Source organism: Saccoglossus kowalevskii, chromosome 17, assembly GCF_978046115.1.
Source record: "Saccoglossus kowalevskii chromosome 17, keSacKowa6.1, whole genome shotgun sequence".
NCBI lineage: Eukaryota > Metazoa > Hemichordata > Enteropneusta > Harrimaniidae > Saccoglossus > Saccoglossus kowalevskii.
Genome location: NC_140657.1, coordinates 11,625,920 through 11,770,098, shown reverse-complemented (window position 1 = coordinate 11,770,098; position 144,179 = coordinate 11,625,920). Strand labels below are relative to the sequence as shown.

Sequence of the window (144,179 nt, the reverse complement as noted above, 5' to 3'; positions counted from 1 at the left end):
ACAGGATAATGTAAGATCGGTTGATATTGTGCCCTCAATTGCCTCTGATCATTCTGCACTTTTTTATATTTATGTAACGACTCTATGGATAAACACGGTACATCGTACTGGAAGTTTAATAAAAGCTTGTGTCTCGATCAGGACTTTGTTAACCAAATGAATCAGAATATTAACACTTGGGGACAGGATACCCTAGATGGAGATGCCATTGGGACATGGGAGTTCATGAAATATAAGATTAGGAGATTTACAGTTTCCTATACAAAGAGTAAAGCCCAAAATAAACGAAAGAGATTACTTGAATTGGAGAAATCAATTAAAGATTTGGAATCAAATTTAGATGATGAGAATGATATGGCACTTTATACTGATTTGAAACTACAGTTGGAAAACATCTTGGAAGAAGAAACTCGTGGGTTAATAATCAGGTCCAGGTGTAACTATTATGAGATGGGGGAAAAAAGTAATAGGTATTTTTTAGGTTTAGAAAGAACAAATAAAACACGGTCAACAGTGAGGCGTCTGAATGTTGATGGTAGTGAAATTAGTGACCAATATAAGATAAATAAATGTATTAAAGAATTCTACTCTAAACTTTATGCTGTTAAGCCAACTGATCTCTATAGCAGTAATGCTGAGCCGTTTTTGAAAAGTGATAACATTCCCCGTTTAGATACAGAGGAAAAAAAGAAGTGTGAGGGAGAATTAACAATGTCAGAATGTTATTCAGCACTCCAATCATTGTCTAACAATAAAACACCAGGGAACGATGGTCTCTCTGCTGATTTTTATAAGACATTTTGGCCAGTAATAGGAAGGTATTTGCTTAATAGTAATAATTATTCATATCATAAAGGTCTATTGGGGGTGTCACAAAGACAGGGTGTCATCACATTAATTGCCAAAAAAGGTAAAAATAAAACACATATTTCAAATTATCGGCCAATATCTTTAGTAAATGTAGATGTTAAAATTGCATCTAAAGCTATTGCAAAGCGTATGCTTAATGTCTTGCCTTCCATAATTCATCCAGACCAATGTGCATTTGTAAAAGGCCGCTACATCGGGGATGCTATACGAACAGTTCTTGATCTTATGTGGTACTCTAAACAGAATGATATGTCAGGTGTTCTAGTGTCTCTAGATTTTCACAAGGCATTTGATTCGGTCGACCATAGATTTATTATTGAAGTTTTAAAGAGTTTTAACTTTGGTGAATCATTCATAAATTGGGTGAAAATGTTTTAAAAAGATGTTACTGCTTGTGTCATGAACCATGGTATCTCAACTGGTTATTTTGAAGTGGGTAGAGGAGTTCGACAAGGAGACCCCCTATCTCCTTATCTATTCATTGTAGCTAATGAATTGTTAGCAATTGCAATTAGGAACAATAAGTCTGTTGAAGGTTTTATTATTTTTCAGAAATGTATTAAACTGGCAATGTATGCAGATGACATTACATGTTTTATCAAACCAACATCAATTAAAGTTTTGTTTCAAATAACTAATAATTTTAAATGTTGTTCAGGTTTGAGGTTAAACCAAGATAAAACAGAATTATTGTTGCTGGGTTATGGGCACAAGCCAAAGAAAAAACCTGAATTTGTTTTAAACTGGTCTGATGGTATAAAAATACTGGGCATTTATGTAACCTATGATGAAAACAAGTTCTTTGAAGAAAATTTCAAAAATAAATTAACAAAACTGAAACAAATATGTAATCTGTGGTCTCAAAGATCGCTCTCAATTATTGGTTTCAATAAATTTTGAAAACATTCGGCCTTTCACAGTTTTTTTTTTATAGCAACAATGATTCATACACCAAAACTAGTTATCAAAGCGATAAAACAGATTATATTTAAGTTTATTTGGAACGAGAGAGACAAAGTTAAAAGGAATATATTGATCTCCAGTATTGAAAATGGGGGTCTTAATATAATTGAAGTTGACTCTTTCATAAAGGCACAACAAATAAAATGGGTTAAAAAATTTATCTCTGGTGGTCTTGCTGGATGGCAAACTATTATGAATAGGGTTTTAAAGGGTTTTGGGAGTAATATTATTTTTTTGTGTAACATTGAGATTAAAGAGTTGATAAACAAGGTCCCACTTTTCTATTATGATATCTTACAAGATTGGTCAAAAATTACCCATATAATTCCTGAAACGGTACAGCAAATTGATAGCCAGATACTTTGGAATAATAATTTTTTTAAGATTGCTAACCACTTAGCGTATTTTCGGGGATTGGCAAAAAAAATATTAATAGAATTGGGGATTTAATTGACACCAATGGAAACTTTTACAATTGGGGTTTTTGGAATACTAAAGATATTTCTCAAGTAGAATTTTTCCAAATTCAGGGCATAATAGATGCTATTCCAAGGGAATGGAACAGTATAATTCATAGAAACAGACATACAAAGGTTGATTATGGTGAAAGGAATAATTGCAAGTCCTCCTATATAGATATTAATTCAACTACAAGTAAACACATTTATAAATTGTTATGCAGAGATATTGTTGAGACAACCATTGTCAGCCGATTTCAAGAACTGTATGGTGTATCCTCGGAAATGAGTAATGTGATATTTTCACTTCCTTTTCAGACAACTATAGCTTCAGCCATGAGAGCTTTTCAGTTTCAAATTTTACATAGATACCTACCTGTTAATGCAAAATTATTTGAATGGAGCCTTGTAAATTCTCTTTTGTGTTCACTCTGCCAATTGTATAATGAAACAATTGGACATGTTTTAGTTGACTGTCACCATGTTCAACAATTATGGAATGCATTGCAGGCAGGGTGTAGTATTATTCAACAAATAGAGTGTAATAAAGTAAATATAATTTTAGGTATTTTAAATGATGACAATCCAATTTTGAACCATTTTATTTTACTGTTCAAAAAGTATATTTATAGCTGTAGAGGAAATGCTACAATCCCTTCTGCAATTGCGTTTAAATCACTAGTCCGTGAAAATAGAAAAATAGAGTTGGAAATAGCCCTATATAAAGGAAAGAAACAATATCACTATTGTAAATGGGAGCTCTTAAATAATTAGATGGCTTAATACAAGTAAATTAATCTTGTTTTTGCTTTTGTCTCACCACCGTATACCAGACAGCGTTTGTCATGTACTTCTTTTTTTCCGGGGGGGGGGTGTCATCTGCTCTGTATCTTTTTCTTTATTTCGGAATAAAATTTTTTTTATTAACACAAAAAAAACACTAGGTCTAAACATTGACCATCCGATTCCCTCTTTCACAGCGGTTTTTGGCCTCCAAATTGCGATAACTGTAAACTTTAATCTCTTCCGCCTTTCAAACGTACCAAAAGCACATGTCAAAACGGGATGAGATGCTGAATTGTTTGAATTATGGGCACCGAGTTACGAAAACATCGAGTTACAAAAATGACCACGACCATATTTGAAAAAAACCGCCCACTTTTGAGAAGCCACGCCCAAACTGTAACTCGATGTTCAATGAACAGTTAACAGAATTTCGAGTTTCGGGCAATATACATTTTTCTGTTGTTAGTAACTCGAACTTTAATTGAAAGTTAACTTCGAGTACTAATGTTTGTGTCTGTCACTGGTCAGCCTCTGTGATTGCAGTAAGGAAGACGTGTATTGGTTTCGTGTCACGGTTATTTAGATTGCTGAATAGTAGTGTTATAAGAATTCGAACAGAACATAATGAACAGAAACAAGCTGGAGCTAATCTGCACTGGCTCGGAAGGTTGTAAATGATTAGCTAGTTTGAATTTGCATAACAATACTGACAATGAACGTGCATTCAACGCCACAAGTTTTTTGTTTTTTTAGCCAATCAGAATTCATCTTCCCAGCCAGTGCAGATCAGCCGACAAGCTGACTACATTTGTAATGTATTAAATCAGTTTTTATTTAGTTTTGCGAGGAAATTGAGTCATTTTGAGGTAAGAAATTCGAAAATGCATTATTATAATGAACTGACACAGATTTCTGATATATATGGGAACCAAATTGTAATGAAACTAGGTACATTAAATTATAATTGTTAAACCAATTATATTTGTACATGCTGTATTTGCTCAATCTATTAGAAGTACATGACTGTGCTTACTGTAAATATAAATGACAAGGACAAGTCTATGGGCAAAGAAAGATATTTCAATGATTTTGCATGCAATAAACACAATTGTTACTTTATGTGAATTGTAGATGTGCTTCTAATATAGTAAATACAGTATTCCTTATTTGTAATTCATGCTTTCAATACCTTCAGCACACAGAAGCTCTTTCTCAGCTTTCCTTGATTTCGATATTGAATACAGCCATTTTTTTTTCACCTACATTTTTGAATTTTGCAACAAAAGTATTCGACTATCGAACATTTTCTCATTATCAACATTCCAGACAATACAATTTGCAGAAAATAAATTCACCGGTTGTCCATTGCCTCATCAGCTAAGAAATTAAATATGTTGTAAATAACAAAACAAAAACAAGAACTAATGCTAACCCAGGCTTATCAAAACATTTCGAACACCACATATATTAGGGCGCACTTCATTTGACCGGAGTACATTGAATATGAATTTTCAAATCATGCTTCATCCAGTTTACTACAAAAATAAATTTTGGTAATCTCAGATGACCTTATTACACATTATAAAAAGCTAAATCCTGATGCATGTTGTCACGTTCAGTTGTCTGAGATTATTCACAACCTAAATAAATTGTTATATTCGTCCCATCCTTTTCAAATAGGGGAAAATACACTATATTCATTTAAGTGAAACCTTTCCACCAAATATTTTAAAATTGTCAACCAAATGTTATGGCTTTCCATCCAAGATTCGCGACTCTTCATTGAGACGTAAAGATGGTTTTCCAGGGCTTAACCTGTTTTTTCGACCTTTAACCCGAATTTTCACTCACGTATTCTTTATACCCCACTTTTGGTTTTTTTGATTTTCGACTCATATTTCATGACTATGCAGATTTTTATAAATTCTGAGCGAACATTTATCGCTTACCAAAAAATCGTTCGACTTCCGGCTAAAAACGTGTATGACTAACTAACATTTTCGATTTTGTAATATTTTTTTTCGACATTCCACCTAAAGGTTTCAAATTTACAACTAATCTTTTTGACTTTCCACTTTTCAATGACATTTCAACCTACCAACTTCCCATTCATTATTTTACCACTGTGTCTATTGGCGAGGAATCGGCATAGTTCTTCTCCAAAGAGCGGTTCTAGACACATAAATCAAGCTATATTGTATACCCAATTTATATTTATTAGCAAAATGTTATATTATATTTGTCGCACAATAGACCTTGAAAAACAGAGACATGCAACTTCTACAGAGACAACATAAAATCAAGTTTTGATCCAGTGTTGATAAGTTCTGCTTTGCCAATATTCACATTTGTCACTGTATAACGGGCGGACTATCGGGTCTAAATATGATGCCAAATTTTGACAGGTCATTGTTTACGTTTAGGTAGTTTTGTTTCCTTGTAGATAAAACAGACCCTCTTTGTTTCCTTTCATGTTTTCATAGTAGAATACAAACTGTTAACTTCGCAATTTTTAGTTTCACTCGTATCAACAGTTTTACTCAACTGTAATTTTTCTGATTATATTCTAAACCACAAAGTTAGCTCATTTTGCTCATGGAACATGAGATGGTGAAACAGTGGTGTTGACATAACTTTATTGTCGGTTCCTCTAAGGCGGTAATTGGGTAAAGATTATAACTAAGATTACATGAAAGGATTACCCGCAGTTGCATGTCACTGTTCTCTAAGGTCTATGGTCGAGGAACATTTTATGTGTGTTTATAAGTAACGCGGATATCAGCAATTCACAGTAAACATGTTCGGTACAAAACGGAAGTTGTTACAGTAAAACATGCCCAAAACTGCATACTCCTGCTGACTGTAAATGGATCAGTGTAGATCGAGCGTAGATTAGCTAAGCAACCAGGAAACCCGAAACTCCCCATACATCTGCATGACGTCAAACTCAAAATTTCTCGATCCAGTGATTTGGCAGATAAATGTTCGACTTAAAGCACCGCTAAATATTAAACATTATCTCTTAGTGTAGATACTCAATAATTTACAGATTGCTCCAAGCAAACGTTTGATTGAGCATTTCTTCCAATTCTCTGTTGTATGCACGATAGAAGTCATATAAAGTATTGCGTAGACCATCACTCAGTATAATTTCCGGGCTTTTGTGATTACTATTATATCGGCATTTATTTACAGGTTTAACCAAACAGTACACGTGCAATTTTTCATGGTAACCGAAATGTTCTTGCGTGAAATATGGTTGAAGACCAAGGAATTGTTCTACTTTCCTCATCTGTGTCAGTGGATAAGTGGACAATTCAATTCCGTCGAGAACAAGGATTTGATTCAATGGAAAGTATTCGAGCCATCTTTTGAGATGCATAGCGTATTTACCAGCATGGACTAGTTCCGAATCAGCATTTACCTCGCCGTTTTTCGTGAATACAGTTTTCTCAAAGGTGTCTTCAGTGTGTGGTTCCCTGAGGGCCAACTGTGTCGAGAGTGAGCGTTTAACCCAACGTACGTGGTTGTAGTCGGACATCGCTCGTTTAACAGGATCGCGCACGACCAGAATAATTTTGACATTTGGTGAGATATCTTCTTTAATACGCCTTGGAGCTTCCTCTGTGATGAAATACCGTGGAGTTTTCTCAAACACCTCCTGGGACTCTTTTGAATACTGAAATCGAGAACGGTAATAATCTATGCCTTTGTCATAGTTCCAGTCGAAGTAATGAATTTCCATGTGATTCAGAGATGAAGCAATCTGTGGATGTGAACTGAGGAAAATCTGTAATGCCGTTGTTCCTGCTTTCTTTGCACCGATATTAATAACGGTCGGTAAGCGTTTTGTATATCCGACAAGTTTAAGTGCCTTGATGTATGTAGAATTTTGTTCATCTGCTTTCATTTTAACAAAATCACCAATATTAATGTGCTCTACGTTTTGAATTGCCGTCATCGCAAGTCTATGGGCTTCTATAGGTACACCATTAGTCATTTGGGAATCCATTCCTAATCCTTTTACATTTTGGTAGAAAGATATATTTTGTCGAGAAATTAGTGCAGGTGATGCCGAATCATTTCTAAATGAATCAACTTGAAGTTGAGATAAACCATAATGAGCCAAGTCATTCAGGTTGTTTTCTATTACCCTATCAGGTGTAAACACTCTACTCCCATATTGTACACTGTCTCGTATGACCTGGCTGTTCTTTCGTTGCATCAAACAATACATAACTACACAGAGAAAGACCGATATAGTTACAACACAGAAAAAAAGCTTCTTCACCGCGATCATATCTGGTTTGTCGGTTTAGTCTATAATGCGATGATCACTGAAATACGATGTCAATAGTTATTATAGTTGCCAGGTAGAGAGTTCAAACTAGAAATAAAAATAACAACACATATAAGTTCACACAGATTGAGTCGTAGCTGTAGGTGTCACCGTGCAATTGCATCCTAACCACTTTGATAACTTTAAAGCGGGAGGGTCGTCACCTGCGCATGCGTCAGATAGCCATAGCGTGTCATTGTTTACAAACAAGCGTCTATCCATGATCCTTTGCGTTTTTAGCGTGTGTTGTTATCGTCGCTTGACCCTCCCGCTTTAACTTGTTTATGGTATTCTCAGAAGAAACATCAGGCCTATACCTAATGTGCACATGTACTGACATAATATATTCATATAATTAAATAACTCGGACGTTATTGTTGGGAAGAGCGTGAATAAATTATATATATTTCAAACTTTGGTAATTTATAGCTAAATTAAAATTCGCTAATTTTACGAAAAAAAAATACAAAAAATAGCCATATCTCGCAAACAATGACTTTGTTCCAGAATTGAATTCACCATTAACATTTTTGTGTGATATATCACATGATGTCCTTTGAATAGATTAAACATTGCGAACACGAGTATCAAACGGGTAATTAGACGATTGCGTCATGGCTTAACCTAAAAGTGAAAATCAGGCTTGGGTGCTCCTGAATGGGTGTTACTTTAAATGACACTGCCAACCAAAACAATATCAAAGCTGTTTGGATGCGGGAAAATGGTAACTCTCCTATATTGTCGTAACTAACACAACAACAATATTATTACATAAGAAATACCCACTTCTGTCTGTTATTGTCCAGAAGTAGCCAGGTCATTCCAGTTTACAACACGTTTCATTGAGCTGTTTGCCTGAATCACATCGATCCACTCAATGAATGAATGGTGGGTACCCTGTAGATAAATAACATAGATGTTTATAAAGCGAACGGAAATTCAGGATCGCAAACTTACTCGACGTCTCTCTTTCTTCTGAAATCCGGCGCGGCGAACGTAGGCTGGTTCGGAATCTTTAAAAAGTGTTGCTATCGGAGCTTTTCTTTAAAACCTAGTTGTTTTATCAACAAGCAGCCTATCGGCTGAGATAGCTCCGCTGTTAGCAATGCACATTTCAATTAAAGAACTGAAGACATGATTAGAAAATGAACAATATGAATAGTATCAAAGCAATCAGACTTACAGTTTTCAACAAGAAGTCGAAAATATCACTTTTTACCAAAAATGACAAAAATATTCACCAAAATTAGAGAACTGAAGATATCATCACAAAATGAACAAATCTGAGAAAGGTCTACATGTAGTATCTATATATGTAATATCAAAGCAATTGAACTATTGGTTTTTAATAAGAAGTCGAAAAAATCACTTTTTACCAAAAATTACAAAAATATTCACCAAAATTAGAGAATTGAAGATATCATCACAAAATAAACAAATCTGAGAGAGGTCCACATGTAGTACCTATATATGTAATATCAAAGCAATCGGACTTGCGGGTTTTTAACAAGAAGTCGAAAATATCACTTTTTACCAAAAATGACAAAAATATTCACCAAAATTAGAGAATTGAAGATATCATCACGAAATGAACAAATCTGAGAGAGGTCCACATGTAGTACCTATATATGTAGTATCAAAGCAATTGGACTTGCGTTTTTTAACAAGAAGTCGAAAATATCACTTTTTACCAAAAATGACAAAAATATTCACCAAAATTAGAGAATTAAAGATATCATTACAAAATGAACAAATCTGAGAGAGGTCCACATGTAGTACCTATATATGTATTATCAAAGCATTTGCACTTGCGGTTTTTAACAAGAAGTCGAAAATATCACTTTTTACCAAAAATGACAAAAATATTCACCAAAATTAGAGAATTGAAGATATCAACATGAAATGAACAAACCTAAGAGAGGTCTACCCAAGGTACATATACACCAAGTATCAAAGCATTCAGGCTTGTAGTTTTCAAGAAGAAGTCGAAAAAGTAAAACATTGACACGGACGACGGACGACGACGGACGACGACGACGGACGACGACGGACAATCACTCATATGATAAGCTCCGCTCGACAAAGTCGACAGCGGAGCTAAAAATGAGCACATTTGTTCGGCAAAAAAATCGGGGGTGAAATGGACACTGCATATGACGGGGTAAGGAGAAGGACTACCCCAACGTTTTCTCGTTGCTTCCACGGTTTCGTCCACTGAATCGATGTTGCACCTTCTGATCGATTGGAAACGTGTGAATACTTACACTATGGTTATACGTATTACATAAATGTTAGTTGTGAAAATAACTTCTAAAAACGCTCTGTTTCTCTCTCTCAAAAAATGGCATGAATCTACTTGGACCATAGATGTATAATCGCACAGACTATTTCTGATGGATATAAATTTCTAAAGATTAAAGAGGGAATGAATTGATTTAGTCAGTCTGGAGTGATTTTTATGACAATATCACCACATATTTTGTTGGATTTTTGGCGTAATATATGTGGATGAAAACAAAAGTATGCTACTGAAATGTACATTACCATCACAGTGAACTGTGGAAAAATAGAGAAATTTTCCTGTCGTCTGTCATTTAAGGAAGGCAACCAAATGAACTCTTGGGAGCATTTGATTTGAAAAAAAATCGTTCTTAATGGCGCTAGGTTGTGAAACACTATTGTGGGTATAAGACATATCTTGTAAGTTATTAAATTAGAACTTATGTGCTAGTACTAGCTTTATGTACCGCGGTCGTCGCAATACGCATGTGCGAGATATGGGTCTCATATAAAAAAGATGGCGACTTTGACTGTTGAGACATTACCAAGTTTTAATTAGGAATTGTTTTTGGTAATTTCCATTAGAAGAGCGCATTGAATTGTGGGAAAATCAATGTTTATTAATACAAACGTTGCACATGCGCGGCGCGACGACCACCGCCCTGTAAGTCCCTGAAAAGAACGAATTTCACGTAAACAATGTATTTCCATGCGTTGTATACGTCGCTATTCGTCCCATATGAAACAGGACGCGGCGCGACGACCACCACCCCCTAACTTTGCTCCATGTTAACTTGTTTTAGGGTTCATATCTTATGTATATGATTTTCGACATTGTTCTTTTACCTTTTACCTTTATGTCAATATACTAGAATTATAAATATAGTTCCATGTTGTTTTGGAACCTTTTAGAGTCTAGTGTGTCGTAGTCAACTAAATCACTAATTAATAGTACTCAAGCTGAGGGTACTTGTCAAAAGACACGTAGCCAGGTGTTTCGCACGCTGAAAAAAAAATTCATTGTAATTTTTACAATAGATGCTTATTTAGTGGCCAAGTTGATTCGATAGAGAAGGATGTTAACGTCTACGCCTGGAGAAATCGAATTGGTAGCTTTGTGCAACCGAACAATCCGAGAATTATTCACGCAGAGCTGTACTGCCCAACAACTACGCGGTTCACTGATCAGAATCTGTAGTGCAGTGACGCTACCTACATGTATTGTCCAAGAATATTGCCCTATGCACCTTACAATGTCTGGTGTTCACGTATTCGATGAAAATAAATGGAGAAATTTTAGACATAGCAAACAAATGTGAAGTCCGGGTGTCCTATAGACCCGCTACAACGGTGGTTAAAGTTATCGATCTCAACATAGGTGGCGGAAAGATATGAAATCGTTATGTGCTATGGAAATTTAACATATCCAATTTCAAACACCATAGAAAAAACAGAGCACTTCATCTGACATGTTACTTTTGACACCTATTTTTCAATCACAGTGCTATGAAAAATATTACGCACCAGGCCAGTGTCTATTTTGAGACACATAGAAAATAATACACGTTTTGGTAAATAGGGTGTTACATCGGTCGGTGCTTTTTAAACGCGGACGAATACAATTTGTGTTCACAGGTATGTAACCTACATGTCACGCACTGTACCAGTTACCGATAACCTTATGCAAATCCTAAATATGACGTAAGGATTTTCATTGAACACCCCCGCTACATTTCAGATAAATCACACTTCCACCAGTGCTACTCAACGAGGTATTGTGTGTGTCTGTACTTTGAGCAAGATTATCTCCTGTTTATCAGTTACAAATGTCCGTTGATATTTTAGTTGATCAATGTTTTGGGCCGATTTAAGGGATTTCCTCTTTCAATGAAAATATTTGTATATTTATTTCACCATCTTACATTGTTGAAACAAATGATAAAATATGGAAGGAACACATTTGATATAAGAATGGTGGGAATCAATGAGGCAGTTCAACTGAACTAATCAAGTCCCTGGCTCCAGTGAAAATACGTAATGGCAGTTTTGATATTGTGAGAAAAAACATACCTGAAAGTAATGGATAAATAAATAAATATTTCAAACGTATGAACAATTAATCAGAAACTGAAATTAGCAATAAAAAGAAGTCTATTGTACGCAGATATTATGGATATTTTTGGTAAATATAAATATTAAGAAAGACAAACATTAAAAATTAATGGACAAACAAATATCGCCAATCGTATTTATAATTGGCAACTTAAAGTAACAGATGTAAAACGAAAATTTAAGCAAATAATTTTTTAAGAGAAACGTTTAGTGTGATTGTAGGTTTTTAATACAATAAGGCAGACCGTTCCACATACGCACTGTGGAGTTAGGTAACGAGTTCTAGAATATTCTCAGATTGACAACTGGTACAAAGAAATAATCTTGTGACTTGGACCTTGTACTGCAAGTTTGCCGTAACTCGTGGATATAATGATCTACGATGTGTGCATAGCGTCGATATTAAAGGTCGAATGTGAACATACTGGTTTACATTTTACAAAATCTAGAATGCTAGCGCTGGAAGGGGGGTGTGGGCACATACTTTAGAAATTGTGATAAGGTGGACTTTTTCGCAATTTAAGTAGAGAGTCAATAAGCGATGTAATGGTATTAATGGTATATTTCAATACAATATGTCAAATGAAATAAAATTAAATTATAAAGCATTAATACAGTGTTTTTAGGAAATAAATAGAACTTATTTCGCGTGTGATTTTTCTAATATGTCTGCTTAAGTCTGATCTATGGGGGTGTGTAATGGACAAACACAGACGCCAAGCTGTCTTGGCACCTACTTGAGCTTGTTTTCAGAGTTATGTTTGACAATTATGATTATTAATGAAGCAGTGCTTACACCAATCTTTTAAAAATCTGATGTAGTGTACGGGCTTTAATTATTTTGGCTATAAACTTATTTTAATTTTATTTTTTTTATTACTTTTGTTATTAATGCCTTTTTATTTTATTATTTTACTTTGATTTTTTTTAATTCCGCACTAAATACATCTGACCCGATGCCTATGTAACGAGATTTCAACGAGACCCACTATCGACGATTTTAGTCAACGAATCACAGACCTCATATAGCGCACATGATGACGTCACCGGGCAGAGTCAGGTGGCAAACACACTCAAATAAAATGGCGGGTTCTACCGGCGTTAGCGACCGAGAAAAACACGGCTTTTCGGTAAGTTTATCATTGTCAAATGCAACGAAAGTCATTTTTTAATGTTTATATTGTGGCTCGAATGGTTCGAGTTTAGATCGTTATTTTGCATAGTTATTCTGGGAGTGACGATTTTGTTTCCACCGGTTCGACCGAACACCGGTGTCTTTTTCCAGTCGCTTGCCCTGGAGACGGGTGATGTTTTGTTGACGATCGGGCCAAAATCTTCTACGGTATTGAAGCCGTAGCTGTAAATATTCATCAAAATGTATTAACATTTTGTACATTATACAATGACTCTTTACTAAAGTAATTGAGCTGATCTGGACTGGAATAAAATATTTTTTATTTGGAACACATCGATCAGGAAATATTTTTTTGCTCCAATTTTCTGCATTGATGCCGGTGACCGTTATACAATTTAAAATCAGTTTGCATTGTTTACTATATGTCACAGAACGCTATAACAAAACCAGTACAACAGATCACTCACCATCAGTCCTCGCTAGCTACTCCGCCATCTTAGCCCCGCCATCCTGCCACAGAGGGCGCACCTCGTAAAACCACTTATGCAAATTAATGTAAGAATAAATAATAAGAATTCATGACATCACTCCCCTTTCAAGAGGAAACTTATAAAGTTTCTGCACAGCACATGAATTCTGTTACATAGTCCTTAAACTGCTCTACTTAGAAAATCAGCTCCATGGTTATCTGAGCCCTTAATACATTCAACGGTAAATCGGTAGTTCTGCAGAAACATTGCCCATCGCATTACTTTGTCATTGATGAATTTAGCCTTGTCAACATACAATAACGGCTGATGGTCTGTATGGAGAATGAACTGGGTTCCATACAAATACATCATATACTTCTTTACAGACCACACGATCGCCAAGCATTCCTTTTTGATAGTCGAATATGCCTTTTCTCTTTGTGACAACTTCTTGCTAGCATAACTCACAGGGAATAACTTTCCATCATGACCTTGTAACAGGACTGCTGCAATCCCAACATCAGAAGCATCTGTACGTAACACGTAAGGCTTGTGTGAATCATGCAACCTCAGTATAGGTTTACTGGTTATTACATGAATAGGAGTTCGGTAAGCCTCCTCTTGTGCTTCTCCCCACACAACTTTGATGGGTTGGCCATTCTTTGTTAAATCAGTTAATGGTACTGCAATAGCTGCATAGTTAGGTATATACTCCCTGTAAAATCCAGTTAGACCAAGAAACGACCTGACTTCCTTCTTAGTCATGGGCCGAGGAACATTTCTAACCTTTTTTACATTATCCTCGTGTGGACTCAGAAAACCCTGACCAACTCGATGACCGACGAAATCAATAACATCAGAAGCTATTATGCACTTGGATGGTCTAGCAGTAAGCTGAGCATCAGCCATCCTGCTGAACAACTCTTTGAGTGTAGTTATATGCTCACACCAAGTGATGGTGTGAACCAAAATATCGTCAACATAACTAACCACCTTACACATCCCACTCAACATCTTTCTGACACCACGGACCAGGGTTGCACCAGAATTCATCATTTCGAATGGCATTTTCAAAAACTCATAGGTACCATCTGGGGTAACAAAAGCTGTTTTGTGTATGTCCTCCCCCGCCACAGGAACCTGCCAAAACCCCTTACTAAGATCCACCTTAGTAAAGTACTTGGCTTTACTGAGATCTTGGAACATATCATCTGCCGTCACCATTGGCTCTGGATCAAAAACTGTTACCTTGTTTAGCTTTCGGTAGTCAATACATATACGATTCGATCCATCTTTTTTGCGTACTATCACGACAGGTGATGCGTATGGGGATTCGGTTTCTCTTATAACTCCCATCTTCAACATACTTTGAATGTCCTCTTTCAAAGACTCTCGTACACTATATGGCACTGGGTAAGGCCTCGATCTTATAGGTTCATCGGTTCTCAGTTGAATACGATGCTGGATAAGGTTGGTAGTGCCAGGTAGGTTTGTAAATATGTGCTTATACTCGTGCACTAGACAGCGAACTGATTGCTCCTGATCATCAGTCAGGTTCCTGCCATATTTCACGTCAGCTACTGACTCCTTTGACATCCAAGAATTCAGCACCAACAAGTCATCATCCTGTACAGCGTCTTCATCTAAAGACTCTTCATACTCTATGACAGCTGCACTAGCAATGCCCAAGACAGGCAGATTGTCATCAGCTTCACTACTCTGCTCATTTCGTTGAATATACTTCTTCAGCAAGTTAGCATGATATGTTTTTTGTACTTTCCACGTACCTTTACTCTATAGTCATTTACACCAATCACACCATCAATTTCAAACGGCCCCTTCCACTGCATTAATAACTTGTTACTATCAGTTGGTAGTAGAATAAGAACCATTTGTCCAGGTTGAAACCTTCTGACTTTCACCTTCCTATCATAGTAGTGCTTGTACCGTTGCTGGGATTTCTGCATCTCTACCTGTGCAATTTTCAGTGTTTCGTCCAAGTGCTCTCTTAACTCAAACACATACTGATAACTGTTTCTAATTTCTGGTTCCTCAGTCTCTGTTGTCCAGAGTTGCTTCAAAATATGCATAGGACCTCTGATAGTCCTCCCATACATCAGCTCAAAACCTGTTGATTCTTGGGGCACTTCTCTGAAGGCCAATAGCAATGCATTGATGTAGCGGTGCCACTGCTTTGGCTGCTCACTGCACAAACGCTTCAACATTGCTTTTAACGTACCATTAAACTTTTCAACCAGCCCATTACACATTGGACGATAAGGGGTGGTTGACAGTTGTCTAATACTCAACAGACGAGAAACTTCACACATACACTCTGACACGAACTGAGTTCCCATGTCATGTAAAATCTCCTCTGGTATACCTAGGCGACTGTACATATCAACCAGTGTTTCAGCTACATCCTCTGTACTGATACGTTTCAGGGGTATTGCCTCTGGATACCTGGTAGCATAGTCTACTAATGTCAAGATGTACTTATGACCTTTTTCACTAGGAGGGTGAATAGGACCAACTAAATCAATAGCAACCCTTTTGAACGGCACATCTATCAGTGGCATCTTCTGAAGGGGGACTTTTGCAATTTTACCTTTAGGTACCGTTCTCTGGCAAATATCACAAGATCTACAGAATCTTGTTATGTCACCATGTATTCCTGGCCAGTAGAAATTGCTCAGGACTCTATCACTAGTTTCTTCACGCCCATATGCCCTCCCGTTATCGAATCATGCGCCACCATCATGACATGGTTACAGACCTACCCTGATTCACATGAGGATGAGTAAACTGTCTGTATAGTATACCGCCTTTCTCTAGAAACATAACTTCCTGGTTACCTTTAAACTTAGGTTCCTTCAAGAACCAATATTTACTGAGAGATGGATCGTCATGCTGCAATTTTACTAGCTGAGCCTTATTTACATCTAATGACTTACCCCCATCAGGTACACACAGAGGGACTATTTTGTTACCTTTCTTAGCCATAGCACGAGTAACCACTGCACACATTTCTTGCCATTGTGGGTCAGGATCATCTGGTGCCCTGGCTCCTTCAACATTACCAATGACTATGTAACCATGTCGAATTTACCGTAGGATTTGGTGATCTTATTTTGTGTGATTTAGCTAGTTGGAGAACCCTCCGTTAGAACGCTGTTGGTTCAGCCCTTGATTGAAAGTGAAAGCGGACGTGTCAGAACATGTACCAGAGATTACAGTTTGTGTGGGATATTTATAGATCTTACGAAATCATAATACCATGTGTTAGGAATTGTGCCTAGAGGGCGATACCCAATTGATACATGCATTGGCATATATCTGGGGATTTTCCCTTTCTATGACTGCCTAGCGCGGTCTTGATTTGTTCTGTTTTGCTAGATGCTAATGTAATTTGATGGGTACTGTGAGCGCGGGAAAATATTCTGCGTTATCTTAGGGAGTCGCCCCTTTTACTTCATGATGGCGGCGTACTGGGACATGCCGGAGATGGGCTGCTGAAAGATTTGGCTGGTGTTGGACGTATTGTGTCCGGATTTGATCTCAGAGCTACATTCTGATGAGAAAAGAGACCAGAGACTCTGCCGGTGCAAATGTCGAGTTAATCTGACCAGAATTGACGTTCCTGCAGCTGCCTTTTCAGAAATTGTGAGTTAACACATGAGACTACGCGTACGCATACGCGCGTGAATACAAACCTCGATCACGCGATTTGTGAGATAACAACATTATAACAAAGATGGCTGCGCACATGTAGAGTGTGACGATCGACGATACATCATTGTACTGTCGTATTTATGTATGTGAGTCAACTGGCGACTCATTCCTTTCATCGATTCGAATATAAACATGGTTGCTGTGTTATTCCATGTCATCTGATTATCGTGACATTCGAATTATTGTGATGAACTTGATTTATTGCGCAGACGTGTTACAGGTCTGTGAATATTGTGCATTGATTTGTGAAACTGCAAAACCATAAGGTACAGCGGAAGCTATGGCCGATTTTCCATTTGACAGAAACACTTTGAGATTTTCAACGCTGTGTCGAAGAACCTTTATCGCCTGAGAGTGTGTGCTGTATATGAAGAGAACATTGAACTGCAAACTGTCCACGGGTATACAGAGTTTGTTGTATGATACCGCTGTGTAGTGATAGGGACATTCCGTCCAGTATCCAACAGAGAACTGTGTTCTTGACTGTGACAGTCTGAGACATATGAACTGGTTTGGTTTAATGCGTGACTCTTGTGCAACTGCGTTGCAAGTTATATTATTGTTGTGTTAAGTACATGCATAGTTAAGTAGTTGTTTGATTGCACTGTATTTTATCATTATTATTCAGATGATTGTCAGAGTGTTGACAATATTGACGCAAACTGTATTGTGATACCTATTGTTGTAATGTGTTTGGTTCAGTCAGGGATTGACCAATGAGAATTACGGGTTGTTAATACTTAGGCTAGTGATTGGTTCTATGTGGTGTTAACAGTAATACCTGAAGCATAGTGTTAGTGTATTGGTTGTTGGGTTTTTATTTGAGTATTTGGAGATACTTTGAGAATAGATTAGTCTAGGGGTTATAGTTGCCGAGCAGGGCTCTTGCAATATAACATAGGCGTTGTAGTTGAGCGTGATAGTACCGCTGACTAAACGCGACGTGACAGACTACCCATCGTTTAGCACTACCGACGTAGCGACAGTATTGGCATAGATACGTTAGGTTAAGGGTCATAACAGACAGTATTGCTGTGTAGATTAAGGCATTATTATTGTTGACTATTTGTGATATAGTAACATTATTTTGTTTATTTATGTACAACTTTGTTGTTGTTAATGTTTACTTGTTACCACGAATATATATAGATTTAAACCTATTTTGACCTGTGTCTTGCTTGGTGTTCTATTGTATGTCGTTACTATGTGCACATTTGTATGAAATCGGAAGTCAACGGTATCCCCTCGTTCCCTACCCTGAGATAAATTTATTTGGAATCTAAACTCTCGTAAATATTGGTAACAAATTGGCGCCCAACGTGGGGGAAGGGAATATTCGAAACTGCGCGTTTGTTGACGTTCATGCAAGTAGTGCCGTAACAGACTGTGGAACACAGGCTTGACCACAGACGTTTGGATATATTTTTTTTGGAGACATCGTTGTATGTCAATTCATAGTGATATAGGTGATATCGATCTTCAAGTTTTTTTCGGCAGCTTAGAGGTATCGAATTGTAATTGGACATTGTTTTAAACATTTTTTTAGAAAACTTTGTGTCTTTCAGGGCGACCGTTGTGAAGTCGCAGTGACTGGTGATCGCTACAAGATTGTTCCTCACTGGCTGTGGTGTGTCAGCGACAATACAGAACGAACATGGCAGAGAGAAGAGAAAACACTCCAGTTACCCCGATAGAAAAGGTAACGCCTGACCCAAAGGGACTGTTGGGGGGTCTTGGGGTGAATGCTGAGACCCCTAGAGGTATTTCCCCGGGGCGTGGCCGAGGGAGACGGACGGGCATTAATGGATCTATGCATACCCCTTTCGGTGTCCCCAGTGCTGGGTTAGGGGGAGGTTTACCGGTGTATGGTGGGATTGGTGGCGACGCTGTTAGGCCGAAAGACAAAGTTGCCGGCGACGAGATGAGTTTCCGCGGTGAGGCGAAACATGAAGACAATAAGGCGGAAGTGCGTGAGGCGCTACGCGAGCAGCACAGGTTACGCTCTGAGTTAGATCGCTTGCAGGTGAGAAACGCTGAGCAGATGGAATTGCTGCGTAAAGTAGAACTACTCGAAGGAAAGCTAGCGGCGACTGAGCGCGAATCCCGATTCGGTGACCCCGTGAGCGCAAGCACCCCGTTGGTGCGTCCTAGAGACCGCAGTCCGACTCGCTTGCCATTGAACTCGTATGCGTTGCCGCGTATATCCCCCTTCGCCGGTGAAGGCAGCGGTACAGAAGACATCACTTATGAACTTTGGAAACAAGAGGTAAGTGGGCTCGCCAAGACCAAGATGTATTCTGATTTGGTTTTGGTACAGCAGGTGAAGAAATCTCTGAAGAGCCATGCGGCCAAGTTGGTGTACGATGCTCGGGCTGACACGCTGACCGCGATTTTAGCAGCATTAGAAGTCGTATACGGTAAGATAGAATCAAGGGATGTGGCCATGAGAAATTTCTACAGTGCTCATCAGCATGAAGATGAGAGTGCCGCTAGGTATGGGGTGAGGCTGCAGGGACTGATGCGTGCCGCCAGTAGTGCAGGGTCGGTCGGCGAGTCAGAGATAGATGGCCTGCTGGCGCACAGATTCTTCAATGGGTTGCGAGGTGGTGGTGTACGTGCTGAGGTGAGGCACGCATACAACGAGACTGTATCTTTTGCGGAGCTGTTGGTTGCAGCCAGGACTGCAGAGATTGACCTCGGCCAAATGGAAACTAGCCCACAAGCTCCTACCAGGAAAGCCAGAGCACACCCTACCTCTACGATAGGTGCAGAAACGAGTAATGGTGGTAGGCACGAAGCCCCCTCGAAAGCTGATAAGCAGATCACAATGATGACTGAAGCCATACATATGATGACAAGACAGAATGAGGAGCTGGTCAAGAGCAATGAAGAGAATAGGACGCTGATCAGAGGGTTGCAGGATCAGGTAAGTACACTTGGTCAGACCCCTGTTGCCACAGCGCAACCCCTGTCAAGTGCTCAGGCCAGTGGACCGCATGTGGATGCGATCAGAATATTAGAGAGGAAGGTCAGAGAGCTTGAGGTGACCAATGGACAGTCTGGAAGAAGACAGAATTCTGGTAGGTACTTGAATCCCTCGCGAGATGAAAGAGCGGGTCGTGGTCGCAGAGATCTTGAATGTTACAACTGCGGAGAGGTTGGTCATTTTGCTAGGGGTTGCCCTAATCCCAAGGTACGTAGCCCAGGTGCCCGACCACCCGCTCCCAGCGCAGACAGAGGTAAGTCCAATGGTATAAAAGCCCGCCCCCGTAGGAAAACATACGTGCGACATACCCAGACTCGCTATGGTAATGAACGCTGTCAACCAGTTGGCAACAGAGTCTTGGGTACCCTTGTGAAGGCACGTACGTTAGTGAATGGAGAACCCTGTGTATGTATGTTAGACACTGGATCTCAGGTTACCTTGATAGGTAAAAGTTTCTGGGAGAACAAGTTGGGTAAGATCCCTCTGACGAATCTTGATTTCTTACAGATATATGGAGTGACTGACACTGTGTTGCCATACCTTGGAATGGTTGAAGTTGAAGTGTCAATGCCAGAGGCCTTCAGGGGTTGTGGTAAGAAACTGGTGGAAGCACTGGTGATGCAGGACAATTCTTTCACATCCGAGACACCGGTGGTAGCCGGCATGAACTGGTTGGAATCCTACCAGGGTGAATCCCCTCGGAACGAAACAGGACGTTTTATTATGAATATGTTGCACGCGCGTGCCAAGTTTCTTGGTAAGACAGGGCATGTGGGACTGGTGAGGGCGCACCTTGAACGACCCGTGGTAGTACCACCGTGTAAAGTGACTACCGTTACTGGAAGGTTGCGAGCTGGACCTATTGGTGATAGGATCACTGTGGAAATAGAGCCAGATGAACGCCAGAGTGCACGGCGCGGATGGAAAGTAGAACCTATGGTGGTGACCGTAGAATGCGGCAGGAAGAGTTCTAAAGTGCCCGTGGTCATCTGGAATGAGACGCCAAGGCCAATTACTGTGAGGTCTGGTGATATTATTGGCACGGCATGCGCGATACAGTACGTTGACCCAGGCCATGCTGTGGCAGACTCAGAGACTACCCCAGAGTCAGAGAAGCGAGCGTTCGTCAGTGGAGGATTGGAGTTTGACATGGCTTCGTCACGTACCACTGGAAGTCAGATGCGATTGGTGAAGGAGATGTTCGACCGCAATCAGCGAACGTTCTCAAAAGGACGATAACGACTTGGGTAGGTGTACAGTAGAGAGACACAAGATCAACTTGGACAACGAGACTCCGATACGTCAGCCGCATAGACGCATACCTCCAATGTTGTACGATGAGGTACGCCGACTGCTCCAAGGCATGATGGACAGTGGTATTATTCGAGAATCCCACAGCCCTTGGGCATCGCCTATCGTCTTGGTTAAGAAGAAAGATGGTGCGGTGCGGATGTGCGTCGATTATCGCAAGCTGAACAGCGCCACCATTGGAGACGCCTATGCTATTCCACGCATAGAAGAGACTCTGGATGCACTGCATGGGGCGAAATGGTTTTCGTCTATTGACTTGAAGAGCGGCTATTGGCAGATTGCCATGGCTGAAGAAGACATACCGAAGACTGCGTTCACTACGCCGCTTGGCTTCTATGAGAGCTTAGCCATGCCGTTTGGTTTGAAAAACGCCGGGGCTACGTTTCAACGCACGATAGAGAAATGCATGGGCGACTTGAACATGAACATATGTTTGGCGTACTTGGACGATATTATTGTTTTCTCCAAGACGTTCGAAGAACACCTAGAACGGTTGGAAAGAGTGTTCCAGAGACTGAATGAGTACGACCTGAAGATCAAGCACACCAAGTGTCAATTTTTCCGTGACAAGGTTAGCTACCTAGGTCACGTCGTGTCAGAAGATGGAGTGGAGACCGATCCAGGCAAGACGAGTACGTTAAGGACCTGGCCCGTGCCATCGAATGTTCACGAGCTAAGGACATTTCTGGGTTTTGCTGGATACTACCGAAGGTACGTGCCCGGGTATTCGTCGATAGCAAAGCCATTGAATGAGTTGACGGCAGGGTTCCCTACGAAGCGTAACAAGAATGGTGCTTCGAAGAGGCCGCCGCCATTCGAGTGGACACATAAGACTCAGCAGGCATTCGAGACGATAATTGCCAAACTAACCAGCCCGCCAGTGTTGGCGTATGCAGACTACAGTAAGTCGTTCGAGTTGCACACTGATGCCAGTACGTCTGGACTTGGCGCTGCACTATATCAGATGCAGGAGGTCGATGGTAAGAGCGTGCTGAGACCGATTGCCTATGCGAGCAGAGGACTATCAAAGAGCGAAAAGAACTACCCCGCACACAAGTTAGAGTTCTTGGCCTTGAAATGGGCAGTAACAGAGAAGTTCCACGAGTATCTGTATGGTAACCACGTAGATGTGCTGACTGATAACAACCCACTCACGTATGTGGCCACGACCGCGAAACTAGATGCGGCTGGACACAGGTGGTGGGCTGCCTTGGCTAACTATGAAATGACTATTAGTTACCGGCCTGGCAAGAGGAATGGTGATGCTGACGGGCTATCCAGGAGGCCTCACCCACATACTTCAGCACTTAAAGAAACCGATGACAGATTCAACGGCAGCGTCAAGATGGGACTAGAAGAGATCAGAGCGGTAGGTCAACCGCACTTGGGTGAACAGACACCCTGGGTCGAAGCGATAGCTGTGACGGTGAGAGCAGTGCCAGAGACACTGACTGAGCCTCCTGCGTGTCCTGAGGGGTCGACGCTTCCGACGTTGACTTTTAAGGACTGGGAGCGCCTACAGAAACAAGACCCAGTGGTGGAAAGACTACGTTGCCTCAAGTATGCTGGGAAGCGCCTGACTAAACAGGAGAAAAGATGTGAACCCATTGGCGTGCAGCTTGGACTGCGCGAGTGGGAACGTCTGTGTTTCAGAGACGGAGTCTTACACCGGACGCGAGCGGGTCCTAATGGAAAGAAACAGTGCCAGTTGGTGTTGCCCCGTAATTACCGGGAGATGGCAATGAGGGGAGCACATGATGATGTCGGTCATCTGGGCCTGGATCGAACACTTGACTTGCTTCGCGCGCGTTTCTACTGGCCCTTGATGATCCAGGATGTGAGGGAGAGACTACGCACTTGTGAGCGATGTACCAGAAGGAAGGACCCGGCTGGTGCCAAGACTAGAGCTGCGATGGTGAACATTGTGACGAAACAACCGATGGAACTGGTGTGTATGGACTTCTTGTCCCTGGAGGAATCCAAAGGCGGGATTAAGGACGTCCTTGTGATTACTGATCACTTTACGAGATTCGCGATCGCGATACCGACCAGAAATCAGACAGCGAGGACAACGGCTAAACATTTGCATGACAGCCTTTTGATGACGTTTGGTTTCCCTCAAAGGTTGCACTCCGACCAAGGGCGCAACTTTGAGTCGAAGGTCATTAGGGAGCTGTGCCAGCTCGCGAGTATCGAGAAGTCACACACCACGCCCTACCACCCCCAGGGGAATGGGACTTGCGAACGGTTCAACCGCACTCTGCTGAACATGCTTGGCACGTTGGATAACGAGAAGAAGCATGATTGGAAGACGTACGTGGCACCCCTTGTTCATGCGTACAATTCTACGAGGAATGACGCAACGGGATTCTCCCCACACTATCTGATGTTCGGGCAGGAACCACGGTTGGCAATGGACGTGTGCATGGGATTGAGACCGACTGAAGAAATCCCGAGCTCCATGACAAAGTACGTGGAAGACATGCGTGAGCGTCTGCGTTACGCATATGACCAGGCGTCTAAGGCCATTGGGAAGACTGCGTCAAGTAGCAAGCAACGGTATGACCGGCGAGTACGAGATGCTGTGTTGAGCATTGGTGACCGAGTACTGGTCAAGAACGTGAACTTGCGTGGCAAGACCAAGATAGCGGACAGATGGGAGCAAGAACCCTACAGAGTACTGAGTATACCAAACCCTGACTTGCCTGTTTACGTAGTGAAACAGGAACATAGCGGCAAGGAGAGGACGTTGCACAGGAATCTGCTCAAGCATTGCTACGATTCCCCTCGACCGACTCCTGTGAGTGTGTCAGAACCAAAGCCTAGACCCAGCCGTAAGCTTAGGGTGAAGAGGGAGGTGCCACGTGCTGCAACTCCAGAGGAATGGAGCTCAGACAGTGATGGAGAATATATGATGGGGGCCCTTGACCCGAAGGTCGACCCCTTTAGTCGGCGTATATGCTCCCCGAAGGTTGAGAGACAACCGGAGCCAGAGGTGATAGAAGTAATGGATGACAATACTGACGAAGTCAGAGTGGTTTCGCAATCTGAGCAACCGGAGTCATCAGTAGTAGAGATTGAGTCTACAAGAGAGAGAACAAGCGCATCCGAAGTGAATGAAGTTCCCCATGTTGAGGCAGAGGCAACTGTGATGCCGACATCACCGCGAGAGGCAGAGAGTTCGGAAGAGTCTGCGAAAGATGAAACAGATGATTCTGAAGGACCTGCAGAGAGTGAGGCAGACGAGTTCTTTGACACTAGAGAAGAACCACGCCCACTGTTCGTGCGGAAGTCGAAGAGAGTAAGGAGAGCACCTCGGAGATATGGTTGGAGCCAGGGGTGTAGCCAGCGAACAGATCACAAACAGAAACACCATCCAGGGGATGATGATACATTAGTGAAGACACTGCTTGGGGTTATTTCGAAGTTGTACGAAAGAAAGATGTAAGGGCGACGGAGGCAGTGGGTAGGCGAACATGGGTAGCATCCATGTCACAGGGAGACTAGTGACGCCCCTGCCCACATTAAATCGCCAGTCACCGGGCTGAGCCATCCCCGTCCGCGGAATAGGGCCACGCGGCGGGGGAGGGTTGCCACTCGTAGGGTATGGGGTCAGTGAGTGTAGTCCTATAGTTCTGGAGAAGGGAACAGCCCCACGTTGTTGTGGAAGGTAAGTGGTCCTGCGTTAATGAGTGAGCGTAGAGTAGTATCGAGGAAGCTGATGGATATTACGTTTGCCGCACGGTAAGTAAGTGAGGCAGAGCCCATTATTGGGCAGTGCTCAGTGCTGTTGGAGGAGGTGTTGCTGTGTGTAACCGAGTATCGCCCACTTATATGTTCCGGGTATGCGCGATTAATTGTCGTGTTTCGCGATAGGAGCGGGCTCACGACTGCGTTGACGCTTCAACCCTACTTCGATGGTACTGGTGCAGAAATGTTGTGATCAGCGTTCCTATAGTTATTGGTGTGAGGTGGTGTGTGCGTGATTATTCAGCCGAGACACACATGAGGTGGCAATGACTGATGGTTTGATGAAGAGATGAGGTTACCAGCGCTGACTTGTGCCGTTCAAGTCTGTAGACTCGGGTGTGCGGTGCGGTGCGCGGATAGTGGGGGCACTCTGGGAGCAGCTAGAGTAGTCTGGTAGATTTGGGGGAGGCTAGCCTTGTCCCTTAGTGTGCAATGCACAGCGATCTTAAGAGGTATGGGGGAGTCCCGATCTCGCCAGGGCTCTGACCACTGGGATGGGGTAACTCTGATAAATTCTATAGTCATTGGTGTTGATTTTGTTTTGGATTGGCCTATTCACCATGTGACCGAAGCAGATCGTTGACACACCGATACAGCTATGGACAGACCCGATGGCGCAGTCACTGTGATGGAATGACGATCTTTTGGATTGGAGTAATCTCCGTAGAAGTGTGATGTTTTTTTTGTGTTCACCTCTACCTGAATGTAGTGTTAGTAAGTATGATATACCTCACGGGAGTAAAAGTCTCCTAGGAATTGTTGAAGATCGATGATGCCGTAGATATTGTATATAGTTGTCGTTTTTAGTAGTTAGAGAAGTTGGTTGGTGTGCCTATCGCATCGCATGAGTGCTTTGCGATTTCCACCCCTTTACCAACTTGGGGGAGTGTGTAACCATGTCGAATTTACCGTAGGATTTGGTGATCTTATTTTGTGTGATTTAGCTAGTTGGAGAACCCTCCGTTAGAACGCTGTTGGTTCAGCCCTTGATTGAAAGTGAAAGCGGACGTGTCAGAACATGTACCAGAGATTACAGTTTGTGTGGGATATTTATAGATCTTACGAAATCATAATACCATGTGTTAGGAATTGTGCCTAGAGGGCGATACCCAATTGATACATGCATTGGCATATATCTGGGGATTTTCCCTTTCTATGACTGCCTAGCGCGGTCTTGATTTGTTCTGTTTTGCTAGATGCTAATGTAATTTGATGGGTACTGTGAGCGCGGGAAAATATTCTGCGTTATCTTAGGGAGTCGCCCCTTTTACTTCATGATGGCGGCGTACTGGGACATGCCGGAGATGGGCTGCTGAAAGATTTGGCTGGTGTTGGACGTATTGTGTCCGGATTTGATCTCAGAGCTACATTCTGATGAGAAAAGAGACCAGAGACTCTGCCGGTGCAAATGTCGAGTTAATCTGACCAGAATTGACGTTCCTGCAGCTGCCTTTTCAGAAATTGTGAGTTAACACATGAGACTACGCGTACGCATACGCGCGTGAATACAAACCTCGATCACGCGATTTGTGAGATAACAACATTATAACAAAGATGGCTGCGCACATGTAGAGTGTGACGATCGACGATACATCATTGTACTGTCGTATTTATGTATGTGAGTCAACTGGCGACTCATTCCTTTCATCGATTCGAATATAAACATGGTTGCTGTGTTATTCCATGTCATCTGATTATCGTGACATTCGAATTATTGTGATGAACTTGATTTATTGCGCAGACGTGTTACAGGTCTGTGAATATTGTGCATTGATTTGTGAAACTGCAAAACCATAAGGTACAGCGGAAGCTATGGCCGATTTTCCATTTGACAGAAACACTTTGAGATTTTCAACGCTGTGTCGAAGAACCTTTATCGCCTGAGAGTGTGTGCTGTATATGAAGAGAACATTGAACTGCAAACTGTCCACGGGTATACAGAGTTTGTTGTATGATACCGCTGTGTAGTGATAGGGACATTCCGTCCAGTATCCAACAGAGAACTGTGTTCTTGACTGTGACAGTCTGAGACATATGAACTGGTTTGGTTTAATGCGTGACTCTTGTGCAACTGCGTTGCAAGTTATATTATTGTTGTGTTAAGTACATGCATAGTTAAGTAGTTGTTTGATTGCACTGTATTTTATCATTATTATTCAGATGATTGTCAGAGTGTTGACAATATTGACGCAAACTGTATTGTGATACCTATTGTTGTAATGTGTTTGGTTCAGTCAGGGATTGACCAATGAGAATTACGGGTTGTTAATACTTAGGCTAGTGATTGGTTCTATGTGGTGTTAACAGTAATACCTGAAGCATAGTGTTAGTGTATTGGTTGTTGGGTTTTTATTTGAGTATTTGGAGATACTTTGAGAATAGATTAGTCTAGGGGTTATAGTTGCCGAGCAGGGCTCTTGCAATATAACATAGGCGTTGTAGTTGAGCGTGATAGTACCGCTGACTAAACGCGACGTGACAGACTACCCATCGTTTAGCACTACCGACGTAGCGACAGTATTGGCATAGATACGTTAGGTTAAGGGTCATAACAGACAGTATTGCTGTGTAGATTAAGGCATTATTATTGTTGACTATTTGTGATATAGTAACATTATTTTGTTTATTTATGTACAACTTTGTTGTTGTTAATGTTTACTTATTACCACGAATATATATAGATTTAAACCTATTTTGACCTGTGTCTTGCTTGGTGTTCTATTGTATGTCGTTACTATGTGCACATTTGTATGAAATCGGAAGTCAACGGTATCCCCTCGTTCCCTACCCTGAGATAAATTTATTTGGAATCTAAACTCTCGTAAATATTGGTAACAACTAGATCATAAATAGCATCAGGCAAACACTGTGCTTCCACCTCACCAGTGAAATACGGGGTGTCTTACATAAAGCGTAGCTATAGGTACAGTACGTGCAGTATTATCTATCATGAGCATACAACAAAACTTTCCAGTGTACTGGTTGTCACTAACAAAGTCTCTTTTTACTACCACACCACTACAGCCAGTGTCCCTCAATGTGGTAACCACTTTCTCTCCAATCCTTCCTTTTACCACAGGCATTTTGGTTTTAGATTTAACAGATTGTTGGAAACAGGCATTATGGACTAGTGGTATTCTCTTTCCGCCAGCCAACAAAAGCTCACCACCATCAATACAAGATTCAATATCAGGCTTGGTTGTGAACTTGGGTTGCACTAAACATACTGCACTAATTTCACTTTCCTGTTCTGCATCACCACCTAAATCAACCACAGCAGCACCGACTTTTTTCACATTAGGCCTATCACCAAACCTTGTTGAAAATCGACATGTAACAGATCTGTGTCCCAAACGGCCACAATTATAACATCTGACTCCGTAACCCTGTGAAGGCCTCACTTTGCACTCTCGAGACATATGACCATACTCTTTGCATTTATAACACTGAACATCAGAATTGATTTCCTGACCACCCGGCATCTGAGATTTTATACATGGGAGGTCGCAAGGGGAGGTCAATTTCCTGTCATGAGCAATTAAGTAACGGTCAGCATACTTAGCCAACTCATCAAGAGTTCTAGGCTGCTTCTCGCGCATGCGTATGGATACATCCCTGGGACAAGAATCAATGAACCGTTGCTTAATTATCAAGTCACATACATCATTAAATGACCTATCCGTACCAGACAACTCAATCCACTTAAAAAAGTAATTTTTTAGCCTGACTATACACTGATCACAATTCTCACCATGCTCGGGCTTGAAATTCATAAACCTTAATCTATAGCCCTCCTCCGTCAATTCATATCTTTTTAGCAAAGCTTCTTTAACCAACCCATAATCGGATGCTGCCATATCTGAAAGCCTAGAATATGCATCTAAAGCTTTACCAGTTAACAACGCACTTAATGACGTAGCCCATTTGGATTTATCCCACTCATTGCTTGCAGCAAAACGCTCAAAACGCAACAAATAGCTATCCAACTCATCCTTCCCATCAACAAAAGCGGGAAGCTTAGGTGATTTTGCTAAATCAGTGTACCTACTATCAGGGTTTCTACTTAGAGCACCTTTTAACTCAAGTTGTTTCATTTCTAACTCGTGTTTTCGCTGAGCTTCATTTTCTTCAAACTCAGCCTGCTGTCTTTTTCTATCAGCTTCAAGCTGCATAGCCTTCTTTTTCTCTTCAAGCCCTCTCTCAATCTCTATCCTTTTGAACTCACGTTCTCTGTCTTTCTTCACGCTCTATATTCTGCTGTTGAGTTAAAAAATCTAACAAATCTTTACCTTCCAACCCAAGCTTAGAACCCGACTATTAATTTATCCACATGGAAGTTACACCAAGATAATCAAAATAATAATAACAGATACACAATCTCAAATAAAACACCTATATCAATAATACTATTAGTGGCCGGACACGAACGTTCACCGTTTTTTTTTTTAATGGAATTGTACACACCAAAAACTCACCGACCGAGCCACACATTATGCTATATACCACTAAATATAATAAACAGCTGTCCACAGTTATAATATGACTAATCCTATGCCGTACAATGCGTCCTAGTGATATACAATTATGATTATTGTTACCAAATTTACTCCTTTATGACAATCATTAAATTACCATTAATAAACTCGCCAAAACTATTATATTACATTAAATCTACTAATGCCCGTAGCAATTAGAAATTAGTCTCGAAAAGGCGGACACATCAGCTGACATCTCGATAGTTTCACACACAGTGCTAAGCACCTTCACGCGCGAGTCCACTGGGCCTCCACATGGGTAAAAAATAATATGGCTTCTTCCCACTTCACTTTTTATGGGTTTCTGCAGTTTCACTCTTCACATTTTATAAAAAAAATCAATTCACTTCATTTTTTATAACAAATATTCTTCACTTCACTTTATATAAGCATTCAATTATTGTACTAATTAATATTACTCAGTAACTAGAAACTTTGCATTTCAGATACAATGATTTATTTCATTACAGATGTTATCAGGGTGAACAACTTTCATACTAATAAAGCACTATAGACAGTACTGCTGTTTCTGTTAGTCCCCGATTTGAATTATCAGTCAAAAAACCGGCATACCGGTATACAATATACCTTCTGTGCATCCAGTCATAACTCAGCTATATATTGTTTTTTGTCATCTTAAGCACATACATGATGCATGTGCAGGAGTTCATGATTGGACCAAAGATATGTGACTACATGTATTTTATTTGTGTGACTGCTGGTAAATGAGAAGCATATTATAAACTCTTTCCCTGCAAATAGACTAATATTATCTTTGAAGTTCGGAAACAAATGCATACAATAGACATTTATCATGATGCAATCATTTATTTAAATTTCTTGAACATTCATAATTGTTACATAAACAACATTTTTCGTGTTACTTTCTGTTTTAAAGCAGGATGAAATGTTGTAAACATAGAGACACTATTATAGCCATGCCGTAGTTGATTTATATTCTGAGTTGGCAAGTAATATTATCAATAATCATTAATACTTATAATAAATTTCAAAACAAGAATTGATAGTGCAATAAACTAATTCAGTGACCTGACAAGCTTAAATCGGTAGAAATCTCCTGGAGTCATGTTACGGAAGAAGAAACTTGAAACTGACCTACTCAATTGCAAGTTTCAACACTTGATATTGTTTTATAATTTTGTGTTCCCAGGGATTTACATTTGTAGTCTACATGTATTTGTATCTGAGGTTGACCAAAATTGTTTTTGACAATATATTCCCCAAATATACATGTTTGAAAGCCCAATTTATAATCAGATGCTCAATAAGAGCTATCACTCTCAAATACATTGCATCAAATCTTTTACTGTAATTAAGCTCACACAAGTCCTAAATATCTATTTTGACAAAAACTGACAAAAAACGCACCAAAAATACATATTTCAAAGCCCAAATTTTAATCAGCACTGAATCTCACGTGACTTTATAAGATATATTACTCTCAAATACACTGCATCAAAACCTTTCATGTAATCAAGCTCACAAAGGTCCAAAATATTAATTTTGACCAAAAATGACAAAAAACACCAAAAATATATGTTTCAAAGTCCAAATAAAAAAAACATATCATAAAAACTTGTTGTGTAATTGGGCTCACCAAGGAGTACTTAAGGTAGCGAGAGGGGAAAAACTAGAAAAAAAAACAAATTCAAAAACATTTGGATTATGAAACATTATATTGTGTACTTTCTTTATCTTTGGTCCAAATTTACTGTGCGCAATGCATTTGGTGCGTAATTTAAGTTTATTCCCAAAAAATGTAGTTGGTAGTAAACATAAATGAAAGTGACCTGGGCTCATATTATAGTCAGCCCGCAGAGTGGTTTGAAGAAGAGCCTGTCGATAGTTACAACAAAAGTTCTGAGTGATTGTCACGGTGACACCGACAGTTCAGACAACGACGGCATCGAGATGGAAATCCAAGATACAGACACTGGTTAATGGTAGAATTACAGTCTGTAAATAAAATTGGCAGTGAAATATTGATGTGTCATTATTGTAAAAAGGGGAATGTCGTTTTGGCTGCAAACACGAACATCCGCCATGGCTGGGGGAGCCATTTTTACTATAAGTGCATGAATCCAAAATGCAACTCCACGACTGACATTTTTCCGGCGTCAAAAAGGAGTGGACATTTCTTTTGATGTAAACCGTAAGTTGGTGATCGCAGCTCATGGCATTGGAAAGGGTCGTCGCGCAATGCGTAAATTTAGTAGTTACATGGAATTACCGCCTCCTCTGTCTGGAACCACTCTTCAATACCATCCCGCTCGTGGTTCTCTGTGAGCATGGCCAACGCTACATTTCGTTTTTCATCGGGAGGAAAAAACAGTGCTGACTTGGAAATAATTGATTATAACAAATCCGATAAGGGTACACTCTCCATAGGCAGAAAGATATGCAAACATATCTGTACTTAAAGGCATGTAAGTAAATATATGCTGTCATAATGGCCCGCCCTGTGTTTAGAGAACCGATTGTACTGTTGACGCTGTTTAACATAACAAAGGGGCTTGACAAAATAATTGCGCGGTACGCCATTTTGTTCAAGTTAGCACACACTTTTTAAGAAACAACCAACCATGTTTTCACGATTTAACTGTCCTCGCAGATCTGATACTTGTATATTTATAAAGTATGATGGGAATAGTAAGCATTTGGTAATTAATTAGCTGTTTATAAGTGGCCAAATTCGAAGAAACATTTTATTGACTTTTATGGAAACTAATTTTTGACTATCATAACTATTGAAGATGTCATCTTTTAACACTTTTCTCTGAGCGAACGATGTACAAATTCCACAATCTATTCGCCACAAAATGGGCTCAAACATGATGTCTCATGGATGTTTATGTGAGCCCTTGACGTTGAGTTACGGCCTTGAGAACATGAAAATTTAGTCTATAAAGTTCAACAGATTTTATCTCCAGAACTATGAGGCACATAAAAATGTCGAGACGAATTTTCAAAGATCATTATCTTATAAAGCAACAGTGAGAAACATAGAAAAAAGGAACACCGAGAAACGGCCAATCCCGCAAAAAAACTCTATATTTAGGAGGTTCACAGGAACAATTGTAACTTAATCCCCTGAGCAAATATCAATACGAAACATACATGATCACGAAACATACATGATTGTATTCTGCTATATCTCAGCTTTCTGAAAACATATGCATTGCCATAACTACATGCTTAGTAACTGGCGAGGAAAGTCCTAATCTCAATTAAACTATAACTTGCATTTCCCCTCTCGCTACCTTAAAACTTTGGAACCACCTATTCAAAATATAATCTACAAATGGTCACAAAATGTAAATAACTGTAAATAACAATATATAGCACAATAGGGACACAATGTTCCCGTTTCTACAGCTGTATTTTATGGCTTGCAAGAGGGGACCTTGAACTGTGCTGGCTGTGCTTGTGACTCCTATGGTGGTGGTGTTTTTCTTTTTTCTTCCTCCTACTTCTTTGGTTATTTTCTTCATCCATACTTAGCCTGAAATTACACATTTTATGTATTAATATAATGTTACAGTCCCCTGTCCAATATTGGGAAACTTTTAATACACTCCTTATGCACGCTCTTGTTGACTGAAATAAATATTTGGTGGCTGAAAAATACCACCTAAAAGTGCACAGATCATCACCAAAACATCACCCGAGTGTGTAAATAAGTTGTCTTAGTACATGCATATCCAAATACGAGACAAAACATCATTTTCACCTCAAGGTTTGCCTCAAAAGACCCCTAACTTTCCCCCCAATCATATTTGTAATGCACAAGGCAAAATGAACAAAAATTGCTTGTTTTCGGTAAACCTATCTAACCATATTTTCGAGGAAATCCAAACACTTATTTTATGCAAATTAGCAGGTTTTTTTTTATTTTATGCAAATTAGCTATGCTCATTCCGACAGAGCTGTGATTAATTTTAATTAATTTTACTGCCTATTTACTGCCTACTGTCTATTGACTTTATCATTTTTTTAAAAATCTATCATTAAAACCAACTTGGATTTGAAGTTCGACCATGATTATACATTATTACGATTATTGTATTAATCACCAAAGAGTGCAATGAAAAACAAATTAAAATTAAAATGAAAACCCTACCTAATTACCCAGTTGTCATGGCATTGTATACTGTATTAAACCCATGGCCAGATGGCATTATTCAGTGACAAGCGTTTATTTCATATGGCCAAACATTAATTTCACGGTAAACAGAAACACAACCGGTCATTTGGGATGTCTGCAAACTGTAATGTAACCGTGTAACATGCAACCTGATTCGTTCTGGGATGCCAAGGATGAAAATAACGACCACTCACAGTGGGCGATTTGTACAACACGGATAGCAGGCAGTTTTGCTTTTCACCTCTCCATCATTCATGCATCGGCCATGTGGGACAGTCATGTTGCCTATGATTATGGATGTCGTCGCCAGTGAGCTCTACTAAACAGTGGGGGAACAACTGTAATCATTTGTACCATAAACGTTCGGCATATTTGTTTTTAAAGACGGTTAAAGCAGTGTTTATTTTTTTGGTCAGGCGATCGATTTTTCTCTCGCCCGATTTGCCAAATCACAGGCCCTGTCCAGTTTTACAGACCAACTCAAACACATGGCTGAGGAAATAAACAGCAAAAAGGGTAAACAAAATCAGTAAACTAACCTTTTTATGCGTAGTCATGCAGTACTGTCAGTGCTCGTCAGTCGTTCCGAGCACCAGCTCCTCTGCAAAATTGTTCCGTTTTAGACTGAACAGACATGCGCAATCGCGATAGACGTCAGAGCTTCTTCATTACATGTATTCTGATTGGTGTAGGGTACTTGACCGTCATTTGACAAGCGAATAAAGATGCGGGTAACATATTACGCATTTAGTCCCTTTTATTACCAAGCAAGATTTTGTTGTGCAAGAATCAGCGAAGCCGGCGATGTTCGGCAATGTATGCCATGATATGATATGATATTTGTTCGGCAATGTATGCCATGATATGATATGATATTTGTATCGCTTCCAAATTTATAAGAAATTCACTTCAGTTTCCTAATTTTATAAAATAATCACATCGATATTCACTTTCTATAACTCAAACAGGTCACTTTTACAATTTTTATAAGATTTTCACTTCGTTTTTTTACAGTTTTTAAAAAGCATCACTTCGATTTTTACACCTTTTAAAACATGTACTTCGCCGCGGCACTTCGTTTTTTACCCATGTGGTAAAAAATCCACTACCACTACCATTATCCATTATCCACTACCCCGTAAGATGTACGGTGTCCAAGAGATACCAACCAGCACTGTCACAGCAAGTGATCTACAATGATCAAATTATCGCCTGAAGAACAGGACAATTTTTTTTTTGCTATCGTTACCTCGGGGAGGGGGAGCAAGCACATGTTCGCGAATTTTCTCAAAATTTTCTGGCTTAACTTCAGCACTTGGAATTCAAGAAACAGAAATAAAATACCACAGGATCCCTATAGCACAAGAAAACACCTCCCGGACGAGCCCCCATATGTCACAGAACGCTATAACAAAACCAGTACAACAGACCACTCACCATCAGTCCTCGCTAGCTACTCCGCCATCTTAGCCCCACCTGTGTGTTTTCATCCTGCCACAGAGGGCGCACCTCGTAAAACCACTTATGCAAATTAATGTAAAAATAAATAATAAGAATTCATGACACTATAGCTGTTTACAGTGTTCTAATCATTACGATTTACTGATTTTTTTGCTTCCATTCTAGAAAATTATGCTCAGTGTTTGATGTAAAATTGAAGCGATGACTGAATTAACGAACCTTGGCTGGATCAGGAAGTGTACACATTTGTTGGAAGTGAAAAAAATATTCAATGTAATGACAAAAATTGTAAAATGCTATGGAATTTCTTTTGTAAATAAAAATACTAGTATACTAGCAATTTTCTATTAATGGTTTATTCAAGTGGGCAAAATATAATGTACAAAAAGATTGCCCGTAGAGTATCGCTACAATGAAAAGTAAGCAACCGACAGCCTGTATAAAAGGGGGGTTGTGATTGGCTGTTACTTACGCGAGATTTGAACGGGACTTACATAGGCGTCGGATCAGATGTATGTAGGGAGGAATTAAAAAAAATTACGAAATCAAAATCAAAGTAAAATAATAAAATAAAAAGGCACTAATAACAAAAGTAATAAAAATAAGTTTATAGCCAAAATATTTAAAGCCCCTACACTACATCAGATTTTAATCACATTGTGCTTACATAATATACTATAATAAATAATATTACATTTTGCTCATCTCCATTGCTCTAACAGTCCGCTAACTTTCGATAGAGGACATTTGCTGTACAGCATTTACTAGGAAAGTACTCGATATTAGTTCCAAACAGTTTCCGTTTACAAGTTTTTGTTTGTTTTCTCAACAATGCCTGTTTACCAAGAAAATTCTGTTTGTCTAACTCAGGTGGAGAGTACGGATATATAATACAAAGTAAATAAAACAAATGCCAAAGTAATTTTTATTCAAAAAAAACAACATAAACAGCACCTTGAATGTCCATCCTTCTACCCTAAGTGCCGCGAAATCAACATAATATTGGAATACTATGGCAATACACCGCTCAAGATTTAATTAACATGCATTGACTATAAGTTTCCTTATTCGGAAAATTAGATATGAACATTGCAAATACATATTTGAATGCCTTAAAATTAGATTCACACGCAGTTCAGTAAATATTCATTGTAATATGTGCAAACAACGAACTTTGAACCAGACATTGATATGGAAACCGGCGTCAAAATGGAAGATAGTGTTCAATTGAAATGTTCGGAAGTGTTCACATGAAATGACCGTGATCGTTGACAATTTTTAATGGACTGTTGTACGTGGCACTAAGACACTGGTATCCATATCTCGTTGTATCTATCTTCAACGTGCAGAGGCTCATTGTACGTAGCGGCGAAGAAATAATTCTGAAAACAATAAAAAACGCAGAGAAAGTCACTTCGCAGTTCCACGGTTTATTAAATAGGACGCCACGCAGCCATCACCCATACAGATGGATAGATATTCTGTGATTTCGAGCTGTTTTGTAGGGCATTTGGTGTGGCGTGAGGGTGTACATTCTTTTCCGTTGGTGAGGCGCTTGTATGATCGCGAGTCTGAATCACGTGCTAAGTGCTGTAATTTATGTATTCTTGTACGACGTTGGACTTAAAATGATTATTTTCGGTTATATATACTTGTAAACTATATCCTTTTTGCTTTGAAATGACGTTTTTTGTTTCAATTTGTTCCCCCTTTTCATCACAAATTAACAAAATATAGTCTGCACTTCAGACGATTGGGACAAAATAGCCAAATTTTTTGAGTAGAAACTAAGTGACCTAATTTTGTCTCTGTTTGCCATAAAAATTAGGGTTCATTTCCAGAAATATTGAAGAATTTTATAAAAACAAATGCAGAAAAATTTGGGGCGAGATGTCTGGTAGTGAAAAGGTTCAATTCCGTGTATATACGCAATTTATTTTACATGGGTTATATTCGTGGCATGGAACCCATATCGAACATGAAGCTACAACCTTAGATCTTCTGTTTAGACATGTCTTGGTGTTCGGTATAGACATGTTTCATTGAGTTTGGTTTAAACAGGTCTTACTAAGTTCGGTTTAGACAGGTCTTACTGAGTTTGGTTTAGACAGATTTCACTGAGTTCGGCTTAGACAGATTTCACTGAGTTCGGCTTAGACAGGTTTCACTGAGTTCGGCTTAGACAGATCTCACTGAGTTCGGCTTAGACAGATCTCACTGAGTTCGGCTTAGACAGATTTCACTGAGTTCGGCTTAGACAGGTTTCACTGAGTTCGGCTTAGACAGGTCTGAGTTCGGCTTAGACAGATTTCACTGAATTCAGCTTAGACAGGTTTAACTATATTTTTGACAGGTTTTGATGTATTTAATCAAAGTTCGCCATATATAACATCGTGACACCATATGTGGGACATATACAAGATTGACAACACTTACCTCGTATTGTAATTCTTCATCGTCTAATTTATTGCGTAAGCCGCGGACATGACGCTTAATAACGTCATCCGACACGTAACCACCAAAGGCCGTTACGTAGAACGTCGTATGTGGCATGTATCGTATGAATATCTGCCACAGAAAGAATCATACATAGTGGGTTAAATTAGGGAGAAACATACCTAATGTATTTGAACCTTTAAATACACCTGATCCTAATTGTTGACTATGACAAAATGATACATACAATATACAAAATATGAACAAATTGTAGGAAGCTTTGCCAGTTTTCAGAAATACCGAAACGTAATTTCTGCGTATATGGCCACACATTTGTCCTGCTCTCAAAAACAACCCGTCCTCTATCTGTCATGAAACGCCGTCCATGACTGTTTATACTAACAAGCTAAATGAATTTGTTTCAATGGCAACCGAATTCAGATCTAAAATCCAAGTATTTTGATCTGTTCTCCCTAAACTTTAAATGAAAATTCAACCATAAAAAGTGTTATTTAGTTGACAGACAGAGAAACAAACAAAAAATAAAATAACGGTGCCACTTACACTCATTCAAGTTTCTTACTGAAACTGTTAATTTGTCAAAGATTGTTATCTGTGATTTGGTATTTAGAATGTCGTCATACCTTAGGATGATCTGCAGTGGTCATTGAACTCTGCAACTCACGTGGAGCATATACACACCTCGTATAGTCCTTATTGCAACCGACATAGTCCAAGTCATCCATGTTCATCTGGGAAACAACAAATTAAAGACCCAATGTTAATAACTAAAATATTTTTGAGCAAACATGGGTAATATAGTTTGATGAAGCATCTAAAAAAATACGAGTCACGGTAATAGCAAATAAACATGTTATTTGGCATCAGATATAGCAGTATTCGTTCGATGAAACAATGAAAACACAAATGCGCATGCGCCTTATAACGTATTCGAGGCGCACTCGCACTCGCGTGTACATATATTTTATCCGTCGAACTGATACTTCTATGTTAAATGTAAAAATATATATTTTTATTTTACAATAAATAATACTTTAATTTCTTTTATTCAATATCAAACGTTTTAATTATGTGAATAATTTGTCAATTGTATTTTGTAATATTTTAAGACTATATAGATGTTAATAAACTTGAATCTCTCCCAGTGATATTAGGGTAACACGCGTTGTACCTGTATGAGTGTGGGCACGCTTGTATTGACACGGACATCAACAAGTTCACCGTAATGGGCCAGCCAGTAACGAGACATCTGATTGGCGCTTAAATAGTCACATGATGTAGATTTCGTGCATATTAATTTCACACCTGTGTAGAAACAATGACAGAAACATGAATTACGTGGGAAGTCATGTTCAGTATATTTGGTTTATAGAGGCACGTTTCATGAAAGTACAATGTTTACAATATTTTTAAATTGTCTATTTTTACAAAATGACAAAAAATAGAGTGAGAAACTACATAAAACAACAGCGCCCTCACCTTCTTCATAAGTTCTCTTTTCGTAATGAAGAGTGATTTCGTCAACAGCGCCTTCAATACATTGAATACTGGTATCGGAGCATTCAGGCTGTTTCATCTCAAATTCCTCATTGTACGGGGGGTCTGCAAACAATTTCTTTTTCTTCAATTTGTCCAACTTTCAAAATGAAAAACAATTACATTAATGCTAAAGAAGAATTAGTTCCTGGTTGTAAGATGATAAAAACATAGTGTGGTAAAGCATCCTTTTTTTCTTGTTCAAAAAAATCATAAATCAAACTTAAAATCCAATCAGGAGCACTTAAAGAAAACAAGCAGCCTGTCGGCTGAGATAGCTCCGCTGTTAGCAATGCACATGGCAATTAAAGAACAGAAGACATCATTAGAAAATGAACAAATCTGAGAGAGGTCCACATGTAGTACCTATATGTATAATATATCAAAGCAATTGGACTTGCGGTTTTTAACAAGAAGTCGAAAATATCACTTTTTACCAAAAATTACAAAAATATTCATCAAAATTAGAGAATTAAAGATATCATTATGAAATGAACAAATCTGAGAGAGGTCCACATGTAGTACCTATATATGTAATATCAAAGCAATTGGACTTGCGGTTTTCAACAAGAAGTCGAAAATATCACTTTTTACCAAAAATTACAAAAATATTCACCGAAATTAGAGAATTAAAGATATCATTACAAAATGAACAAATCTGAGAGAGGTCCACATGCAGTACCTATATATGTAATATCAAAGCAATTGGACTTGCGGTTTTCAACAAGAAGTCGAAAATATCACTTTTTACCAAAAATGACAAAAATATTCACCAAAATTAGAGAATTGAAGATATCATCATGAAATGAACAAATCTGAGAGAGGTCTACCCAAGGTACATATACACCAAGTATCAAAGCATTCAGGCTTGTAGTTTTCAAGAAGAAGTCGAAAAAGTAAAACATTGACACGGACGACGGACGACGGACGACGACGGACGACGACGACGGACGACGACGGACAATCACTCATATGATAAGCTCCGCTCGACAAAGTCGACAGCAGAGCTAATAAAGTATAACTTGGACTCTGGTGACCAAGACAAGACTGAGTGAGTGGCGCCCTCTGGTAGGTTGGTTTGTAGTTGCCCGTAACGGGCGCACTTCATAGGGGTATTTTCAGACAACCAGACACATACAAAAATAGGACTTACAGATCGTTGAACGTTGGTGACGTCATCTTGGACGCAGAACTGAGTCGGCAACCATACTTCGTTTCTGGGGTCAACTGTGTTTGGCACTGAGTTGAAATCTGTCAATTGGATTGAATATATAAATACGGTGACCCATATCCGCATTGCACAATGTGTGAACTGATTATATAGCGCGGTGTGACTATATTATGAGGTTTGTAGAGCTTGTTGAGAGAGTGACGTAATGTGCTGGAATTATAATACAGACCAATATGACGCGAGTATCAACCAGCTTTATGAATAAGCGATATCAGGAGATATATGTCACATGACCAAAGCCAGAGAAATCGTAATTTTACGAAACTACGCTCACGAATTTTGTGCTAAATTATGCAAATAAAGCAAGACGTCCTACCGCCGGCGCATCGGTGGACGTTATTCGTAATCGGCCAAAATATCACCCTCAAATTCAATTGATGTCTTTTCTAACTAAACATTCAGTCAATATTTTTACGAGTGGGAGTCATTGTAGCATTAGTACTTGTTGTTACCTAGTAGTCTGAAACTTTAGTATCGCTGCCCGCCGCTGTTTTTTGTATCGCTGCCCACCGCTGTTTTTCGTAACGCTGCACGCCGCTGTTTTTCGTATCGCTGCCCGCCACTGTTTTTCGTATCGCTGCCCGCCGCTGTTTTTCGTATCGCTGCCCGCCGCTGTTTTTCGTATCGCTGCCCGCCGCTGTTTTTCGTATCGCTGCCCGCCGCTGTTTTTCGTATCGCTGCGTAAAGTGATGACGTTTACAGCACCATACCAGTGACGTTTTCACACTAAACTTCATAATATGAAGGAAAACTAACTTGTTGTCTTGTCGACCAAAATACGATACAACTGAATATAGCATGCAGTGACAGGAGAATAGAAGAACCGACTCTGTCCTATAATGACCACTACTACAAAACTATGTTGTAGTTAGTTATTGATATTATGCTTTACATTAATCTTTGATAAATAGATGTATAATAAATACCTGCATCAAAGTAATATCCACGTGACACCAAATGGCAGATTTCGTCGGATATGAGGGCGCTCTCCATCTCTGCATGTGTATTATCTGCAGATGCACCTTCGTATCTCTAAAACAACGAATACAAACAGTTCATAGCAACAAGCAATATAGAGGGCGGTAATAGTATTAAACAACTGGATCTAAAAAGAGTAACACATTGTAGTTTTGTCTTGGCACTGAAAACACGTACTCGCTCTTGAATAACGTCCGGTGTAAATCCTTCCTAAATGTATTCGCATAAATTTGTGTGTCATGGGGCTTAGATTATACCTACTTAGACGTAAATTTGTACACTCGAGGGTCAAATCATACTCACGCATTCGTACTCCCTAGGGTGAATATCATAATTACCTAGGCATAAATTCTTACTTCTTAAGCTACAAATCATAATCAATTTGGTAAAAAGTCGTACTCCCGAGGAGTAAAATCAAACTCAATTGAGCATTAATTCGTACTCCCCAGAATTCAAATCATACTCACTTTGGTAAAAGTTTATGCTTCCTAAAGTTAAATTCATACTCACCTTGGAATAAATTCATACTCTCCAGGCAGAGCTAAAACATCTTTGCATAGTTCGCACTTCTTTAGATTCGAATCGTTCTCCCTAGAGTTGATATCATACTCACTTTTGAATAAATTCGTACTCCCAAGGCAGGGCTAAAATCCTACTCACTTTGGTAAAAAGTCGTACTCCCTAAAGTTAAAATCATACTCACTTTGGCATAAATTCGTACTTCCCACGCTGCAAGTCCTACTCACTTTTGTAAAAAAAATCGTACTCCCTAGGGCAACAACCATACTACCTTTGCATAAATTCATACTCCCTAGGCTTCAAATCCTACTCACTTTGGTAAAAAGTCGTACTCCCTAGCGCAACAACCATACTACCTTTGCATAAATTCATACTCCCTAGGCTTCAAATCCTACTCACTTTGGTAAAAAATCGTACTCCCTAGGTCAACAACCATACTACCTTCATAAATTCATACTCCCTAAGATTTGAATTATACTCACCTTGGCGTAAATCCGCGGTCTCATAATAGTAATATAAACACCACGTTCTCTCGGGTTTGGTGGACTATCTTGAAATCTGTCATCGATATACGTGGATACAGTATATGATCCATTGCAGCCAAGTTCGTATGTCGTTGTCATGTCAACAGTGGTTATTATTGGCGACATCATTTGCATTTCGATGGCCTCAGAGTTCAGCCCTACAATATTCAGACAAAAAATATCTATTCTATGATTTAATCATGTGACAATATTATTCTATTCCACTACACTGTGTTATACCATATTGTAATACAATACACAGTGCGTCGTATAGTATCTCGATGTGTTGTGATGTGAGGTTTTGCTTTTGTTGGATTGTATTGTTAAATAAAAACGAAAAGATTTATTTAAATATAACCATGATCACTGCCATAAACATCTAAAAAGACACTGCTTGAGTGGAATGACCAATTTTAATAACTTTTGACCGATTCATGCGACACATAGTGGTGAAGCGCTCCCATGAAGCAGTTACTAAGGTAGTTCAAATTGTCGCTATCCATTTCATCGGTAGTCGTCTATCAATGAAGATTATGTTTTTGAGTGATTTTACCAAATCCTAAACGACGATCGACCGCACAACCAAACAACACAGTTGTTGATTTGAACTACACTGCCCTCCCTGTCATTTTGACGTCATAGAATCTCCGGTCACTAGAGGGCGCGATTTATAGAAATGACGTATGTATAGTGAATTATATAAATGTTTCACTTTGACTATGTGAAATGTTAGCGTACAAGAGCGACCTCAAAAAACCCTAATAATTCACAAATGTTAATTATGGGAATTGTACATGACTTTTCAACCTCGTTTTCATACCGTTCATATATCTCTCCAGAGGGCGCAATGCAATCAGCCTGGCGTCTGTGGAACTACATGCCTGTAATGTTACACTGACCCACTTCTTAGCTCTGTAGATCCTTTCCTCGATTCCATCAATAGGCGAAGCTATGACGTCATACTCGGGACAATCACACAATGGGCTGTAGTACAAACGTTATAATTAGATTAATACTGTCAATGAATGCCGCCATTTCAATGGAGTCTATGCGATGGTAGGCGAATGAAATAAAATTGATTAAATTCCATCGTATGTTATAGATCTGTGTTACTGAGCATGCGCACGTTCTTGGATGTTTTTAAATAACACAGTATGTGATGCGTACACGATTTATTTAATTTTCCAGCGTCCTTGATGATGCCGGGAACCACAAAGCGAAGTATTTGGTCGATCAGTCGATTCTAAAACTGTGGCTAAGTCAAAATACAATTACAAAATCAGAAATAAATCACATGAATAGGGAAAGATGACGAGTCTCTCTCAAAAAACACGTATGTCCCTAATTGTTTACAATTCTCATATGAATGTAAGCATGGTCGTTTACAATTTTCATATGGACGTGACGTAATAATGGTCATTTACAATCTCCATACGAAAGTAGACGTAGTCGTTTTGCAGTCTTCATACGAACGTGTGTTCGTTTACAATCCCCACATGAATGTAAGCATGGTTGATTATAATCTCCATATGGATGTAAACATGGTCGTTTGCAATCTCCATACGATTGTACGCGTGTTTGTTTACATTCTCCATACAAATGTACACATGTACGTTTGCAATCCCCACATGAATGTGCATGTAGTCGTTAGCAATTTCCATATGGAAGTAAGCATGGTCGTTTACAATCTTTATACGATTGTACGCGTGTTTGTTTACAATCTTTATACGATTGTACGCGTGTTTGTTTACAATCTTTATACGATTGTACGCGTGTTTGTTTACAATCTTTATACGATTGTAAGCATGGTCATTTACGATCTCCATACAAAAGTATGCGTAGTCGTTTTACAGTCTCAATACAAACATACACGTATTCGTTTACGATCTCCACACGAAAGTACGCGTGGTCGTTTAACAATCTCCACATGAATATACTTGTGGTCGTTTACACTCTCCATACGGATGTACGCGTGGTCGTCTACAGTCTCTATACACAAATGTACACGTGGTCGTTTACACTCTCCATACGGATGTACGCGTGGTCGTCTACAGTCTCCATACACAAATGTACACGTGGTCGTTTACACTCTCCATACGAATGTACGCGTGGTCGTCTACAGTCTCCATACACAAATGTACACGTGGTCGTTTACACTCTCCATACGGATGTACGCGTGGTCGTCTACAGTCTCCATACACAAATGTACACGTGGTCGTTTACACTCTCCATACGGATGTACGCGTGGTCGTCTACAGTCTCCATACACAGATGTACACGTGGTCGTTTACACTCTCCATACGGATGTACGCGTGGTCGTCTACAGTCTCCATACACAAATGTACACGTGGTCCTTTACACTCTCCATACGGATGTACGCGTGGTCGTCTACAGTCTCCATACACAAATGTACACGTGGTCGTTTACACTCTCCATACGGATGTACGCGTGGTCGTTTACAATCCCAATATGAATGTACGCGTATATGTACAAATGAAAGTGGATTTATATTAGTACATTGCGCTACATGACCAAATAAAATACATTTACCCTTACCCTGCTGTCGTGACTTTGTTTGTGTACACGTGACTCTGTGTTGTCGCCTCCGTCGCGTCTTTGGTATGGAAATCATTGAATGACGTCACACTTCCAGAATCGTCCGTGCTTGGTCGAACCCTGGCGATTGTGACGTCAGAGTCACTTCCAGTTGGGACAGCAGTTGGAGTCAAATCTTTACAAGGTAACATCCACACTTCGTTCCTCCTTCCAAATAGTGCCCACGGTGCATTATAGCGAACTATTATGTACGGGTTTTCCAGAAAACACAAACCTAATTCATTAAGTTTTCTGCGCATCTTCCTTAAATGACCCCGCACGGAGACGGAATTCATCCACCCACCAAATCCTTTCACAAAGACATCGACAGGTGGCGCTCTTTGAATTCTCATGTCGCTCTATAATAAAAGCAGAAATTATTACAAATTTCAGCAAATTTGTTCTCATTGTTCCATAAACAACAGATAATTATTATTAAAATAACAATAAAGAAAAAGAAATAAAGAAATATGAAATATGTTTAAGGTCCGTGTAAAAGCTAACTAAACATCCACTTATCATTTCGTATTTAATACAACTCACCATGATTGGTCGCGGCGGATCTTCATGCAGTGATTTTGGTAGATAGAACGACATGTCGTAAGACTTGTCACAGTTTAACAGATCACTAATACTGCCGCCAGAGTGCGTTTCTTTCACAGTCATCGTTATCGGCGCTGTTGAGTTAATTACTTCATGCCGACTGTTTTCACCTATAGCGACAGGGTCATTATTAGTGGTATCTACATGTACATTGAATTGAAAAATAAATAAAGAAAGAAAGAAAGAAAGAAAAAAGTAAATAAATAAATAAAAAAGAAAACAAATAAATAAAAAGTAAGTAAAATAAACAAACAAACAAACAAACAAACAAACAAATAAATAAATAAATAAATAAATAAATAAATAAATAAATAAATAAATAAATAAATAAATAAATAAATAAATAAATAAATAAATAAATAAATAAATAAATAAATAAACAGACTACTGTCGTAGCGCATTGTGCATCCTTCAGGCCTGCGGCTGCTACACACATTCCATATATTTGTAAAGCTCTGTATTTGTTCCGTTAAAAGCAACGCATTACTTACTTAGAAAACATTTTAAGCGCGACGTCATGTGCATTATTGGACGCTCCTGAACGTGTCCCTCTTATTTCACACATTTACCGCACACAAGGGAATCATCGATTATCTGCTTCTGTACCCATTGACCAATGATAACAGTGCAGTTTGATTTAAAGCGGGAAGGTCGTCGTCTGCGCACGCGTGGGTCCCAAGCGACGATAACATCACACGCTAAAAACTGAAAGACAATTGGGTAGACGCTTTTTTGTAAACAAAGACACGCTATAGCAATCTGACGCATGCGCAGGTGACGACTCCCCCGCTTTAGTTTTGGCCACTTGATTACCTGCAAAGTAATTAGACAGTGACCAATATCCTACGCCGGAAGAAATATCATATAAACACGAATCTAACTCCATGTTAATGTATACCGCCTTGTCATAGCGACGCTTTTCAATGCCACCACCATAAGTATCGAGTACTTCGTAGTCCGGACATTCAACCTCTGAAATATCAAATAGAATACTGTGTGAACATGACTGCGACAAATAGCAGTGGCGGATCCAGCAAAATGTATTGGGAGGGGGGGAAGCTTCGCTTAAGATATACGGAGCGAAAATCGCAGAGAAGCTATGCGTAATTGCGTAATCCAGATGATATGAATCGTCATGCGTTTTTTGGGGGGGGGCATGCCCCCGGCCCCCCTCTGGATCCGCCACTGACAAATAGTTACACTACACTACACTACACTACACTACTTGCAGTGTTCTATAGAATCATGCGCAACAGAAAATACGTTGAGGAACCATTACCTGTGCATCGTTTTATCGTAGATGGCGGCACGTTCGCGATTGGTTTGTGTGTCTTCCCTTTACATAAACTGTCAGAGTCAACGCCCTCTGATTTCACCTGAATCCAGATTTCGTTGTGACGATTGACAAGCTTTCCTGGCCTATAACAGAATACAGTGACCTGTGACCACGTGCATCATGGGTAAAAAGTACGACATCGGAAACAGAAAGTAACATGTTTTACACACGGTCATCCGCACCACACTGGTCAGCTTTCACAACATTCATTGTGAGGAGATGTCACCGTAAATTGAAGCGGCTCAATTTGCGGGAGAGGGGGTGGCGTAATCATAGGGTGTATCAGTGAAATCGATAAGTCAATAATACTGCTAACGAATCGGTGTGGTTTAAATTCAAATTTATATTGAGTTCTGAATATTTTGAGTCCGTTCGAATCTCGTTGACTGTTTTTCACCGAATAGCGAGAATTCACTTGTATGACTATGTTCATTGTCACCACGTGTGTGAATTGTATTGCAGTGGCAGCACGACACAATATTGCATAAATTATGTCACCTGATACAAAATAGTCGCATGCGTTCTTACGTGTCGTAGGTGGCGGTATAGTAATAATCAGTCGAGTAATTGTCGATTCCATCTTCATCAAGTAGACGAAATAGTTTATTTGCTTGTTGCTTAGGAACAGGATCCATGGCGAATCCACCAAAGTTCGACACAAACACAGTGAATGGTTGTGTTTCCTGAATGAACACCTAATAATAAATGTGAACACTCATGATTACTACAATGTATCACCATGACAACATCAATGATATGTATTACTCGAATAGTACAAACTAAATCTGGTAATAACAAGACCACCAGACCAATGTTAGATTTTCATAAAGAAACGTATGAAGCAATATTATGAATTTACAGTACGAAGTAACGGGCAATATCACGAAATCGTACTGTCGCAATATGGGAAATATATAAATGAATATACCATAAACATATTAAGTAACGGGCAATAACTCAAAGAGAAGTAACAAACAATATTCCAAACATAATGTGAAAGGCATAGCAAGTATCGAGGATTATTACCAAAAAAAATAATAAAAAAATCATGGTAACGGGCAATATCACAATGGCGAAGGGGCAATATCAAAATCATACAAATAACATATCAGTAAGTTTCTAAGCTACTGAATCATCTAATAATCCTTATGAAATGGACAATTTACACTAGTAGGTTAAACAATTGTTTACCCTCCTTTAATATGGTTGAAATGAACATACATAAAATACAACAAATTGAACACTATATTTTAATTAAGCAAAATAAAACAAACCACTATTTTGAAAAGTGGGGAAATCTTAAAATTAGATTTTTTTCAACATGGTAATTGTCACTCTTGTTAACCTTCTTGGGGGAGTCTGAAGAAATAAGGCACCACCACATCCGGCTACTTTATATTGTTATTTTACATGTATATTTATATACTAGAAACAAACGAAATAATAAGTGAGTCTTTAAGAACCATAGTCAGGAGGAAATGTATTTGTGATATGTAATTTAAACTCTTTATTATGATTTTAAATGTAACAACTTCTGACAATATATATAGAATAAACTGTGATATATTTAATACTAAAAACAATTAAGTAACAGTGATATCACAATAAAATCACAGAACAAATATAATGTCTAGGGGAATTCCAAACAAATAAAGAACGAACAAATTGCAAAGAAAAATGTCGTGAAATAGTTGTCATAAGTTACAGACAATTCTATAACGAAAATTACCAACCAATATCTCAAATCATACAAAGAACAATATTACACGGAAAACACAGGATTTCGCAAACACAATCAACGGGCAATATAATAAAACAATTATCGGGTGTCATCGCAAAAACAAGTAACGTAGTATGAACTATAATTATTGGCCAACTACATAAAGTAAAATATACTCACATTCCCATTCGAAGGTTGCGGTGGGTTATCTCCGACTTGTTCTGGCAGGTAGAACGACACAACGTATTCCTTCATCCAATCATTTTTTCGATTATCTGCTTCGACTAGGACGAGGTTTGTGGTGGGAATATTAACACCTGTAGCAATGACAATGACGTCATTAGGCAAGCCGGTGTATTTGTGGATAAATATGAGAGATATATGTGTTTGATGTGTAAGAACGACAAGTGATGCAGTCTGTGCACATATTGTTATGTAAGCCAAAAACGAAAGTACCGACATTTCGCGTATGTTGGTGTACGTCGTCAACATGCACTCGAGTTAAAGCGGGGGAATCGTCACCTGCGCATGCGTCGGATGGCCATAGCGTGTCATTGTTTACAAACAAACGTCTACCCATGAGCCTTTGCGTTTTTAGCGTGTGTTATTATCGTCACTTGGAACTCAATTCTCGCGCGTGCGCAGGTGACAACCCTCTCGCTTTAACATGTCAATGAACTTGGTGTGAATAACACCCAGTAAAACTAATTCACCTTGTACATTCTCGGAACCAGACATGTAGCTGGACAGCCTCCACGATGCCCGCATCGAGGCAGCTGATGATACGAGTCCAGTCTCCATCGTTGACACCCATTTACCGGCAAGATAACGCCGAACTTCGTAGTCATCGTCGCGGCACAGCGTTTGATATTTGGGACAGTCTTCATCGCAAAACGACGGCGTGTCAAAACTGGTAAAAACATGACAACATTTATAAGCAATATTTATATATATATATATATAAAGACAATTTAAACAACAATTTGTCTTGTTTGAGTGTGTATAGAATTGACGTTCGATGTGGGTCTCATCATGCAACCGTGACATGTACAACGCATGTAAATTACATTATCTAGTTATGCAATTTTTGAATTCTATCATCACCTGTCAACCGATACTCAAAATACAAATCCGAAGTAAATATCGATTGAAATTCGATGCATTTGATACAATCTATAAGCAAGATCCTATTTGTAATTAGATCGAAATCAAAGAAAACAACACTTGAGAAGGAAACTTGTGGGTAAATCTAAACCAAAGCTTGGCAATGTTATTTTTACGTCGATTTTATGTCCCCTTTCTCATTTTATTCCAAACCCAATAAACATGACGGCCTGTCACAATGTATAGAATAAATAAAGATATACACTTACGTGTCACGTGATGGCACCACACTGCCGATCACGGCGGTTACGATTAACAGGGTCAACATCACGTGATCGACGATCAAGCAAATCTGATGAGAATATGTGACACAAACGTGAAAGTTACTTGAATGTTCGAATGGCTAAATCAGATCACGGAATAACATTACAATGGAAAACAACAGATTGACAAGATGGATGAGTAAACAATTTTTTGGCGCAGGATATTTTGCTATAATATTCTGTTACAAAATTTTGATATTCTTAGTGATTGGAGTGAAATCCAAAGTTTTGGAATTATAAACCTCGGTTGTATGTGTTTTCGTCCATTTTTCAATTCAAAATGGCCGCTAGAGTAGTATAACGCTATGGCGGAATCACAAAGTCATTGTTTCCATAGAAACTACATCGCCGTTTTTTTTATTTAATTGAACACTGTACTCTGATTTACGCTGCTATAAACAGTCAGCTCTGAGAATTAACCAGAACTCCTTGATGTGAGGTGAACACACTAACAATCTACAAATTATCAATAACTTGTAGTACTTTTAAATTGTCCGCGCGTTTAATAGCTAGCCACGCTCGGAAGTACAAGCAAGTGTAGGCCCATGGGTCCCATGGCGCAATCCCGGCTTAAATGTTGAATTATTTGAGTACAGCACAATACTCGCACGGAACATAGCAGAACTGTGAATAAAGAAGTGATTAAAATTTGAATAAATACATATTCATGACGTCGGTATTAACCTAATTTATTACAAACTGGAGAAGGGTCACACGAGTATTCACTTGTTTACGTACTTACTCCCGGTACGCATTTTGTCTAACTTCAATACATTTTAGTCGGCGAGTTCCCGTTCATTGGGAGTTCTCGCGTAATACGTGAACGGCTTGGACGGAACGTCTGTCGCAAAAACTCCAGTTGAGTTTGTTGTATCTGATTTTTTTCTATAGTTCAATATCAAAATGGCGATTATTCCGAGGGGAATATAATGTTGAAATACCCTTACTTCATAGAAATTTACATCATCAAGCACATTATTGAGCGTGGAAATAATCCACAAATAATGCATTTGTCGAATCCCACGTGAAATGTTGACGCCACTACGACGCTATAGCTTGTTCTGTTTTCTTATCCGATTTCACACATAACGTGAGATCTCGCAGTAATGGAAAACTGTCTATTATAAAAGTGCTAATTCTAATTCTGCTAATTTATTCTAATTCCAAATATATACTGCGTGTCAATCTTTTCACTGTACTGTGTACAGATGAAATGATACTCGTCTTCAACACAAATAATAATTGTTACAAGTCAAGGTCAACATTTTTTTTGGCATGTACCTACCATGTTTGTTTCTTAAATATAACACAACATAATTGATACCAGCCCAGTCACATCGAGGACGTCAACATGACACAATAAACCAGAGAATAGTATGGATAAAAAATAATATGTTTACCAGAATAACATGGCCTAGAAAACACTAATGAAATCCACTCTATTTAAAATATTTAACATTGAAATCACTAATTATCAGTATTCAAGTCTGGGAAAAATGTCAAAGCCTGTGCTTTGAAGCTTTCCAAAAAAATCGCAAAGATGCATATTGCATGATAAAACTTACCTCGTCGATGGGGTTTGTGAAATAGAACAAGAATAGTTTTCGGTTCCTAACAAATAGTTGAACAACATTGGACTACCTAAGTTGCTCTTAATACTCATGACATTCTCACTGTACACGTGTACGACACTCGGTAATTGATATTCCTATGGAAATAATTCATTCAGTTAAGGAGTATTGATGCAGCGTTCTTGACCACGTCAATCTCAATGATTGGGCTCGGTAACTTGAAACTTGTTGATAAAAACAAACAGCGTGTCTTATCGATCGCATGCAGATATCCTTCCGGTGAAATCAAATCACGTTATGACACGGTCAACAAACTTCAAGCATTTAATTTAAAAACATAGCCAACCCATGGATGCCGAGATTGTATTTCTGTGCCGTATATGCGTACTGGCTAGCTCTAGAACTGTTTAGTTCACGTATCTTTTGGGCTATTTATGGCGAATGCTTTGGGCTGTAATATCCTTATTAGCTACTTATAGATTACGCTTCTTTTTAGGTTTTCAAGAAACCTATTGTAATCGTTATGTTTATTATTATTATTATTATTATTATTCCGCCAGATTTTTCGCTAAGCGCCATTCGAACACCGTTGCACATATCTGGAAAACATGTTCATATGTTTGTAAAGTTTGATGACATCTAGTTCTGTATTGTTTTTGTTTGTAATCGAGGCATTATTTCAAATTGTAAGCTCAGACAGAAAATTGAGTAAAACAGTAGTACACTCAGCAGTACCTTTATCACAATTTCAAAGCGCCACACTCGTCAAACAGCGCGCATTCGAGTGTTATGTGTGTAAATAGCGAACGTTACGCGCGTTGTATACCTCGCATTGGACCCATTTCCAACGTTTTTTAAATACATGCGTTTGATATCACTTATTGTACAGAAATTAATTGGTTCTTTATTTTTATTTATAATATAATTACATTCAGGGTATTTTGTTGAACGCTAGTGCTCAAAAAGCTAATGTTCAGAACATGCATGACAATTATTATATTACATTATTATTAGAAACTACAGAACTATTGTGATAAAATGAAACACACACAGACTATCTGCGTCATGATAATTACTATGCAATGGCTACAACACTAATCACACACGGAATGTCTACGTCATGGTAATTACTATGCAATGGCTACAACACGATTCACACACGAACTGTCTACGTCATGGTAATTACTATGCAATGGCTACAACACTAATCACACACGGACTGTCTACGTCATGAAAATTACTATACAATGTCTACAACACTAATCACACACGGAATGTCTACGTCATGGTAATTACTATGCAATGGCTACAACACTAATCACACACGAACTGTCTACGTCATGGTAATTACTATGCAATGGCTACAACACTAATCACACACGGACTGTCTACGTCATGAAAATTACTATATAATGTCTACAACACGATTCACACACGAACTGTCTACGTCATGGTAATTACTATGCAATGGCTACAACACTAATCACACACGGAATGTCTACGTCTTGGTAATTACTATGCAATGGCTACAACACTAATCACACACGGACTGTCTACGTCATGAAAATTACTATACAATGTCTACAACACGATTCACACACGAACTGTCTACGTCATGGTAATTACTATGCAATGACTACAACACGAGTCACACACGGACTGTCTACGTCATGAAAATTACTATACAATGGCTACAACACGATTCACACACGAACTGTCTACGTCATGGTAATTACTATGCAATGGCTACAAAACTAATCACACACGGACTGTCTACGTCATGGTAATTACTATGCAAAGGCTACAACACTAATCACACACGGACTGTCTACGTCATGAAAATTACTATACAATGGCTACAACACTAATCACACACGGACTGTCTACGTCATGGTAATTACTATGCAATGACTACAACACGAATCACACACGGACTGCCTACGTCATAAAAAATACTGTGTAATAGCTACAACACGACTCACGCACGGACTGTCTACGTCATGAAAATTACTGTGCAATGGCTACAACACGACTCAAACACGGGCTGTCTACGTCATGGTAATTACTATGCAATGATTACAACACGAATCACACACGAACTGCTTACGTCATGAAAATTACTATGCAATGTCTACAACACGACTCAAACACGGACTGTCTACGTCATGATAATTACCATGCAAAGACTCCAACACGACTCACGCACGGACTGCCCACGTCAATATAATGAATTTGCATGAAATGATTAATTGCAGCCGCAGCACCAAATCCCCGGATTAATATTCTGTAGTGTTCTTAACCCAACCAAAGAGGAAGCGCTTGTGTTCATGATGTCGAAAGTGGATGATTTTCGATTAAATACGTGATTGAAAGTACGAAGGGGCGACAGAATGCATGTGTTAAACTAGTCCAGAATGACTTTCTTGCATTTCTTGAGAAAAACAATAGTTTATTGAATGTATTAGCTAGGTTCATAAACAGCAGGATGACCCGGACTAGACAATATAAACGTCATAGGCGAGACAACTCGACAACTGTGTTTGGATGTACATACGTCCGTCATCTAGATTATTGTCGCCAGAGGGCGCGATTTACATGTAAAGTCTATGGCTCCAGGCTTATTAAAATGGATTACAGTTGAAAAAACACAATACTAGTATATCAGAAATATAAAGGTGATAAATAATCGCTATTTATTTAATTACGTATGTAACTATGTACAGTAAACAGTTTCGTAATTTTCTGTACATTTACATCGACAGCACATGCTAAATCGTCGATGTTACAGAATACCGTAACCGTGACGACCGGTGACCTCCCGCCCATTCAGCTCAATGCGCCAGGGAACACCTCTACAATTTCATATGGCAGAAGCGTGGGATTCCTACGTTTTCAAATTCAGCAGACCTCTTGCCTGTACAGTGAGATCGGGTGGGGAGTGGAAGGGCGAGGCAACGCCAGCAGACGATCTATATATATATATATATATATATATATATATATATATATATATATATATATATATATTATTCCTCAGCTCCTGAGAGCGAGGTTATTTGTAGATATGTTGGCGATCGCCACTGTGTCTGCGGAAGTACTATGGGGGATTGCATGATGGGAGTGAAAATTCTTTTGATCTGTGAAATAATTTTAGAAAAGTGACAACTAAAGTGACTGTGAAATAAAGGTTGGTTTTAAATATTAAATATCATGAAATTTGGATGTAATAATTAAAGGAAATTGAGCTGGTGTGAAAGTGCAGTAAATGTAGCCAGAATGCAAGGTCAGAATCCGGGGTCAAAATACGTCACAATACATCCATCAAGGCGGTTGCAAAGTGTCAACAACTATGGATGAGATAAAAGACTTCGTTTGCAGTTTGCATGAATGGCCATGGAGAAAAATTCATGCAAATTCTGTGCTTCAGTAACAGTATTTGCTACTTTTTTGTGCAATGCTGCCAAAAGACATGTCCTTCTAGTAAACAAAACAACCATGGGACGTTTATCTTGAGAAATTGAGAAGACGAAAATCCCTTGGAACAGTCGTTGTGAAACAATGGACATGCTTCGCCAGGGTATCAAGATTATTTTGATTATTTGAAGATGGAAACTGCTGCTTTATGGAAGAGCAAAGTTCAATGTCACTAGCACAGTAATGACGTTTTTAGAGGGGTGACTCGCTAGAAGTATTCGCCGTGACTCCAGACTTTTCATTCGGTTTTATACAACACTTACTTGTTACTATCAAGAAGGTTTAATATCTTGTTTGTATTTGCACAATGTGAATGAGGGGTTTATTGTCAAAATATATACAGTTGCTTGTATGCCTATTGAAACTATACAAACTTCGACCAATGCACAGTTGTTTCATGTGTTAAAAAAACGTTCCGATATTCTCATGGAATTGTTAAATCTTGGTATCATTCCCAAGGTATATACTTCTTGAACTTGTAATAATTTTCTGGAAACTGTACAGCAAATCACATATTTTCCTTATTAATTGTTCATAGTTTTTCTAAATTTCAGTTTTTATTGTTCATAATTATTTACAGTAATAACATATTTTTCCGATTGTGTGCATGACAGCTTTGCCCACACACAATAAGACATGCTGATATGTACGGATATGTGTGAGTATGTTTCATGGATTAATAGGTCACTCCTTTACTTCAATTCCAGCTACATTATACATCTCTGGAAATATCACTCACTGTTTATCATCCATATTTTGATATCCTACAAGGTGTCGATTGCGTATCTGGAAACTACTGTTTCGCAAAATTTTACCAGCCTTGCTTCTATCAGTCATAAGCTTTTCGAAAATATCTAGTTTTGTGGACAAGGGAGGTCATCTTGGTTTCCTAATTAACTAATTAAAATACCTGTCAAGTAAACTGTATCTCTACCTTAAGTCAACTTCCATATTGTCCTTCACAGTGAAGCTTAATGCAGCTATATTGTAAATTACACAGAGGTAACATTACAATACATTTCCCTTCACATTCCACTGTATTACATAACAATCTTTGAGCTGAGGCAGTTATGGTTCTACAACCATCACCAGTTCTCTTGTATATATTTATATATATACTACCCCAGACATTAAACATTCCTTCCATGCACACAATATATTTAAAGATGCATTCTTGCCAATGAATGATGGCCTTGCGATCAGCGGTCTGTACATAAATGGCAACCTTTTAACCTAGTGTCAATGGTAGTTAAATTAAGATATTAGCATCATGTAGAGTGGTAATCTGTCTGGTGCGGTGACAGGCCAAACAACACTTAATCCCGCTGTGTTACATTGAACATAAATGACTCAGTTATTACCAGTTGAACGTTACAAATTAATGCATGCTGCGCGTTTCTTGCACCCATCAATGCAAAATATATACAAATTAAAATATTACCGTTTTAAAACAATTTAGACTGGACACTACCGGCAACCTATTGAGCTCTCAGCAAACATAAAATAACATTTCTGCATTAGCGTAGTACAGTTACTGAACTGCACGTTGACTAGAAGTATTAATTTCTCATTATTTAAGTTTTTAAATTTTACAAAAAAAACCATTTCAAATACATTTGTAATCGAAATGAAGATACATTTAAAAGCTCCATGTTGTTGATATTTTAAATCCCTTAGCAACACGTTTAAAAATTAATTATTTTAATTTTAGTTTATGCAACAGAAACCAGGTTTGCTCAATCTTTCTTTAAAAGGCGGTAGTCGTCGCGCCACGCATGCGCGAGATATATGTGTCTCATATAAACCGTGATGTAAACAAAGATGGCGATTTTGACTGTTACGCAGATCAAAAGTTACCAAGATTTAATGGTGTATTTTTAGGCGATTGGCGGGTATCGAAGGAGTCACCGGCGGTAATTAGTGCAAGTTGCGACCATGGCAAAGCTCTTACTAGTGATTTCCATTAGAAGAACGCATTGGATTATGGGAAAATTAATGTTTATCAACACAAACCACCACCTTTTAACGCTTTATGAACATATAATTTACTAGAATTGCTAATAAGATTTCTTTTAACATTATCGATTCCTCTGTCATGTATATATGATCATCGGAAAAGCATAATCACAAGGTTCCTCATTTAATGACTTTCTTTTGTTTCAAATAAACACTCAGAGGGCGCTGGGTTTCTGATAGTTGCTGACCCAGCAACACAACATTTTTAACCTGTTACATCTAAGAGGAAAAACTGTGACAGTTCACATTTATTAACCCCTCATTTGGACATAGCTAACTACTCTGAAAGACTGGTAAATTCAATTTTCTATTTCAACCCCCAAACAACATGTGAGTATATGTCCTCGTAGTTGTTATGTTGCAAGTGTAACATAAACACATTTTGTGAATGTAGTGACTATTCCCTTTTGACACCAGATCAAAACAACGTTTAATGATGCTGAAAAGAATCGAGAATTGAAAGTAATACAAAAAAACAGTCATTGCACTGTATTTACATAGCCAATGCGTGTGATGTAATCTGACGTTATCTTGTAGAAAAAAGCATTGCTAACAACTAAATTCACAAGAATACCCTCAAATAATAGGAAACAAATAGGTGAACTATCCCAATATAGACTGCGTTTTTTTAACAGACAAACTAAATGCTCCCATGTTGTAATTTAATACTAAATGTTTCAGTATTCAGGTTGTAAAAGCGAAATTAAGTATTTATATTTAACAAAAATGTGTTACTTCCTTTTGGGTACATAGCTGAATTTTTGTCAGTTGCAAATACAGACATTCTGAGCTCTCTCACATGAATGGTCAATCAACAATACTAGATCAAACCAATAAAATGATAAGTCATGAACAATAAAACATATTGCAGTAGGGAAAACGTACCATAAACATATATATTAGTCAAGATATATCACATATAACGTGCACTATAACGCATACATTTCAATAAAACAAGGCATTGTCAATGACATAGTCCTCGTTTAGTCTTTTAATTTTATTGGAATACGCAGATACAATATCATTATTTTATGCGGGAGTATTTAGCATGAAAAAATATGACATATTTTATCGTATTCTGGTTTTGTCAGTCACGGTGACAACTGATGAATAAAATTCTCATATCGTACAGAATTGTATATTCCGAACGTAAATCAAAACAAAATTTCATGTGTGATCATATCAAGTTTTAATGATATCAGACCAAGCATTCTTGAATGGGTTCATGGGACAAAATGGGCCACTAATCGGTCAAAAATCATGTCACACGCAACGTAATATTACCGTAATTGGTATAGTACAGGTGTGATGGTTCAAATACCAAAATGGCAACAGTAACAGAAAGACTTCCCTGGCGGGGATGATAAAATACGAACACGGAGCCAACAGATGAGGTTTCAACTGGTACTGGTATTATTATACTCTGCAAACATCAAGTACAATAACGCGGTAAAACTCCACTACTCCAATAACTAGATACTTAAACTCCAATACAATTCAACGAGATCTCCGATCTGAACTCAGTACTGAACAACTCCCCTATATATACCCACACTGTCTATAAATAGACCATTACATCAGCATACATAATGAGTCTGGAACTTACTACCAATTTCTAGAACGTTCCATTACCTTCTATTGCCTCCTACAGTGTTCTATTACCTATTCAACCAGTTTCTAAACAAAATCTAGAATATTCCACCCAGACACAGTACGGTTCTAGAACATTCTCAGTGACACGGAAGTGGTACATAAGTCGTATGCGACAAATCATAAAATGCAAAAATAACCCCAGACAACATTCAGCCCTATCATATTTAGCGTTTGTGCCTCGAAACGTATAAACACTTGTGACAAAACAAAATGGCCGTTATTCGGTCATTTTGAATCAAAGCGCAAACCAGAACATATATTGAATAATGTATCTCATACATGTCAGCAATTTTATAACTATCAACCTAAAACTTGTTCCTTTTTCCCAATTTGAACAGAATTTTTTAAGTAAAAGGAACTATATTTATAAATCTGTAAACACGAAGCCGAAAAATCTCATTTTCTTCAAACATTTACACAAATCTTAAGAAAATGCGCGTGATCTGATGAAAACAGCAACCCGGCAGATTAGAAGTGTTCTAGTCAGACAGTGTTCGAAGTTGGTGCCAAGTAATTAGTAGTTACTAATACGCTTACATAAAAACTGTAACGATAAATAAACAACTATGGTGATTACTACTCTGTATATTCCAAAAACTGTGGCAGATTACAAATTTATGTAAATTTATGTATTTAAATATATTTGTAGTATATCTAATTGAAACTTAGTAATGAGATTTTACAATTTTTTTTTTCAAATGGGTTCATAAATACAACTTTTCCAGAATTATGTCAAAATCAAGTGTAAATAGATTAAATCTGTATTCGGAATATATTTATAATCCATTCATCTCAACAGTTGATGAATGGATGATATTTCCCACGTTGGGAAACGTGTTTGAAATATGTTTAAAATAAAATTGTAGTTTTTGATATTTAAATTTAAATAGGTTTTCTATATGATTGAAATAAGTTTCTAGGTTTTTTATTTGTTCATTTCTTTGTTGAATCACAGCGGTTACTGGTTGTCACGGATTTCAGTGTCAGAGTGTAGGAATAAGTCACTTTGAAAACGCCCAACTACAGTATTTTTTTAAAACAGGAATTACATGTTACGATCTTAATACGGTTGGCTGAATGTACATAATGGGAAAACTCCAGTAGGACAATCACATTTACCAGAAAATAATGTCCCATTGCTGGAGCACAGAATCTGTGATTATACAAATGAACCATTAATGTTTTAGTATGTTGAAGGGCAAACGCTGGTTGGTTGTTATTGATCTAGTTAATAGTGCAATGTTGGTTAGAAGATAACCATATAAATAACACACTTGCTTTGGTTTTATTTGTGAAACGTTTTGAATGAAGTCATGCCTCAGCCTTTGGTGACCAGTGGAATTTCTGCTATCAAATATTGGAAAAGCGTTGTTACTAGTACCAGCTAGAACAGTGGATACGATTGTTGAACAGCAAGTGTACGTGACAGTAGGTATGTCACAAAGATTTAAAGTCGTCACCTGCGCACGCGCGGAAATTGAGTCCCAAGCGACGATAACAACACACGCTAGAAACGCAAAGGCTCATGGGTAGACGCTTGTTTGTAAACAATGACACGCTATGGCCATCTGACGCATGCGCAGGTGACGACTCCCCCGCTTTAACACATAGACTTCCGGGATTGTTTCCTATCCAGGACTCTTCTGCTGGTTTGAACATAATCTACAGTTTAATATTATCATGTTTCAGTGTGTTGCAAATCTGAGCAATGAAGATTTGGTACCCGGATGTGTACTAAGAGACAGTCGATGATTTAAATCAGGACAATTTAAATCTGGTATTCAGAAAAAATATGATTTGTCTATGCATTGTATCATTTAACTCAGTACCAGACCTAATGGTTCAGAAGTAGTTATACAGCAGAAGAAGACAAAACAGAGCAAAGTGATTTAGAATGCTTGAATATGTACATAATGTATATGCGGTGTGCAACGAATGCAGAATGGCATTACAAAGATATCATTTTGTGTTGGCAGTGGTGATTTATTTGAATGTGCCCAGTTAATGTGTCTTTGTTGTATATTGATGACATTTTGACTTTTGTCCACATAGATGAAAACAAAAATAGTTCTTGCAAACTAGTGAATCTGAAAAAACATTATTATCTGCTCATTTGCTTCACAGACTTCAGGCAACCTTTATATTTGTGACAGATGTCAAATTTAACAGCTGCAAGACCATGAAGATGATGTAGTTATAACTAGCAGAAGCCAACACAGCAAAACATAACATGACAAACTATCCAATAGCTAAGGCATGGATTATTAGCTTCCAAATGAACAGTGTTTTGATTGGGAAATGACAGAAATGAAAAGCCCTTGTCGTATATTTAAACAAGAAGTTAAGTTACCACAGAGTTTTAACGAGCTTCTTATGTCTCACATCTCAATTTTAGTATTTACCAGGATGACACAATCATAATGTGATGGCCTGGGTGGAAAAGGTCAGGAAACAGCATAATCTTGGTGCGTGAAACAGTGTGAATGTAAGCAGGTAGAACAAAGTTACCCTTAAAACCGAATTCAGAGATGCATAAGAAAGGTGAAATTGCTAGATTCAACCAGGTAAACATACGTTTACCAGAACTATTAACCACAAAACGAATGACGACAAGTCACCAACCACTGAACTCCAGACAGAGGATCCGGAATTTCTACAGAATTGGAGTAAACTCCATAAGCCAAGAACATGGGAGGTTCATGCAAGAATCAAAGAAGCTAAACTGGAACCAACTTCAAAGAGTGGTCCAGGATAATGAAGTGTAGCTATTGTAGCGTCTGTAAGACCAGGCTAGCCATCTAGCTACAACGCAAATGTATATTCTTACAAGGCTACATAATAATTACTAGCCAATCATAAACAAATACTTGAGAGTTTTATGATAGACAATTATGTAGGACCAAAGTTAAAGCCATTAATGGTCATTTAGTGATGGACTTTCCCTTACTATTGAACCAAATTTCAGATGGCATGCATAGCACATACGTGTTAACTGCACTGTGTATTACCAGTTATTCACATTAGTTACATAGAAGAAAAACAGATGACCATCACATCAACCTTGAACTGGTACACAGGTTTAATGCCAATGAAACAAGACTGCCAGTTGATCATCTGTTTGGATTAGAATGTCATGATTACAGCGATGTAACATACGTTGATGGTTTGACTACAGGTCATTAAATGAGACTAATGAATTCCTTTCAGAAGCCATCAACTGACAGTGAGAAAGACAGACAGAATTAGCAAGACACTACAGGCACAGCAAGAACACAACTAAAGCTGCATTAGCACTAAATTAAAGGGGAAATTGTTCTGTGCATAGTAGATTTTAGACGCATGCCAGTTCTGTTGTTTAGATTCAATCGACAGCGTCTATACTGCTGATTGATTGTGTAAGGCAATCAACGACTACTACGAACATCATGAATTATGAAGTTGTTAATTAATGGTAATGGAAGTTAATGTCTAAGAAATTGATAATGACGTTCAAAGAGTTCGTAAATGATGCGGTGTTAACAAACTTACTTTTACATGATAAATAAAACACCTTAATGATCGATCACTATTGAGGGCAACCTGGATATTAACGGGTCACCGATATTTGCTAATGAACCAAACTTGGATATATTTCACAACTACGTAAACATATTTTTATCCTCTTATACAACTCCCTAATATATTACTTAATGCCTAGAAATCTGGGGTAATACATCCCATGCTGCCCCTCTGTTCTAAAAACAACACTAGAACACTGGACAATTTTTCAGTCTGAAAGTCACAAACCTGTTTATTTGTCAGTAATAACTATTTTGTACAATATATTAACAACTGTTTGGACCCATTGTCCAATTATTATCAAATTATTGATAAGTCACATAAATTACATTTACGTTAGGGAAACAGCACTAGAATTTGTTTAATCCAGAGTGACAGCCAAGTTGATCTTTAGTGGACGTGTTCATTATTAGTCATTATTAGCACATATCATGTGTGTTTTCATGTATTAAAAATCGTTTTATACTTCACATTCAACATAATAAATTATTTTCATTTAGGCCAGACTTTTTTTATTCCTTGTTTCTCGAGTTTTTATAAGGCAACTTTTTTGAGGAGGGCGGAAAAAAATAAAATTAATTCTTTTTTTTCCATTAGATTTGTATGATTCTCAAAGAATTGTAAGTGAGATCATTGATCGGAGAGAAGAAATGAAATAAAATGTTATTCCATGTATAACCTTGTTTCTCGTCAGTGTGAGACTTCGGTACTTTGATCACAATACTATGATGAATTTGTTTTCGCGTATCTGTTGACCGACTTATTTAGTTGATTATTAGCGAATGGCTGTGTTATATCTGTCATCGTTTAGGCAGGCGAGATCCTGGACGGAACTTGGCTCAGTGATTTGGAACTAATTACGAGATAACCGTCGCTATTCGGACTACTATTTCTGACAGTTGGTATTCGTAGTTATTAATGTAGTGAACGATTAATCAAAAGATATGACGTATCCAGTACTTAGTGTGATTGGCTTTATGATTGAAGGTTACGCCTTAGAGTCTTTATACTGCTTTGTAATTGGTTAGAGTTTTGAAAATGAATAAAGAGAGTTTTAGTTGGTCTTGGCGAGAACAGCACGATAGACGCAGTCTAGTCCAGTCCTGGAAAGTCTTGGGGCGAGTCTTGACGCAGTCTTGGGCTAGTCTCGCTCAGCCTTGCGATAGTCTTGGGGACTTTTCCCCAGGGCGCTGTGTCTTATAGAGTGCTCGATTGACCGACTAAGACGAGAGCTGAAACGTATTTTGTTGTGTGCGTCTATTTGACTGTAGAGCTTAAGTGACTGTCCCGATCCCGTACCTCAAGGGGACGCGATAGAGAGACGAGACGAGATTTCCCCCTGACACGTGTGGAGGACCCCAGAGAGAAGAATCTCCCCCCTGATACGTGAGTGGAGATCCCGGGCAGGTGTTTAACACACATTGAGATCCTGTAAAGAAAAGTGAAATGGCGAAGAGGTGTCTTTCTTGTGAACCGAACTAACTGGCTCGATGGTAGAGACAAAACCGCGCTTGACGACTAACGGCTTTACCTGTATGGCACCGATGAACTACGCTAAAGAGATGAAGACTTCAGAGCCCCTTCGGAAGGACGAGTATCGAATAGGACTGAATAATTAAGAATTGAGCGACATTAAAGACAAGAAGATGATAAAGAGAACGACCCCGGACTAACGCGACGAAAGGAGAAGAAACGCTTCATAGACTTTGATTAGAACTTTTGCTATCTATGTATTGCTTAGAGAACCGCTCATTAGACACTGTAAAGGACACTGTAACTCAAGACGTTGAACTCTTCTTTTTTTTCAGAATCCCGACACCATTGTTCAGTATGTAAAGTATTGCTTGCTTTTCCTATCGTTTTTACTGTTTTTTTTGTGATAATGATATTGTATGTTGTGTAAGCGCCCAGATTCTTGTTTTGAAATGATATTTAGTGACGTGTGAGGTCCTTTATAACGATTTAAGCGCGCCTCAGTGAACAAGTATTTGCAACACAGTGTTTTGAGTTTTGTGAAGTTTTATGGTGTTTTAATGAGTTTATGATTACGGAATATGATGGGGAAAGTAATGCCCCAAAGAGTTTTTCAGAGTTTTGAGATTTGTCGATGTACAGAGATATCGACGTTTTAAGAGTTGTTTTTGTTTTGTTTACGTGTTGTTTCCGGAATACTTCTGACGCTTTTTGAGTTGATAGCACCTTTGTAACGTTTTTTTGATGTCGTTTTGGAATGAGAGGTGGTGCGCTTATATACGTATTGTTTGATAACGCAAGCTTTTGTTCATGATTGACAGGATTATATGTAACTTAGTAGTGTTTATCGTTTTACTTTCCCGTCTTTTTTGCCAGAGGAGTAATGTGTTATGAAAGCGACATTGTCTTTGCATTCCGTTTCCACGTCGTATGACTTTTGTTTAGATTAACGACTTGTGAGTTCAGTTGAAGTTTATAAGCGTATATGACAGGAGTTTGATTAATAGCTTTTTTATTCAAGTTTATTAGTTACCGCTTTGCAATGCTTTAACCGAGAGATGCATCCCTGGTAATCACGTGATCATGCTGTTGACTGCAGCAATTGGCTGATCGCTTGGTTACACTGCCACGCCTTAGTTTTTTTGACCTTTTGATATAAAGTTTGTAACCTTAGTAACGACAGTCAGTGCAGCGAAGGGTTATCCTCGGCGGACTGTTTGAGAAAAGCGAGTCGATTGGTAGCCTTTCCCTTGTTTTTCGATTTATAACCGTTGATATTTGTGACTTTATAATCATTGTATTTAGACTTTATAATCATTGTACTTAATTAGTGTGTTTTACTCTTTTGATTTATACCTTTTTCTTAGTATTGTATTTAACCCGTATGACGATGAGTAGAGGACGGTATCTTTGATTTATGAACGTGTTATGCCGGGAGGCATCGCTCAGTTTGAGTGAAGGAATGTATGATGAATTTGTTTTCGCGTATCTGTTGACCGACTTATTTAGTTGATTATTAGCGAATGGCTGTGTTATGTCTGTCATCGTTTAGGCAGGCGAGGTCCTGGACGGAACTTGGCTCAGTGATTTGGAACTAATTACCAGATAACCGTCGCTATTCGGACTACTATTTCTGACAGTTGGTATTCGTAGTTATTAATGTAGTGAAAGATTAATCAAAAGATATGACGTACTTAGTGTGATTGGCTGTATGATTGAAGGTTACGCCTTAGAGTCTTTATACTGCTTTGTAATTGGTTAGAGTTTTGAAAATGAATAAAGAGAGTTTTAGTTGGTCTTGGCGAGTACATCACGATAGACGAAGTCTAGTCCAGTCCTGGAGAGTTTTGGGGCGAGTCTTGACGCAGTCTTGGGCTACTCGTGCTTAGCCTTGCGATAGTCTTGGGGACTTTTCCCCAGGGCGCTGTGTCTTATAGAGTGCTCGATTGACCGACTAAGACGAGAGCTGAAACGTATTTTGTTGTGTGCGTCTATTTGACTGTAGAGCTTAAGTGACTGTTCCGATCCCGTACCTCAAGGGCACGCGATAGAGTGACGAGACGAGATTTCCCCCTGACACGTGTGGAGGACCCCAGAGAGAAGAATCCCCCCCTGATAATACTCAAACGAAAATGCAACTTGGATTTGTTATGCGGAGGACGGTAAAAAATGAAGATAAAAATAATATTTTTTTATCATTTTTTTGCGCTTACAAGTCGGCGGGCGCGAGAAATCACGCTGAAATAAAATGTTATTTTTATTTCATTTTTGGCTCCTGTTCATTCGGCGGGTTCGCGAAACAAGGGATAATAAATGTCTTATTGGGTGCATGTAAGAAACGAAAATTTGAAGAGAAAAAAAGTCACGGAAGAAGTTCTCATCAAGTTTTTAGTTTACAAGCATAAATCTTGGAAATACCTATGATTCTCTGCATTATATTGCATGTTAACACTATATTATGAATTGTTGTTGACATTTAAACGTACTGCATGTATAAAACAGTATTGACTGATTTGATAAGTTGTTGTTGATTCAGCAAGTGCTGAAGCTTATTTGTAGCGAGATGCCATGGCAATGAATGACGTCAATTCATTCTTCAGGGGGTATTACGGTGAAGGATATTAATTTAAAGCTGTGGCATGTGTACTACGTGAATAACACGTGATTACTCTTAATCGATTACCACATTAGCATAATGTTTGAAATTGAGGCACTTGTCATGACTGACTCGATAATTGCATGGTATGAACGTACAATGATCACATGTATTATAATAGTCGTTTTTTACAAGTATTTGGACATATATTTAATAAAAATGTGTAGATTGTTTTTAGAAGTTGCACAAATTAAACTTATGATATAGGTAAATTCACCATAAAAGCAAATAATCGCTGAGATCTCTCTGAAAGCTCGAAAAGCACGTTACTTGTTTTAACCCCTTGCTCTATTTTCTTAAATCAATCTCTTTCACTGTTACCCCGATTTCCTTAACTAAGCATGGTAATTTAAACAGTAAACGGATGAAGGGGTAAAGTGGAGCACTATTTGAGGGGCGAAGACACGTTTTTGTAATTCTCTCGCTTTCAGCGAAATCTCGGCAAGTATCTGCGTATACGTCTGTTTATTGTCAAACATCTAGACTACATTTAACACAGTGAACCAAAACCCGGTGCGAAAATTTTATTTTCCACAATTACGTCTATAAAAAACATACAAACATAACAGGATTCGGAAGTTCTCATCGCTAGCTTGCTCCAGCGGTTTGGGGTAGTCTGTTTGGTAAATCAGTCATACAGAATTACTATTAGCATGGCAAAACAACACAATTTGATGATGGCGTCACACAAACAAAATGATGGCTGGAACAAGACAAATGATTATAGCAAACACTCGCTTCAGTCATCATAAAACTAGAGAATGAAACTGTCAAGATCGCCCACGTGTACAATCATTATTATATCCCCTCAATGTGGACTATTATTTGTTGCACGGGATATGTATTTTCATGTTTTCAAAATAAGGCAGTATCATTACGTTTTTTGACATTTTTTGTCAGACCTTACTACCACATACTTCGGCGTTCGCCTAGATCCGCTCCATGCATGCACATTCCACGAGGCCGTGAAGTACACCGCATTCCATTCGATATGTGTCATTTAAAGGTAATAGATTCAATTTACAATGCGTGTTGTTAATTCTTGAAAATCGTACATATACCGGCGGCTCCACAAATAATCATATCGCAAATATGTGTTTATCAACAGCGATCGTACATACGCACGAGGAAGACGCCCCACGGAGACACAAATTGCATCCCCGAGTTAGTGTTTGCATTTTAAAAGCCGCGAAACGAATATGAAAAAAACATTGGTGACCATATAATATGAAATTGATTAAACACATATAATATTTTTTTAAATTCACTCGTTTAATAATTTGTATATCGTGGGGGTCAATTATGTGATACCTCCATCCCTGTGTATATCAAGTATATAATCCCTTTGTATTGAAAATATATTTGGAAACTGTAACACAATGAAATGATTCGCATCTATAGCATTTTCTACATGGGGTGGGGGTGGGGGTGGCGCAGTGTGGTGGCATAATTAAATCCTGCTTTGATTTATGCTCAATTGACTAACTATGCAATCAGGCTAAGTGGTTCAAACAACAGTCCTTGTTACATTACACATTACGATCTCTGTGCCTTTTTTTTATTATTATTCAATATTTTTTTTAATTAAAAAGAAAGGGTCATATGTCATCGCACCTTAACCAGACTTTAAAATGCGTCAATAAAATATTACGGGTTTCACTTACAACATATCTCAGATGGAAACCTTTCTACATCCATACATTATTTATCACTTAATCAGTATAATGTACCGCGTATTCTTGCTATTGTACGTATACGTACATACCGTCACAAGTGGTGATTAATTTTCATCCAGTTTCGAACTAGAAAAAATATTGCAGTAAATTAAAAAAAAGTTCCATTTTTAATTTCGTATTTTTTGCCTGATTAAATTATTTGAATGTGCCGAGATCAAATAGAATGTCAAACGTTCTGAAAGTCGCTGGTATCTGTGAGATGATATATGTTATCCGTAATAAAAACAATGCTAAGCGGCATAGTTTGTTCTCACCCCGAAAAAGTACTTTTGAGGTGCAAATGACCTCGTGAGAATTTTACGGATTACTAGGTAGGAAAAAAGTGTTTTAACAGTGATATCAGACTAATGTCAGTGCTGCCGCCCATGGGAATAAACCATTTTCCGTTGTGAGATCCCGCGTTAAGCGTGAAATCGAACTTAAAACAGGAAAACCAAACATCGCATGGGATTTGACAAACGTGAAATATTTTTTTCGGTATTTACACGCTTGATTATGTGCTGTAAACATTTGATGATAGTCAATAATTATGACGTAACGGAATATCAACGCTATTTCCTCTTCTGAAAGTTAAGAATTTCGACAATAAAATATAGAATAAGAGATTCAATTTCAAAATCATCATTCGATTTTTGCGTATTACGCGATATGTCGCAGTGAACGGAAAACATATCCTCAAAATTAGAACTTGATTCTTTTAGCAAAATTACTACTTTGCACTTTTAATCGCGTGTTCACGTTCATTTATTTATTAGTTTTGACAAGTAATTAATTTTGAATTGGTTAAAACGTGTACACATGGCTACAGAATAATTTAGTTTATTCCAACTCGATTAACTTCAATTAAATTGCCTATATAATTGGATTTATCAGACTGAAATTCAACACGAATTTATCATAAATTGAGTTGAACTTGATTAATGTATTAAGGATAACAACACGTACTGTTTAATTTACCTAATTTGCATATACATTGTTGAGATGTGAAGCTCAACATTTTTCAAAAATGTTTGTTGTTCTGTTATGTATAAGTAACATATACTAACTACTTTTTACCTAGCCTGTTACATCGGATTTCCGAGGAATAGCTGTCAATTTCTTTAATATATATATAGATTTTAGGAATGTGTGGTTACATTTGACTAATGCTTCCAACAACACTGTCACCAGAACTGCGCATGTACATTTCTACTGATCCGTTCTCTTGTAAATTTCGGCGTACATTGCACTGTACGCAGGTCACTCAAATGCAATTTGGTGTCATATACTTGGATAACGGTCGTAATTGGTACTTTATCGTGACCCTGGACTATGAGAATAACATCCAGTTTTATTATTTGTTTTGCATTTACTAGCTTAATGTGTATTAGGCTTTTAAGCAACTGTTAAATTTGGTCGATATGTAAATATTCGTTTTTTGTTAACCTCCTCGACGCATCCAATTGTGATGGTAGAGTCGCTCTAGTTGGGTGCCTCTATAAAAAAAATTCATCCCTTTGACATCATGTGATTTTCATTTTCGTGACATTCAAATACTGAAGAGCCGAAACAATTGTTTCGATGTTGTGACCCGCGTTATTCTGACAGCCCTTACTAAACTAGTAATTATCATCAACGCGACACGAGCTACATTCACACTTTGCTTGCAAATTTGTTTTTTGCTTTTTGTTGAGCACACCAACAAATCTTGTTCTTACTCATCATACTACATGTGCATGGGAATGTCACATATTATTAAACGCCCTCTATACGGAAATTCGAATTGTTGCCATTCAGATCGTGATGCCTCTCCTGTTCCTGGTCGCAACAGGATACTGCAACGCTCTGAATGAAATATATTACACGCAAAAACAAATGCCAAAAATATTAGCCTTTGGTAAAATTAGCACTTCTTAAGCCTGCGGTATCGTACATGTGAATTGCTATATTAATAAATTAAGATTTATACCACTTAACTCAATTATTTAACGCGTCTACCCCCCTCATCACTTTGTTTATTTTGACTGTGCATGTTGAGCACAGCTGTAAACGCTAACGAGTCAATGTGAAAAGTATTTCTTAATTGAGTCGCTTTACCAATTTCGCTACAGGGTTGGAATAATGTTTCGTGTTATGGAGTAGATACACCACATCGAGAAATTGTCCCAAATAGTGTCTATGTCACTCACAGTGAGGTTGATAATGTAGCTGTGCAGATGCAGATACAGAACCAGCATATAGCAAACACATATAGCAAATAACGTATACACTCAACAATAATATCATGCGATTACATGGGAGTACGTGACTTGAGATCGATCGATCGAATTGCAGGTATTGATGATATTTTATTATTATGTTTTATACAAAACAGTATGATCTGCTGGTGCATGGCATACAAATAAAGAACGTTTTGTTTATATATATATATATATATATATATATAAAAAAAACACTAGTAATACTCTTTACTCTTGTGACTATTGTCCTCTGATCGGCGGACAGTGATGTGAAGGTATGTCTCCGTCACAAACAAATACATTAAACGTGCACATTTGTTTATGAAATCGTTACGTAGCTAATCTGATTCTTTTAAGGACTCGGTCCGGCATGATGATAATGTGATCAGGCATCCTGAAGTCTGCGGGCTTACAGTTGAGAATAACGCAATCCGAATACCTCGTTCAACCCAATTTCAGACAAGATACTTCAACATTCAATCTTACCTTGACTGCCACAGCCAATTACACATAACCTCAACTGTCTAAACACTGCCATTAAAAAATGTACAATAAATTGAATTAAATTATATTAAATTATATTAAATTATATATAAATTCATTTTAATTGAATAAGATTTTTTCTTTTAATTAATTCCTTTTTTGTATAGTCGTTTTTAAAATTGGACTTGACACTGTCTAGACTAGTTACATTTGAAGGAATTTATGTGAACGGAAAATGGCAAATATCTTCCTGCATCGTGGAGCGAATACAAGAACAATGGGTTGTACATGTGGTGTGGCCAGTTATATACGTCACACATAGATACGCGAGATCTCGCAGTGTACGGAAAATCATATCGTCAAAATATACTAGTCCTGGTATTTAGGAGCCAATCAAATGGGTAGACAACATCAAAACAATGGCTGGTTACAACGTGGCTGGGAAGCTGCTAAAGGAACGTCGTAGCTGACCTTCATAAGTTAGAGGGCAGCTGACGATGACGAACACTGATGAATTGGAAAAATTAATGTAAACATGACGTTTCTAATAAACATTCAATATCACATTAAAAACCAACACATCTGGTGTTAGTTCCTTAAATAAACAACACGTAGAACAGATTCATGTAATGTAATGTATTGAATTTCCATGAATTTATTTGGTTTTGACTAATTTGCATATATTTTAATAAATCGAACGTTCCGTCGAAAACACTGTAACTCGTTGACATGGATTCATTACGCAGTCGTCGCGTGTAACTCTCAGAATAAAATGGGCATTTTGTTTATGTTCTTGTTTTATGAAGAATTATTTAAAATAGCAGTTCGTTATTATCAGTACAGATGTCGGGATCCAGATGAGTTCTGAGAAAGGTAGATTCAATCCAGAAACATTAATTTCAGAGACAATAACGACTGTTTGTTCTCCAGAACAAAATTAGATACCATGAATTCAATGAATGACTGTAATATCTGAAGAGTTTAGAACGTATTTGAATTGCATACATTGCATAAATTGATTTGCTAGAACAATATTCGGTGTTGTTGATTTCCTTGTAGGTTAGGACTCGATGAAAGGGGAGATGCTTTCATCGGTTAAACATTTCTAGCTTATTGTCTTCGTGGCGACACTAGACATACTGTGACAACACCTGGCCTAAGTGTTTGGCTTGTTTGCACTTTGCGAAACGACGGTTTCCATTGCGGAATTATTCAAATGAATGAATCACGATTGCACTTATCAAATTCCGAATTTCAGCTTTCATTACATTGCTTGGAGCCACCTGCGTCTCACCGGTTCGACCGTTAGAAAAGTCAGGCAGCTGTTTTAAAAAACACATATCGCATGGTATTATTATAGAAATGCGAAAAAAACAATTTTCAACAATCAGCACAATGCACCATTTACAAAATTCATAAATATCGAGCAGGATTTGAGCAACACCTTTCATGATCACTATTCAGGTAAAATTGAAAGAATTGAGGAAAAACAAAAACATAATTTGTATATCATCATTAATATGATCAATTTTAGCAAGGTGCCACACTTTTTTTCATGTGTAAGCACTGCGATCAAGTAATCACGCTAGAAGTCTATTAAGGGTGTATGTTGCGTTCATTACAATATTTTCAGAAACGCTGTTTTTAACGCAGATGTGATACTCAGTAGTTATTTTCAATAAATATACTATCATGTTTCTGTTTTAATATGTAATTGACACTTGGACATTCTTATATAAGTACGGCGCATTGAAATTCGAAATACAAACAACGCAGGCGCAGTAGATTGGAATCGTAACTAGGTAATGTAGAGACTGACTATACATTTTGTTTCACGCCGTAACATAATCGCCTGTTCTTTTTTTTTTATAAAGGGCGGAACATTTGACCGGTTTCCATGGTTACTCGAAGAAAGGGACAACGGGTGGCTGCAATAAGGTAGAACGCATTATCTCCGCCAATCAGCTTTATCCAAGGCGGTGGCCATGGCAACTGCCTCATAATATGGGAATCAATCAGACGATCTGCGAATTCATATCTTTCCGTCAATACAGTTTAGATGAGCTTATAGTTGTCTCGGCGCTTGGTCAGGTAACGCATATTGTGAAACGTTGGCAGCGTGATTTCAGACGAGTTACGCGGGTTTTGACTTGATTCACTGGGCGGAGCAGCTGCTGTGCTTGCTTTCAGCGCAGCAGGTTGGCAGGTACGTGTTGATATTCACTTGAGCTTAACAATCAGTAGTTAGCCTTCTCGTACTTAAATTACGGAGGCATGAAATCTTACAGTTTTCCTGTCTTCGCGGGTGTGGATCAATGTTCCCATTGCTGGATCCATGAATAATTGCTTCTGATTTAGATATTTGTCGGTTTCGCATAGGTGCTACGTGCTAAACCTTCCGGGATTATTTTTTTGGCGATTAAAGGTACCTTACGTATTACCTTATGATGGAACACAAGCTCGCGCATGCATTAATCTAACGATAAATGCAGATACATACTCGTAACACCATTCAAAACGGCGCTTCATGTGTTATAATAAAAATCTTTTGAAAAATACTTATTATACGTTAATGGTAATGAATTACCCAGAACTCGTTTCTGGCTATAATCAATATTGATTACACTGCTTGTATTGTATTTAATCTTTATTGCCTTGTATTGACTGATGTTTCAATGTTCCAATCTCCGGAAATCCATACGTCACTATTACATCTTTCTACCTAGTGCATATAAAAAATATATAGCGCTGGGACAGATTTGTTTTAATTATTAGAAACGTTAGATTTTATTTGACACAAATTCTTGGAGTGATAAGTAGATATTCGGATAGCTGTTTTAAGTGTGATAATAATATGACGAGGACGAATTCAAAATGGAAGAATCGATAACCTACTTGGACATAAATATCAAATAGCACTGAAGTGCCAAAATATTCTGTTCCAGGACACAGACACATTTTGTACCACCATATAATACGCATATCTCGTATCAGGAAAGCTCAATCGCAACGTATATTGGTTTGTGTATTCGTTATCAGCGACGTCTACCTCACTAAGGGCCGCGGTTCACGGCCTTGCAAGTTCATTATCAGTCAATCATCCATTAATCGATGTTATCGAAACAAATTATTTTAATTCAATATGCAGTCGTTTACTATATAACATTGTAGAACCCCCAAGGAAATGTACACACGCATTTAGTCGCGTGATTCGAAACGAGTTTACGAACGCAGTCTCCAGTGGACCGAGTCTTGAGGGACTAAATCAATGTTGCAAAACAAGAATCTGCGATTCCCTTCGATTGATCACGTTACAGTGATTTGATATGACATCATCAGTCGCAATAACGAATAGTCTACGAACCGTATTCTGTTTTTGTCGTATCTTTAGTACCGAGGCAGTATAACTGATAACATTATTTATGTAACCACCCCGCAATCCATAAATTAAGCGTTTTGAAACGACCGTTTCATTCAAAGATTAAATTCAAATAGCTATGGTGCATTCGTTAATTGCCCACGTGAAGTTATAAATTTGGAAATAAACTGTATACTTATTTTTTAAGATGACAGGCTGTTAGTCAAACAGACACAGCGACGGCATTGGTTTTATTGCTTCCTCAAGTGGATGTAAATACGCGCTATATGTAGAGCATATATGTACATCCGTTACCCTGGGGAATTCGTTAAATTTGAACATGTCTCAACTAACAAGTTCATGAGAAGGATATAATAATATAGAAGGCGTATATATGTGTTTTTGAGACTGCATGTTTAGATCCGCCAAATCAATGAATAATATAAATGACTTTCCATGGAAGTGGGCGTCAGCATCGTGTTTGTTAACAGTAGGAAAACAACGATTGGTATGCCACGCCACGTTCCTGGATGATACGTACTTCCTTTGTTATAATATACTGTCCATTTCATCATGTACACTCGCTGTTATATCTGTTCGACGATATCTTCGTTCTTTGTATGTGGGACGTCATCGAAATCATTCACTATATACACCTCTTCAACGTGCAAATAAATTAATTAATTAATTAGAGTATGGATAGCATATTTAATTAGCATATTATACAAAGTCGTGTATGTATGTGTGTGTGTATGTGTGTGGAAAGGGAGGGGGGCTTAACGTGAATTTATTTGAACATGTTTAATATTATGCCATATAGCCATCACATTGATATAGCCCGATGGGAAAATACAACATCAATATACGTCAAGTCACATATACAGATCTTAGCATGCACAATCACGTACGAACTCAGAACACTGGTATAACTGGCGAGAAAATCGACCGTCCCTCGTGAACAAAGTCGACAATAAGCCAATGTACGTGCAATTTCTAAAATCAATCCCCGATGATCTATCATGTAGGATGTTTGCTGTATCACGGACAAAAAGGATTTGTGTTTTAATGAACTATGAACAGGAATCAGTCAAAATTGACGCCTATCGATTTTGTGAAATAGGAGGATGGTGCTTGTGCATTACCATGGATATAAATGCGTAATTATACACTAGTTACTGTATACCTGCTTTCTTTATTATATGACAGGTCACGACATACACAGAGTGTGAATTAATAAACAAATACAGCTTGTATTCATGAGAAGCTAATGTTATGCTATTGAAAGGCGATAGATATGATCTTTTTAATATATAGCATATTGTCACAATCAAAGACGATATACTAATCACACTGTGTAATGTATACGGCATAGAAATTTGTTTAAACTTTCATGAAACATTGATACACTAACAATCTCTCGATTAAATACCAATTTGTTCAATAATCAAAGCTGATGACGTCATATTTGATCTCGGAATGTTCCAAGACCTAATTATCGATTTATTGGCTTAGTTTAAAAGAAAAAGAGAGTGTACAGTTATGATGCACACTGATACTTTTGTAATTGAATAACCTGAGCATTTAATGCATAACCTACCTTGTTAACGTTTAACATCAATCGAACTGTTGTCAGATAATTTGATTTAAAATAAAAAAAATAATGAAGTCTCAAATGGATGATTTTATTAGATCACTTTGCATTTTAGTATTTGTTTAATTTCAATTCATCGTATTTATTTTTACAATATTGTTTGACTTGAGATGTTATTTTAGAATTGTTCAGTCTTGATCAAAAACATTATTTAAAATGTCCGAGATTATGGTAGCTATTAATGCACTTAATTTACAACAATGATGTTATAAGGCATACTACGCAAACTATGGGACATATTTGGCATATATATATAATATACTCTAGACAGATTTAAGAGGTGTGACATAACAACAGCGTTTGACTATTACCAACTGTCAAGTTGAAAAAAAAAACCTAAAAAAAATTATAATATCTGTACATATGTGAAGACGCACAGAAAGTGAAAGAATTTATTTTAAATATCTTGGATTCAAATGTCTCTGTCACAAAGATACATATTTTCATTTTACGCCCTTTTTTTTCGTTTTTGAAGAAAACTTAAGACACCTGAAATTGACAATGTATTCTATATTAAAACCATTAATAATTACCGATTGCACGTGAATGTTGAAAAAAAAAATATATATATTTTTGAGGGTATTTGTCTTAAATTATGTAAGTGCCTGAAAAAAATGTTTTTTTTTTCTTATAAAGTATGTAGTGTTTCCACAATATGAAGAACAATAACTTTTCAAATGTTTTTTTGAAAAAATACTGTATTTGTGTCCATAAAAATTTTACACTGTCGTAAATGGGAAGTCTTCATCGTAGTGTTCCGTGTGTTCATTGCACCTCTTTCAATACTTACATATGACTTCAAGTCATTCAGTTTTACACGAAGTTTATAACACTCTTGGGGAAAATAATTGGGTAAATATCTAAAGGCAAACCGCGAGTATTTAGTGTCGACATAAAAAGTAGCGTACACAGTAGAATGAAACAATTGACATGTTTTACAGCCATTATTCCGATATGCACCTCGTCTCGGTACGTATCATTTGACTTCAATATACGCAAGATAATTCACTTAAGTCAAAGTTACTGTAAATTGCATATTCATTTAATGTATGTATGTTCAACATAGTAGACATATTGTAATAGCTGTCATAGTTCAAATAAATTGGTTAAAAATATAGTGTAGGGTTGCTTTGTTATTTATTTTTTTGTGGACTCGATGACTTTACTGACTTGATGACTTTGCAATTTGTTTTTTGTCAATTTATTATTTTACAAAAATGCAGGGGACACAAATCAACAAATGTGGGGACATTATTATTAGATATTCCGCAATGCAACGCAAAGACAACGCTCGTGAATAATGCCAACGATTATAGTCACGATGGTTACCAATCATATTTATTTAGATGACGTCACATTATAGATGGCCCACGGCCACATTTGATGACTTTCGTCTAATTACATAAGGGAATACATTTAGCAAGAACACAGAAGCAATTATGTAATTGTTTTCTAATCTAGTTTATGTCTAGTACATACAATAGATGCGACAGATATTCTGGGAATACATACACAGATTTTTAACAAATTAGGTAAATGCACATGTGAAATATACAGTACTTTAGGAAAAATATATATTACAGGAAATACAAGTCATTAATATCTGAAATCGCGATTATACTTTTAAAATAAAATGTTTTAATACCAGCATATTTCATTCTGTATTTAAATTACACGCTACCTTATCTTCTAATATCATGAATAATTCATATAAATCAATGTACAAGACCCAAAAAAGAGGACATAACCCACAAAACGAAACACATGAATGGTACCGTTATTAATGGTACAGTACACAAAACACAGTAACAACCTGGGAACACTTTTTGGGACGTCAGATTAAACGCAACCATTCAATTGACGGCAAATGCACTGAAATCTGAATTCAGCACATAGGCGATAAAGTACTGACTTTCAAAATGACGGACTGCTCAGTTATGTGACGCGCTGCACTATACGTTGTATATCACTACTGCTCATTCGTTATCGTGACTTCAAATCTTGTTTTGATTTGAGATGTGCTTAATGAGCTTATTATTTGTATTATATAGACTCATCGTCCCGAGAGGTTGTAGGTCGTTCTGACTATGAAATGCTTGACTTTACATGTCTGCAAAAACTTGCATATATCTGTCTAGTCACGGAGAGTCTGCGTTTATCACGCGCTATTTCGAGCCGACGTTTCTGAGACGGTACATGTGACGTAATGATCTTCTTACAGTTTGCAGCGCATTTGCTATGACCATAAGTGGATATGTTTGTAATGTGCCTGTAATTTTTATTACCCCTGGTATTTTTCATGAATTCCTACTCAAAATAACACCAAAAACATTTTCACAGCACCTCCTGCCTGCGCGACCGTTTTGTTAAGCACATGCGTACAGTGGAAATAAAATAAGTCGTCTTTACACTTGTTGATAATGAGGAAATGGATACAACAGGTGTTTTACTCGTTAATGGAATAAATATGTACGCCACGTTACTGAGCCGTCTGTGATTTACAAACTCTATACTTTATCATCAGTCGGCATGAATTCAAATGTCAATGCATTTCTCGTCCCTTTCACGTCTCGTTTGTTCCTTGTTCTTGGTTTTATTCCCATTTTGTCTTGGTTCCTTCCTCGCTCGACGGTTTTATTTATTCTCGGCACATCTTGCAGTTACTTTTATTCAGTAGTAGTTTCACCTTATATAACACTTCGATCCCCAGGAGAATAAAGCTCATTCCTTGATGGTCTACCCACACGTATCAATAGGGGCTTCCCCAATTACCTAGGTGTCCCATGATATGCCAAATAGTGTTGAACTATGATATAGTGAATGCAGGAGGTGTCAGTCATCTGGATAGTGATAGCGGGTTGCGTTGGGGGAAATCAATGCATTGCTTACGATGTAATTCCTCTAACCTTTGTGCACCTGCTGTTCAATTCGATATGTGTGAGAATCCCAGAACATCGACAGAACCAAATTGATCTGTAAGCTCGGTGAATATTTTTCCATTTAATGTTATGCGACATGATGACAATTGTTTGAATCATCTGTGATGTTGCGCTCAAAACACCAAATTATTACAACTGTGAGATGTAACTTTAGTCGGGGAAATTGATCTCAGCTTTTTTTTCTTAAATTCACTATGTTTTTTGAACATTGCAAATACATGACAGCACATCTATACATAATAAAAACAAAACAAAAATAATTGTATCCTTGAATTCCTAGTTAACGCTACTTACCACGAATTTACACAACATCCTTCCACGACAAGCGTTTACCACACCATATTGTACCATAGATTCATATCCCCGTAATGAAAACGATTAATGCAAATTATAAATTTTGTAGCATGTTCTAAGTTTCTTACTATCCAATTACAAATGTAAATTCCCAGATCTTCGTGTCTTGGTTACGTGATTTTAGAAACACATTTTGTAAACTAAATAGCAAACTGGTTATGTTTATATATGCGATCATGTGACCACACCCTTGGCATAATGCGTATATACGAACTAATCTGGTGCGCAGTTACAAACAATTAACTAATCGAATGGGAGTATCGTTTACTTAAACCAAGTCTTAATGGCACGTCAAATTGTGTGCATTTATAGACAATTTGATATTAATTAAAAATCTTGTAATAAGATAATTTTACAGGATAAAGAACCTATTACAACACGAAAAAACGCGATTCAAACTCGCAATCACGACAGGCGCCTCGCATCGCCTAAGACAGGTAACTGTCCTTAAACGGACAGTTTAAAATGGCGTGTAGAGTACATACTACAGACATTGTCACCTGTTCCGTTCACAGAATTACGTTAGCATGTAAGTGGGCACTTCGTTTTACGGCAAATTGACGTTTAGGCTAATGCACAAGTAAAGGAAATAGAAAATCCGACATGATTGAAAAATAGCAGTGACCCTTAAAGTAGGACGAACTTAACTGAGTCGAATAGTTAGTATTACATTCAAAGCTACGCGCTAGGAAGCCTGTAACAGTGCGTAATATTGACACTCTCAAATACGGTGTTTCATATTTATTATGTTTAAAGAAATGTAAAACTGTTTAACGTTAAAATTTATTACGATATATTTAAATAGTTAATGAAATACACAGATGAAAATCTTTCAAAAGTTGCCCTGATTCACTAAGGCAAATATGATATTAAAATGCACGACGTATATGTAATATATTCATGTGCAAAACATAAAATACTATACACATACTTGCATATGTTGTACATACTAGCCCAACGCACATAATACATAATACATAATCCATATTCACAGCAAATAATTTATGTGATCCGATAACAGTTAACAGATTCAAATGTCAGACTAGCTCAAAGGCATACTGCAATGCAATATCGACACTTTATAAATATACATATGAGTTCGTATAGATATTGCCGAACTGTTATCTTTATTATATCATTTAACCCGTTTTTTAGATAAATTGAGGAAAGGTTTAGTCAAAATGCTAAGAAACATTAATCGACAATGTGATAACTTAAAACTTGCTCCAAGGCATACTGCAATGTAAAATCGAGATTTCTAGTTATCTTTATGATATTATTTGGAATGTGTGTGATGAATTGAAAAAAGGTTCATCTTAATATTCAGGAAGATGAATATGCACGCTGCATATATCGATAGGAAGTAACAATAAAAAAGAATTATATTTTGTATAAATATATACGGGAGCAAATCACAAATGAAATGTCAATTCATTAACATAGTGACAAACTAAATTGAGACGATTGACGTGTGACGCAAACAAACGCCATTTTGAACTTTAATAAGCAAATACATATGTAAGCTCCGAACGTATTCATGAATGGAGATTATCACCAATACTCGACGTGTCACGATGTTTGACTATGGCAGTTATCGACACTGTAAATCGATTATAAGCTAATGTTGACGACAGCGTTTCCACCTAATATATCAAGTGTAATTGCGGAAGAATTAACCGATCAATCATCGGAAACCGAAATTCCATGTGTCAGTCGTGACGTACAGAGAATTATCACCATATTTGTATTTCTGGTTATGCTTTCTGTGGTGTACATTAGCGCAGTGTGCATGGCACATGGTTTTTATAGATCAACTGCACATTACTGATTGTTCCCGATTAAAAGTGGCCGCAACAGTGCCATCATTAGAAGGTATACATAAATGAGGCACGACTAACTTTTTTATGAATTTTACTATCACATCTCGTCCTTGGCGTATTAGTGACACGGTATTAGTTTTCAGAGACAAGGTTTGTCGACAATACGGACAGTAAGAGTCAGTAATCTAGTAATTAATCAGCGTGGTGAACTGAGGCGTGCCAGGGTGAAGCTGATTTAATGGATGAGCGCCCATCAGATAAGGTATAGGCGAAATTCTTCGCGTTATGTTGTATACCGTTACACTATAACAGATAAATGTTGATGCTGTTGCCATGACAATATTTTCAGGTGTTTTGTATATTTTATCTGAAAACATACACAGCGACACTGTGGAAAAAAGTTCAGCATAGCATGAAGCCAATATATGTGTTTTATCATTTGCGTACATATAGTTTCTGACTGCGTTCACACATTCGAAAACCATATGCTCCGTCGCTATTACGTACAATATATGTATGTTCCAATAACAGAGCTGTTGTAACAATATGTGTAATCACAAAATATGGCGACTCGTAACCGTGCAACGTAAATAAAATCTCGTATGCTTTAATCAATTATTGACAATGCTAATCCATTGTTGACAATCTTTTAAATTTGCCTGTTAATTCATGCATATTCCAATTCCCATTCAAGCTTAAATCACCATTCAAGGCGCGCAGAAGACAACATCTTTTCTCTGTGCGATGGAGATTGGTGTACGCAGTGTAGCGTGAAACCAATGACAGATACTATGTAACAAAGCTGCTGGCAATGTGCACATATAAACTTGCAAGGTAATAGTTAGATTTCAGATTACTTTGCAATTTCGTTGCATTAGTATGTTGATTTGGCTTTCACAGATGACATGGACAATATGTATGCACGTAGGTTACCCTGTAAAATACGCTGTATGTCATTGTATCCATAAGGGCAATTCCACAGCAGAAGGGACATGAGGGAAAAATTAGAAATGACTATTCTATATATGGTAGAAATGTATTCAGCCTCTCAGAAAGAAGTTGTTCTGAATTAGACCCATGATTTTCCTTCACGAATGTGCCTTCAAATATATGTTACATGTTTTCAAGCCTTTAGACTTCCAGAGTAGGAGTAATTTTAGCCTTTAAATGCTTCTTAATTTAAGTTGCTTAATGGTTCATTATCACTTGATTTAATATGCTAATACCATCAATTTGAAAAGTATAGACACTTGACATATTATTCGAAATGAGATGTCAGTATGTAAGTAAACTTATTGAATTCAAGAGCTGTGCCAATGGACAAACTGTAACATCCATCATGTAACGTCCGTCACTCATTGTAATGTAATATATTGTTGTTGGGTTTTGGGGTTTTACAGCAAATTGCAATTTGTACTTTTCTGCGACCATTTTGAGTTAATTTTTAGGGGAGAAATGATTTTCGACCTGTTAATAATTACGAGTTAATTTTTGGGGGAGAAATACAAATGTAAAAACTGAGACAAGTTATCAGACAATCTGAAAATAAAGTTGCATGTCCTTTTGAACGTCAGTCACATACTTATTTCTGACTACCCTAAGCTGTATGTCAAGCTAAGCATATTTTCTCTTGGCATGAGAATGTCTGTGGCATAAGCACGTACGTCTATAACACAGTATCAAATTCCATGAGGTAATACTCTAGTAATAAGGGCACTGAAATAACTCCCAATTCATCTGAAAGTAACGTTCAACACCGTGGAATTGCCCACAATATACACCATGCGGTGCAAATTCATGTAACTCGTGGAGATGTCAAATCAAATATTTTTGAGCAGGGTTTTATTTTCTGTCTAATATAAGCAGAGGCAAGTTACAAACATCAAAAAACTCACAGCCATGGCAAAGCGCCTTGCCAATGTAAGCAGAGGCGCACCGCAGTACGCCATCGTCAACAATGCAAATACGTCACACACAGCGACTTACATATAAAGCCAAGTCCTTATGTTCGGTAAGATCTGATCTGAAGTTTTCCCATCGGGAACAAGTACATGTCCTTCAGTAGCAAGTATAACTAATGTAAGTACTAGCAAGTTACGAGATTCCTGACATAGCAATTGACTCCACACGTCGATTCGGTCGCTGAGAAGAAGAATATTTATTTTTATTGAATTTTGGCAATAGACTCATGTAAGTGGTAAATAAAATGCCCATGATGAAAACATGGATACGTCAAGAATCCAATTACACAGCAATTACAGTAGAAATAAAAGCAATAAATTTGAATAAAATTCAATACAGATTCATTCGCTTTTACAGAAACTAATTAAAATGTATAGCTGAATTAATCAATTTATTGATTGGTTAAAAAGCTTTTCTTTATTCTTGTTTATCGTTCTGTTAATAATGACGAAGTATATGCATTACCATATGTTTTTTAGCATAAGTGTATTACATTTCGAAGTGAAAAAAAACAAAATCAATCGAATTTGCGAAAATTATATTTTAAATTAATAATTCTGCTTATTCCGTGCAGTTATTACATACAACAATGTCAACACACAATTTTTCAAAGCTAATATATAATCAGTTGTTGACAGAAGGAAGTTCGTATTTCTGTACTCGAATAAGATGGATGTTATCCATGGGATGTATGTGTTTTCAGTATACGTCAAAATGACTTTCTTTCTTAAACGTTCTGTTGTTTATCAAAAACGACATGACTTGTACAAGTTTGCTTGTTTTTAATCGACACTGATCAATGAGTCGGTAACTTTAATGAAATATCCATTTGATTGTTTATTACATTAATTATTAATAATTGACATATATATATATATAACACGGCCAATCAGACATGTTAGTCAGGCTGAAATAGAACTTGTTTGTCATTTTCTGACATGAACCAATTTCATTAAAACTTGGCACAGATATAACACAAAATAGATGCATATTAGGTTTTTGCAGTATTTAGCTTGTTGAGGTAAAAGTAGGCGAATTTCGCAATCTTGTTTCTGGTTTTTCGATGACGCCATTTGTTTAAAGTTTCGCTGACATGAAGCCACAATAATGAATGCATCGAAAATATGACATAATCTGTATTTCGGCTACAACCTGATTTATTTTGAATGTTTTGGACAACAATTTACATGTGTGCCTTTATTTAAGCAGTCACATATCTTAAACACAATGATTATATGTGAATCTCAGTATTTTCTTCACATATGTGCACATTAAGCACCCCTTTTTTTGGTTCTAACTCGGGTCGACGTTTTTTACTAGCTCTTAAACATGTTTTGCTAATTGCATTAACACATGAGGCCATGAGCATATTAAATGTTTGTTGCGTGTGAAATAGATAGAGTTAATATAAGCTATAATGAATATTTGGAAACTATCCATGTCATTGATACCAATATGTGGTATAACCCACGGTGGTACATATCATATTCAGCAAATCATCAGCAATCAGCGAAAACAGATTGAGCCAATTGCATGTCACATGACCTAGTTCATTTCATATATTCATCCCGCTGTTACTAATAGTGGGAAATGATTTCAAGATTGGGGCGTAAAAGATGTGTACATACATGTGTCAAGTTTAATGTTATTGATGAATGGTGTGCATTGTCGGCTCACAAGGTAATATTTACAACAGTGTATTATGCTTGTACAACTTGCATATGATGTGTCGATCATACTACTTTTAAGTAATTTCATACTTGTATTCATGCCTAACACAGTAACCTACACGGCAAATCAAATTGTGTATTTTAAAGCAGTAGAAATCTTGTGGACGTATAAAAACATACATTTCTCATCAGGTATTTCAATTCCCTAGCATACTACAAAATATATTCACGAAAATTGGATTATTTTGGTTTTTCATATCGAATGTCACACACTGATACACTTGAGATGGGGATAACACACATGGCTTCAAGGGGAAGAGATTGTATGTTGTATCAATTGGATAAATACTTGCTTCGTAATTTGCATATGAACCATGCATATTTATCACCGGTGCGCTATTCCCATACTACAACGGCTATGAGGAAATTAGTGGTGGCATTTGGGTGGCACTAATTCGCTATTGTTCTGACGTTGACCCATTGACTATTTGCTGAAAAAAAAGAGGCCGATGTATTAAATCAGTATGTTGAATGACAACAGAATATATATGTGTTAGTGTATTAGGCTGTGCCAGGGAAAAGAACAATACAAGACATATATATAGTCACAGTCAGTAAAAACCGAAACATGAACGTGAATCTGAGAGGGGCCACACAACAGGGATTATTTTAGACGCCACGTGTCATTATTGTGGACTAATCTGGAGAACGGTATAACATTTTCAAAAACATCAACTTTTAATATTCTGATTTTAGATTGTGAATTTGATTATCGTTTATTTATTATGCTAATGTGCTTATATTATTTGAATGCTCGGCTGTATTAACACCAGCTGGGCTCTTCTGCTGTGTAAATTAAGGGGAAATGAACACATCATATCGCCAGTTCAACCGATTCTGTGATCTGTGATTATACGTCTATTGTACGTTAATGTCCTAGTACCTTGACTATCAACATTCACACCTTGTATACCATTACTGAAACAGGTTTGATGGATCTATACATACAATTAGCCTAATTGAGCCTTATTTGTTGAACGAGCTAGACCACGACTAGTCACACAGTCGCTATTTTAAAATTGACGTACACAGACAGTGTAAGATACGAAGCAGTTAAATAAACGGCATGTTCTTCTTATTCTACGAGTAATTCGATCAAATTGAGTGATCTCTGGTCTTGAAGTAGTTTGTCGTGTCAATGTCTCGGATAATTTGACAAATGGGAATGAAAAAATCACAGCCCAGTGTACCCCTCGAAGCAAACAGACTTTATTGCTGATGCGAATCTTCGGATTGTGTGATTTGCTTAGTAAAATCGATGTGAACGAACCACGGCGCTTTCGAATTTACCGCAAACAAACAAATTGTATACTTTCAATGGGCACCTATTGTAGACTGTGAGACTGTAGCGTTTTACACTGTACGGTACCCAGTCTACTGGTGATCTTGAAGTGTAATAAAATGAAAGAAATACCTTTATGAGATAAAACGAGGAGTTGGCGTACCAACGCAAATGTCCAGGGAACGCAATAGTTTTTCGTTTACAATTCGATTAATGTACCCATTACCACTGAACGAGACACATGTGGCGTTGAGGATGAGTACAAAATTTAGTATTAATCAGGACGATATCTCATTTCCTTTCTGTTTGTCTCTTCTGTGGCGAATTATTTCCAATCTCTAGAATCTTTTACAATCCACCGCATTTTTTTTGTATTTGATGGCTAACGTTCCACAGATTGAAATATGAGAGCGAAAATACAAGTGTAATTGTGTAAGTTGATTGTGTGAGGGTAATTGTAAATATTGACTGGAAATGCAGTATTCTTGCGAGGCCATGTCATATTTCATATATCAAAGAAAATATTAGAAGTGGCGAGCCTAACTATTGAACGTATGTGATTTAAAATGTGTAGTTGTACACATTGATTTGCTGGGCGAATGGGAGCATCAAACAAAGGCGAAAAAAGGTGAATACTCGAGTATGATGCCATGGAAACTGTGACTCACAGGAACAGTATGATATTCCAAGTACCGTTACTTTGGTGATCATTTTGACACAATTAAACAAAGTAGTTAGTTACATCAGTTTTTAAGGTTTTTATGTTGCAACTAACAGAGAACTTCCTTATAAAGTGTGTCAGTCGCGTCTGTCCATGCAGCGCGTAACAGTGGCCATGCAGTGCGCCACGGTCGTGATGCAGCGCGAAACAGTCGTCATAAAGTGCGTCACAGATGTCACCCAGCGCGACACAGTCGTTATGTAGCGCGACCCAGTCGTTATGCAGAGCGACCCAGTCGTCATTCAGCACGTCAGAGTCGTCATTCAGCGCATCACACTCGTTATACAGCGCGACGCAGTCGTCATGCAGTGCGCCACGGTCGTGCTGCAGCGCGAAACAGTCGTCATAAAGTGCGTCACAGTCGTCACCCAGCGCGACATAGTCGTTATGCATCGCGTCACACATGTCACCCAGCGCGACATAGCCGTTAGGCAGCGCGACCCAGTCACCATTAAGCACGACAGAGTCGTCATTCAGCGCATCACAGTCGTCATTCAGCGCTTCACACTCGTCATTCAGTGCGCCAAAGTCGCCATGCGCCACAGCCGTCACAACAAGTATTTTACACCGCCCTTTGAAACGTGGATCTTTCAGAGGGGGGGGGGGTATAGCATTGCGATAATCTTTCGCCATCAACATTGACCATCATTAAATGTGTATAGCACATTATTAGGCGTAAAAATACCCCAAAAAACTTGTTCCGCGTTTGTCGAATCACACGCGATGTTTTGACGCCACTCCGACTCTAGACCTTACATAACTCATTGATATTGTCACATAAGATTTCATTCTGATGTGCACTATAAACTAGTCTGACATTGCTTGGATAAAAGTTACTCAAGATTATACTGGGCACACGTGACAAATAACGATGCCATGGCGACAACACCGACGGACTTCACCCCCTTTTATTAACATTGTGGGCAAGGCAAAGACAGACGTCCGATGCCGTCATGCTCAAACATGGACGCATTCAATATGCTGGGGGCCATGTATTGACCTGAGCAACTCGCTGTAATTAATGTCCTAGCACATAGTAATTAATGCCCTGTCAGATTCATAAAACCTCGATTCCTTATGATTCAAGTGACATCTTAATGTCTCTGCACACAGACGGCGGGTGGAATACGATATAAAACAGCGGCTAATTGCACTCTTCGAGTATACAAGGGGAGATAAAATAGCTCCTGCATCATTGCTTTCCCGTAGTAACGTGAGATATATTGCGCCCGAAATAGATGCATTTTTCCGATAGTAAAACTTAAACGGTTTTACTACATATGTGCGTACGTGCAATGAATGTGCATTTTTTTCCAACGTGAGGCAAACGGCCGTCTATTATTATATGTTATGTATATGGCCCATGGCAATTACGTGATGTTGACGTCATTGAGCGCTTAGATTTGTATTCCGCCATCCACAATATGCTTGTCTTCAGAATCTAAGACTAAAAGTGAAACTATTTGCGTATTAAAGCGAGAGGAGGGTCGTTACACGCGTACGCGCGAGATTTGAGTCCCAAGCGACGATAACAACACACGCAAAAACGCAAAGGATCATGGGTAGAATCTTGTTTGCAAACAATGACATGCTATTGCCATCTGACGCATGCGCAGCTGACGACTCCTCCGCTTTAAGGTTTGCAATTATACAATTGCAATTGCTAATTTAGTTTATCGGGGGAGAAAACCTCTTTATTCACACGACACAGCAAGACAAAATCTAGTTCCGCTGAACCATTAGCTTATTGGTAGCACATCCGCGCATAGATACATTTGTTGTACACGCATTGTATGTTACGTACAGTAAACGATAATGTGTGCATATGAGACATTTTTATCAGACAGATCCAAGCAAAAATACAAGATTTGACGATGGAAGATTTGATTCTGCATAGTACACGCTGTGTTTCCGTAATCGAAGTGGGAAGATATGAATCAGGATGTGTTCCACCAGTTGAGACAGTGATTAGGATGATTTTCCAACGATGGTATAGCATGTATGATTGTGGCAAAATAGAGAAGATAGCCCGATAACAGTTGCATGTCTATCGGGACATCTCAAGGTGCCACATCGTATCTCGTCAGCGGCAAATCTCTAGTGTTCTCATACATACTGTCAGGCTCACAGGCTGCGAATTGCCCAAGAAACGATTACGTCAGCCGCCGACCTTGGGCATCTGACTAAGGTCTCCAACGATTAGGCTTAAGTTGGTCGATTAAATGCATAAAATGATTCTGTGAGTCTTAACCTATTCAGTCGTTGATCCATTTAGCGTTTAGAATCGATTCAATTATCAAATCTGGCTGAGATGAATTCACGAAGGTACTACTACTCTTTTAATTTCAAAGTTACCTTGAGATCAGAGTATAAAACATGTATTCATACATTTTCCATACATTATTTCAGTCGCATTGCGTGAGTTTTCAAGCGTACAAAAACAATGATCTACAGGAAACCTCTCACTGACCCTTGTAAGCGTTATGAGGACTTTTGAGTTTTGTACAATTCATAAGTAATATCACCTGACAGAATCGTGAAATGGAATTTAGAAGTCCTGCTAAAATAAAAGAATTCACGCCAACATGGTCTTTAGTGATTACAAAATGAAAATTAAGTTTGTATTAGTGATTAGACGTCACCGACCCGTTTTTATCAAGTAAAATGTAGTGGAAGGTTTATACAATACGAAGTGCGAAATGAACTACTGTCCACTTTCACTTCGAGTTATCCAAATATACCAATGTATCAAACTAACACTTGTGATATGATATGATATGATATGATATGATATGATATGATATGATATGATATGATATGATATGATATGATATGATACGATACGATATGATATGATATGATATGATATGATATGATATGATATGATATGATATGATATGATATGATATGATATGATATATGATATGATATGATATGATATGATATGATATGATATGATATATACTTAGTCCTTATATTACAATACGTTGTTTCAAACCATCGTTACGTAAGGGTAGAGTGTAACTCGTTGTGAAAATTATGTTTTGTTATACGATAACATTTACAAATTGGTGAGCATCATTTTAACTGGCGCCTCGGAGTAACAATGTATTGTTCTTGTTTAAATTAAATATCACATTCTAGTCAAGACCACAGGGGTCGGCAACGCATAGTAGGTAACATGAATTAAACAATAATTACTTCAATGCGCTACCCCACAGCAAAACACGTGACGAGCCCTGATTTGAAACCAGGAACGGGGCCGTGCTGACATACATGCGAATACGAGCTTCGAAAGCGAATTTCTTATTCTTCAAGTTGTTTCACAGCAACCATACGATATATTATCTGATTTTGCAAATGATTGATATGGGTCTCGTAAGTAGGCCACGGACATCGCAGTGATAATTACAGGAATAATGTATGTATGCAAACGATGTAACACTGCACGCATTCACCTGCGTATCGCGTTCTCTGCGGGTTTCTTATATAACCTCGTATTTATATCATACCACTCCTGGATTCGTGCATTGTAAATTGACTTCGATTTGTTTCTTTCAGCGTTAAATACATACGTATTCGTTGATCTCTACTGGAGTCTATTTGGTCCATAGATACAATTGTGTATTCGATCGTTGATGATGAGTTCAACATCACGATTTCCCATTCTATATAATGTTATCACAATAGCTAAAAACAAAACGCATAAAATTAAACTATGCACACAATAACACTACATTTGTCACAAGTTTGAGTTTGTTAAATGTATTTTCACTAATTATTCACTAATTATTCACAAAATATACGCATGATGACGTAATCACTTCCTGTATAACGCCTGATCACTTATTGTCGTGGAATTGTCCAGACCGTTGAAAGCACATTCTGAACCCATCGCTGATTTTGCGCATATGTCACTCCCCGTTAATGAAAGTCGGAGGTGTGAAATGATTTTGGGTCTCTCGGGAACAAACCAATCTGTCCAAAACCTTCAGTGAACCACACAACTCAGCGACCTATATCGACATTGTATATTAGTATGCTACTTTGAGAACTTGAGGCTACTCGCGTGACTGTGAGTTATATCCCTCGGCCCCACATTTGCGTCATGCATTGCCCGTCGACGATTGAATTGATAAGATTCAATGTACACGACGGTTGACTAGAATCACGAGTTTTTTTATAATCGCTCCAAATAAGGAGAAATTTGGTTTGAAGCATCGCGCTCTCCATATTCCCATTGAGCGTCATCCAACATTTTTTTAATTAGCAGATGGTAAATCATATTAAAAATATATGTATTCGTCCATATTGTATTTTTATACTACATTGGTCGGAGGTGTCAGCACCGGCGTTACTATAACCTCACATTCACACCAACGAAGTAGGTGCATACAATATATGCCGAATGTTTAAGCGGTTTAGGTCGTTACAATAACTGTATATTTCTGTTCGACTCGAGATCCATTGCTTGATTTGAACACGTTCTGTACTGTATGAATGTACATTATAACGACATTGAACACATCTGTCAACTATTGATGATCAACAGCGCTGAAGACACAAATTAAAAAAAAAGTACACAATAAACAAAAACTAAATATTAACTTGCGAGTCACTATCTAAAGCATCTATACATTCGTTATACATTAATCACTTAGTGCAATTTACGCTGGCGTAACTTTTTAAAAGTTAGAACAACATTTTTTAATCTATGTTTATTCTCGTTTTGAGACACCCTATAAACAGTAGGATAAATTTATATACTCGTATGAGATTATTACACTGTGCAATAATTTATATAAACTACTTTGTTGATGGTCACATGGTTATGCAGAAATTATGTTTTTAGAATGTTTTAACACGCCTATTTGTGTATTTCTCTTATGCGATCTATGTAGAATCCCTCGCCACAATGAGTCGATGGCGCTCTAGGCTGTGCTCGATACGTGAATGGTAATTCTATGCACGATGTAATAATGTACTGATTCTGGACCTATCCGAAAATAAGTTACCAGTAAAACTCAATTGAAATGCAGTGGAATAATAACGTGCATGACAGTGGCCTATGTGTATGTGGTTGTTTAATAAATGCCATACATCATCTTTGACATTAACAATGTTTATACATCATTTGAAATTACTCATTGACTTTCTACTGTTATCTTCTTCCAACCTATCTTAGACGTGAATATGTTTTATATGTGATTATCGTAGAGTTGTCATTATGTTTGCGTTATTTTAATTGGTTTTGATAATTAATTATTTCACGGAGTTACAAAACCTAACATTTTTGTTGTTGATATGAACTTAATTATGCAAAATACTAGTATATTTCTTCGTGAGAAAGCAGTGTCTACAATTAAGCAAACGCATGTCTCCAATGATATTGACACTGACATGAAACAACTATTGAGGCAATGGAGCATTGTTCGTGAATAAATAGTGTTATTGGAACGTTCAGCATTCAGTTAATACATTTTATCTAGAAGTATGAAAGAAAAGTCAGAGTATTATCAAGTTGAAGAACATAAATTAACAAACTTAAATCATAGAAACTGTATGTATACTAATAACTTGAAGAATCAGTTTTGAAGTTATGCACTTAACTTTAAAGATTTTACCTCACACATATTTCGAATTCACACATACATTATACGAGGTCGCAGATGCCTAATACCCCATTTTTTTGCCCAATTTCATTGTGATCAAATCAACTTATTTTTTGGTAATTTCCACTATCTGTGATTACACTGTTTACCACATGTATTTGATATTTTAAGGTTGTTGTTGATTGAAATGAAAACAGATCTACTTCTCAAGTTTCAAACTACCGTCTATGGGGAGTTCCATTTAAGGTGAGTGCGCAAGAAATATACATTTTTTTCCCTGTAACACCAATACTTTGCAATTAAAATTGTTGGCAACAGTTATATACTTTCGATTCAAAATTATTGTTTGCGGTTTATAATAAAATGTCACAAACCACGAGCTTGAGTCATATGACCTGCATACAGACGAATTGTGTCAGGGTCTACTTTACAAAGTAATTAGAACATTAAGCCTACGGTTGGCATTGGTAAACTCAATACAGCTGTATTAAGTAAACAACCCGATTCGTTTCTTGGAGACGCTAGATGCAAGGTTACCTTGTTAAATGATAAATAAGTACTCCAGAATAGCTTGTTTCGTAATTTGTTTGACGTATATCAATGATTGTTGTAGTTGTCAATATAATATAATTGCTCTGTCAGGCAAAGTTAAAAATAAGGCTACTGAGAGTGTCTCAAACATGAATACGTGTGTGCACGTATCATTTCCAGGCGTACTTTACCCGGCCACAAATCGTTTCTGTGAACAAATGTCAAAGAGGAATAAGCTATGCCATATTTATTCAACGAAATGAACATTATTTAAAGAGGTCACGCATACGTCTACTGCGCATGCGAGGTCCATGTCAAAACCACGCAAATTCTGTGCCGTACTCGGAACTCATGCAGACATCTTGAAATTATTGAGATCTGTTATTCAAAGTAGGCCGAGGGTGAAGCGATTTTCTCAATTAAGTGCCGTACGTAATATGTGTCAAGATAAAATCAGCTGCGCGCGTACAATATGGATTGAGGCAATTCTGTCGGCTTAATATCATCACTACGTCTTCAAACTCACATAAATGGCTATCTCATCATTTACATTAGTTCCCACCATGCAGAAAGCATATATTCCTAAAAGTTTACACATCTGCGATATAAAAAATATTTTGTATTAGAAATTAATGTTGATGAGAAATTCATTTACATTTAAATATCGTACCTAAAAATGATATACTGAACTCAACAAGCTATATCGGGACGTACAATGATCACACAACTATTCTTCTTTATAACTGTTACTATAATACTTTGCCAATGTCTGAATAAAAACACAGTACGACAGGCTGAAGGTAGAATGAATTCAAGGGCAGACAACGTGTCTTTGGTCGTTAAGGGCAGCGTTATCTCACTGGTGAGATATTGCTCTGTATACATCTTATAGACAGTTGCAGTTATCACAGACATGTTATTTGCACTAGTACTGTAGGTAGTTTCCATGGATACTGAATAAACATTTCAGATGAATAGCGCATACCTGTAACATTCGAACTCATCGTATATGTGTTGTTACGGATCATAGTCGAATTACTGTGCGTTGATCACATATGTTAATTAGCTCTTTTCAATGCATTTGTGTGCGTGTCGGGATATTATCACGCGTAGTCTAGCTCAGTTCACGCGGACACATCTGCTGAACGATTGTTGCGAAGTAACGATGGTTACTAGGGAAACAAAACCTACCTCGGGTTTATTTTATTTATTTCAGTTTTACGAGATTCAAAGGGTTTGAATACCATGCTACTATCCCCAAGATATTTGTAATAATTCCTCCGTGTACCAGCATACGGCAAGGATAAATTAAAATTTCGCTTCCAGAAGATTATACATCCAATATTATTAAAGGCAATTGTTCTGAACGTTACAAATATATACCAATGGGTCACTACCCTACCTGATTTGTTAAGAACAAAACTGATGTTGGTTTCCTACAAGACTGCATATCACAAAAGATGATTGTAATTTTACCATTATCAATTTTACACATCATAACAGCATTAACCGTTCTCTCCTGTCTATGGGGTATACATTTCCTAGTTCATTTGCTACTTATGATCTGCAGTATCTAATACAGATTGCTTAAAAAGGCATTGTTTTTCTTCATCAAAACTATTAAACCAATATGAGGCCCATATATAGTTGTACCACTGACAACAGTATGATTCTATAAAGTCGAAACCATGTGTAGAAAAGGAATGTACCTTTGACGGATTCAGGTCCCAATTGATTGGCCAAATAAATACTCAGCATAACTACTTTATTTGCAATGTGTTCTGGGTATTGCACTTTTAGGTAGCTTTTTAGACATATATCTCATACATTGTGTAGATATTTGAAATGTCAATAGGTCATATTCAATACAGGAACACGTGCTTTTTTAAAACAATGCAGCTATTTCACTCGTAGAAACAAATCACGAATTCTTATCCAATTATTCGCACTTATATCATTCTCCTAGTCTGCGTTGTGTGTACCGTTTTATATTGAAACAATAAGACACCATTCTCAGGTGCTCCCTGTTTGAGGGCGTAATCACCTGAGTGAGACCAACATGTGGTCTTTTGTTTACTACTTAGCGGCTGTGTACCTGTGGGTTTATTCTGCGTGTATTTGGATGTTCTAATCTTGGTGTTTTTCCAGCGATTTCTCTTGGTGCAATCCAAATACAGTAGGTGTGTCTTGTTTACCTGAGATTTGCAAGAGTTTGAGCTGGCCAACATGTTAGTTTTTTTTCATATGGTTGATTACTGGCATGTTGATTTCCCATTTTTGAGCCATATTTTCAACTTTCTTCGTCATTTTCATATAGCAATCTCGTCATATGTTAACATTGTCGTCTATGGAAATTCAATTAGTGGTATGAGCCCTACAGACGAGCTCTATTCTTAGACTTAATGGCGTGCCAAAGCTTCTACACGCTGTTTGCTCACTGCGTCATACAGAGACAACGAGGAAGCTATTGGCCATGTAACCTAAGGAACATATACCATGTTATTGTAGTCGTGTTTATGTGTGTGGTAGTGAGCGACTAAAACTGCTACAAACCGCAAAGAGAATTAGCTTTATCTCACGATGTGATTATCGGTTTACAATGAGCCCCGGGGAAGACACGGTACGAATTGGAAACAATTATGTTGATTTGTATACCATACCATGTGGTAAAATTACTCACAAAATTACTCACTGTATTCGACGCGCCAGCGATTCGAGCGACACGCTTATACGCACAGGCAAGCGCAAACTCAGCAATCACCGACGATGCTCTCATTGAAATGGACAGCGAAAGGAATGACAGCCATATACTGTCCAACGTACTTATCTCCATTAAGAGTCGACAGTTAAATTCCTCCGTGGTCAAACCAATTCCAGATCATCCCCCGTTGACTCATTGTTATTTACCCATGCTCAGCCCCCTCACAATCCCATTACTCGCCTTTAGAAACTCGTAAACATCGTTTGTATTCACTGTACATACGAATTGCAGTGACAGAATAATTGCATTTTGTAGAACTCTAGTGTTTAACATGTACAGGATAATTAGACAGCATGTGAAAAAGTATCAAACAATTAGAACTTGATACCTGCGTTGCGTATCTGCGAATGCCTGCTGGCTGAAATGCATCTTCCTTGCCTCTATAGCACTATGCCGTAATTACTAACAAACACTGGATTGCCAGATATAAATGTCTCCTTTCAGTCTGCTTTATCGTGGCATTGTAATTATGTTGAGAACCGTCCTGTTTTTCGATTCTGAGTGAAAATTATTTTTGAGTGCCCCATTAGTTGAGAAAACCTTTCAAATGTCAATTTCAAATTGTTAAATTCCACATTGAAATACACCTGTGTTTTAAGGCAATGTGGCAAATTGGAACCGAATTGCCTCGGTCTCAAATTAAAGTAATGAGCGCCTAGAAGAATAAACTACAGTGTATGTGAGGAACATACAAGTTTTAGTCGCGGACAACACTGTTTGTTGTTGTTTTGTTTGTCGTTTTAAATGATTTGTACTTTACATGACACAAATATTGGATTTGCATCCAAAATGTTATTTTAGGTGACATAATCTAATACGTAAGGTAGTATGTAAGACAAAGAATACAATTCATTGTATTATATCATGGATTGTTCATGACAACTGCCTCATATCACGGTGTTGTACTCTAAACACATATTGGTCAAATACGTCTGACAACGTAACGCTACGACACTGTGAATCCGTTTTTTTCCTAGATACATCAATGTTATTATTCTGTTATTTTACAAAGCATAGCCAGGACGATGTATATGTCAAGTGCGCGGCCTTGGCAACGGAAGCTACGCTCTCGAGTTATTTGGTGTCACAGTGAAGGGAAATAACGACGACACTGATTCATCACGTGGTAGCATCATAGTTACAGCTCAAACCTGACTCCCACTGTATATATTGTTCTGTCGAAATATTGCGCGGGAAACAAAGAGCGTTTTGAAAAGCGGTGAATAGAATGCACCTAAGCTCATCTCCACGTAGACAAGTACATGATTGCTACACTTCGTTTAGTTCAAACTCAAGTTGTTTTATGAAGCATCTACTTCAAAGCCATTTCCTGTTATTTACCATACCATCAGGATGTGCGAAGTGCCACTTTGAATAAAGATAGAATAACGTTCTCCCCGTCTGCGACTCTTCTTAAGGGTCTTCAAAGAAAAAAAATATATAAACTCACATATCGCGATTATATTTTTGTGTTATCCTGTATATCCGCAAGATTCAACAGCATATCGACCTTACATATATTGGCATCCCCCGTGTATTCTTCGCAACATCCCGTTATATGTATTTAAAAAAGAGGACAGCGCAGTTGTCTTGGTAGCGCGGTGGGTCGACAAATTTATGACGAGGTCTTGACAAAATGCGTGAACTCTATTGGTCAACTATGTAAACTATTATGGCTAGAATTATACAGAACACGTGGCGGCTTTACTTGTGATTGATTTACCTGAAACATTTTAATGGCATTAAGTGTGTAACTAAAATGATATATGATATGTGGCGCAAAAGTTGTAAGTTTTTAATCAACGATTTTACCCCCCCCCACCTTTTAATATGTCAGGCAACCATTACTGCAGTTGTAGCTGTAGTACAAAGTCGATGTCAACAGTAAGGTACCATGTGTTGATTGGTTAGAACACTGCCCATGGTTTGTGCAGTAACCATGCGTCCCATACGCCTTACCCAGTGTTTACACAGGACCATCATATCTAATTTCAAGTTCGTAATTTGTGGATTTGTTATAAAGTATAAAGAACCACGTTCCTGTGCATGCTACTCAAGGGTTGAAATTCTCCATAAGGTTAGCGAAGCTTAAAGCGCGGTGGTCGTCGCGCAGCGCGTGTTCGAATTTCATTTAAATAAATAATGTATTTTACACGCGTTGTATACGTCGCTACGAGTCCCATATCGAACAGGACGCGGCGCGACGACTGCCGCCCTTTGAAGCTTTCCTTTACGTTGTTGTAACATTCCCATTGTGTTATATTCCATTACTAGTGTTAAGGCTACTCTCATCTAGCGTGATGCGAAATGTGCTGATCATAATCAGATGATCTAGTAGATGTCCGATTCGTCCTTCTTAGACTGTCTCAGTGTTACTTCCTGGATGCAACATTAACTGCTGAGGATGTTTTGACAATTAGATTGATATACTTAGAGCAATGTCAGGAAGTCCATATGCATTCCACTGAGAAGAAAAAAAGTGTTGTATCACAGTATATTCTTCTAACAATTACCGTTTTACATTCGGACAAATATGATAGTAAAACTTTCTCAATGGGAAAATACCTGACTCTCATGCATCTTTGCCCAAGCTTCACAAAACCTCCAATATTAGCCTCATTCCATGCATATCACCGATAGTGATTGTGACTTGATTTTACTGGACACTGTTACAATATATAAAATCATTTACTTAATCTCATTCTTCGAGAGTTGTTTATTGTAATTTTCAAACCCTAACACAGAGGATATGGAACCTAAATTTTAGACTGGGAGCTTAATTAAACCTTTGATACCCCGGTAATAAAAAATAGCTTATACAAAATTGTAAGAAAATATCAAACTGTTTGGTACAGAATGAACGAAAAACATGCTCAAATATTCCTTTCGCGTTATCATCGTGTTTTTAAGAACGATGACCGTGTTGTTTTTAGTGTACAGCGTTGGTTCTACGGATGAACCGTCTCACAATGTACTGTGTTGCCATGACAATTGGTTTTCTTATGTCCACATCATAATGAGTCTTATAAGTACAGAAATTCAATCATTTGCAATTACCACAGAACAAATTGACCGGCGTCATCATTCATGACTTGGCGCGGGCATGAATGCGATGTAAATACACTTAAAGCATTATCTACAATAAATACCTTTAGAACGACTAAAATGATTGAAAAGCAACATTTTGTAGTTTGTACTGTGAAAGGAATGTTATATTTGGGCACGCTTTCATCGAAGTCATGCTACATTTTTTCCAATTTCCGGAAAACTCGCTAAGTCAAAGTTCGTGAAGATGACTAACAAATACTACGTAAATAATCCATATTTAATTCAAATCCTTAGTGTATTAGGCGGAGTAGTACATCGGAATGGGTGGTACCGAGTCACTGATAATCGACGTCAACACGTTTAAATTAAATACATTGTCCTGGCCGTGCTGCATCAATTTCCCTAACTCAATGGTAGTACTAACACGTACACTGTCCACGAGATTAGACTGGATGGTTTACAACCGTCTAACGATGTCATCGTGCGTCAACGTGCAACGTAAATCAACCATCGAGCAATTACCAACGCACCCTTTCTGGTATGCAGCGCATATGAGCAGCGTACCAACTATTTTGTGATTTTTTTTCCCTGTCGGCTGAAATTTTAAAATTTCGATCTATCTGTTTGTACTTAGATAAAGATCATGTCAGTAACCATGGATTTGATGACGTAATCAACGTAGAGGTAATTTTACCGTAACGCATTCGTGGAAGACATCAGATCATATATATATTTAATCCACGATTGCCATAATTCATAACGTTTAATCACGTGACTGTGTAGCCATTAGTTTGTCGGTACACACATACAACGCATTGATTCATGTTCCCTTTGGGAAGAGTCGGTGTTAAAAGTGCAATATGAACGAAACCATATATTGTTAAATATTGTTGTTCGATACTCCATACAGTAGAACAATCGGATTACGGTCATCTGCGTTTAATGTCAAACAACAATATTAAACACAACACGTTCTCGTTCGTGTTACATCTTTACAGAGCATCGGCGCAAAATTATGCTTTGACTATTGTCATTACTTCAATGTTCCTACTATTCAATTCGAAATTCAGTTGTTGTCAGAATTTGAGAGCTCAAAACTGAAACAAAAAGTCTGTATCATGGAAACTTTCTTTACAAGAGTTGGGATGGGTAAATTTATTTCGAATTTGAGGAAGTATTCGTCGACAAAAATAAAAATCACCACCGACCCAGGAACGAAAGTAAGCGTTTCATAAACACGTGTTTGTTAAGCGGCGCAAACTACTAATCACAGTGTCGACATCAATAAAATAATAACTAAAATGCATAAAAAAAAAGGTTAATTTCCAATACCTAGCTGAAAGACGCCCGCCATGTCGATAGCTTGTCACCGGACTCCTCAGTTCAGCGCGGAAAAACATCCGGTTCTCAAGTACTCTGTAATCGTAGCGAGCACTAAAAAGCCGAGTCTCACGAAACATTTTCACGCGAATTGGGAACTACTTGGAGCGTGTCGTAGATGAAGAGGTACTGTACATCGATCGTGTGCTTGTCTCTACAAAAAGACATGTGTCATTTGTCGGGGACTTTTTCCTTGCTACATACAAAACATATCAAACACATCTTTTTTTTTCTTTTTTTCAGGTCAACGAAAAAGTAGAATAATGTTGGCGAGTTGGTGCGTACTGTAATTGGCATCATGGACATTGACAGTGTCCTCTGCGTGATTGTATTTTCTTTCCTGACAGTTGTTTCCGGTGAGTGTTACACATCCTGTTGTTAGCAATTTTGAAAACTATCTACTATCTATCTTAATCGTGTGTAAGTTATCAGTGGTGTTATCGTCATCGTTCTCGATTGAACACCCGAACTACAGTTCCCTAACCCATACACTTATTTAATAGGCCGCATTCAATCACGGCACTATCACGTGCCTGATCACACGGCCCTGTGCGGCATTTTCCGGTCACAGGGGGAGAACAAAATCATAAGCACTAGTAGCGTCTTAAAATATTTACGAGTGATTTTATTTCCCGATGTTTGGTTGACAGAGATTTGAATGCACGATGGTGGTTTGGAATAACGCAGCTGTGATCAGGCACTACTTCCCAACGATTGTGATCGTATTACTAACGTCTGGTGGGTTTTATATCGACGTACGCGATGTTCAATTTTATTCAATTGAGTGCCGTATACAATGTTTACACGATATATATAATGTTTTGGTTCTCGTGTAAAAATAACAAACCCAGCTTTGTGCTGGCCGTGGTAATCGTCTTAAAATCACACGTCCATCCAATTTATAATTATTTCATTAGAGCAATTCAGCTTCGCAGCCCGCAGTCCGATTGTGTACGTACTGGCGGGGAACTTAGTATACGAAGATGGATACCGCGTTGTCAGCTTCGACGGGATTACGTGACCGTGATCTTAGTCGCGAGACGTTGCCTTGTTTGCCATCGGGGTAGCATTTCGCCGTTCTGATCTAAAACAGTCAACCAATATTCCCCGAGATGACGGTACGTCATTATGCAAACGGAGGTCGAAACCCTCGAAACACAATCTCATCAGAAGACAGTCAGTGTATATATACATATTTGTTATTTATACAAATATTATATATATTATATTATATGCTTTCTGGGAAATATAGCGGTACCCAGGGACATTCTATAACCTAGTCAATAATAGTATAATATAATAGTAGTATAATAAATATGACTAAATGCATAAATGGAAGGGTACTTAAACTGAACGATATTGATGTTAAAAAAAAGCCCCAGTATAAATAAAACCTGTTTGAGTATTCAAGGATATCTGATAATTTATTTATTTCGAACTAACTGAACAATTTGATATGAGACATTGACCCAATGCCATCTTGTCGAACGAAATCCTGTACCTGTGATCCGTGAATTAACGAAAGCTCCACGTAGCGTCAACATGCCTTCACTAAACTGTTCATGTGATTTACCGTGTCATTGACATGGAGTTCATTACATGTTAACTTATGTATTTGCTGCAATGCTATGAATGTAATTGCGTCTGAAGTAAAACGTGTCTCGGGATTTAGAAGGTTATAACATTTTTTGACCGTCAAAATAATTGTTTCGTATAAGCACTGCAGTCGACGCGCCGCGCCGCATCGTCGTGGGTCCCATGCGACGATCGAATAGCGAGCGTGTGTGGTTACACTGTATGATTACACAAAAATGGTCCGCGCGCTGAGCTCATCTTGAACCACAAGTTCAAACGTTTCGGTTCTATGCTTGAACCTCATTTCCAAATCTCCTATATCTAGTCATCATTACAAATGACAGCACTGTTGATTCAAAGACTTTTCCCGGCTACGTCACCTCTCGTTCTTTTTTTATTTTACCCACAACCTCCGCGAAAACTCGCCCACAAATGAACCTAGATCGACTGTTGTGTGATGTAAAATTTCACGAGAATCACATACAAACTCCAAGTCTCATCCGTGTGTCACGAGGTGAACGAAGTAGATTATTTCACGGCGTAGTAAATACTCGAGTTCAAAGGGCAAACTAGCCTATACGCTTCCAGTTACAGTCAAGCATTCTCAGTGGATACATTTAGTAGTGCCACATAAAACATCCTGCCCATCATCCTATGTAACTCGACTTAAACTGTGAATACTGTAAATCAAAATAAATCAAATACATACGTAGCTCAGGCCACCCAGCATCGTCATGTGCTTATAGTATACAATAATACCACGACTTAAAGTCCTTGAAATGTCGTATTGAGTTCACCAAAGAATATCATTCAACTGTACACATACTAACACGTGTATAATTAATGTAAGCATAGACCTCAGGGTTATGGTGTGATCAATTATTTTAGAGTATGTATTTAAATATTTTGATTAGGATTGTAAATTTATGGGACAAAGTTATGCTGAGGGTCTCTCGGAAAAAAAGTGCCATCTCAGAAGGTGTTGTAGGGGCCTTTGGAATTTAAATTACCTATATTTTGGTGAGCAGATGCATCTGAGATCCCACAGTTTCGAAGTGCAGACATAATCGTGTTCAAAATAGCATCGCATCATATAAGGAAACTCGTGTGCATAAATTACCTATATAAGATAACATCCACTATATAAGGATACCCATGTGCATAAATTACCTATATAAGATAACATTCACCATATAAGGATACCCATGTGCATAAATTACCTATATAAGATAACGTTCACCATATAAGGATACCCATGTGCATAAATTACCTATATAAGATAACATTCACCATATAAGGATACCCATGTGCATAAATTACCTATATAAGATAACGTTCACCATATAAGGATACCCATGTGCATAAATTACCTATATAAGATAACATTCACCATATAAGGATACTCATGTGCATAAATTACCTATATAAGATAACATCCACCATATAAGGATACTCGTGTGCATAAATTACCTATATAAGATAATATTCTCTATATAAGGATACTCATATGCATAAATTACCTATATAAGATAACATTCTCTATATAAGGATACCCATGTGCATAAATTACCTATATAAGATAACATTCACCATATAAGGATGCCCATGTGCATAAATTACCTATATAAGATAACGTTCACCATATAAGGATACCCATGTGCATAAATTACCTATATAAGATAACATTCACCATATAAGGATACTCATGTGCATAAATTACCTATATAAGATAACATTCACCATATAAGGATACTCATGTGCATAAATTACCTATATAAGATAACATCCACCATATAAGGATACTCGTGTGCATAAATTACCTATAGAAGATAACATTCTCTATATAAGGATACTCATATGCATAAATTACCTATATAAGATAACATTCTCTATATAAGGATACCCATGTGCATAAATTACCTATATAAGATAACATTCACCATATAAGGATGCCCATGTGCATAAATTACCTATATAAGATAACGTTCACCATATAAGGATACCCATGTGCATAAATTACCTATATAAGATAACATTCACCATATAAGGATACTCATGTGCATAAATTACCTATATAAGATAACATTCACCATATAAGGATACTCATGTGCATAAATTACCTATATAAGATAACATCCACCATATAAGGATACTCGTGTGCATAAATTACCTATATAAGATAACATTCTCTATATAAGGATACTCATATGCATAAATTACCTATATAAGATAATATCCACCATATAAGGATACTTGTATTCATAAATTACCTATATAAGATAACATCCACCATATAAGGATACTCATGTGCATAAATTACCTATATAAGATAACATCCACCATATAAGGATACTCATGTGCATAAATTACCTATATAAGATACTTATATGCGTATTGTCACATTTGTCACGAACATGGTTTAAATACGTATTGTCGCATTTGACATGTGCAAATACGTATTGTAATATTTGTCACGATTACGGTATTTACCGTAAACACTTATTCTGATATCTGTCATGTGCAAATGTGATTTACATATAGTATCTAGTAAAAGACTTATCGACACATTGTCATATATATATATATATATATATATATATATATATATATATATATATATATATATATATATATATATATATATATATATATATATATATATATATATATATATATATATAGTACAGATGTGTAATGTATATGGTAAAATACGTATTATCACATTTGCCAGGTATACAGTATATTATCTATGCTAACTCTAGAGTCGGACGGAGCTCCGACAGTGTCGAAGTGCAAACATAATCTTGTTCAAAATGACATTGCATCATACAAGGAAACTCTTATGCATAAATTGCCTAAATAAGATAACATCAAACTATATAAGGACACTCATGTGAACGCAATATCTATATAAGTTAACATCGCACCATATAAGGAAACTAATGTGCGTAAATTAGCTATAAACAATAACATCGCACCATATAAGGAAACTAATGTGCATAAATTAGCTTTAAAAGATAACATCGCACCATATAAGGAAACTAATGTGCATAAAATGGCTATAAAAGATAACATCGCACCATATAAGGAGACTCTTTTGAATACATTACCTATATAAAATAACATCGCACCATATAAACTCGTGTGCACACATGCACCATATAAGGAAACTCGGGCAAATGCGATACCATATATTAGGAACACTCATATACACCACATACAAACCAACGCTTCATACAAGGGAATTTGTACATTGCAGGGAAACATTAGCATATACATAAATGCAGTATTGGACCTTACATGGTAATTAAGACACATACTCTACCTAGATAGCCTTGAGGTAACATCACACCATATCAATTATCTCAGTTGCTGTCTTACATGATAAATAACACTTGCCATACATAAACACATCGACATATACACATACACGGACATTGACACGGATATGAACACATATGTGGATATAAACAAGCACATGTACGTGCACATAGAAACGGACATGGACATCGGCAGGGAGATGAATGTAGACACATATACTGATGCTTGTCTCCGTATAAACAGACTCCGATACAATAATACGTGGATGACGAGAAACATCCGACATTTTAACAAAACCCAATACAAGCATGAAAACATTGCCGTGGATCCCATAATCTACATTGTGAAACAGTATACAGTGTTTACCCGACATAGCTTGTCTACACGATGTAAAGTGGCCTTCTTCCATCAAATCAAGTTAATGTCGCCGTGACGAGATTATACATTGTATACACTACTTGTATACACTACTGAGCACATCCCCGCCAAATGCAGAAGCGTACTTATTGAGATATTAAGAACGTGATGTAACAATTTAAGTGATGAAACTCAAACATAGTGTAGTGTGGTCTTGTTCCGTTATAAGTACAATAGTATGTCGGCTGTCTGGCTACTTTGGGATTACACTTGTTGTTCCAGTATCTGCATTGCTTTCATTTTTAAAACCCATGCAATTACTCTTCTTGTCTATAGATTTGTTTTGCATGTTGATGGATAAATCAACAATTATTCTGGTTAGTGTTTTTGGTGGCAGTAATTTAAATTTAAAACAATATATTCAAACTGCCGAAGGTGAAAAACGTCATTCATACATTTAAAGCGGGAGGGTCGTCACCTGCGCACGCGCTGGAATTGAGTCCCAAGCGACGATAACGCAAAGGCTCATGGGTGGACGCTTGTTTGTAAACACTGACACGCTATGGTCAACTGACGCATGCGCAGGTGACGACTCTAACGTTTTAAAGGCAATAACAGAAGTGACGTAAAAGCTGCCTCTGCTGCACTGCTATCACGTATTTTCTGACTCTTGGGATACATACCCTGTCAAAAATCACTATGAGCATTATTCCCCTTAGTTGGTACCGACTGCCAAAATTTGGAGGCCTGGCTCATGGCCTGATATACCTTGTCTGCGTTACACTTAGGTTGAGACGTCATACGCAAGGTGGTCGGCAATAGTCAGTCACGTCAACGCATGAACCACCTCTCTATGTTCTCAATAAACAACAACATCGCTTCTGTTCGATTCGGTGATGACCTCGTGATTTTCGAACTTCCGAGGTCGATACAAAAATTTTACGATGTTTTGTGCACAATGGGAAAAATGCAATGAATTGTTAGTTCAGCTATCAGAGGAGTCATGTCTCATATATGCTGTGCGTGTATTTTTCACTTTATACTTTTGCACACAAATTTTAACTGAAAATTTTGCGTCATCTAAATTCGAACTTGTCTACTTTCACACGTCACGTGAATACAACACATAACATGTAAAGTCTCAATTAACATACGGCTACCAGAAATGTTAGGAATACAATTTTCAATGCATTGATTTCGCTCCAATGAGAATTCCAAATGAGCTTTATATAGTTCTATAAACATTTATTTTTCCTGGAAATATTTTTCTTGTTCAGTATTAATACTGTGATATAACGGTCTGTTCAGATATTGAACCAAGATCAGAGCACGTCCATTTGTTTCCAGTTCATTTGCAACCCGTTAATTTAAATATGCGACTTGTATTATGTTTTAATACTACGGTGAGCCATTTTTTGTTTCACGTTTTCTAGCGGTTGGACCGAGCGATAGTCAGTTTATAATAATGTGCTATACACTTTTGATAAAAGAATCTCAATGTCATATTTTTCGCTCAGTAATCGGCATTTTGACATTGAGCCATAAAAAAGAAATTCAATTTCAAAATCCAATCATCATAATTTTTGGCGAAAGACGTTAAGTCCTCGCTTTTCACACAATATGCGAGATCTCGCAATACGCGGATAATCACTTATTCTGCACGTTGCGCGCGGCACCGCTTGTGGTAAAAAGTAAAACAAAAATGTCGACAACATTCCGCCGATGCCTGGCATCAAGTAAAATCGAAACTAAAAGTGAAGAGTAACACAATACACTATTTGTCTCCTGTATCCAATATCTTCAGTTCGTGATTTTACGAAAGGGATGTTTCGTTACCCTAGTTACCCACGACTGCAGACAAGCTCCCGTCATGCATCCTCGCCACTAAATGATACATCAGGCTGTGTCAAAAGGGGTACTCATCATTTCTTTCATCATCAAAGAGCGATATCTGTTGTTGTAGACAAAATAATATTTTTACTCAAAATTTAACGCAGGTCAATCAATACACTGAACTCGCAGTATACTTCATACCTGTGTTAATAATACAGGGTGAATCGGTACACTCCAAGTATCCAGCAGTTTTCATTATTCATTTGATTTTTTACATCGGCATCTTTGATCTATTAGACATACGTTGTAATATTAACGTCGCAAGATAAATAAAAAATACCGTTTATAAAAGTCTAGCTGATTATGCACAATAATTTTATTGACTCGGTGCGTTACTCCGAGAATTCATAACGATGTTTTCTGGTTGAATTGATCACGAATCTGACTGAATTTAAATTGTCTTTAGTAATCTATAGCGGGTATTCTGCCAATATGATCCGGTCATACTTCCCGGTGCACCTCGTTTCGGGGGCGGGGTGGAATATATCGTCCGATCTCTAGAGATTATAAAATAGTTCAACCATATGATTGATGATTTTATTTATCAAGTACATTCATTGACATTGAAATGATTCTATTTTTTAAATAATCTCAAATCACGTAGTTGCAGACGTCACCATCGAATCTATGTGCATTTACATATGAAGCAATAACGTTGCTTTAAAATGGATCTCGATAGAAGCAATAATGGTCTGATTATTTTTTTGGCGAGTAAAAGTATCACTTCGGTGTTACAATAAAAATGCTAGTGCACGTGCCATTCAAATATTTGCATTCGCCTTTCACACATTTGTGGTAAATACGCTTAGTATGCTTGCTACCAAAACAAGGTTTTTATTTTACGTTAAATCACACTCTACTGTTGCTACCAAGCTAAAATATCGAACATACGTGTAAAACCCAAAGATGCTGTTGATAATCGATGAATTAGAAATAGCATTACGTACGTAAGTATTACACGAATTCCGACAACGATAAAAAAAACTCACGCATGGGTACAGAACGTGGTTGGTGTAGTTTTAATTTCAGATGTGTTTCATAATTCTACAAATTACAAGTTCAGATACACATCAATAGATGTCATGTGTGGATCAAAAAACTCTGTCTCATCTGGAGCAGATGAAATATAATATTGAAAATCAAACACTAGATAGCATGTCTAAACACAATTATAGCCACGTATGTGATATGTTAACATCGAATGTTAGAACATTTAAGAGTTGTCTTGGTTTTCAAATTAACACGTGTAATCGATGTCTGTTAGATCATCCGGTTCGTCGCTGTTGCGTCACCCTGTTTTAATTAGAGAACAATTTATTGAACAGTTTCTATATTTGTACAAATCTACCCCAGATAATTCTTTGCGTTTTAAAGTCAGCAACACTGTCTTTTTATTCTGTTTTCATTATAAGAACAAGAAATCAACACCAACGGTCACCGAGAACACTCGGCTGTTTATTTCCGTTAGAAAACATGCCTCCGATTCATTTCTCCCTCTCAGTGAAAACTATTTTTGATGTGCGTGACATGCACGTCTGTTCAATTACGACCAATAACTCGCAGACTCGTTCGAAGTTATTTCACTCCTCACAATACCACAGATTCAATGATACTCTAGATCGTACCAAGCGACTACGGTGTTCCGGGACTATGCAATACTTTTGTTCAACATATAGGACATTGATACCGTGACGATTATTAGTGATTACATTACATCTAGCTGCGAACGAGGACGAACAATACGATGATGACGTACTCCGACGAAGCCAGCTCTTGAGACATAAAACCCCACAAACTATTGATTACGGTATAACTCATATTAGAAGAATTGAATATGCTTATTTCGTCTGACAATGTAAAGTCATTCAATTATAACAACTCACGTACAAGCCTGAACTGAGTAAGTCTGCTTATTTCGCATAGAGAAAGACAGAACCAGGATTCGGGGGTTGATTTTTCAACACATGGTACGAGCTTAACAATAAATAACCACTTTACTCGAGTTACCGGGATGACGGGGTCAGTGTTAGTTCTTGTGATTTATTCTACAATATGCCTTCGGTACACTCTGAAAAATGTATTATGTATACAAATAGTTGCTACAAGTGTACTGCTTATGCTGACTTCGATGGCAACACGTTGTCACGCATAACCACATTGGTATTGCTAACACGGTGAATAAAGGTGGACACAGATAATGAGAATGCTTGCGAGCACTCTTCTCTTCAAAATGACTCACAACCACCGTCGTTTGACAACAGTCGTGTTCTCCGTTACCTCGCGGGTGAACTGGATCCTCAAACAAATTTAGTAGATTGTTATCATAATCGTGATGATGACAACAACGTACAAACAAAAACAGCCCCCCTCCCCCTTCAACGTGTATACAATACCTCGTATTACCTCCCCATGACCTTTCAACGGACGTCTGTGGAACATCCCACCCAAGACGGTCAATAGTTAATACTCCTCTGTATACAGCTGAAATATACATTCAATGACTTCGTCAATTATTTTAAGATCAAATCTCTCGAAACTCTGGTGAACTGTGGGTCATTTCATCTTTCAATATGGATTACATCACACAGGCTTATTAGCTGCAATCCCGGGACTATAAAACATTGCCAATTGTGTCGTGTCGCTGAATGGACGCAAATGTAGAGTAGTTATTTTTAATATTATAATCATTGGTTTATCTTTATTAAGTAACCTGATTCATCGACCACGATTTCGTCACGGTCACGTGACATCCCAATAATAAATATGATTTATAAAACAAAAATATTCGGCATAGATTTGAAATATTACAGGAAAATCTTACAGTATGTAAATACAGGTAGACTAGTAAAGTAAAATAACGATAATAATCAAAACTGTTACTAATCAACTAAGACAGGGAAACTTAAATCGCCCAAAATCTTTGGTCATGTAGTTTTATATTAGTATATTTAAAAAAAATCGCTATTATCAGAACTATGACGTCATAGCTTTACATTTTCACACGATAGTGTAAAGCTTCATTTGCAACTAATTTCATTTCACCCCTCCCCATTTAACTAAATTTGTTTAATTCTAATGATGGGAATTATAACAATAATCAAGAATGGTCCCTCAAAACGCCATCTTGGATCATTCCGACTGAGAAGGGTCTCCTCATCCAATGTGGCGCTATTATTAGAATTTCATATTAAGCACACCGTGAAAAACCTTTTCATGCAAATAATTGGAAAACTATTAAATATTGTTTAAGTCTTTTTTTAAACAAGCACGATTATATATTTTATTTTAAGGTGATGGTAACTTAAGTTTAATGATTTAGTTTCCTGGTAGTCAATAAAAAATGGCCTAAGAAGGTTTGTTTTGCAGGAAGAGAAAGGTTATTTGAATATCTGGTATTGTAGTTACGTCCAGAAAAATATAATTACGCGGGAGTATTATCTATATTAGACATATCTCTACATAGTGGAGAAGGTTACGCAAAATACCACGCAGGTCACTACACAAGATACGGCACAGGATATACGTGATATATATATAGATAGATGAATTCTTAGAAATTGCATCTTTGTGTCATATGAGAACTCAACCGTAATGTTATATGTAATACAAATCCCAAGTTAGTTCTCGTGTGTTTACAACGCTAATTTGTAAGTAGTAATTTGTCGAAAGGTGTAAATATATATTCAGACGGTCTGGTTAGTTGGCGCCATCAATTTATAGCTGACAGTTCTACACTGTGCACTTGTTTACATCCGCATTCTTGCTGCTCATATTTTCAATGTTTACTAATATGGTGCCGATGTGATGAATCCACTCAATAATTATACAGTGTGTTAGATTACGTAACTTTCTTCATGATAGTAAAGTTATAGATATCAGTATAATACGAGTATGATATAACAATGCGAGGTTATTAGTTGCGTCAACGTCTAGTTATCCTGATAAAACTCGAAATATATCGTAATATCTCGTAATATATCTTTTAAAGAAATAATTTTAAAAAACGTTAGAACATGGAAATGACGTTTCCGCATGAACAGATTTTTTTTGTATGAAACTTACATGCATAACTAACATCGTCGATACACTCGCTGATCTAAATTAATTTCAAGTTCAGGGCAAGGTCAACACAATATCGCCATCAAAACATCATTCTTTTATTTCTACCATCTGTTGACACGGACCACTCAGAAGCCAGAACCACGTCTACTTTACGATAAACTTAATTAACATACTGAAACTTCCTTTTTGTAGTTTTTTGTTTATTTTGAAGTGGTTGCTAAACATTATACCCAACAACTTCATTTGTCCGATAATATATTTGAAACTGACAAGGTCAAGGGTCAGCAATTTTTACTGCCAATATGTAATTAGATGTTATTCTTTTGTGGACAGGTTCATGCCCAATCTGACTATGGTCTTAACTAGCAAGGATAAAACACAAACACACTGGTTAATACAAACAAATGTTTTATTGTTGTTTGCTGACTTCACAGTACTTTGTTCATCTACAATTATTGTATATGAACCGAGCCAAACATTAGTTTAGTCTAATGGTGAATACATTTAATTTACATTTTAAAACGCTACAGTTATTATTCCCACGCAACGTGGTACAAGGCGTGTATTATATATACCGACCGCGTTAATATAACTTGTAAATATACTATTACTGTGCAAATGTAGACAGAATACGTAAAACGCTATTTTTTGTCTTCAAAATCATTATTGTGACTACCAATATCATCATGATAACAGAGAATATTTTTATTCGAAGGTAGGATCCACTTCAAAGACGGAAGTCTGATCTCCTACAATTTTTACTTAACTACGTTGCAGTCACTAAATGAGACAAAGCGAAGCTCGTAGATAACGTCGTGATGCAATAATATATATTGAAAAGGTTTCCTATTTATAGTAGTAGTATTTTTTATTACATACTCTAATGCAGACACCCAGATGATCAAACCCAGACATTGCCGCAGGCGCCAACGAGCAATTATCCAAATGGCACTAGGATGCGTCATCAAAGCAATTAGTCAATTGGGAATCTTTTTTTTCAGTTTGTTGTATTACACTAAACTCGCAATGTAGATGAGTACTGTGATACTGTTTTTAATTAGCGTGCATGCACTCTACTTTTTTTCTTGCTCGGTATAGTGTATTTATAGCGAGTAAAGCAATCCATGTATTCGTGATTAAGCGTATACACGATGGAGTAATTCAATTCGCGGTGTTTATTTTTATCTCGCGCATTCCCCAAAAACGTGTGGAGCAGATAGACAAGTAAAGGACGGAATGCGTTTTAAATTAAGGTTTTAAGCATACTAATATAACGTAAAAGTAAAATAAGTAATTTTGGATATATACTGACCCAACGTATCAAATATTTTATATTTCATAAAATATAATAACTGTAAATGATGATAATGCAAATGTTGAATCAGACAAAATGATATAAATAGAAAAATTTAACACAAACGTGTTATATCTACTAGTTTCGCGTGTTCATCATAATTATACTATTGATACGAAAGACGTCATGGACTTGTATTAGCCACGAACGGAACGTGAACCACACTAACATATACAAGCAAACGCAATTTAGAATTGCAAAGAAAGAGGAGTCAGACGTGCAGAATATGTGCCGCGACTTTAATCAGCAGGAGGTATTGCAGGCGTATTGTCTCCATCATAGGTAAACACGTGTATTCTATGATACGTGTGTGAATGCGCCTAATTTCATTTGCTGACGTAATGATCACGTGACGTTGTTGTATTACATACATATACAATAAGGCATTGATTTCAATAAGCCAGATTGTTTGATACGTCAACAGACAGCTGCATTCGCCAAGATGATTAGAAAATATAAGTGCCTCTATTGGAAGTATTATACATATCTTATTCATGGATTTTCCGGGTTTTATTTAATTTCATCGGGGACTGTGAAAAGCTAACGTTACGCTGAACAATTGTCACTTTTTTCAGTCCTTATTTCACCATACAAAACATTTTTCTCCATGTATAATTATTTTAGTTCACCTGGGCGGAGAGATTACTTGCATACGAAGCTTTTTGTTAAGCATGGGTAAAATATTTTATATAAATATTCAGGGTTTATATATACAATCCTCTAGTACCTAGTTGTCGAGTACTCATTCTCCTTCTCTGGAATCTGAAAGTGAGAACGCAGTCGTGCTCGCTCACCCTTTCTATATTAACTAGGAAATCCCATTTTTTTCTGCGGTACCCATTCTGTAAAACAGCGTTGATTAAAACGTGGGCCAAGTTAACGACTATATATTATATAAGATGTAACATGGACGAGAATTTTCAATGTTGTTGCTGGATAATGTGTCTGTCGAGGATATATTATAGTGTGATTTATAAAGTGAATTAAACACACTGTTCTTGTAATCTTTCGATGAAACAATTACATTCTCAAATACGCATGCGCGCCGATTGTTTTACTATGAACACTAATAATCAACGCACATGCGCACACGTGTTTTTCATTTTCATCGAACGAATATTATATAATGTGCTGTAGAATAAACAATTTTATTTTATAATACAACATAATTCAAGAACATTCAGTGCCTGACAACACTATGAATATATATGTTGCATGTTTAAAGCGTTGTTGAACAAACTTAAAATATACAAACTATCTTTCCGTTAAATAATACTGGGGGTATATTCTAAAAAATAATAAATGAACGATGTATGGAAGCTTGTGCACATATGCCGTGATCATATGGACAGTGTGATTTGTTTGCTTTATTGACTGACTTGATTAATGTTCTCTTTTCTAAGGAGTTGCTGATTGGCCCGCTGGGATTTACGCACTGCCGAAACCAAAACGAGGCTGCCCAGGTGAGTCTGTCTTGCGCGTTATTGACAATTTTATGACTCAACGATTGTTGAGGTGGTCACGCTAGTCGTCGCGTGGAGACGAGTGGGAAGTGAACAACCGCGCATGTTCTGGAGTTGACAACAGACTCGGAACTATTTGGCTTGTTACACAACAAATTGCTCAATATACCTTTTCAAGTCAGTTGTGGACGGGGCAAAAGTAAGGCAGTTCACACACACAACATTTTTGCGAAATTCACTAACTATAAACGAGCAAATGACTAAGCGACCAACAACATTGTCAACACCCATCCTTTCACATTGGCGCGTCTAAGGTAGAGGGCGCGATTTATATAAAAAGTGTAATGCTAGATTTTATTTAGAAATACGGATGAAAACCGTATTTATTCTATTGTCAGTTGAAACGATGATCGTAGTTTTGTAGTCATCGCACATACTATCTATATATTTTCTTAACTGTACATGTTCTTTTTCACAGGCGCGTCCAGCGTCTGGCAAGAAACCTCGATATTTGTCAATCTTTCAACGACAAACATTTTACAACCGACACTGTGGAACAATTCTCATTTATCCGGGCAATCAACGAATGACACTTTCAATATAGACATATGCACGAGGACACAGGGAAGTGACGCAGATGATGGCGAAACGACTAACAACGCGTGGCCAGCTGGGAAATATTGTACATACTCCATGTTGTCACCGTCTGTGGCCGTTAACTTCGCTCCAATAACGAATAGTACATCTAGCCCTTACAACCACGGCGTGTTAAACGCGTCGTATAATTGCCCACGTGGTTTTACGGAAGGTATGTAAAAACAATTCATTTTCAAAACTGAAGGACGTATGTATTTATTATGCGTATTAGAAAACACGCAACTATGAATGAAGAGTTCCTGACACCCGAAGACCGTACGTGGTTCTGATTTGAATTAAAAAATACAAAAAATTAAATAGCAATTTTATATGCATGTATGTATATAATTTTTTTGATTTGCATTCTTTCATGAAATGAATTTAAGGTAAATATTTCAAGCGATATGTAATATATAATGGGTATATGTTTGTTTAAATGAAAAACCTAACGTCTGCATTATATATTACCCAGTACCTTATTGAAACTCCTATTTTGACCATTACATTTTTCAGTAGGTTTGATAGGGATTTGTAGGCAAAAAAGTGAAGATACTGTCTAGTTTCAAAATTAATGGCCTATCGTTTAAAAAATAAATAAATAAAAGACGCAAATACCATTTTCGCAATGACCTCATGCAGAGTGCTTTAACAGCATATGTAGCCTTCATTTCATTGTGGGAGTGTATTACGCAAATTGATTATCCTTCATTTATTTCTTCAGTTATTATAATTTTCAGATCATAATTAGCATATTATGAGGTTATTACGAGGACACCTCAAAGTATGCACGAAGACAGTACAGCGAGCGGTAGTATCGACCGAAACGCAGCGAAGGTCGATGCGACAGCGTACTGCCTGAGTGCATACTTTGAGGTATCCTCGTAATACCCTTATTATTATACATCTTTTCCTTCCATTCCCATCATGGGAATGCCGAAATGCCGAATGCTTAGAACAGAATCGGCGAACTTCTTTGTGTGGAGTCCAGTCAAACCCTGGTGGGAGCCTTGTTTGTTTTTTTATTTTAGAGGACGCTTACGCGCGTAATCATTCCTTATTTGGAATTCGCGTTTCCTAATATAGTAGGATGAAAATACCCCGTAAAATACCGCAAAATTACGGCACGCTGTAACTTACGGCGTTTTGTTGACAGATGTATAATAATAGTATATATCACATGGGTGTTTTCAGGTGTGTTTTTTTAAATACCCAAATTGAAATATATTTTCACTTTAGCTTGCAATACAGAAGTTATTTTTCCGTGCACCGTGATCAATTTCGTTTGCATTATTTTTTTCAATCGCTCGTTGTGCACTGGTCATGTAACATTAACGCAATGATTGATGGATATTTCAAGATTCCACGCTGAATTTATCTTCTGAAAAAATGATTAGAACATGCCAGGCAATATGTGATTTGTGCCTTGAAAGAACTGGAAGACGTATATCTCCTATAAATGTCGATATAATGACCTCCTGGTCATCCATCAAATTGCGGATTCTAGTTGGTTTTATTGATTTTTCTCTCGCGCCTCATTGAGTATCAGTCGTTCTGGGTTGGTTAACGACACTTACTTGGTCGAGTATTACGACGTAAGAAAAAATAAGAAAACTTTCTACGCTCGTTTTTGAGATCGAGTTTTCTAAACAATTTTATTTCCAGGGTCATTGATCTGGCCTTTCCCGACGTGGTCAAAAGAGGGTGTTTCATCTCCTTATGTATCACCGTCCCCTAATTCGACGCAGTCTTACTATTGCTGCCAAGCGACGGGAGATACTGAGAAACCCATCCAACTACCAACAGAGAAGCCGTTTCTGCTGTTTCCCTTTGGCAATAAATGTCAGCAAGTCAAGGATATGTCAGTGTCGTTGGAAAAGATTGAATGGAACTTTAATAGAAGGTTTTACTCCGGGCCCCAAACAAGAGAAACACTACCGTTCACCGATGAGGGAAGTAATAATAGAACTCAGTTTTACTGTTATTATTCAAGGGAAGAGCACAAAGGTAAGAATAAATGGAGATTAATATCCGCATTGCTTCTGTCAATGTTTTTTCTTTATCTTATTTATGATAATTTTTGCAGTTCTTTTGCTACTTTATCTGAAATTGAAACAATTAATTTTCGATTTAAACTGTATTATGTGAAAACAGCTGGCCTCACACTGATTATTGTGGCCAATACGTGCAATAAATAATATATTTTGTTTTGTGTGGAAACAATTCCTGAAATATTGGAGCACTGAAGCTAGTACTTGAGAGAAACTATTCCACGTTGTCTAATCACCAATTTAAACATAATTACATTATTATTGCATTTTGATGACATAGTACTTTATTCTAGATGAATTTTAGATTTTTGGATTTAGCTAGATAAGATTCATCATGAACGGTAGACAGCCTGGAGCCCTTATAATACTTGCAAGGATCATTGAGGGGTTTTCTGCAGATCACTCAAACTGGAAATGCAACGTTAAGCCCGTTTTATTTCTCTGACTGCGATTTCTCGAGATTTGGAAGATGATTTTTTTTTCTTTAAAAAGAAATGTTTCCAAAAATGTCAACCTCGATAAGTGGTTCAATAATGTGATTAAACGTCGCTATTGACGCTAAACGTCTTGAACTGAGTTTTCTATACTGGAAAATATTCCGTGAACGTGTGACAGGTGCTTTGAGTCATCAAACTGACATAACTGGTCACGGGTGATCATGATTCCACCCTAACCACTCCATTCAAACTACTGATTTAATGCGAGATGTCAACACAGTGCAAACTCTACCGATGACGTAAATGGGTGACAAGAAAGCCGCCCAAAGTCGTTTAGATCTGAGTTGTGCATCAGTGAAGATTATGTTTTTTGAGAGATTTGATATTCTAGGTGGCGAACTACTACACCGTACCCCCAATGTGCCCAATTATAGCGACATTTATTTTCCCATATACGTAATTTTGACGTCACAGGAGCAATTCTTTATTCTTGTTTATTTTCAACATATAATTCTTATTGTGATTTGGCGCACTACGAAATGAACTTTTACTTCTGCCAGTCACGTGATATTTTGTTGTCGTTTCAGCGAAACCAATTTCGAAGTACGGTTCTCACTACCGTATCCTGGACAGTAATAGTACAGATACAAAGGACGATTCGTCAATATTAATGGGAGTACCACCTGGTAAGTCGATCAGGTCACTAACTTTATATTGGTAATCGTCTAAATACGTCGAATATAGTGTTGTAAAATTAATAATGCACGTCGTACGGCGTCGTGTACGATGGACGAGTTCTGAATCAATACATCATTTGTTTACACGGGTGTCGCGTGTAATGTATTTGTTTATGAAACTCAAAAATAAGTTCCGGATGAAAATAAAATCTTGATATTTACAGACTACCCGCCACCACCTGATTACACGTACATCAAAATTATAGTGGCCGTGGTAATCGTGGGAACACCGGGAACGACATTACTTGTACTTTGCATACTACGTACAAGAAATATACACATGAGAAAGAATTTTAGAAAAAGGGAAAGTTACAGGTGAGTTCAAAGTTTACGAGGTTTGTTACATGAATCGCACTCAGCAGGCTGTGCTTGCACTGAGATGGCTCAACGATAGAGACAGATCAATCGAAATGATAGCATACGAGCAATGAACGATTCGCGAGCTTCATTGTGATGATCCGTTTTTACCGGTGGTAATATTCTACAGTATTAAAACAGTACCGCTTCTCGCAATTCAACGCTTTACCTCCGTTATTAATCGCGAATAACATATCAATAATGTATACATGCAGCGACTCCCTGGCGAATAATCTTGTTAATCCTGTCATTAAGTCAAATAAGCGCTTTGTAGCTAGAGGGCGCGATTTGCGACAATGGTTTCTGTGTTTGAAATACATCGTATTTTTCAAGGGACTCAAATCTCTCCCTAGTTACCGTTCCCACTACACAAATATTTGAATTAGCCAGAACATATTCGCCAGTTCATCTATAAATTTGCGAGCCTGCTCAAGAATTAGGTCACCTAGGCTTTCCACAACTGCAATATGTTTATTTTGTTTTGTCTAACTCTGGTTGTCATTTTGAGTTGAACATTGGCGGAAATGCTAACATTCACAATTTAACAATTAATTCAGTGACCCTAAAATGTTTTCTGTGAATTTAATTAACAAATCGAAACAATTTAAGTAATTGCTTTGTAAGCAGCCTATTGACCGTGTCCACCCTTAATTTATTCTTAGTGTAATGTACATAGTAATTGACATGGTTCAGCAAGCAGCCATACAAAATATTATAATTACACAAGCCGATTAATAAAATTCTCTGCTACTTGACTTTTCATGAGTGACAGAATGAGATTTAATTATTGATGATAACTCAGTTATAAAATATGTTGTATCACTAACAACTTATATATAATATATCCGAGTTATTTCATATTATTTGTAAATATTCAGTTAAATAGGGAATATATGATTTATGTCGCTGTAAAAAATTACTAAGCACCATATGCGTTCCAGATATGTGTTCATTATTTTGTTAGATTTTGTCGGTCTGTCCCTTAGTATGAAATAAATGAGTCGGGCTTAAAGTGTTGTAATACCATCACTCTCTCTCTTTCTCTCTCTCTCTCTTGACACAGGATGGCGTCTTTCACCTACCAGTCTTCGCTAAGCATGCGACGTTACTCCAATTCACCACCATCTTCGGACGACCATAAAAGCGAAAAACCATTGAAAGGACATAGTTTCAAGGTAATGAGTTAATGTTACACGTTTCTGTGTTGTCCTGCACTTTTCGCAAATGATGCTTGTGTTTCCATGGTTACAAGGATCAGGTGACCAACTTACGATGCAGAGAAACAAACAGAACCTCAACCAAAATCAGCGTTTGATAAGCTTATACCATGCATTGATTCGGTTATGTTGGAAAAAGGTTTAGAATAATGCATCTCATCTTAAAACCACGATTAATACATAATGTTTACAGTGCACATGCCTTCGACATACAAACCGCATTTAGTCGACGTAAAACCGCATTTGGTCGAGTGGTGGCGCTATTGATTATTAATACTTAGTATTGATTCTTTTTTTTTTCCAGTTCCACAATAACCGTTTGTCGGCCAATAGTAACAAAAAGAGATATGACATATGAGCGGATTATATATTGAAAAAGAGCAAACAAACACTGGACGCAGTGCGTTCACTGGAGAATTATGTGACTTTTGTATTACATGTTGCTGAGCTGCAATGAAACAATGTTGGGAAAAACAAATTTCGTCCTACCTTGTCTGGGTTGGATAAACTTATGATGTAATTTGCCTATTCACTGCTCACATTTTTCTGTGCTACTGTCGAGCTTGGATTTTTCATTTGCGGGGAAGAACCCAGAAAAAATATTACAGATTAAAACGGGTGAAATGTGTTGCTGCCTGGCGGAACACGACTAATGCCAGACGGTGTTTTTTACACATGTATATTTATGAGCTGAATTTATGCAATCATTCCAACTCCTGATTGGTGGATATACTTGTTTATTCACGACATGACCTACTATTAAAATTTGAGAGACGTATCTAGCTGTATGTCATGACTTGCAGTTCCCAGCTAGTCTCCCAGTCTCGAAAAATACGGTAATCTCGTATTACGGTGTCGCCAAACATGTGACCTTTCATTTACGGGTGTTGTGTTCTCACATTACGCTGCAAATATCCCAAGCGTGGAAAACAGACACGCTGCTTCCTCCTAGGTTCACGTGTAACCATGAGCGAGGCTGTCGCAATGTAGTGCGTTGAATGTTTCAGTTGCTTTCGTGATTAAGTCACGTGACAGTAATAATGCTAATATATTAAGAGAAACTAGAAAGGATCAATGATTTATATATAGATATATATTTTAAAATTCAACCGTTTTGTCCAAACTTTGACATTATTCGTTATTATATAAAGGGGCCAATAGAGCTGAGTGTACCGTCTGTTTGCGGAACTAATGTTCGCGGTTGTCCTTACGTTAAGTAACACTGTACTCATAAGCACACAATTAAATACAAATCGTGTATTTTTAAACTATAGATTTGACATGTTGTCAATTAACTGTTTATTGTATCTGAATAATGTGCATTAAGACGTTCCCCTTTTTCTATGTTCACAACTACAGTTCTAATCCACTGTATTTTAATAATTCCCGTTGTATATATTGCTTGCAGTCTGTTTACCAAAATGACGATTTTTGTACTTTTTGTGCTACACTGGTGATTATGTTCACAGAACCGCAAACAAGTCACAAAAAGATGAAATATGTTTTTTCGAATCTTACAGTCGGGGATCTCCGAGCTAGACGATCCCCGTCCGGTAATTGCCCGACCGGCACACGTGGCTGCTGTGTCCGACACAGTTGTTTCATTTGTTTTTGCTCACTGATAGAAGTGACTTACGTCATTGCGTGTAGTTATGACGTCACATTCAGCGAAACATCTTGTAACTGACGCATAAAGGCGAGATCATTGTTAAATTGCCACGTGATCATTTGAGCAAACAGTCACGGTGTTGGGCGCTGGTGACGATATTACTGTCTACTAACAAAATGGTACAATGACATCAAATTGACCAACAAAGAAGACGTGGCAAGTACTGATCGCAATAGGGTACACACAATAATTTTGAAAGGTAAAGACACAGTGTCTGAATTCATATCATTAATTTATATTGACTATGGTTCAATAACATTCATACATTATATATGTATGAACACATGGACCTGTTTTGATATGCACAAATGTAATGGGTATCCCCGCATTCTGGGCAGCAAGTGATATTTGTTATAAAGCGCGGCAGTCGTCGCGCTGCGCATGTGCGACATTTGTGTTGAAAAACATTGATTTTCCCACAATCCAATGTACTCTTCTATTGGAAATCACAAGTATGAGGTTTCACCTTGGCGCGACTTGCACTAATTAACGCCTTCCAACCTTCCAACCACCTAAAAAATACCTAATCATTAAAGCTTCGTAACCTCTCAGTTTGTACTCATTGATCTGCGCAACTGTCAAAGTCGCCATCTTTGTTTATATGAGACCCATATATCTCGCGCATGCGTGGTGCAACGACTACTGGCCTTTAAACTTGCATAAAATCAACAACTTAGCCGTGTACAATTGTATCGACAGAACACTCTACATATGGTTTCACACTGCAATGTCTAGATGACATTCCGCATAAATATGTGCGATAAGTTTGTAGCCTCTAGCGGCGAATCAATTCTGTGACGTAAATGGTTGCCAAGATGGCCGCTCATACTACCGATACGTGTTTGTCCGTCGATACAAAATAATTACAACACAACCAATCAGATTTGTCTGTTCGAACGATATTGATTACGTACATGTACACTACGTCACGAATCCCTTTGTCGCTTGCGGGCGCTTTCTATTGGAAAGGTGTATTATTTCTGTAAAAGATTATCAATAGACCTCTAGTCAGTTTTTTTCAGCACTGCAATATTGAATAGCGAACACACTCCGCTATAGTCTCAGGGCAGAAGTTATGACGTAAGTATAAAGAAAGACGTCGTCATTTCTTGTGGGTTGCGCCCTCTAGCCCCTTGTTGCTGATACTATAGGTGAAAAATCCACAAAGTGTAATGGTCCATTATTTAAAATACAGTGTTAGAGGGGTGAAATATTCTTAATAACGAATCACAACCAGCTGTGAACGAGCCTGATTTCACCCGTCTTACGTAGGAGACGCTGCATATTGGAAGGAGAAAATGAGAACCCTGTTTTCGGCACGTCATAACGGCAAATTAATCAAAGCCAGGAGCCTACAGGAAGACATCTTCTAAACATGTTGTAAATAACTGTCATTTCAGTTGACGTTTTGTAAACTTTATATTCATTGTAACATACTCTACCTTTTTTAAATCATTGTAACAATACATATACATTTATTGACTTCAATAAATTTAAATGTAAAAACCAATAATTGAAATGTTTATTACAGTCAATGCATCCTCCTTGCAATCTCCATGATTACCTCTATATTCGGCGCCAGGAAAAAAGAGGCTTGGGGGAGTATATTATGAAGAGTAATCAGGATATAATATGACGAAAACAGAACTAGAAAACAAAATGTATGTAAACATAAACAATAAATTATTATCATTACTTCATTGATGGTTCCATTATACCCCATAAAGTATGATCTAACAGAACATTCCAAAGAGAGAGAAAAAGAGAGAGAGAAATTTAAATTGTTCTACATTGTATTTACAAAATTGACACCAGCACTACCTGCTCGTTTAAACTAAATAAAATCCGCTGTTAGCATTATTATCCGTCACGTTTGAAACTGAATGTACATAACAATTTAATTATTTGAAAATATCCGGGAAAAAACAACACATTTTACGTTCTAAAACATAAAATTCAGCTAGGTATGAATTTGCAGTGTAATGCATGTCCCCTTTAATTTTGAAAGGCTGGGAAAATTACACAAAAATGGTACTCGTCTTCTATATTCATATTGCTACAATAGATGCGTAGTCTATCGTGTCTAGGAACGTTACAGTGCCTACCGGGGTTAGTTATGTATTGCCACACATAGCCTGCACAGTGCTACCTTGAATACCATACTGTCAGTCTCAATATCATATTCTAAATTCAAGTTTAATTTAACGTTCGTTTTGGTTGAGCTTCACAATTTGTATTCAACTCGCATTGGCATATATTGTTGAGAAATCGACGTCTCCACAAGGTTATTTAAAGCGGGGGAGTCGTCACCTGCGCACGCGTCAGATGACCATAGCATATTGTTTATAAACAAGCGCCTACCCATGAGCCGTTGCGTTTTTAGCGTGTGTTGATATCGTGTGTTGTTATCTCAATTCCCGCGCGTGCGCAGATGAAGACCCCCGCGCTTTAAATAGGGATATAAATGCTATATCGTCGCTTGGACCTTGGTTGATCTAGACTTCACCAACCGTATACGTAGACAAAAGCCTTTTTTTTTTAAATTCCAAACACATTTTGTTGTTTTCTGCAAGCGCCAACTGAAATTCATTTACACTGAGAAGCATAGACATCCGCATTTATTTCTAGTATACGGATTAAATACTTCTAATTACAAATCTTTATGACGTAATTGTGCGCTGCCTTAGTTCACCTCTAGCAGCGAAGTTGGATGTTATGGCAGGTCAATTTGGTACATATCCATATTACCCAAACTTCACTGATATTTGACAATAACTTTTTAATTACAAAATAAAAGATTTGTGTACCAGATCAGTTGAATGATTTTGCGCTCTGTAAAACTTCCCGTACTTGTCAATATAACCCTCAATTCAATGTAGCGTGTGACTACTGGCAGAACACAACCCTTATAAACCATTATTCTGAAGCATGAAATCTTCCTTCTTTTCTAAATACAACAATATTTCCCTTTAAAGCAGGGGTAGTCGTCATCTGCGCATGCGTCAGATGACCATAGCGTGTCATTGTTTACAAACAAACGTCAACTCATGAGCCTTTGCGTTTTCAGCGTGTGTTGTTATCAACGCTTGGGACTCAATTCCCGTGCGTGCGCAGGTGACAACCCTCCCGCTTTAAACTAATTTTAGAAAACTTGTATAATAACAGTTGATGGTATACACGGTCAAAGGTCATATGCACAATAAATCAATAACCAATCAATAACATGTAACGTTTAATTAGAGTGGCGATGGTGAGCAGGTTATCAAGCCACTCTAATATCCTAGTACTAAGTATTTAAAGCGAGGGAGTCGTCACCTGCGCATGCGTCAGACGGCCATAGCGTGCCATTGTTTACAAACAAGCGTCTACCCATGAGCCTTTTCGTTTATGGCGTGGGTATCGTCGCTTGGGACTCAATTCCCTGGCGTGCGCAGGTGACGACCTTTCCGCTTAAAAATTAATGTAAACACTTGGAGTAAAGATACCCTTCTGTTAGCGTCATTCTTGCTTCATCTTTTTATGCAAGGGGAATATTGTAGCCTTTGTCCAAATTATGCGGATTGTAGCTTTTTAGTACGTTCCATGTTCTGCAGACAACAAAATTGACATTACATTAATCTAATTATTAACTTAGTTATGGTTGAGATTTGAATAGAATTGTTCTGATAACTCATCGAAAGCACTTCTTTCAAATAAGCTAACAAAGCTTCCACAATGTCGATCCGCCCATTAATATCTGCGTGTATGTTGCGTGATTTGATCGCTGTGCCAGTATTGTAACATGTCACGTGGTTGATCAGATAAATAATCCTTGTAATGTACATACAAGTGGCCGATGCTCGGACTCTGGTCTACTATCAATGATACAGTCATTATTTAAATCAAAATTATCAGAATTGGTTAGTAATAACCCACTACACGTGGTCTTCTGACACGCGGGCTTCTAAAGTATCGACGGGGTCAGTGCCATCAGCTAGGAAAAAGGATTCACTCTCATTACCTATACAAATGTAGGTTACTATCAGTTTGCGCATTGAAATCACCACATATAATACATTTACTGAGTTGATATTTACTCTTAATGTCTACAAGTTCGTTTTCTATCAAATCAAAAATATGTTTTCATAGTAAAACTACGGTTCTTCGGGAGAGATGATGAATTACGCACAGACTAAAGCTGCAATTGTAATTTTGTTCATTGTATTTATTTTAACCAACATCACACCACGAATACTTAATATAAATTAATATATGAGTTCACCTTAAAATACTGAAGAACACTGCCATACATAAGTACTCATGCGGTATTCTCATTGTTTTCTATTTGAGATAAATGATATCACAGCAATACGGCAAAAGAGAAAGTACACATCTCATAACATGGTCGATCACACCCATAATCAATAATGGAACAGCCTTTAATATTACTGACATATGGCATGTGTGTACCAACTCTTCTTGGAGCGTAACTGTTCTCTGTAAATGAAAACGAGACATACACTCATTGCGTTGTAATCTAATAATCCCCATTATCTACTGCCTATAGCTATTATTTCCTTAAAGTTTGTGCACGTTTCTGCTGGAAGCTTCAAATTACTGAGTTTTTTAAAGACATCGCCGTAATACTGATGATAGCTTTTATTTTCCGGAAATTCATAAAATACATGTATCGAGACGTTATTAAATTACAATCGAGACTGATGTTAGTAGAAAGATTGGTAAGTCGCTCGGGAGTTTGAAAGTTTAAATCACGTGACTAAAAGCATATATAAATATACTATCAAGATGTATATGTGCTGTCCATACCGACGGGGGCTGCTCTAAGTCCCTGGTTGGCGGGCAGGTCAACAGATCTAGATAGACACCAGAAAATTGGGTAGCCCGCTGGTTCCCAGGTTGGGCGTGGGTCAACAACACCACTCCTTTGAAAAAAACTTAGTTATGGAAACCACGACGAGTATAACTTATACCACGGACCGTGGAGTGTAAATAATTGCCAGTGATCCCAGTATGACCTCACTTGATGAAAGCCTGCTGCAGAAAATCCGGTGTGCGATAAATTGTTTACCCGGTCCAAAACAAAAATACGTATCGGGGCACTGAATATCTATGTACGAACCAAGTGCACAATGATAGATCATATACACCATTCCCTGGCCATGGGCATAAAGAGTCTTGCATCCATTATGTTGCCCTTATAATCTCAAAAAGAGAATTCAACACCATGTTAGAGTGGGAATGGTTCAAATCCAACCACTGCAAGATCACCATCGAACAAAATACGAAACAGTTATTGAGGTAAAAAAAATGATTGATAGTACGATCAGCTGCAGAAAATAAACATGACTTTCTCATGAGTAATTAGATATAAAAGCAAAGATTGGAGACAACAAACCCAACAGTAACATTGCTATGGGGAATGAAGGTTCGTGATGTTAACTATGATATCAAGAATATTTATGTTGAAACAGCACTAAAAGAAGAAGAAATGAAACAGTAAAAAGGCAAAATTATAAATACACAGTCGCATCAGCTCCACGAATCCTATAAGATCAAGCATTAAAAAGTGAAGAGGAATGCCAGACGTGATAAAATATATCCTTTGTTTAGGTTTTGGCAAATACGTTACCGTAAGAGATAAGGCTTTAACCAGAATTTCAGCTAAGTATGTTTTAAGTAACCTAATTTATGTAAAAAACTGTGCTGATTTCATAAAAAGCACTCATATTGACCACAATCAAGACAAAATTGCAATTTAGAAAATTGAAAAAAAAAAGTTGTTTGCATATTAGGATATCTTCTGGTTCAATGATCTGAGAAAGCATAGAAGGCATCTGATTTCCAGTAAACCAGACAGGTAGGAAAACGCCATTTCCATCTTTCCATCTATGATCTGTGGGTTTGATGTTCTCCAGTGGATTCTCTATATGTGCATGCTTCCAAAGATATGCCACATAGTTACACCGTGCCAATTTCTGAACCAGAACATCTTTGCAGGGTGGAAGCATGCCGGCATCTATTCCCTTTATCTTCTGCAATGGACTTTCTTGATTGGTTGGTCTGTATTTCTGTAAGAAGATTTTCAGTCTGGCCTCATTGACGGATGTTAATGCCCCTTGACCATAGAGTGAACATACATACTGCTCTACAAGATTTTCATCATCAGCAAAAGTGATGTTTTAGTCTGTATGCTTAGTCCTTCAAGATGAAGCGGATTCTTCACAGCTTTCTTCAATGGATTTACTTTTGCCTTCCCGAAGAAGAAGAATGATGTGTAGTCACATCCTGTAACCGGACAATGATATGCAAACTACTGGTCCGATGTGCACGGACAACCACATTCTGTCTTGTATTGCTCTAGACAGCATTCTAATATGGTACTCCGGGTGGGTATCAGCTTCCACATGTGAGCATATGTATTCAGGTAGTTCGATTTAATCAACACTTCCCATTGGAGTGACTGTATACTGAAGGCACTGCACCTTGTGTGCAACAACAATCGACTTTTTCTTTATGATAGGTACATATTTCTCGTCCTTCTATTCCTCTATGAACAACATGGTGAGTGCAGTTTTAACATTTGGTGATTCCAATGCATATATCTGAGGTCTTTGGGGCATAACTGATCTGCCCCAGTGATGTTGAATGATCCATCATTTGCTCCTCTTGTGTGTTGCTCAGCATTCTTTATGCTTTTGACATAACTGTTGTATACAAAGTGAATTGCACTTGCTTGTACACTACATAAATTCTTCAGTACCAGCTCTGCTAGCTTTCCAAAACTGAGAGGCAGTTCAGATGGTAGTGACTGGATTATAAACATAGCATCGTAGAGAACTGCGTCAACTGGTGTTGGTTGTGCATGTGCAATCATATCTTCGAGATAATTGGAGAGCTTATATTTTTGTGTCGTCTTTACTGTGCCATAAATACTGGCTAATGGTAGAGGAACTGGTGTAAATGGAAAAGGAAACACCATTTCAAGCTCAATCTTTTTGGTACACGCAGACTAATCTGCCCAGCAAATTTCTTGTTGTCTTTAGCTCAATGACATTTTCATCTTCACATTGTATTTTACTCTTTTTGGCAGCACTGGCAAAGTTTCTCACCTTTCTTCTTTGTGGTCGTCTTTCAAACCTAGCAAGATCCGTCAGGCATTCCTGGAGAAACTTGTCTTTCCACTTCTTCCCCAAAACAAACATACTTAACATATCAGCTTTTACTTTATCTGGCATTTCTTTACTATCTGCCAAACAATACAAATTGATGTTTCTGATCAAAGAGCTGGCAAACGGATTCATAGTTGTCTCAATCATGTTTGAAAAATTTCCAATATCTTTTTGAAATTTACTAACTTCGGAATTTCTTGTTTCATGACCGGGATTAACATGTTTCTTTATTGCTGGTTTTTCAACGAGAGGCCCAACTATAGAACTTCTTGCTGATCGTAATCGTCCAGCGTCCAGCTGCTCCTTGATGGAAAGCAGTGATTCCAGTTTGTCTTGATGCTGCATCGGCATTGATTGTGCTGTCTAGTGCTTGCTTCACTGGTTGTCTTGCAAATAAATTGGTTGACAGCCTTACAGATAGACCACCTCTTTCAAGTTGTTGTCTAATACCAGGATGGGTGGTATCCATGTTCAAAAGTGTCAGATAGTACAAACACATGTAGCGTGCACAATTATGGCGACTTGCAGCAAAGAAAATGTCAATCATTTTTCCAAGCATTCAGATGAAAAGATCCACATCATTTGTTCGTACAGCCCTACTGAACAACATGTAGATATTAATCATGTCAATATAATTTCTCCAAAACTGGGAATTAACACCATGTTTACCAGTCCTATCTTTAGAGCTTCAACCAACTGCCCATAATTATCATTTGCTTTTTCAAGGTGCAAGAACAAATCTAGATGTTTGCTCTGCATAGCAGTTGCGAGGAACGCTTGCACTGTTCTTGTCTGATTATAATGTTTTCCACATTGAAATGCATTCAGAGAACCTTTTGTGAGGGCACCACTTTCCATTAATATGTGAGCTGCACCAGACCCATCAATGATGTATCCCATTGCCGACATATACCGGAACATGATATGGAATGCACCAAAACAGAGAAATACATTGTTAAACTTAGGTCTCATAGTGTCCTGCAATTGGCAAGTTGGCTTGGCTATTGCTAGATCATAGGTTGTTGCAGTAAAGGTAACATTCCTTTTCATAGTTTAATTCACAACATCATGTGTGTAGGGGGGCTCCGATGATTGCAAATAGCCTAGTTATTGTGGAGTTCCAGCCGGACCACACTGGTACTTGTTGGTTTGTTTTACAAGATATTGTCTATGCAACATTTCTGGCAACACACACATTGTAATTTACAGGCTTGTCTAATGTTTGTGTCACACCCATAAGTTGCCTAAAACTAGATTAGCTCAAATCACAGGTGGACAGATAGGGAAAATTTATATGAAGGGCAACTAACTGGTATCTATACAATAACAACCAGGGATCTCTTACTCCGGTCGAGACAATTCGGCAGTCCAGTGGTAAACCGAGGTAACAACGTACATCGAATATTACAATCAAGGAGACATTCACACCATTAATTAACGACGCAGACAGGTCAAGTAAACAACAACTTCTATTCAATATTCATAAAGGTGAACCAAGGTCAACAGTGGGCACATATAATTATTTGTACATAACACAATAATTGGCACCTCGCTCACTGGAGTATAAACTAACAATAGTATGATAATAAACACTACAAATGCATGAATTGGCAGTAATACACACAATAATAATCACTTCCGGTTGACAGAATTAACAGCAATGTTCATCACAATAATTACTAAACTTGTATGACTCAATAGTTAAATACACAATGTCCATCAATATACATGTAGTGTAAACACAACAATAACTATAGTGTTATGAAAATCTCTCGTTAGGTAAATACAACAACAGTTAACTGGCACAACAACTCAATAAAATTCTGCATGAACTTTAGTACAACGTACAGCCTAATAAAACTATACATGTCATGAATATACTAACAGTAAAAGCCCTAACCCTAGTTAACTAATTACATGTAACCTCTAATTAATATTCACTTCAGACGAGCATCGCACAGATACACACAATCTTTGCTGTCTTGTAGGGCACAACACACGAAATTGCTAACTTTAACAACAAGCCAAACGAAAAACGTCCCTCCAAGCGCAAAGATTCAAACACACAAAAATCATACAGTCGCACGTGTACATGTGAGTAACGGAACTGATCACTGTTCGAAATCGTATGACAGTTTGCACAAAGTTAACTTTTGTTAGTCAATGACGAGTGTCAAACCTGATCTTCAAGTTCCTTACGGTAACGGCGAGTCCCTCAGTGGTGTACTGGCGTCGATCACGTCAAAGCAACGGCGAAACCCTCACAACTGTAGCGACGGAGCGTAGGTCCCCTTGACTTTCAAGTCGCCTCACGCGCTTACAGTAGTTTCACAAACTTGACAAAACCAGTTCACTTCACTTGCCCACAACTGCTTCTATCAGTCGTTCGACTCGAAATACTCCGGCCCCACGGGTACCTGTCACTCAGCAGGGACTTCAACTCACAGTCCCATCGGCGATGGCCTTTTCTGGTCGCGCTGATCGGTTCAGGCCGCGTTTCAACCAGTCAACTCGGGACGGCGTGGTTCCACTTAATGAGCAGCCATTGTTCCCCTCCGTCTTCACTACGCTGACGTCATCCCTTCCACGAAGTGATCACGTGATACTCTCATGTCAAATGAATTCACTCAGGAGCCAAAATAAGTTTCATAACTCCATTACGGCTATCCCTGTTAGTATAGTGTATGCAAAAAGCACATTCACACAAATCACTGCATGTCATGTCCGTCTGACAATCTATAAAATGTTCTAATTACACAATAAAAATACAACTCAATGGCGTCAAATTTACCAGGCGACACCCTCCCTCCCCAAAACATGTCATCCCCTATCCTCCACTCCCATAGCTAACCATAAAACAGCTAATGGGAGAGAGAGCAAGGGAGGACATGTAACTAACTAACCCTCACCGGGACCGTCTTCTCATGGTAGAGGTACCACTGTACTCTTCGTCGTGGCTTTAAGTAATAGCTGAACTTCATCTTAATACAGGTCTGTTACATCATGGCCCAATAAGAGTGCATCTGCTCTTCCCTGGCAATCTGGGAGTCCAACCTGCAAGTAACCACCCTAGCAAACAAAAGTGTACCAGGTATACTCCCTCAGGAGCGAGGCGCAAATACATGCTGTTGTACAGTTACACAATCACACATGTCCACAGATATGACCAAGGGTTCACCAAGGGCGATCCCAATAAGTGTCTTCAGAGTGTCTCCACATACCAATGACTCTGCAAATAAATACAATGTTCAACGTCACACTAGCCTGCTCCCTAGGTACATGTACACTGCACCAGTCGTCACCTCTTCACTATATTGTGGTCCATCTCCCAACTTGTTGAGCCATATGGGAAGGATAATACCAACTCGAAACCTCACAATACGCTGAACTACAACGTGGTCGGAGATAATACCACATATGCGAAGTCCCACTCTCCTCTCAGGTGGGTGTTGTCATTCGGAGTTTCTCAACCAAATCCTCATCCTCGACAACCTCACTATACGACAATCTGGCGACATACATATACCCGTAGCAGGTAGGCATGTTCCAACCGCATCCAGATTACGATTAGTAACACCTCATCGGTTGTCTATCACTAACCGTCGGTAATAGTATTCCTCTCCAATCAGATACTGCTGAATTACTATCCAATGCAAGTAGATCTGTCAGGGAATGTTGCAAATTCTGTACATGTCGAATTCCATATCTCCTACAGCTCTTAGCATCATCTGGCTTACTCAACTTATCTTCTCTCGTGGTCCGCAGACTAGTGAATGGGAGATGATTAGACGCTTGTTTGTTCGCTACCCTGGCTAAAGCTATCTTCCGTGAACACCCGGGTAATTCCCACGGGCACACACCGGTCTTCTCCCGCATTAAAGGATAGAGTCGCGCCCCAAGCGGCCCATCATCAACCATTCGATCGTTCGGCATGAACGTTGGTGTGGCAGCATTCAACCTAAAATCCACGGTGTGATTCATGTCACTAAAGCCATAATACTGTGTTCTTCGTCTATTTCTCATAGGGTATCTCCTCCCTACGATTACATCGTCTGTCGGTGTCTCAGTTGCCGTTTCACATGGCATCACTCTTTCTTCCGACATTACATCAGCAGAACCCTCCATGTTCTCACTATTAGTATGTGCCAATTCAGCGTCTTGGCTGGATCCAGATGCTTGGCTCGCATCCTCAGTCACGCGGTCTTGGTCATGTACTGAACTTCCCACACTCTCAAGGACAACAGTACCCTCATCCAATGTGCCACTTCCAATACATGGCGTATCAGCGGTTATAGTCCCGTTGTCACTCACTGTATTGTCAAGGCTAACAGTTACGATAGCTGGCGATGCCTCTATTTCAGTCACAACTGAACTACCAACAGATGGCATAACTGTCTCATCTTGTGACCGGTCAGTCTCTTCACTGCTACTATTAGACATCGCCTCTGTCACAGGCAAACCACTTTCGCTATCTCTCGCTCGTGTTCTCTCTAATAATATCAGATCATCAGAAGAACTCTCTATTTTGGTATCGCTAGACTCCCTGATCACTCTATTGGTCTGCCGAGTGCGAGTCCGTCTACAACGATTCCGTCTAGGTACGTTTGGTGTACGCATTGGACGATCCGGTGGAACTGCTGGCAGGGCATAGCATGGCATCAACAAATTACGATGAATCGTCCGGCGCTTCCCTCCACTCTCTGGCTTCAGCACGTAAACAGGGATGTCAGGATTCACTCTCTTGACTACCAAGTAAGGCTCATGTTCCCACTTGTCTGCAAGTTTCTGTTTACCTCGGATAGATACATTGCGTATCAAAACACGGTCGCCAGGTTCCAAGTCGGCTTCTTTCGCCTTTTTATCATACAGATATTTGTTCTTCCTCGCTCTGTTAGTCATCTTGCTCCCCGCTATCTTATACGCTGCCTGTAAGTCTCTGCGTACTCTCTCTACATATGTTTCATAGGTCTCTTTGTCCTTGTCACTAGACTCCAAACCTAGATAGATATCAATTGGCAATTTCGGATGATGTCCATGCATCAAATACCATGGTGAGTAGCCAGTAACTTCATGTGTTGTGCAGTTGTATGCATGTGTTAATGTCTTGACTTGTTGGGCCCAGTTCTGTTTCTGTTGAGGTTGTAACGTACCCAACATACCCAACAAGGTTTGATTGTAACGTTCCACGATCCCTGCACCCTGAGGATGGTACGGAGATGAATGCGACTTCTTTACTCCAAGCAGTGTACAAAGGTGAGCAATCAAGCGACTCTCAAAATTCCTTCCTTGATCTGAATGGATCCTAGTTGGAATCCCTATCTCTTGCATGAAAGTATCCACCAATACCTTTGCTGTCACCCTTGCCGTCTGGTTTTTGGTTGGCACTGCTATGGCGTATTTGGTGAAATGGTCTGTCATGACCAGAATGTCTTGGTACCCACCCTTTGAAGGTTCAAGGGACAAGAAGTCTATACACAATAACTCTAACGGCATCGTTGTCAATATAGGCACCATGGGAGCAGCCGCTCGACCTGTTGCATTCAACTTTCGTTGGGTACACCTCTCACATCGACGAATTCGGTTGATGATGTCATCTGTCATACCTGGCCAATAAAACCGCACACACATCAGTTCCACACTGCGTTCCTGACCTAGATGACCCATCTCATCATGCAACGCATACATTGCTGTCTCTCTGTGGCTAGGCGGTAAGTACAACTGGTTCACCATATTGCCATTCATGTCAGTCTTCCGCCTATACAACACACCATCACGTATTTGGTACTTTTTCCACTCCCTCAATGCAGCAGATACTTGACGCGTTTCTAAGGCTCGTTGTCTGCGTTCAGGTGGTGTACCACTCAATACATAATTATATACCGTACTAATCGTAGGATCCGCCAACTGTAAGTCCTTCCACTCAGCATGACTAATCGTGGGTAAAGTCACTGAGCCTTCTGGGATATTATCATCCACGAACAATGCACAATATCTCGGAATGTTCCCAACCATTTCTGCTGCTGGTACCATAGGAGTAAGTTTACTCTCAAGGATGGCTACTACAGCCTGACTGCTCATCACCGTCAAATCTTCAGGTTTTGGGGGAACCCAATCCAACCAGTGGGGACGTCCTTCCTCACCTGTGGTGTAACCGACCTGTGGCCTCCTCGAGAGAGCATCTGCATCTCCATTGAGCACCCCACTGCGATATGATACCCGAAAATCATAATCCGCCAACCTTGCCATCCACCGATGACCAGTTGCGTCCAGCTTAGCGCTAGTGGTGACATACACCAACGGGTTGTTGTCAGTTAATACCTGGAAGTGGTGACCTAACAGCAGATCAGAAAACTTGTCTGTCACCACCCATTTCAAGGCTAAGAACTCCAATTTATGTGCAGGATACAGTCTCTCACTCTTTGAGAGCCCGGGACTGGCGTAAGCTATCACTCTCTTCACATTCTTATCTTGTATCTGGTACAACGCTGCCCCAAGTCCCAGCAGGCTGGCATCCGTGTGAAGTTCAAACGGCAGTGAATAATCCGGATACCCCAGTACTGGTGGATTCGTGAGTTGCTCAACTAAGGTATCAAATGCCACCTGGCACCTTTCACTCCACTTGAAATCAGGAGGTTTTTCACGTACCATTTTCCCTCCCTTTGTGCGATGTTTCGAATATAATCCAACGGTCAAGTCGTTCAAGGGCTTCGCTATTTTAGAAAAGCCTTTCACAAATCTACGATAATATCCGCATACTCCCAAGAACACTTTAGTCTCTTTAGCACTGCGAGGTACAGGCCAAGTCCTAATTGCCTCTGTCATGGCAGGATCAGTCTTAATGCCCTCACGCGACACAACATGTCCCAAAAAGCGGACTTCTCTACGGAAAAACTCACACTTTGAGGCCTTCACTTTCAAATCATGTTTCTTTAAACGTTTCAGAACTTCATCAAGCCTCTGGCAGTGTTCCTCAAAGGTTGCTCCAAATATCACGATATCATCTAGATAAACTGTACACGTACGGTTCACCAGATCCCCCAAACATTTCTCCATCGCTCGCTGGAAGCTACTGGCACTGTTGCAAAGCCCCATAGGCAAGCGAAGGCACTCAAAGTGTCCCACCGGCGTCACAAACGCGGTTTTCTCAATGTCATCTTTGTGCATCAACAGTTGCCAATATGAAGATTTGAGGTCAACAGTAGAGAACCAATCTGCTCCCTTCAAACACTCCATGCTCTCCTCGATCCGCGGCAGAGCGTATGCATCCCGGATTGTCTTACTGTTCAAGCGCCTATAATCAATGCACAATCGTGTTGTGCCATCACGCTTCCCGACCAACACTACCGGTGCAGCATATGGAGAACTGGATTCTCTTATGACACCACTCTCCATCATGTCTTCTATCAGTCGGCGTAATTCAGCATACCTTGCTGGAGGTAAACGACGATGCCTCTCTCGTATGGGTATGTCATCCGTGAGTCTAATGCGATGTTCTACCAGACTGCATTTACCTAGGTCTCTGTCACCTTTCGAAAATGCATCAAGGTTTCTTCTGAACAATTCACGTGCCTCCTCTGTCTGTTCTCGGGTCAATTGTTCAGTAGCCAGGTTAAACTTAATACCCCTTACAATTGTACCATCAATATCGTTACACGAGTCACTGTTAGTATCAGCCTGGATACTGTTCATCATCGCGTCTGGTCTACTGGTCGATAAGGCCTCTACCTTGGTCACTGCATTAATTTCAGCAATTACACTACCTGGTCTGATTGTGATATTACGACTGTTGCCATTATATAACCTCACTGGAACTGTTGACTGATCTACTTGACAGCGCATCACTGTAACAATCGGGCTGGCTGTCGCTGTACAGCTGGGTGTCAATGCAGGCTCGACAGTTACTACATACTCATCATTAGCGGTCCCACGCGGTAATCTACCAGTTACAATAACACTGTCTTCGGGACGAATAGTAATAGGTTTCTTTATCAAGGCACGAGCAGATCCCATATGACCGTCAATACCAGCAAAGCAATGTCTAGACCTCAACTTATCATATGTCCTTTTCCCAGGTGTAGACATCTTACCAACTTCATTGTGATTCTTCTTTCTACTGTCCGCAGCAGCTCGCATACATGGCTCCAACACATTTGTACCCAATGTTATTGGTACTCGATTTCCATACTCTGTATCTGGAACTACCACTACCAGGGCATCCATGGTCTGTTCTACACCATATATCGACGGTGGTAGTCCTAACTGTACTTCCAATAGTCCCAATACTGGCACAGCTTGGTCACTAGCACCCAGTATTCGCAAATCAGCAGCAGACATGTCCAAGGGAAAACCAGAGAAATGAGCATCATAAAACCACTTACTCAATGTAGTTACTTGTGAACCTGTATCCATTAGACAACGTGCGCTATGGCTGCTCACTGTGATTATTTCCTCATATGCCGGTCCTACGACTCTGCGACGAATATCTGTTTGCATCAGTTGCAGGTTGGGGGTGGAGTCATCAACACTCAGGGGTGTCCTATCATTTCTCTTTCTTGGGCGGTTACGTTTCCGCTGTCGAACTCTTCTTTGTTCATATCTCGCAGGCTGGTCACGTGTCTTGCAATCAGACTCACCAGAAGTGGATGTTGTCTGTTTAGCATTATTCTCCTTTTTCTGAGGGCAATTCCTTGAGTGATGTCCCTCCTCTTTACAATAGAAACATCTCTGTGCCTGCCGTTTCTTGTCTGGACAGTCTCTGGCCATGTGGTCTGGGTCACCACACACATAACAATGTCTAGGCACTCTGGCCTTACCTTTATACTGTCTCTTGGAACCGGGGTCATCATTTTCCCGTGTAAAGCCTGTTGTCTGTGTGCCATACTCAAGCGTTGATTTGACTTTCATCTCCAACCTATCCAAGCGTTCAATAACAGATGATAGCGTTGGTTTCAATTGTTCAGCAAATTCTCTAGCTACTCCACTCACAACATCTGTTTCGCTAAACCGCGTCTCACCAGAGTTGTCTTGTGCCTGCATGGCATCATCAGTAGCCATCAGTCGGGTCATTGCGGGTTTCGACCGTGACAGGGGTTGGCATGGTTGGCGTCTCTCATTAACTTCTTCCTGAGCTTCTCTCGCCAGCCCTACCATCTCATCAAAATCATACACTCTGTTTACACGATGTCTGATAGCATCCCTGACTGCTTCATCTCGCAAACCTCTCCAAAACGTATTTCTCAGGCGTTGGTCCATGGCCGATTTAAGTATACCACCCTTCCGCTCTACTTTGTTTAACTCTTCCTCTAGTCTGTTAGCAAAGTCAGCAATGGTTTCTTCTTCTTTCTGTAGCCCCTTACTATAAAAGTTCGCCAGAAGTGTCTCAGTGGATTGAACATCACCATAGCGCTTGCGTAGCTTTCTCAGTAACTGGTCAAACGTAACATCAGGTCCCATCCCGTCTATGAGCCGAACCGCGCCTCCTTTCAATGAGGCTCTTATTGTCCGCAGCATCGATATGGGGGACTCTTTATTACCATGTAAGTACGTCTTCACCTCCCCTTCCCACGTCAGGAAGTCAACATCAGATGTTCGACCAACATCTCCAGAAAATGTACTCAACTTGTGTCTGTCTCCCAGATATACTGCAGTGTAGCTACCATCTCTATCAGTGCGGGTATTAACCACAGCGTCATTGGTACCACACCTTCTACCATAGGGGCCCAATGACATTTTCTCATTCTCTAATTCACGATCCAGGCGGTCGATATCGCTCCCAAACAAATCTGAACGATTAGTTTTCCCAGTACCTACCATAGTTCTAGATGACTCAAGTCGCGCTCGTCTAGTGGGTGTATTCTCTCGGCTACACCCCCTCGTACAGAACTATCGTTGTCACGCTCATAATCAACATCCCAGTTTTCACCAGCGAGTCTAGACTGTTCTCTATGTCTCCATTCACACTGTTCAGCTTCTTGCTGTTCATACCTTTTCTCTATCTCTTTCTGAAATTTCTCATGTCTCTCATCCTGCTCTGCATGCATGGCCACCATCCAAGCTTCTCTTTTCTGTTGTTCATCTAACAACCATTGACTCTTGGCTCTGTTTAAACGTTCGTCCTCTTCGAGTCTCCATTTTATTTTCTCTTGATCAATTCTGCGCAACACTTCTCTTTCTCCACGTATTTGTGCAAAGCTTAACGACCTATCAGCAGTGCCTGTCCTGTCTGGTGACGTATCTACGGAGTGTCTCTCATCACCATCGCTCACATCACCCCATGCTACCTTGTCCTCCATTATAGTAGCAATACTACTCAGCACTACAAAATGTCTGCTCCTGAAAAAATACTCAAAATGATCTCATTAACTAACAACAGTTTACCACTCAGACTGGACACTGGATACAATCAAAATCCAGTCAATGCCTAACACGTTGGGCGCCATTTATCTGTCACACCCATAAGTTGCCTAAAACTAGATTAGCTCAAATCACAGGTGGACAGATAGGGAAAATTTATATGAAGGGCAACTAACTGGTATCTATACAATAACAACCAGGGATCTCTTACTCCGGTCGAGACAATTCGGCAGTCCAGTGGTAAACCGAGGTAACAACGTACATCGAATATTACAATCAAGGAGACATTCACACCATTAATTAACGACGCAGACAGGTCAAGTAAACAACAACTTCTATTCAATATTCATAAAGGTGAACCAAGGTCAACAGTGGGCACATATAATTATTTGTACATAACACAATAATTGGCACCTCGCTCACTGGAGTATAAACTAACAATAGTATGATAATAAACACTACAAATGCATGAATTGGCAGTAATACACACAATAATAATCACTTCCGGTTGACAGAATTAACAGCAATGTTCATCACAATAATTACTAAACTTGTATGACTCAATAGTTAAATACACAATGTCCATCAATATACATGTAGTGTAAACACAACAATAACTATAGTGTTATGAAAATCTCTCGTTAGGTAAATACAACAACAGTTAACTGGCACAACAACTCAATAAAATTCTGCATGAACTTTAGTACAACGTACAGCCTAATAAAACTATACATGTCATGAATATACTAACAGTAAAAGCCCTAACCCTAGTTAACTAATTACATGTAACCTCTAATTAATATTCACTTCAGACGAGCATCGCACAGATACACACAATCTTTGCTGTCTTGTAGGGCACAACACACGAAATTGCTAACTTTAACAACAAGCCAAACGAAAAACGTCCCTCCAAGCGCAAAGATTCAAACACACAAAAATCATACAGTCGCACGTGTACATGTGAGTAACGGAACTGATCACTGTTCGAAATCGTATGACAGTTTGCACAAAGTTAACTTTTGTTAGTCAATGACGAGTGTCAAACCTGATCTTCAAGTTCCTTACGGTAACGGCGAGTCCCTCAGTGGTGTACTGGCGTCGATCACGTCAAAGCAACGGCGAAACCCTCACAACTGTAGCGACGGAGCGTAGGTCCCCTTGACTTTCAAGTCGCCTCACGCGCTTACAGTAGTTTCACAAACTTGACAAAACCAGTTCACTTCACTTGCCCACAACTGCTTCTATCAGTCGTTCGACTCGAAATACTCCGGCCCCACGGGTACCTGTCACTCAGCAGGGACTTCAACTCACAGTCCCATCGGCGATGGCCTTTTCTGGTCGCGCTGATCGGTTCAGGCCGCGTTTCAACCAGTCAACTCGGGACGGCGTGGTTCCACTTAATGAGCAGCCATTGTTCCCCTCCGTCTTCACTACGCTGACGTCATCCCTTCCACGAAGTGATCACGTGATACTCTCATGTCAAATGAATTCACTCAGGAGCCAAAATAAGTTTCATAACTCCATTACGGCTATCCCTGTTAGTATAGTGTATGCAAAAAGCACATTCACACAAATCACTGCATGTCATGTCCGTCTGACAATCTATAAAATGTTCTAATTACACAATAAAAATACAACTCAATGGCGTCAAATTTACCAGGCGACACCCTCCCTCCCCAAAACATGTCATCCCCTATCCTCCACTCCCATAGCTAACCATAAAACAGCTAATGGGAGAGAGAGCAAGGGAGGACATGTAACTAACTAACCCTCACCGGGACCGTCTTCTCATGGTAGAGGTACCACTGTACTCTTCGTCGTGGCTTTAAGTAATAGCTGAACTTCATCTTAATACAGGTCTGTTACATCATGGCCCAATAAGAGTGCATCTGCTCTTCCCTGGCAATCTGGGAGTCCAACCTGCAAGTAACCACCCTAGCAAACAAAAGTGTACCAGGTATACTCCCTCAGGAGCGAGGCGCAAATACATGCTGTTGTACAGTTACACAATCACACATGTCCACAGATATGACCAAGGGTTCACCAAGGGCGATCCCAATAAGTGTCTTCAGAGTGTCTCCACATACCAATGACTCTGCAAATAAATACAATGTTCAACGTCACACTAGCCTGCTCCCTAGGTACATGTACACTGCACCAGTCGTCACCTCTTCACTATATTGTGGTCCATCTCCCAACTTGTTGAGCCATATGGGAAGGATAATACCAACTCGAAACCTCACAATACGCTGAACTACAACGTGGTCGGAGATAATACCACATATGCGAAGTCCCACTCTCCTCTCAGGTGGGTGTTGTCATTCGGAGTTTCTCAACCAAATCCTCATCCTCGACAACCTCACTATACGACAATCTGGCGACATACATATACCCGTAGCAGGTAGGCATGTTCCAACCGCATCCAGATTACGATTAGTAACACCTCATCGGTTGTCTATCACTAACCGTCGGTAATAGTATTCCTCTCCAATCAGATACTGCTGAATTACTATCCAATGCAAGTAGATCTGTCAGGGAATGTTGCAAATTCTGTACATGTCGAATTCCATATCTCCTACAGCTCTTAGCATCATCTGGCTTACTCAACTTATCTTCTCTCGTGGTCCGCAGACTAGTGAATGGGAGATGATTAGACGCTTGTTTGTTCGCTACCCTGGCTAAAGCTATCTTCCGTGAACACCCGGGTAATTCCCACGGGCACACACCGGTCTTCTCCCGCATTAAAGGATAGAGTCGCGCCCCAAGCGGCCCATCATCAACCATTCGATCGTTCGGCATGAACGTTGGTGTGGCAGCATTCAACCTAAAATCCACGGTGTGATTCATGTCACTAAAGCCATAATACTGTGTTCTTCGTCTATTTCTCATAGGGTATCTCCTCCCTACGATTACATCGTCTGTCGGTGTCTCAGTTGCCGTTTCACATGGCATCACTCTTTCTTCCGACATTACATCAGCAGAACCCTCCATGTTCTCACTATTAGTATGTGCCAATTCAGCGTCTTGGCTGGATCCAGATGCTTGGCTCGCATCCTCAGTCACGCGGTCTTGGTCATGTACTGAACTTCCCACACTCTCAAGGACAACAGTACCCTCATCCAATGTGCCACTTCCAATACATGGCGTATCAGCGGTTATAGTCCCGTTGTCACTCACTGTATTGTCAAGGCTAACAGTTACGATAGCTGGCGATGCCTCTATTTCAGTCACAACTGAACTACCAACAGATGGCATAACTGTCTCATCTTGTGACCGGTCAGTCTCTTCACTGCTACTATTAGACATCGCCTCTGTCACAGGCAAACCACTTTCGCTATCTCTCGCTCGTGTTCTCTCTAATAATATCAGATCATCAGAAGAACTCTCTATTTTGGTATCGCTAGACTCCCTGATCACTCTATTGGTCTGCCGAGTGCGAGTCCGTCTACAACGATTCCGTCTAGGTACGTTTGGTGTACGCATTGGACGATCCGGTGGAACTGCTGGCAGGGCATAGCATGGCATCAACAAATTACGATGAATCGTCCGGCGCTTCCCTCCACTCTCTGGCTTCAGCACGTAAACAGGGATGTCAGGATTCACTCTCTTGACTACCAAGTAAGGCTCATGTTCCCACTTGTCTGCAAGTTTCTGTTTACCTCGGATAGATACATTGCGTATCAAAACACGGTCGCCAGGTTCCAAGTCGGCTTCTTTCGCCTTTTTATCATACAGATATTTGTTCTTCCTCGCTCTGTTAGTCATCTTGCTCCCCGCTATCTTATACGCTGCCTGTAAGTCTCTGCGTACTCTCTCTACATATGTTTCATAGGTCTCTTTGTCCTTGTCACTAGACTCCAAACCTAGATAGATATCAATTGGCAATTTCGGATGATGTCCATGCATCAAATACCATGGTGAGTAGCCAGTAACTTCATGTGTTGTGCAGTTGTATGCATGTGTTAATGTCTTGACTTGTTGGGCCCAGTTCTGTTTCTGTTGAGGTTGTAACGTACCCAACATACCCAACAAGGTTTGATTGTAACGTTCCACGATCCCTGCACCCTGAGGATGGTACGGAGATGAATGCGACTTCTTTACTCCAAGCAGTGTACAAAGGTGAGCAATCAAGCGACTCTCAAAATTCCTTCCTTGATCTGAATGGATCCTAGTTGGAATCCCTATCTCTTGCATGAAAGTATCCACCAATACCTTTGCTGTCACCCTTGCCGTCTGGTTTTTGGTTGGCACTGCTATGGCGTATTTGGTGAAATGGTCTGTCATGACCAGAATGTCTTGGTACCCACCCTTTGAAGGTTCAAGGGACAAGAAGTCTATACACAATAACTCTAACGGCATCGTTGTCAATATAGGCACCATGGGAGCAGCCGCTCGACCTGTTGCATTCAACTTTCGTTGGGTACACCTCTCACATCGACGAATTCGGTTGATGATGTCATCTGTCATACCTGGCCAATAAAACCGCACACACATCAGTTCCACACTGCGTTCCTGACCTAGATGACCCATCTCATCATGCAACGCATACATTGCTGTCTCTCTGTGGCTAGGCGGTAAGTACAACTGGTTCACCATATTGCCATTCATGTCAGTCTTCCGCCTATACAACACACCATCACGTATTTGGTACTTTTTCCACTCCCTCAATGCAGCAGATACTTGACGCGTTTCTAAGGCTCGTTGTCTGCGTTCAGGTGGTGTACCACTCAATACATAATTATATACCGTACTAATCGTAGGATCCGCCAACTGTAAGTCCTTCCACTCAGCATGACTAATCGTGGGTAAAGTCACTGAGCCTTCTGGGATATTATCATCCACGAACAATGCACAATATCTCGGAATGTTCCCAACCATTTCTGCTGCTGGTACCATAGGAGTAAGTTTACTCTCAAGGATGGCTACTACAGCCTGACTGCTCATCACCGTCAAATCTTCAGGTTTTGGGGGAACCCAATCCAACCAGTGGGGACGTCCTTCCTCACCTGTGGTGTAACCGACCTGTGGCCTCCTCGAGAGAGCATCTGCATCTCCATTGAGCACCCCACTGCGATATGATACCCGAAAATCATAATCCGCCAACCTTGCCATCCACCGATGACCAGTTGCGTCCAGCTTAGCGCTAGTGGTGACATACACCAACGGGTTGTTGTCAGTTAATACCTGGAAGTGGTGACCTAACAGCAGATCAGAAAACTTGTCTGTCACCACCCATTTCAAGGCTAAGAACTCCAATTTATGTG

At 38.4% G+C, this 144,179-nt stretch overlaps 3 protein-coding genes and 1 pseudogene across 4 annotated transcripts; 1 reads left to right on the top strand and 3 right to left on the bottom strand.

Annotated features, from left to right (window-relative positions):
* Positions 1–5,272: 5,272 nt before the first annotated feature.
* On the bottom strand, positions 5,273–13,453 carry LOC100369626 (heparan sulfate glucosamine 3-O-sulfotransferase 1-like). The gene is made up of 3 exons (XM_085492274.1): positions 13,411–13,453; positions 8,203–8,313; positions 5,273–7,464 (listed from the first exon to the last, which is right to left on the bottom strand). Exon 3 carries the CDS (start codon positions 7,375–7,377, stop codon positions 6,121–6,123), a length of 1,257 nt encoding a protein of 418 aa, XP_085348400.1. The 5' UTR covers positions 7,378–7,464; positions 8,203–8,313; positions 13,411–13,453; the 3' UTR covers positions 5,273–6,120.
* Positions 13,454–13,539: 86 nt separating this feature from the next.
* On the bottom strand, positions 13,540–16,416 carry LOC144351803 (uncharacterized; annotated as a pseudogene).
* Positions 16,417–36,255: 19,839 nt separating this feature from the next.
* Positions 36,256–51,912, bottom strand: LOC100373082 (uncharacterized). The gene is made up of 18 exons (XM_085492273.1): positions 51,845–51,912; positions 50,226–50,308; positions 49,566–49,762; positions 49,033–49,169; positions 47,661–47,827; positions 47,076–47,215; positions 46,610–46,768; positions 45,737–45,906; positions 45,155–45,552; positions 43,419–43,582; positions 42,557–42,756; positions 41,504–41,609; positions 40,500–40,597; positions 39,290–39,446; positions 38,982–39,115; positions 38,434–38,541; positions 37,790–37,921; positions 36,256–36,735 (listed from the first exon to the last, which is right to left on the bottom strand). The coding sequence occupies exons 2-18, from the start codon at positions 50,282–50,284 to the stop codon at positions 36,655–36,657; spliced, it is 2,607 nt and encodes an 868-aa protein (XP_085348399.1). The 5' UTR covers positions 50,285–50,308; positions 51,845–51,912; the 3' UTR covers positions 36,256–36,654.
* A 21,267-nt stretch (positions 51,913–73,179) lies between these two features.
* LOC100373234 (uncharacterized) lies at positions 73,180–122,906 on the top strand. Of its 2 annotated transcripts, none has more exons than XM_085492145.1 (9): positions 73,180–73,324; positions 100,511–100,623; positions 114,233–114,292; positions 114,771–115,100; positions 116,591–116,932; positions 118,001–118,099; positions 118,315–118,465; positions 119,571–119,682; positions 120,029–122,906. In XM_085492145.1, exons 2-9 carry the CDS (start codon positions 100,566–100,568, stop codon positions 120,080–120,082), a joined length of 1,206 nt encoding a protein of 401 aa, XP_085348271.1. In that variant the 5' UTR covers positions 73,180–73,324; positions 100,511–100,565; the 3' UTR covers positions 120,083–122,906. The 2 variants fall into 2 exon arrangements, with proteins under 2 accessions (XP_085348271.1, XP_077869453.2); XM_078013327.2 differs by lacking the exon at positions 73,180–73,324 and adding an exon at positions 100,320–100,393.
* Positions 122,907–144,179: the final 21,273 nt, after the last annotated feature.

Coding starts and splice junctions, on each gene's coding strand:
- LOC100373234 (XM_085492145.1), top strand. CDS start 100,566: ATGGACATTGACAGTGTCCTCTGCGTGATTGTATTTTCTTTCCTGACA. Junction 115,101..116,590: donor CCCACGTGGTTTTACGGAAG/GTATGTAAAAAC, acceptor TTTTATTTCCAG/GGTCATTGATCTGGCCTTTC. Junction 119,683..120,028: donor TGAAAGGACATAGTTTCAAG/GTAATGAGTTAA, acceptor TTTTTTTTCCAG/TTCCACAATAACCGTTTGTC.
- LOC100369626 (XM_085492274.1), bottom strand. CDS start 7,377: ATGATCGCGGTGAAGAAGCTTTTTTTCTGTGTTGTAACTATATCGGTC.
- LOC100373082 (XM_085492273.1), bottom strand. CDS start 50,284: ATGTTGACCCTGTTAATCGTAACCGCCGTGATCGGCAGTGTGGTGCCA. Junction 49,170..49,565: donor TGGTTCCGAGAATGTACAAG/GTGAATTAGTTT, acceptor TCATTGCTACAG/GTGTTAATATTCCCACCACA. Junction 46,769..47,075: donor TACGATAAAACGATGCACAG/GTAATGGTTCCT, acceptor TTGATATTTCAG/AGGTTGAATGTCCGGACTAC.